The sequence below is a fragment of the Pipra filicauda genome, unplaced genomic scaffold (genome assembly GCF_003945595.2).
Source record: "Pipra filicauda isolate LSUMZ 115617 unplaced genomic scaffold, ASM394559v2 scaffold97_size2427393_pilon, whole genome shotgun sequence".
NCBI lineage: Eukaryota > Metazoa > Chordata > Aves > Passeriformes > Pipridae > Pipra > Pipra filicauda.
This window is the reverse complement of record NW_024105175.1, coordinates 1,814,980-1,959,158: the sequence shown is the minus strand read 5'-3', so window position 1 is coordinate 1,959,158 and position 144,179 is coordinate 1,814,980. Positions and strand designations below refer to the sequence as shown.

Here is a 144,179-nt window from a genome sequence, read left to right as displayed (position 1 = left end):
TCTTGGCAACTCGTAGTGCTTGGGACCTCAGCCTCAGCCCCGTGTTGGGGTTAGGGTTAGCATTCAGAGAACCAATGGTACCAGTGGTAATTTTACAGTTTCATTTGCATCACAATTATATTAATTGTCCTAGCCTAAAGGCTTTATAATTTATTCAAAAGGCTTACAGTTGCAGCATCCATAAGAAACACCAAGTTATATACACTTTCTCAAAATTTCAACACTTTACAACCACCATATGCTATAAAAAACATTAATTATCCAACTCACCTACCAAGATCATTCTTTATGATACTAACACAGGGTTTAATTTGCAGGTTATTTTTGCAGGGTTTTTTAAAGGTATTTTAGAGGAATTTAAATTTTTAATATAAAAACTATATTTACAGGTTTATTTATATGTATATATTTACAGTTTTACAGGTATTTTTATAGGGTTTATTTTACAGGTTTTATGCTATTAAACACTGTTTGCTGTGGATATTTTACATAATACTAATCAAAGAAATCTTTCTGTGATGGAAAGATTGCCCCTCCAGTTCTGATTTTGTTTCAACATGCCTCAGGTTCATGGAACCTAACATCTGTGTGAGGTAATTTTCTGAGGTGATGACTACTCTCTTGTGAGTACTTTTCTTCCCTTTTCTGTTTCTGGATAGTAGTAGGAGCTGAAAAAGCTGAGTGAAATCAAATGAGTTCTACGAGGCAAAAGTATGTGAACCTCAGATAGCCATGAAAAAAGGAAAATAAAGAAAAAATCAAAACATTAGACCTTAAGCCTGGGTTTTAGGTAGGTTATAAAATTATTTCAGAACTTAAGATACATAAAAATGTAAAAAAATATTCGTGCGCATATATCATCAGAGTCATCTAGATAGGACACAATTTTTAAGCATGTGAATGAGTGATCTGTTCTTTGTTGGGTCTGAATACGTTTTATTGCCTTGTTCTAAAGCTCAAACATCTATTTTTATATCTTATTCTATTCTCACCAAGATATTTCAGAGAATTTCTAATAACATTGTAAACTATGAGAGCTGGAGAACAATGTTAAAAATCTACTTGTACCCAAGAACCACTATTAAAATGGCAGAAACCTGAAATATTCTGTTAACAGGTTTTCTAAATGACTCATAGATTGTCCCAGAAGACTAGACACACAGTTAATCAGACAGAAATGTAGGCTATAGAATACCTAATCTTTATAAAAAATGATACTAAACGAAGAGATTTTCAGTTGTCGGGGATATAATGCTGTTGAACATTAAATTATATCCTCCCTTCCTAGAACAGATTCTGCTGCATTTCATATTTTTCGATTTCTTTGGCTACTGAAGTCCCAGCGGGGAGATTGGAGAAAAATACAGAATGTATCTCAGCTTTACAGTCTCTGAAATACTAATAAAATGACAATTCTCAGTTGGCCAAATGCCACTTTTCACTTCCAGTGCTGCATAAGTTATTCAAAGAATAGTACTAGTATCAGTGAGAACAGAAAGCTGACCGATACTTTATAGTTTCCATAAAATTCTCGATTGATTATTATAAATTGTTGTTTCTATAAAAACTGTGAGAGACCAGATTTGTATCTCCCTGGGTTGTTTAATTGGGTTGAATCAACCAACTTGGAGGGGTCAGGCCTCCAATATTGAGAGCCACATGCCCTGCAGCCTGGTGGCTGCCCGGATGCACATGGCAGCATCAGGAGCCACGTGGCAAGAGCCTGTCCATCAATAAGGACGCCTTTCAGTAGTAACTTTGCAATTTTCTTATTCTCTCCTCTCTTTCTTTACACTTTCTTTCTTCTTTCAATATCTTTTCTTCCTTTTCTCTTTCCTTAATCTCTTGTGGGTAACTTAAGTGAACACAACCCATTGGTTTTAAGTTGTGGTTATTGCGTGCTGTGTACTTTTGTGGAGTCTGCTCCTGGGTTGTACGTTACTCCTGTAAACCTTTTGCCAAAATGCTTCTTTTCCCCCTAATTGAAAATAAGTCTCTCGGGAAACGCATGAAGCGTGTTCTGTTTATGTGAATTCAAGGTATTAAAGAACTAAAGGCTCTGCAAAAGTTCAGCGAGTGAACTCTTGGAGTTTAAATATAAGTAAAACTCCTGGGCAGTGTGCGGCTTGAACACGGGACTTAACAAAAACCTGGAAGGTTCTGGCTAAATCACAAGGGATATGTTGATCTTCCATGATTTTATAGCTGAAGAAATTTGCAATAAAGGAAGGGAAAAAGTGAGGGATTTGATCAAGTTTGCATCTTACTTAGGTTGATTATCTTTTAGTGGTCAGAATTGAATTCATATAAAAATTAAATGGAAGACCATCTTCCATTTTCTTCCTGTGAGTGTAATTGAGTAAATGTGATATACCAATTCTAGTGCAATAATTTAGTATTTTTTGATTATTATCATTGACAAATTACTTTAAATTTTTATGTAGGAAAATGTATTATGAAATAGTGTATTAAGAATATGTGACCATACTTTTATCAATTATGTTTTTTCTGGTTTTCATTTTTACATAAAATTATACTAAATCAGCAAATTAATATCTAAGCAAGTAAAATTCATGCTGTAAAATAAAATTTAAAAATCTGAACGAATGTGAAATTTCCAATTCATTCTTAAAACCTCTGGTGAAGTTTTTGCAGTGTTGTGGTTTAATCCCAGACAACAACTAAGTACTATGCACCACTCCCTTGTAGTGTGATGGGGAGAAGAATCAGAAAAAGGTAAAACCACAGTCAGCCAGTAAAATTTCTTTTTTTTTTAAAGTGGAAGACACTTATGTAAGTAATATTCAAGTGTATTGCGTTATACTTTTTTCACCCCTACACTGATTCATTCATTTTTTACTGTTCACATTAGAAGAGAAAGTTAAAATAAAGCAGCAAGACCAGTAAAAAGTGGTTTATTTCAAACAGTTGCAGATGAACCTTTCTGAATGATTAGTTGACCCAAGAAAAAAAGAAGAACAAACTCCAAAATAAAACGAGTTTGGTTTTTTATTTGTTAAGGAGGTGAGAATAAAGTATTAATCAAAATATTGTAAAATATTTTATTACATGATGAAATGGTATTTTTTGTGTCCTGCTGGCTTGTTCTATGGAAAAAACTTGTCAATTATCAAACTACAAAAAAAGCAATTTCATTTCATGCAGAAAAGCTCTTCTTTTATATTTATGTATTTTAAAACTGATAGAAGATAGCATTTAAATTATAGTCAGTTGCAAATCAGTGTATTCAGATGTAAACCTGTTTTCATTTAAGGAAAAAGTACATCTCTTAAATGTTAAGAAAGACACTTAATGTCTTTGGGTACGTATATTTTATGCTGACATTTTACAGAGTAATAATCAATACCTGCTTCTTTTCTCTTTCAGAAGGCAAGAAACTGGAAATACATTAAAACAGCACTTTTGACAGTCTCTTTTTGACTAATATAATTATCTAGGCAGTGCATAGAAGTTATAAACTTATAGTGTATTCCAATTTATTGAAGTGAATTGTTAAGGAGAGATAATGCTTTAGTATTATAAAAGTAGTGAGAGAAAGCATAAACAATTCAAGATACAGTTCAGTTTCTGGAGAGCTCTTGAAGTGCAGCCTTGAAAGACATGTATATTTAAAATTATGCAGAAAGGAAACTTGCACATCTAAGAGATTTGGGATGAGCACAGCACAAGTTTATATGTTCTTATAACCAAGGATCATAGACTTCAACTCCATTTTTGGCCAGAGCACCAGAGGAAAATCCAGCTTCAAGCAAAAGTGAAGTATGATCACATTAAGTAAACCTGAGACCATGTAACAGAATTCAGATAAACTCTAAGACTAGGGTTCTGTATAAGTGCATTGTTCACACTTGCTTATAGCTACACCCAAGGATGTCAGTGAAAAAGTAGGAAATAATTATTTTCCTATTTAAATACGTGCATATATGTTTATATATGCAAAGGCTTAGAACTAGGCTAAGAGACAAATGTTTTTCTTCTTTCCTCAATGTCTGGTTAGACATGCCTATTCAGAGATGTAATGTTCTTAATCTTCACCTTGGCATCAAAGAAATATATAGAAGCATTTTTTCACTAACATTTTATTCTTTCTTTGTTTTAATCCTGGCTGCATTCTTTAACCAAGGAGTTCAAAATGACTTAGCAGATTACTTCATGCTGCATGACTTTTACTTTGTTTGTTTTAAGCTTGAAATATCCATAGTTTTTATGATTCCTGGCACATTTCCTTGTATCTCAACATGAAGTTCATTATCCTATGTAAGACAAATTAACATAAAGACAACCAGTTTTAGCTGAGCATCAGCCTGAAAAAACTGAGGTACTGAACCATCACTTTCACACACGGGTCTGTGTCATGGCATCAGTCTGATAAGCTTTAAATGAGGATCAGCAGAAGTGATATTGTTCTTGCCATTTCAGCAGCCAGGTTCAGTGACTTTTAAAAGATTGGGTCCTCACAAACAGCCCTTCAGGGTAGCATCTTGGGAGATTGCTGGACAGAGCTTCATGTTTTATTTTGTCATGTGTTACATCTTATTTCTCTCAAATCTAACAGGTATATGAATGAAAAATCATTAATGAGGATATTAATAATCAATGCTTTTATTTAATTGAACTTAATTCCTTACCAACACCAAATGCATGCATTAGAGAAGAAGTTAGTCTGCTCACTTAATGACTTGAATATGAAAAGAAGTATTTGCTGGAAAAAAAATAGAGTTCTAGATATCTGAAAAAGTTTGTATACGAAACCATAAAAATTGTAGGGTTATAATAGTTATGCAAAGGCATACACTCTTTCTCTCCATGGAAATCCCTCCTATCTCCATCTGAGAGGGAAGGAACAGCTGGCAAAATCAAAGCCAGCATTATCCCTTTAAAATCAAGACCAATACATTGTGCACAATCAACTTTCCTGGAAAGAAAAATGCTTATTTGCTCAAAAGCTAATGAAGTGCACATGCCTCAAAAAACCAACAAGGAAGTCAAAAAGTACCCTAAGCTCTGTCTGTGTCATAACACAGGACTCTCCCTTGACAGTTAACTGGGAATACTAGATAGACTGAACTATTAAGATCACAAATTATTGATGCTTATTCAGAATCCTGACAAAAGGCTGCTCTTGATATAAACAGAAAGTTTAAGGTGTTCAGCTAATAAACTCACAGTGCCTATTGCATTAGCTTAGCAAACTGAGAGCGAGAAGATGCTCCCCAAGTAGCTAAAGGTTATAATTGAACTTTGGCAAGGCATTTACATCAAGTAAATAATCTCCCACTGGTCTACCCACAGTGTTATCTGACGGTACCTTGTGTATTGACAGCTGTCCAGCAATCTGGAATTACTGAAATTTTGGCAAAAGAAGTGTTCAATCTTCTATGGTATATGAGCAAATTAGAGGTGCTAAGCCAATGACCCCTCCACAGTTTGATTTCTGTTGGGTGCTGACATAATAAAATACCTGATAATACTTGATTTTCACAATATTCTTTGGTAACTGGGATAATCTTTTCCATTTTCCTTTTCTTTTCTAAGTACAAACTGCTAGAATAATTCACAGAAAAAAACCTAAATGCTAAAGAAAGATAATTTATTATTTATTTCGGTAATTTCCATGATGGCACATCTTGTCTGATTTTTACATGTTGTCTGTATTGTCTGATTAAGGGTTTTGGTTTGGCTGCTTTTGTTTTCTTTGGGTTTGGGCTTTCCTTTTGTTTTGTGCTTCACTGAATTGTTGTGGGTGGATCAAAGATGTCATTCTGTAAAAGGGTAGGCAAAAGGCTCTTTGTCATAATAAATCAAATAACATTATATTGATATAAACTTTAACTCAGAAAAAGAAAAAAGGAAGATTTATAAAGACACTGTTAGCTTGCAGATAAATGAAAGATAAGATTGTCTTCTAATTTAACCATTCATAAAGTGTACTTATTAAAGACTTTTAATTTTGTATGTGATGTAATAAGCACTGTATTGCCATAAACACTGTGTTACCACAACAATACCATCTGATAAACTTAAATATGTAAATCTTGACTGTTTCATGTTGTCAAGCATGTCTGTAAACATTTTGTGCACTTTAACTTTTACAGGCTGTATTTAACAGATTACTGAAATCAAAACAAGTTTGTACTGAGGAAACTGAGAACCTTATGTGTGGTTTTGCAAATTTTTTTAGTTAAGCAGTACAAGTCAATGCAATGTAAGAAAACATAATGCATTGTTGAAAACAGCTGAACAGCTGAATTAAAAATATTCCGTACTTTTAGTCTATTGAATATGAATTGAATATGGAACTATAGCACTGCTATAAAATGTTAAACTTTTAAGTTAATTGGGCCAAATAATAGACCTTGAAAAAGATGAGAAAATTCTGTTCTTCGTGCAGTTTATGACATACAGCTTTATCCATCTGGAAGATTTGATTAGGGGCCACAGTTACATGTGTCCACAAGATTCTTTTGCTGTTTTTAGCCTATTACTGTATGATGTTGTCATCCAAAACAGTAACACTGTTGTTTACATTTCTTTTACCATTTGTGTGTATAATTGCATTGATTGACAAAACTTTACTGAAACCATTGTTTTACTGGTGGTGAGCTTTTTGGGGAATTACTTTTTATTTTCCCTCTACCCATATGTGAAGCTATCCTATAGATAATGGAGATCTATGAAAGCATCAGTGACTTATACATTTCATATACTGTGGTCCCACATCAGACTCCAGTATCCACAGAATTTCCTGGTTTGTAACTCATATTCTATCTAAAAGTTAAGGCAATTTTGAACTGAAAATAGACTTTATAATTCATTCAATTAAAAATTCTTACAATGTAAAGATGAAAAAATAATTATTCTTGCAATATCCAAATGATGGGCAAAGATTCCTGTTTAGAAGATTTTTACATCATCGGTTAAACTATCTCTAAAATGGATAGTATAGCAGTGGTGCTATAACATAAGGGAGAACTCAAACTGAAAGTGTCAAAAACATACTATCAATTGAATGGAAAGAGAATGGAAAGATAAGGAATAAGCAGAAGAAGCTAAAGGCTTACCAAAATGCAATTTTTCAAAATGTTAGTACATTCTAGTTTGTTCAGAAACTATGCTCAAAATAAACACCTAAATAAAGTGTGCTGGTAACTTATGCACTTTCAGAATATAATGGACAATTACTTAGAAGACACTTTTGCAAATACAGATCTTTTTTTCCTTCAGGGAAAAAAAAAATTGCTTCTATACTAAATGAACAATTTATGTAAATGTAAATGTATGTTTTTATGTATTATGCATATAATACACAATAAATACATTAATAACATATTTAAATATATATTAAAATAATACTATTTATTAGATTTTATTAAGTTATGCAGAATTTCTATGCATACCTCTGTGTTAAGAATTAATGTGACTTAAATTGGTAAGTGTATTAGCCACTAGGTTGTGACTACACTGCCTTCTGGCTTCCCCAGAATGGAGTAAAAATATTTTCCATCTCTACTCTGCTTATTGCAAACACTGCTATATTTTAGCATGATAGAAGATTTAGTCTCTTACATACTTTTGATAGTCTAGTCTATAAGCATTTGCTATATGAAAGTAAATAGATAAATGGGAAATTATCCAGTAGTAGAGTAAAAAAATTAATTGAATACATTATCTACCAGTTCAGTAATTAGATATTTCTTAGGGAAGCACAAAAATGTCTCTTCTCCTATAGAGTCTTCTGATCTTTGGGGTATTTTTTGGAATTAAAAACATGTGATGTTCCAATGATGTGTGAAGACAGATATATTTTGCTTTTCAACTGAATATTACGATGAAAGTCAAACCTAACATTGCCTGTAGTTTAATAATCCACTGCAAGTTATTACTTCAGGTATCCTCTCCTTCACACAGGCACCGTTTTTCCTAAGATTATTGTCAGTAATTGAATTTGATAAGGGTAAATAAAACATTTTTGGACAGGATGATTGTCATGAACAAACATTAAATGTGTTATGGTGAAATTCTGTCTAGGACAAAGTTCTCTCTTCATGAAGTAATTTTAAAGCAATACTTCTTCCATCTGGTAAATGGAATTCATAGTCTTTGGATTCAAACTGTTTTAATGAAAGAGCAATTGTCTGGGCAAATTCAGTCATAAAAAGTTCCATTTTCACTGAAAGGAGGCTACTTGAGATTTTACACTTGAACAGAATCTTCATATCTGAAATTAGCTCAGTTATTTGCATGCATTCAGGCCACAGATGGAAAGGAGATTCAAAAGTAAAAACACCATCTGCGTTTGTCTTTAATAAAAAATTATATGGAAGTCTGAGATTCTCATTTTCAATAACTACATTGTAAAATGGTTCACAAGATCTTCACTGTCCCCTTTTGGTTTGACCCTGCAAAATTATTGCTGTAGAACCTACCTGTGCCTAAAACCTGTGCCTAAAAATCAGAAGTAATTAGGGATATAACAAATTTTTCTTCCATACACCATTTGGAATATGCTAGCATATAATTTCTGTAATATAGCTACAATATATATTTTTATCAGTCTTGATACTCCTAAATATGAATAACATAAAATTTTCTGAAATTGCAATAATTGGAGTAATTAGTTGTGATGATCAGTTACATGGGTCCCTAACCTTGCCTGGGACAAAATATAGGAGGCAACAGTAATATTTGTGTTTTGTAACAAGATCGTTGGGAACTGAAGTGGTCTGTTTGAACTGGATCATAAAGAGCATTAAGAACTATGGTTGTTGTCAGAGCAGTATGACATGGTGTGCTGATAACTTTTCTCATTAAAAGACTGTTTGTATTATCTGGATCATGTAATTTCATATGGAGTCGATGTGTTTTTTTTACTTGTGCTTATTCACTTATTCACATTAAGTGGAACAGCTGAAACAGAGAAAGTTCAAAATCAATAACATAAAGGGTTGTCGTTGCAGTTACGTACTTAAAAATGGTAGATAGTTTCGGCTTTCATTTTTTTATTCCTTTTCATGTTTTTACTGTCATGTAATAAGAAAGAACCTTGTTCCACTAGTAATAAGTAAATGTGTAGGGTAACGGAGGCTGTAGGAATTAATGCTGATGTAACTCCTAGTGTTTCTCTATAATCCATTCATACTCCTGCCATCTACTGGGGAAACAGGGCTCCATCACATGTAGCAGTTACTTGGGAAGACAAAAGCATGATGCCATATGGTATGAGACATTGCTTTGGTCAGTTGGGGTCAGCTGTCCCATCTGTGCCCCTTCCCAATTTCTTGCGCACCCCCAACCTACTCACTGGTGGGATGGAGTGAGGAGCAGAAAAGGCCTTAACACTGTGTAGACACTGCTCAGCAACAACTGAAATATCCTTTTTTTAGCACTGGTTTTGTTACAGATATGAAACATAGAACCATACAAGGTACTATGAAGAAGACTAACTTTATCCCAGACAAAACCAGTATAGTTTTACTGTCCTAGTATAGTTTTACATTTTTATATTTCTCCTTCTCACTCCAAATTACTCTGCAGTAGAGAGCAAACTCTTCCATTGCTGAAAGGGTTAGGAAACATTATATTATGAATATCTAAAGAGTATATATTTTCCTTTCTTTTCCTTTATTTCCCTTTATTTCCCCCTTGGCCTTTGACTTTCTTACATTTCTGTTCAAAGGTCCTGCTTTCTGGTTTTGTGGGCATTTTTTGGTTGGTTGGTTGATTGGGTTGGTTTGGGTGGGTTTTTGTGGGGTTTTTTTTGGCAACTTTAATAGATTCTGACTGTTTCATCTGGAGGTTTTTTACTCTGTATGCTTGCCAAAGATGAAAAAACCCCTATATATGTTGCTTCTTTTAGAGGAACTTTAGGAGCGCTGCATTTCTGACAATAGAGCCATAATTTAATTCACCATTTTATGGAGATGTCTGTGCCCTCAGGTAATGAAAATAGCATTCCTAGAAGCGAAGAAAGAGTAAAAGAGTACAAACATTGGCAAGTAAAAGAGTACAAACATTCTTTCTGCCCATTTGGTAATGTGCTTCTTCTATCTTGTTTTCTTTCCTTATATGTGCTCTGTTTTTTTTTTCTATATGAAAAGAGGGTATCCATTACCTTTGTACCAGTTTTTTTTTAGAATAATAAACTTACTTTTGCTAATCTTTTGTGAATTTCACTTTTAAAATATTAGTTGTCATTGTATTTTCTAGTATTAATAAAGGAGTAATATACTTTGTTTATACACATAGTTTGCCCTTCTCAATATCAAGGAAGTTTCTCATTAATTTCAAAATTTCCGTGTACATTCATTGCATTTATTATGATAAATCACAAAAATGAAAGAGAGAGACATCAAAAGATGAAAGAGAAACACACTGTGTGTCAATATTGTTACACACAGAGAAAAATTTATCAGACTGTTGCCTTGATCTACAGTAATCCATTTGCAGCCTTTTACTTAATTATATATTTGAAGTACTGATTAGTTTGCACATATACACTCGTATTAGGAAATATTTGAGTATTAGGAAATATTTGAGAACTAATTTTAATTTCTAATCAAATCCATATGGATTACAAAAAAGAAAATCAATCAAGTTTTGAGTTATAGTCATTATTTTCACTGAGAAAATTTTGTGACAAAAATCACATTTCGACCCTTAAGCATTATCTAACAGTGACTGTTCTCAGTCCTGCATACTACAAATGGAACCTGAAATTAAAATGTGATGGACTTGTCCTCAAAATAAGTTTACATTTGCAATTTTATTTGGGAAACTAAAAAAAAAAAGAGTACTAGTAAAAAGAAAATACTAACAAAAAATCTTAAGGAAACCAAGAATTAAGAACATCATGTTACTTTAAATATAAAAGATAAAATCTTGATAGAAATACTAAACAACTAGAAGGATACTTAGGTGCAATACATTCCTAAAGAAGGTGCATAATTGCTAGAAATATAATTCTAATTTTTACTGTTTTCCAAATTTTGTTTCTTGAAACAAATTCCTGGAGCAGTTGGATTACTTGATATATGAGGCATGTGGCAATAGGTATTCATAATTTTCTAAGGGTTAAAAGATTCTACCTTTTACTAAGGGATTTACACACCCACTGGGAAGTTTGCTGGAGATTATGAATTTTAAAGGAATGAAAAATGCATGTATTATATAGATATTATAAAGCAAACAGTATGGTATATTTCATATTCCAATGCGCTATTTAGCATCTTGTTCCACTTGCATTTTCCCATTCTAGTACTAATATCTTAATGTCCCTGCATTCTGTTGTGGTTTTTTTTTCTCATTCTATCACTATTATTACCTTGAAACTATGTATGCAATTTTAATATGCATTTATTAGCAGTATATTTGCAGTGTTGCATTTCTCTTCCTCAAGGTTCAATTCTAGGGCCAGTTCTGTTCAATAATGTTATCAGTGATCTGGATCCAGGGGTCAAATGCACCATTAGCAAGTTTGCTGCTGATACTGAACTGGAAAAGTATTGTTGACTTTCTTGAAGGTTGAGACATTGCAGAGGAATCTAGATAGGTTCAAGAATTGGGCTATGATTATTGGGATGAAATTTTAAAAGTCCAAATGCAGGACTCTGCACCTAGGACAGAGTAATACCAGGATAAGTACAAATTAGGAGAGGAGTGGCTGGAAAGCAGCCCTGCGAGAGGGGCTTGGGCGTGCTGGTTGACAGCAGGCTCAGTAGGAGCCAGCAGTGTCCTGGTAGCCAAGAGAGGAAACAGTTTCCCTGGCTCCAACAAACACAGTGTCACCAGCCAGTCAAAAGAGATGATTTCCCCACCACATTCAGCATTGGTGAGTACTGTGTGCAGTTCTGGGCCCCACAACTTAAGAAGGATAAGAAGGTCCTCAAATGTGTCCAGAGGAGGCCAACAAAGTTGGTGACTTTTCTTTTAAATGCTTTGTGATTTAAATAAAAATATTAAAAACTTATCCGTGAGATAGATTTTTTTCTTTAACAATCTACACATTAAAAGTAGGGTTCTTGGATGATGGAACGTTACCTATAAAATATTATGCTGGTTTTGGCTGGGATGGAGTTAATTTCTTCACAGTAGCTAGTACAGGGCTGTTTTGGATTTGTGCTGAACACAGTGATGATAAAGTAGAGATGTTTTTGTTATTGCTGAGTAGTACTTTCACAGAGCCAAGGCCTTTTCTGCTTTTTATACTGCCATACTGGCGAGGAAATTGGAGGTGCATGGGAGGTTGTGAGGAGACACAGCTGGGACAGGTGACCCAAACTGACCAAAAGGCTGTTCCAAAACATGTGACAACATGCTCAGTATATAAAGTGGAGGGAAGAAAGAGGAAGGGGGGACTCTTGGAGTGATGACGTTTGTCTTCCCAAGTAACTGTTACATGCGATGGGGCCCTGCTCTCCTGGACATGGCTGAACACCCGCCTGCCCATGGGAAGCAGTGAATTAATTCTTTGTTTTGCTTTATTTGTGTGCGCAGCTTTTGCTTTCCTTTTTAAACTTCCTTTATCTCCACTCCTGAGGTTTTTTGCTTTTAGCCTTCTAATTCTCTCCCCAGTCCTGCTAGTGGGGGAGTGATTGAGCAGCTGCGTGGGGCTTGGCTGCTATCTGGGGTTAAAACAAGACAAATATTTAAAACATTTTTCATAAAAATAATTTTATAATTCAAGGAAGTCAAAAGTATGTGCAAAGCATGCCATCTACATGTTGCTTTTTTAAAAAAATATGTTCTCAAAATATTGTGATTTTTATGTACATATAATATCATATTTGTAGAGAGTATTTCACCAGAAAAACTACTTAAATACTTTTAATACTCTATAAGATAATTTTGCTTACAAATCAAGCATAATTTGACAGAACCAAGCATGTAATGCAATATTATGGCTGTGTAGTTCAGACAAGGACAGTAGCGGACAAAACTGACACAAGAGGGTGTTTCAAAAGGGAAAAGAAATTAATCCAGATGAAGTTTCACCAGATTTTTTTAGCTAATATAGAAATTAAATGTTTTAAGCATAACAAAATTTGTATTGCTAGATTTGCATCACCTATATTTATATGTGGTGAAAAGCAAAAGGTCAAACACCTCCTCCCCAAAAATAAGCAAAAAAAGGGACATGTGAGGAAAAGCAATTTAAGAAATCTGTGAGGAAATACAAATATTCCTCTTCAGTTAGAGAAACCAATTGTTATAGTATTCACCCTAATCCCAGGGGTATCACTGATGTGACACACGTCCAACGGGCTGCTATGCATACTGTGCAGCAGCTAAAATGATTTAAAACACTAACGAATTCAGGTATTAACCTAATCATGCAGCATGATTGACAGGTAGTGTATCTAAAAACCTGAATATCACAGTGTTGAATCAGATCAAAGGAAGCAACTGTTTCAGTAAGATATGCAGTTAAGGTGTCAATATGAGCAACTGAATTCACACTGTATATAAAGACATGACTATTGAAGGAAGCATTAGAAATGTTCATCTGGTGATATAGCTCAGCCGATAAAGCACACCAAATTTAATTTAACAAATTATACAGCTACACCTTGAATATTCACACTGACAAGACTTGTTACACTTATAACATTATGTGGAAAAATACTGAAAGAAAAAGCTTGACAAGAAAGATCAAAATCAGAGAAAATAAGTGCAGCAAAGAGCAATATGAAGGAAAAGGGACATATCTTTCTAGGTAGATGTCTTTATTATTGTGCTGAAGATAGGTGCAACCCCCCCTTTTTTTAGTACGTATATACTTTCTGAATCTGGAAGGGGGGTTTTTTTGTTGTTTTGGTTTGATTTTTTTTATTTTTTTTGCTGTGTCAAAAGCAAGCTGTTTATAAGAGGGAAAAGAACAGTGAGTCAGAGGAAACCTTAGTCAACCACATTCCAGATGCAGCATTAGGCTATGGAGTAAAATTAAGCAAGCAGGGGAACATCCTAAAAGGCCAAAGAAGAGAGAGTATGGGCAACTCTGGATCCCTCTGGATTTACTGCCACAGGCAACCATCATTCTCTCCAAAAAACCCAAACACAGTAAGACCAAACCAAACCAAAAATAAAACAATGTAAGGGAAACAAACGAACAAATATCACAAAAACAAAGTTCTTTTGAAGACTAAGAATTGTCTGTCATGTTCCCCATATGGAAACTAGAAATTATTTCTGCAGGACCAAATTTCGGCAGAACTGAAATATGTCTCCTGTGCTCCATTCTGCACAGCACACAGGACAGGCTTCAAAGATCTTTTCCAGCATTCATCAAAGACAGATGATTATTGCCAGTGAACCTATAACAAGAAGAATGAAAACTGTGTTCAGGAAGTACCAATCTGACACCTACAACATTTACTGTCCTTTTGTACCAGAGAGACAAACTGTAACTATAATTTTTGTGAGGTTTGTAAAGTCAGCTGATACTGATTGGTCCAAATACATTAATGCCATTTGAAAATATGGTCTTAATAGGATTCAAGGGAGAAGCCAGCAACAGGAAAAGACAGCAACAAAGCAGAAAGAAATCTATGCTTTCATCTCAAAGAACCTTATATTTACCTTCAGTATATCTAAATAAAACAAGTATAAAGACTTGTAATAAAAATAAACTAAAAATACTTTTTTTCGTATCATAAATAATGTACATTTGCAGATGAAAGAAAAAAAATCTGTTTGCATGGAGAATGTTGCTCCATGAGTGAGTGAATCTATGTGAGCAGAAACTTCAGAAAATAAATTGTTCTTCATATATGCACATATCATTCTGAATTACCAGTGCACTGTTAATCAGCATCAAGATTATTGTAAACAGTAAAATGTGTCTACAGACAAAGGGAAGCAACCATTTCAGAAGAGGTCCTAATGATCAGATCCATCTAAACATGATCATGTTCAGCTCATTTTGAAGATGTGAAAACATGCTGGATACAGAGGAGGAATTACTACCTTCAGCCTTCTGACTAAGATCTTGACAATACAGCCCAGCTTTACAAACAGAACCTATCTGCCAATTATGCTTTTGTAAATTTCCTTAAAAATGGTCAAAAAATCTTCAGAGATATGCCACACAATAATTATGCCTACTAATGATATATTGAGGATGTCATTTTAACTTACATTTCACTACTATATATTCCAAAAGTGTGCTAAAGAATGATGTAATTTCCTAGTATTATATTAATCTTTAGTTACTGACTTCAGAACATATGTTCTACAGCAAGTAACCTGTCTCCAAACAAAGACCTCTAGAGAGACAAACAGCTGAATGTGTTGAGGGGATTTTATGCTTAATGGTTTACAGGATCAAAATGCAAAGCAAAGCATTAAAGATCTCCAAAATGTATTAACTTTTAATTGAAAATTCACATTTGTTCTGTAATCCATAACATCTGTAACCAATAAAACAAATTAACTGACATATTATCTCATTTGGACAACCAGCTCCTTTGTTAATTTCAAAAAGAGACCTAGGAAGAATGTATTTTCAATGAAAACTTCCCCTACAGCATTGCCTCGGTAGCTTAACTTGGCAAAAAATGCATGAGATCAGCAAAAGCAAAAAGTACATAGTAGCAGTTGGGAATGTAGAAAATGCTGCTTAACCAGCATCATTGCTGTAGCTGCCTGTAGACTAGTTTAATTAGACTACAATTCATATGCAAGAAAGTAGTTTTGTAATTACTGTCAAATGACCAAATCAATGTATAAAACCTAAAAAGGATTGTGCATTCCTAGTAATGAACTGTACTGAAGCTGACTGGGGTTTGTTAGCTGAGACACTTATTCGTCAAAAATTCACTGCAAAATGTATAACAAAATAAATATATGTTTGCTCGGATATTAGACAATTTCAAAGAATACATCTCATTTTGCTGGATTTAACTATGATTTTTTTAGTAGATGCATATACTGATTTTTGTACCAAATCATGCAGACATACTCGTATGGATGGAAAAGTACAGTTTCTCATTTCCATTTTAAAAATCATATGCTTTTTTAGCAGAAAAGTATCAGCAGTTTAAAATTAAGGATTGGGCAAAAACCTGCCAGAATTTTTTGTTATCTGCTTTAGCAGTAACACTAGAAATTTTTAAGCTACTCAAATTTACTCCAGTTTTTATCTGATTGAACATAACCTTAAAAAAAAAAAAAGGAGGTTTGTTTAAAGGATGTATATCTGGGCAACAGGGAGGATTTCTTTTCCTTTTTCTTTAAATTAACATATTACTAAAATAAAATTGTTTAATCAAATTAACAAAGATAGACCAGTGGATATAATTATTTCTCTAAATGTAGCTTACTACCACAGTGTCTGCATTTGAAATATTTACCTAATACTTCTGAGCACCCTATATTTAAGTTATCAGGAAAAAATATCAAATTTGTGAATGATTCCAAAATAATGACTAAGTCATTTTCATGTTTCAAAAGTAGCATCTGACATAAAGAGTATTTATGAAGAGTTATAATTTAAGATGAGAAATACACTAGTCATCAGCTAAATACCATGGAATATATATATATAATATTAAATTCTATGAGCAATCTCCCACTGGCAGTGTTTTAAAGAAAAAAATGAATCCTAGTTCCTCTTTCAAAGCATGACATGAAGTGCTTAACCTGAAGAAAATGAAAATGAAGCCCCAAGGAGGCCACCTAGGTTTCCTTAAAGCAACTATATTTCTTGACCTCTAGGGTTTTCTTCACTCAGCATGCTTTTTCTTCTGTCCCTGTTCTCAGACATCTGACTTGCAAATACTTAGATACATGATTAGTATCTAACTTAAAATGTATGCTATTTATGACTATATTTATATGGAGAATTTGCCAGAGGTTTCAACTCTATGATACGGTAGAACAGGAATTTGGAAGAACATTTAATTCACTTCTAGTTCAAAGGAAAGATTCTATTTCATTCTGTGAGATAAAAGAGGAAAATTAGCAATTCCAAATAGTGTATAAATATAAACAGATATAGTAGTACTAAATCTAACACACAGATGCACATATGCACAGTACTAGTGTTAGACTTAGAAAACTAAACATTCCCAACACAAAGCTAAAGACACTATAAGCTTTAATATACAGGGTTTAATTGACTCATCTTTTAATTGATGACGTGTGTTTCGCTTCTGCTACTGATGTGAGCCTTGGTCAGGATTATTCTCTATGTTCAACAACTCTGACAGATTGTATTTTTTTTGCATTCAGTTGGTTGATGAGGTTTGGTTGGTTGGTTGGTTTTCCTCTTCTACGCAACCAACAAAGAAAATTAATATGCATAAAGATACATATCATATATCAAAATCTGAAGTTCAATAAATGGAGAGGGAAAGAAAAAATATAGAAAGAAAAATCGATTATATATGCTTGAAATCTTCAGAGAGAAGTCAAAATTTTTCCTAATTAATTAAAATTAAACTTTCAAAAATTTTAACCATACAATGAAATTCCGAGGTGAATGTTCCACCTTTTAATCTATTAGAAATGCTTTCATGTTTCTTATACTATTAAAAATTAAATGATTTCCTAGTTTTAATCTACCTTTAATTACCATAAATTTCTATACTGCTTCTCAAACTAGTTATATAGCAAAGGAATGTGTTTCTTCAGTGAAATGAAATTGATCACCATCCTATGAACATAATATATGACTTAGAGTGTTTTTAAGGATGTAAACCATAGCTATTATTCTTAGCTATGGAGAAAACACAAGGTTTTTTACTCCTATGAGTACTGGGAGCTGTATGGTAAAAGCCTAGCTTATTTGGCCAAAAAGAGTTAGTATTCTACTTTGTTACTCTTCAGTCTGAGGACAGTGGTGAAACAAAATGTTTTGGCAAGCAAATTTTCTACTTTTTAGACAGATTTCTCAACAATGATCTTTTCAGAGCTTTGCATTAACAGTTTCTTCATTGTTACAGATAAGTAATTAACAGAGACCTTCAGGTGTCTCTCCCACATAAAGTAAATTTAAAAAATGTAAAGTTATTCCAGTTAATATGATGCATTTTCTTCTGATTTGTACCAATAAATTAGTCTTTGTTATTTTAAATAGTGTTATGGCAACCTTCCCAGAGCAGATGTCTGTCAGCAGGAGTAAAATCTACATTGGAAATTCTGAAGGAAAAAAAAGTTCAGAACAGCTAGCCAAAGCCAATTAACAGTTAGCAGTCTACAATTATTCTGGGAAAAAAAAAAAAAAAGGATAAAATGTATACCTTTCTATCTCTCATAATCCTTCAGAAAAATCTATTATAGTGTATGAGATGCTGTTTTCTATGATGCTAACAATGTTAGTGTTTGTTTGAAAAGAACATGGCTGTATTAAAAATCTTGAAGAAATAAAGCATATGCAATAAATATTAAAATACTTTGACAGATGTTCAGTTATTTATAAACCTTTTCCTAGAGTGTTTTTATCTACAATGAAAGCCTATTTGCATCAGCAATGTTTTCTTACATATTTTGTAATCTCATTTCTTCAATTAGGAATGATGCAAAGATGTTGAAATATATCCTTTAATTGCTAGTTATTAAAGTGGAATGAGAAAAAAAATTCTAACTTCAAATATTTGCTAAAGAAACTATGCTTCTCAGGTTAAGTATACTCATGAACCTTGAAAAACTGGACAAAAAAAAGAAATCCAGGTCAAAACACACTAATGGATAATTTCCCCAAGTTCCTAATTCCAATATAACTACCATATTAATTTACAAAATAAAAATAAAAATATATTTGAAATTATATAAAACAGTATGTTAGCATTCTGAGAGAAAATTAGTTACATTAATACATATTGCAAGTCTATAAACAAAGGTTCCCTTTGCATGTATTTTGCAGCATGTATTTCTGTCATGGTTTAACCCCAGTTGGCAACTAAGTACAATATAGATACTTGCTTACTCCCCCATCCATTCCATGGGATGGAGACGAGAATAGGAAAAAAGTTGACCCCTTACGATGATATAAGAACAGTTTAATAATTGAAAGTAAAATATAATAATAATAAAAATAATAACAATAATAGTAGTAATTGTAATAAAAAGGAAAAAGGGAGAGGGGAATAAAATCCAGGAAAGGCAAGTGATGCACAATACAATTTCTCACCACCTGCTGACTGATGCCCAGCCCAGCCTGTCCCTGAGCAGTGATGGTCATATCTCAGCCAGCTTCCCCCAGTTTATAGAAAGAACAGGATATTCTATGGTATGGAATACCCCTTTAGCCAATTCAAGTCAGTTGTTCTAGCTGTGCTTCCTCACAGCTTCTTGAGCATCTGCTCAAAAACAGATCATGGGAAACTGTAAAGTCCATGTTTTAGGGTAAACACTATTTAGCAACAACTAAAACATCAGTATGTTATCAACATTATTCTCATCCTCAACCAAACCACAGGACTGTATCAGCTATTAGGATGAAAATTAACTCTATCCCAGCTGAAGCCAGGATGGTGTTCACATCTTATTCTATACCATTTACATTATGTTGAGGTCCCATGCTTTCTAATACACCATCACATTTCCCATCTTTTGATATATACACACAGGTATCATTTCCTTATTTTATGGGAAATACCTCTATATACCTATATAGTGTATATTGAGTTAATTTTGTCCATGAGTTTGGGCTCCATCTGTCATAACAGTCTTTCAGGACAGGAAAGGTGGTGTGAGGTATTGGATTGCTGCATGTTGAAGCCAGTTCTAATTCCATCACTGCCCCACTTGTCTGGTTACATCAAAGTTCATTCTTCATTAATTTGCAATCTTTTCACAAAAGGGAGTCCGTTTCAGACCCCCAGATACAGAGTGGCAGAGACAGGTGTCACAAGGTGGCCAGTGCAGTAATGGGCATATAGGAGTTATACAGAGTTAGATAGCAATAAACATAACTGAACATTCAATTCATTGGCTATTCTCACCCAACATCAAATCCCCTTGAGGCACACACCAGACTTCCCCCATCCTCCTACATTGTCTTTGCCTGAGGTAGTAATAAACAAGACTATTCTCCCGAGCATTCTTTTAACATGCACTACGTGAGTGTTATCCTATTCTACAGTATGTAAAAGCTTTTATTGGACAGGGATAGCCTGATTGGCAGACTCTCTCTTGTTGACTAACCACATGACTTTTGCTAAATGTGTATCCCAATGTCTGAAGATCCCACTACCCATTGCTCTCAGTGTAGTCTTTAGCAGTACCTTGTATCATTCCATTTTTCTGAAGGTTGGTACATGATAAAGAATGTGGTATACCCACTGAGTGCCAAGTTCTTTGTCCCAAATGTCTATGAGATTGCTTTAGAAATTAGTTTCCTTTTCTGATTCAGTTCTTTCTGGGGTACCGCGTCAGTGTAAGACTTGCTTTTCAAGGCCCAGGATAGTATTACAGGTGGTGGCAAGGAGCACAGCTTATGTTTGCAGGCTTCCAGTGGTTGCTTTCACCGTTGTAAGTGCATGGTTCTTGCATGTTTGTGGGAGTGCAATACAGTTAATCTGACAGACCTCCCCATATCTGTATTTCAGCCATCATCCTCAATGTCTGAGAGACCTTAACCACTTGACTTGCTTAGTTGCAGCACATTTCACATTCATGCATAGCCTTTGTGATTTTGTCCATGGTCAACTCCATCCTTTAATCACAAGCACATCTGTATGTTGTATGTCTTCCTTGATGGCCTGAGGTGTCTTGGACTTTCTGAGCTAGAAATAATTCACCATTATGTTACCAATCCAGATCCACCTGAGACACTTCAATCTTAGCATCCTGATCCACCTGTTTGTTGTTCTGGTGGTCTTCAGTAGCCCAATTCAGGTACATGAGCATCTATGCGACATAACTTCACAGCCAGGTTCTCCACCCAGGCAGCAATGTCTTGTCATAATGTGGTAGCCCAGATGGATTTTTATCTGCACTGTCAGTCGATCTGATTCCATTGCTACAACTACCCCCCACAGGGCATTTGCCACCATCCCTCAGTCAGTATAGAGATGAAGTATTGGTCACTTTTCTTGTTCAGCAATGTCTAAAGCCTGCTGGAGAGCTTTACTTTGAAATTGCTAAGCACATAAAAACCTTCCATCTATCATTGTTTTGGAACAGACTAAAATTCAAAATATGTTCTCTGAGCTTTTATAGGTTTCTTACACTCTGTCTCTAAGTGATTATCATCACAGTCTGTACTTTGTGACAGCACAGTTATTTCTGCTCTAGTCCAGATGATGGGCCTTTACCAGGTATTACACCACCTAGTCTGTGAAATTTCTGTTTCTAAAAGATTGATACAAATTCCATTCCATCATTGTTTGACATTGGGAGGACAAGTACTCAAAAACAAAACTCATAATTTTTATGCTTTCCAAATGCAGGGAAAAAATCATGAAGAGGTTTTATTCTTTTCAAAATATAGACAAGATGACGCATTTTAGGGCTACATTTTGACCTATTTTAAATTGTAGTATTTTATGTATTAGCCTCCATAAAATGGAACCCAGAAATATGGTATGCTTAGTTTAAAAGTTCAACTGGGATTACATATCTTTCTGTTTAAATAAATAAATAAAGTAGCAGCTTTCTGATAAGGGTATGTACAGGACACTTGACAAGTAGCTCAGTCTCCTTCAGTTCTCTCCTCATTATTCCTGTAGATTTCAATCTCATAGAAACAAGGTTATGTTCAGCACTCTACTTCTGATAAGGGTCTGTGGACTGGGTGGATGACAGGATGAGATATTTTTCTTGGACAACTGAATCAGTTCAATAATTTTTATCTTTCATAACCTTTTTATTACCTCCTCTTCCATTTCATCTTTTCCCCTATTTTTCTCACAGGTACTAATCATAGTTCCACCCTTAAAATCTCCAAGCCAACCTCCTGATCTTTCTTTCTCCAAAAAGCATGAGAGCCTCATGTCCTCTTGTAAATTCCCTTTTCCCTGCAAAGGGGATCAAATCAGGAGAGACACCAATTACAAACAATATTTACTAGGACACCTTTTAATTAAGCTGTTGTTATTAAGAGCAGATAATTGTCTGTACAATGCATTCAAATACTCCTTCCCAAAAGTACAGGGAAGGAGCGCATCAGGCATGCATAGATGCATACTCAGAATTTATTTGTCCCTTGTTTGGAGCAACAGGTGGATGGCCAGTCACAGTTGTTTACACAGAACCAGAGGGTCACCATCTGGCTGCTAAGATGTTTTTTCTGAAAGCCCTTCAAGAAGGTCCTTCTTTCATCAGGTGTATATGTAATCCTGAAGTATTTGTCTGCATACAGCAGCCATCACCTTCTTGAGTGTGCTCTGAATTACATAGCCCCATTATTGATGCTGATGTTTACTGTTGGCCTTGGGTAGAGGCAGCAAACTATTGATGTTCTGAATTCACCCACGCTTGTGGACTCAAGAGGACTGTTACTCTCCAGAGCTCAACAGGTATTAGAGACATTTGCATGCAACCTCTCAGCATCTATTTTTCTGCTCTTCAGTCTACTATTTTCTCATAGTTATTTTTTCATCCATATCTATTAGCATCTGTAGAACCAGTTCTTAACTAAAACTCATACAGAAGAGAATTTTAAGATGTCTGCCCTCAGGCCACCAATACTAATATTTTGGAGAAGTTTCCAGGTGTTAAGCCCAAGTGTTTCTTTTACGGTCCACATTGCCATATGGGAATTACCTCTTTATCACCCCCCCACACACTTTCCAGCACTACATAAGCTCCATACATAAGCTCATATTGATTCATAGCACTGTGTAAGTTTACATCTCCATCAGGCTTTATTTACCATGCTTTTAAATATCTCTTGCCTTTGGCAACTGTTTTTCACAAACCTATGGACTTCAATGAATTTTTTTTTAGAAAAAACACCCCACCTTTTCCTGCTTTTGTGCAAAAACTGTGGAGAGATGAAGGCACTGTCAGAGAAGGCAGAAGAGAGAAAAACCTTACTTTGCCACCAAACATTTTTACTTCATTATTATTTGTCTAGAGCTCCTCTAAAACCCACATTCACGTTACTTATGAAAATTAATGAACATGTGACAATATTGCAGACATCAGTGTTGAACTCAGACTTACTATATGGGACAGATATTTCCAACTAAGAGTGATCAGCTGCCAGTAGTTTTGCCTGCTGTACCAGCATTTAAAATACCAGTCTATCACTGGGGAAGACCTGTTTTGGAGATTGTTTTATAAATACAGGTTTCCTAGGGATCATGTGAGCATGAAATACCTGGATATATCTTCAAACTATAAAGTTATATATACTTATTTCTTGTCATATATTCGAAGTTGAAAGTTTCCTTTGTATATGCATTTTCATCCATGGTCTATTTGCCTCATGCCCCCCATTATCATGTACAGAAAAGGATCCCCAACTATTTCTCATTAATCACTGTACACTGAAGTATTTTCACTCACTTAATTTGCTAACAGCATCAATGAACAAAAAAAAACCTGTCTATAAACTGGTCAGTGTCATTTTACATCTAGGACAGCATTATAATGGAGACAATGCACCAGATCAGAAACTGAAGGTTTGTTCTGAAGGTAAGTCTCCCTGCCAACTTAGAAAGTCCCCTGAGTGGTGTTAAGAATTATTCCTCAGGGAAGCATTCAGTTTATTATAGGGATTTTTTATTAGTTTTTAATGTTAATTCTGTCTCTAATTAAAAACAATAATAAGTAAAAGGAAAAAAGGTTGTCTTCTTGACTTTCAGAATTTTGTCAGGATTACATGAACACTTCACCTTCCACTTGAACACTGGATGCATAATTTACATTTGATAGAAATTTTATAAGCCAATGAGGACAAAGGCATACACCATTATTCTCTTATAGGTTTGCACCAGGTAGATATTTGTTTTGATTTTTTCAATATTCAAAACATATTCTAAATATAATAAGAAAACACAACTAAGAAATGCACTGTTTCAGACACACAATAAAATATTATGTTTCTAGTATTTCTCACAGTCACCCCTATTTTTGTATGCAGTTACAGAACTACTTTGAACACTTTTATTTTATGATAAAGGAGTTTTGATTGATGTTTCCAGGGTTTCTATATAAAATGAAGGAAACATCTATTGCTTGCTCTGTTCCATTTGCTAGGAAAACTGAATTTTCATTTAAAATTGTAATTTGAGGAGGGCATTTATTGTTTTAGTAATCTGAAATTTAGCTGAGTACAGTTCATTGTGCTCTGCAGTTAAGTGAGACATACTGAAAATGGCAGCATAGAAACTCTGCATGCTGCAAATCTTTCATTTGTGTTATTGCTTGGCTATTGAGGAGGCAAAACATGATTTTTACATACATAGATTTTAGCTGTCTCCAAGACTGATCCTTCTCCTAGATAAATTCAGTTTTACTTCAGTCATCAGCATTATTTATCTCTGAAATAGGCAACTTTCTTAATTCAGCACTCAGCAGTACTGTGAAAATATTGATCTGCAATCAACTGCTGACACAGTTATCTTTGCTTAAGCCGCATGTTTACTGAACTGCAAACACAGCAGTATTATAGGCATACATAAGAATTATTTCTCCCACAAAGAAAAAATATCATAGAAAGTACTTCTAAATGGTCTTGTTTGTGTTTTATTCTAACTAATTTTTGTCAAAGGCTCCTGTAAAGTAAATTGTTTATATTTTCCTTTTTCTCCCATCATTTTTGTTTGGGGGTTTTATTTGATGGTTGGCTGGCTGGTTGGTTTTTGAGTTTTGTTTTCCTTTTAGTTGTGAATATAATACTATGAGAAATTTTCCTCCACTAATCTCATTTAAATTTTCCTTCAAGCAAAATAAACTGGTCGATAAAATTGAAAGTACTCTGAACTGCTATTTCCATTGTCTTGGAGGCATACTTAACAAGCATTCTTTTGGTTGTGAATCCCAATTTGCAGGACTTTTTAAAAACTTCTGGTCACTAAGGTTTGAGAAACCAGCCAAGTACCTTGTCATCAATACAATTTGCCTGACTTTGACAGATTACGTTATTAAAGATGTTATTTATATTTAATACATACAGCTCCATAGACATTTAGTGGAAGGTATTACTGTTTATTCTGGAGATTAATTAAATTTGATCACAAGTGGAGGTGCATAGAGTGGGGAAAGTTTTCTGTAGCTTAGAAGGGATTAAAACCAAAACAGGTCTGTAGAAATGGTGCTGAAGTGGACAGTCTTTATAGACTACACTCTTTACAATCACATTAAATGAACATATAAATATAAAGTACACATTTTCGCTTTTAGAATTAGTGGCAGTGAATGTCAAAGGCACTTCAAAATTTGTCATCAAAGCAGATAACTCTACTTTGTAATTTATCTGGAAATAAAACAAAATGAATAGCCAAATAGGCAGCAAAAGGGCTGACTTTCAAAGATGAAACTAATAATTGAATACCTTAATCACCAAAGTTTTCAAATTAAAATTTCAATTAGCTGGGAAGGGCTTAATATATATGTGTGTTTGTGTATTTACAGAAAATGATTAGCTACTGTAATAAATGTAACTGACTTTAAAATAATGAATATTGTAAAAAACTCATTAAAAATGTTTATATCTACTCTCTAGGATATTAATACATATTGAACATTATAAATAAGTGATTATTCAATAATTCAGTATAAAGTTTCTAATTGTTCTCATCATCTTAATTTGTTATATTATTATTAGTATAATAAAAGTAAGAATAGTCAGTAACACCAGTCCCAGTAAGTAGAAATATAAGTATCATATCAAATAAATAAACATGTATGACCCTCTTAAGCAGTATCCTCCCCCCCCAAACCCCTAAAAATCCTTACTGTGTAAAGTGCAACTTAAATAGAATTTCAGAAGCTAAATCCAAGGACGCAATTCCAGAAAATGACTGCTAAGGAACTGTGGTGGGGGAAACAGTTTTCCCCTGAAGTTATAAAATGGTAAAACCCTAGGGGGTGGTGACCCTTGTGGTTTTACCCAATGAGCGCTTCTGCAAAATATAAACATACCACAAGCAGACCGGAAAAGAAGTAGTTGTAGTTGTTGTTGGAAGAGTGGTCATGTTGTAAGGGCACGAGGAGAAAGGGCAGGAGCCCCCCTGGGGGGTTCTGACCCCCCCCCAGCCCCTGACTGGAGGGCTGCAGGGACTTGGAACAGTATAAGACTGGGCTAAGTGTCTGTAGCTGAGCCGGGGGATGTTTCTTCACTGTGAACCGCAGAAAAAGATACTGAAAAGCGGCGGCAGAACAGCAGTGGATGGAGAAAGTGGCAGAGAGCCAGAAGAGATAAGACCGAGCAGCAACAGGCATGCAGCAACACAGAGAGAACTCCTGGAAGGAGAGAGAGAAAGAGAAAGAGAGCCAGCAGCAGAGAGAGCAAGACTAAGCTCTACAGACAGAGGCAGAGTTCTGGGGTAAGAACTGAATCGAAAACCCCAAACTCCTTTGTGACCCCTCCTAGGAGGAGGATGATAGACTCTTACTTGAGAAAGAGTCTTGAAGTGCTACAGCACTGCAGAAAGGAGCTGAAAAGCTCCGAGAAGGAATGCAGAGGGGGTGACCTTGGTAGAGATAGCTAAGATTGTATATAATGTATTGTAGTATTTATTTTGTACAGTCATTGTAATATATATTCCCTTTCACCCATTTTGAGTCTCATGTAGCGTCTGGAAAAACCATCTCACACCGGGTTGAGATGTGGGAAGGGGCTTGGACTAGGGAATTGGATTTTTTTGGCTTCTCAAACCATGACAGGAATGTATGTGTCGATTGTAGATAATTTTATTAAACGTTATACTCTAGATTTTTTAGCTTTTAGGGACCAGTTATACCGAAAAGCTGACAGACCTAAGCTTCCAAGCCTTTTCACAAACCTCAGGCTGTTTGGACATTTTCAAATCAGGCAGACACTGTACTGACAAGCCCAAGCTGATCTGATTTTTCGAAGACATCTGACATGCACATATCATCCATACAAGAAAAACACACCAACCCCAAGGCCATTCTCATGCAAAATGTCAGCCAGAGAGAGAGGTGGTTCACATTGGATAACAATCTAATGCCTGAAGTGGAATGGAAACTGAGGATCAATTCTAACCTTGGACAGAAAAGTTTGAATTTGACATCTTCTGAGGGAAGGCTCTAATCCCCAGGCTGGAATACAAAAGCTACAGAGTGAAGGAGGAAGCATAGAAAAAAAAAGAGAAAATATAACTGCACATTTTTTTTTAAGTTTTAAACTTTTACCAGCCAACATAACTAGTTATCACCATGTATTTTCTTAATGAACAATGAAAATCCATTCATATTAATACATTTCTCTCTGGGAAATCCTTTAAAATTCAATATATATCCAAGTTCATGTTTCCTTTTCTATACAAAATAGAACAGTCTCATCAGGGCTGATTTAAAAAACAAAACCAAAACCAAAAAAACACCAAAACAAAACAGAAAAAGAACCCACATTCCTACAAAGGAAAGCACTCACCTTGCTTTGATACCAAGGCTCTTTGTTTTACATAGGTAAATTCCTGACAGACCCATATTCTGTGCTCTCATAAAATCGCAATGCAAGTACATTTATTTGTTTTAAAGTAAAAGACACAAAATGGCCAGTCTTGCAATGTGGGTGTTGTGATTAACACTTATCCAGGGTGTATGATGCTACCACTATTCTTGATTTTGTCCATGGAACAGTAGACAAAATACTTCTGAAGATACATGTAGATATTGCATATCAGTATTATGACTAAGTATGCATAAAAGTGAACAGAGAATATTTAAATGTACTTAAAAAAAATGTACTTAAAAAACCCCACTTGTCTGAAGACTAAACCCCTGCATTTTCATCATAATGTCAATCAAATCAGAGAGTAAATCTCAAGATCCTATAAGGCAGTACTTATAAATACAACCAATATACTGAAAGCTCAAGTATACCATCATTATGCAACTTTCAAGATGAAATAACATAGATCAAATGGAACTAAGGGATACCCACACAAAAAATTAAATCCAAGATGTTTGGCCAACAACGTCTTTATTCCTCTTGGAAATGAATCTTTGTTAAAAATAATTGACCTAAATGCCCATTAGTTAGTAGTCATGAGTAAGAGATATAGAACATCTTTGTTCAACTGTTGATAAGATTCTTCCCTCCTTATAACAGGTATGCTCTTGCACTTCACTCTAGATGATATGATCTAGAAGTATAGCTAGCACAATATCTATAGAATATTAGTATTTCTTTTCAAGAAAATAAGAGCTTAATTTAAATCTTAACATAAATCATTGTCTGCTTTAAAAATGTTTGATTTACCCTTACTTGTAAACCAAAGATCATTCATCTCAAAGATTATATAACTCTTCAAAAAATGTAACTCGTAAACTTTTTAAGGCTATCACTTCAAACATGCATACTGATGTGATCTTTGTCCTTAAACTGAAGGCATTTTCTGTGCAATAACTCATTTTCACAGGTTAATTCATTATTTATGTAGTTATTAGCTTGTTTAGGTTCCTGACTTGAAAGATGTTATGATCCAGTTATTAAAATTGTTAGAAATGCCTCTGCCCCAATTAAGGAGTAAACAAAATCATATGTCAAAGTCAATAGTATGGATTTTATTTAATGGTAAGTGAGAAAGAGAGGGAGAGAGAAGTAGAAAAAATGAGGGAGGGGGGGGAGAAAAAGAGTGACAGAGAGAGATTAAGTAGAAAATGTATCATCTCTCCATAGACCTGTCGGCGTCCCGTGGGTCTTCTGGTCTTCTTGGCGGTTAGGGTCCCCCTCCCATACATTCAAGAGATGTCCAAGTACCTCCCCTGGGGTGGGCAGGGAAGCTTTGCACTCTTGCAACAGGCTCTGGTTTTGTTGCCTCACTTGGATCATATGCAGTCTTGTGGTGGTGGAAGGCTTCAGGAGTGAGTCAGGAAGCGCTTTGGTGGTCTTTGACATCCCGTGTGTATGTGGTTTTCCCAGAGCCTGGGAGGTTTAGTCTGTTTGGTGTGGAGAGATTTCGCCATCACATCCAAAACCCTTCTCCCCACCCTGCTCAGCCACCGGCTGAGCTGAGTTAGGGTGAATTCTTAAGACAGATACATTCTTCTTCCACTAGTCTTGTTTACTTCTCCTCAAACTCAAGATAATTAGACAGTATTCTTATCTCAAGTTCCCCTTCACAGTCCAGATTCCAGTCAGGAAGCATATTGGGCAGGGTATGGGGCATACTTTGGTGGTCACAGACAGGCAGTTGCTTCCTTGCAGTTTGACAAAAAGGTTTTCTATGATTTTAACAATGTTTAAGACATTAACAACATTTCAGTCCATCACAAAAGAGAATAATGTGTGTCTTAGAAAGAAAAAATAATCTATATGTACTTTCTGAACATCTCCAGCAAGATCTAGCACTACTGGTCTCTATAACAGCCTAACTTTTTCGTCTTTCCTTCTGTTTAAAAGATTTATGAAAAACCAAATTAGGAACAGAAATAGTATCTTATGATTTATGTGACTGCAACTGATTGATACAAATCATAAGTCTTACATAAAAAAAAATTAAATGCTCACCTTGAACTTTTTTTTTTACTTTTGGATGATTTTTTAAAAAATTAAAAGATAGTAAAATATATTTACATGATTAAATTGCTCTCAACAACCTCTATTCTTCTTTTGGCCTTCTCACAAGTCCTAATCTAGTAAAACACTTACTCATAGGCTTCATTTACACTCCTGACCAATGCTACTATATATGATATTCATAAATTTACCTATACTTAAGCAATTCTGTCACTACTAAAGCAGACAAAATAGACTAAATACATTGTATGTTCTGAATTGTTAGTTTGGGTGTCATTTGTTACTTTTTGACGATTAACCTATATTAGGCAGTAATCAAAATCACTTCTTTTAGCACATCTGATCGTTAATCTATCAACAGTCTGCTAATGCAGCCAAAAAAATTCCAACCAGGCTAAAATTATTTTCACTCTAGCTAGCATTATCCTGTCAATATTGTGGCATAAAACACACACTGCTGTATCCTCCTTTTACAATCTCTTTAGAATTCCAAATGTACAGGGGCGATCATAATCTTTTCAGATATGTGAAGTCAAATAGCAGCAGAATTTGTCAAAGCATAGTAACTGTGACACACAATTCTAACCAAAAAACCCTGTCGTTAAGGAAGTCCTCTTTATGCATTTATGTAAAGAACTGATGAAGCCCAATGCCCAATAAAGATTCAAACGGCAGCCATGTTCATCAATCATTAATGAAAACCACAACACACAAAGATCTGTACATAACTTCTCAAGGGAGCTTTTTACCAGATTTTAACTGCTTGGATGTACAACAGAGAGATTAGGTTGTCTGCCTTCCCAGCAAACAGCATTCTTTTCCAGGCAGTAGGATGTCTTGTGAGAAAATAGTCAGTTTTATACTGATACGCTAATCTTAGCAAGGACTGATTACCTTCATTTCTATATCTTCCTGACAATATATAGTCTCTTTTGTAACATGACACAGAGAAGATTCACCTCCAATGCATGGATAATAAAATGATGTAGATTCATTTTTCATTTCCAGAGGGGGTTATTTTTTGTTAATTCAAGTTTTCAATTTCCTACAGAAATGATAGCATATCGTGTTAAAAGGACACTAAATTAATTAACTGGAGATATTCTGATATAACTTGACTCTCAGCTTATTCTGTGTGCTGGATAGAATCATTAAAACCTATGCTGGAGGGCAATATCTCCTAGATTAGTGGCAGAGGTGACATAAAAGGTGCCAAAAGAATGCCTTAAAGAGCAGCAAACACAGCAAGACATTCAAGGTGTGCCTTCTTTAGTATAAAGGAAAAGGTTTCCTTTCCCACATGGAAAGTGGTTGACCCATCCTGGACCTGTAGCAAAGACACTATGCAAAGCTGACAAGCTATCCTGGTCACCCTAGTGCCTTCATACCATTCATTGAATCAGATATTTTCTAAAAAAAAAAATAAATGAATGTGGTTTTATTTTGTGGTTGGGGTCTGCAATTTAGAGTTGCCTCTTTGAACTTATTTGAACTTAATTTCAACAAAGGTTATCCGAGTAAATAATTTTTAAGGTTTGTCATGATTTACAGCATGCTACTTTCATCTCAGTGCCACAATCAAGCCAAGAAATAATACGCATAGAAACATGATCATGTAGATTAGAAATGCAAATTTTAAATAGACTAAAAAGCCAGGTCTATATAATGAGATATTTGCTGTAAAGACAAGGACAAATAAACTTTATTTGTGGAACAATTGAAATCATTAATCATTCTTCAAGTTAAAATAGTGCTAGGTTTTCAGACAGTGATCTTTACAAATGAAGACAGTTTTAGATGGATGGGAACAACTGACAAGTATGAACAACAGCTTAAAAGGAAAACAGAACAAATGGCAGAAAAGTCAAATTTAACCTGAAAGATAAAATATCTTCAATTAGAAGCAGAAAAGAGTACTGAAGTTGAAAGCATTTAGTGAATAATGAGATGACAAGCAGTATACACACACTTGAACACTGTTATCCAGATGAAAAGTGTCATTATCAAGATAAGAAGATACTGCAACTGATCAGAATACTGACAAATGTAGGCAGGATAATGTCTTTACAATATGTGTAATTCTCAACAGTTTGATGCTGGCTGTATTCTAGCTCAGTTCTAGAAATATCTAACATGCTGTATATTATTTTTAATAAGCTACAAACCTTTGATTTATAGCTCAAGTTCAAGAGAATCCAGATGTTTTTCAAGACCTTAATCTTCAAAACAGTTTTTACAGTGAAAGATCATGATATTGTTGCATGCTTCCATCTACCAAATTTGTCCCATATAAACCTTCCTTTAGCTCTATTTGCATTGTCTTCATTCTTTATCACAAAACTTCAACAGTGATTGAGAAGAAATCAGCTATGATGTCTAGTCATTGTCATACATTCTACTAGGATAATAGAAAAAGTAAATACTAAGCGTTCTGGTCATAGAAGCCAGAGTCCTAAATCTATCGTTTCTCTGGATTTGTGAGGGTTATAAACAAGCCTTGATCAGTTTACTGCTTGATTTCAAGCTTATCAGGAGAAAAAACTGACAGATGACTAAGGGTAAAACTGAATTGATACCAGCAATTAGGTACTTTTAGCTAACTTGCTGGGTCCTGACTACTGGCCTCTGTTACAAATACAGCCAGGACCTAAAGGGCTACAGTGAACTGTTTCGTAGTACAGAGACCAGCTGACCTAAAATGGCCTGTATCCATACTATTCAAATCTCCCACCTTTCCAAAACAGTGGTCTCCATCAAAAACCTCATTGAAAATGGCCATTGTCTGTAGCACTAAATCTGATGAGAAACTTGTTTAAACATGTCTTAAAATGGCTTTTGGTGGTCTCTTTGCAAACGTGTGTTTCTTCTTCCCAACACCCCCCCCAGCAACTGTTATCTCCCATGCAGGAATGTCCTGGGAAGATGTCCTAAGGTGTTTCATTGGACCTTGTTAACCCCTTCCTGTGATTGGGTGTTCCTGTAAGCCCCTTGAGACTTCTAATTGGTTAACCAGTGATTCTCCCTAACCCTATAAATGTAACAACCCCCAACAATAAAGTCTCTCTTGCCTCCTCTCCACGCCCGGTGTGCTGTCTCTGTACCAGCCATGGGACCATGTGGGTGGGGGGAGGGGAGGGCACCTCTCCCCTCCAGGCTCGGGGCCTGAAAAACCCTGTCGCTGGAGTTCCCTTTCCCCATCCCTCAAGACGTCGGAAATGGTTCTTCAGATGAGAAGGAACTAGAGCTGGGCTCCCCCACGTCGTGGGTGGGGAAAGGGATCCAGAATTGTCTTATGCTAGCTCCTAAATTGTATGTAAAGATTGTGTGGGAGCTGCTATTTGACATGGGCCAAAATATGTATCAATCATTCTAATGGTATAAAAATACAGATCTTTGAGATTAAGCACCTTAGGAATGAAATTTTGCACAATTTCCTGTCCTGCTGCAAGCGAAAAAGTTTCCGGTCCTTGCTACAGATTACAGAGAAGTGTTAGTTCATACTCATATGCATACTCTTGAAAACTTAGCTATAACACTGCTTTTTAATGCCTTTAAAATGGTGGTGTAGAACACATATCTTAAAAATTCCTTAATTTCTGAAAACAGAATACTAAAGTACTTGTCAAGGCACTTGTTTGAGGACTTGTCACTCTGAAAATTACACTTGAAGCCAATCTATTTTAGAATAAAAATAGGGAAAAATTTTTCTGCAGAGACCAAGTAAAAGAACAATGAAAAACAATTTAGAAAAAGATGTACAGAAATTAAAGAGAATCAGGCATCCGTCCATCTACACACATGTATATGAAAACTTATGCACTTAGAATATCAGGTTCTTTATATTATTTCATTCAGTTCTGAAACTGTCAAAGGTCTCATGTAAGCACAGTACAGAGGATACAGGGTTTTCAACACCACTTTTACAGTGCAGAAGGCTAATTTAGATGCATTCTTCTACATGTACCATATGCAAAAGCTTTCCTTTGTTTCTGTTCATATCAAGTTTTCCATCTGCCTCCAAAAATGTTCTGATGGGGAGATACATTACTTGAAGTATCTATTACTGCTCTGGAATTAGTAATTGTGAGGGATAAGCTTTGGTTAACAAACAAACAGGCACCCATCTGCTTGCTGCTTTCCTCTTCCCCTCTTCACACCACCTTGCTCACTGGGATAGGGAAAGAAAATAAGAATGAATGCCCATTGGAAACAAAACAAAAATATTCAAATATTTAAACAATGTCTTTCCTCCTCCTGTTTCTCTGACAAATTCACTCCTTCACTTCAGACCCATTTACACCTGCCTTTAGTGGCACAAGGAGGATGGGGAGTGTGGGTTATGGTCAGTACACAGTGATTTCCCTCTGCTGTTCTTTACTTCTCCCTCTTTTACCCTGCCCCAACATGGGCACTCTGCAGGTCACAGTTTCTTCAGGAACAGCCACCTGCTGTGGCCTGAGGTTTTCCATGGGCTACAGTGTGGATATCTGCCCCAGCATGGTTCTCCATGGGCTACAGGGGATATCTTTTCTGTTATGGAGTACTTCCTTTCCTTCTAACCTTGGTGTTCCTTGTCCTGTTTCTCTCTCTTTTGTGTTAGATTTTTTTCTTTCTATTTTTAGTTCCTCCTCTGCCTGTCCATGTAACCAGAAAAGGCAAACTATTCCTCAGAGAATTTTCTTTAGTCATGTGAAAACTGTAATGAATACTTGAACTGAACTGGGGGCAGACATATTGACTTGGTGTTCCTGTTGTTGTCAAAGAGGCAAGGCATGGGATTTTAAGTGGTCTTTATCACTATTATTATATTCTATGAATTAAAACTCTCGTATGAGACCAGAAATCAGTTCAACTTGTATTTACTGACGATAAGTTTGCACTGGATATCTATCCCAAGAATCCAGGAAGTGTAGCCGAAAAAAATGGTATCTGCTCTGTGGTGGTGATGTATCATGTACTATAAAAACTGCTGCTGTTAGGCCTCTATCTATGCAAAAAAAAAAAAGAGGAATGATAAGATGTATTTTGAATATGAACTATGCTTCTCTTTGGGGCGGGAAACATTACTTCGGGAATAATAATTCTAAAATTTAACGGATTGTTAAAAATGTCATATCTAATACTCTTTAGTTTGTGCTCATGCATTAAACTTTATTTAAAGATTTCTAATTGAGTAAACTGAATAGTATTATATTGACCTAGCTATATAGAAGGGCTACATAGAAGGCTAGCTATAGAAAAGCTAGATATATAGAAGATTAAAGAACAATCTCTTTGCATATAGTATTTTCTACATTTTTATTCAGTTAAAGTATCATGCAATACGTTCAAGAACAAATAGAAATGTACTAACCTTTGTAAAGAAAACTCAAAAATTACTTCAATTTCAGCTTTCCACATCTGAATTTAAAAAAAGAGGGAAATACCAGGAAAATTACAATTATTGAAAAAACACAACAAAGAAAAAAGAAATTATGTGGATATAAAATGATCTTCACAAAAGAAAAAGAAATCAGTACTATTATTAAAGAATTAAAGATTCATTCAAATTTCAAGGGACTTTGGGAAATAACCCACTCCAAAGTCCTAGTCAGAGCATGCACACTGAATTCAGGCTATCTTTGTCAGGGTATTTTTTCATTCAAGCCTTGGGAAAAATTACCTGGATTTAATTATCCTCATGGTGATTTTTCTCCCCTCCCTTACATCCAGCCCAGGCTTTCCTTGTACTTTTTAAAAAGAATTTTCTTCAAACTGTATTCCAAGTTCCTCTTCAGTTTGAGTACACTGGATGCATATAATGACTATGTAAAATCCAGGAATCTCATGATATCATAAAGGCCAAACAGTGAAACACTATTACTCCATTTTTTTTTTCTTGGACAAAACTTTACTTATGTAAATTTTTTCAAAAAATTAGAACATACTGGCATGGGTCAAGCATATCAGGCAATAAAAATTCATACCCTGCATTGCCTCCCACACATTCCCTTAAAATATTTTCATTCTGAGCAAAGACATCGCATCAGGAGCTAATCATTTTAAGTGTGAAGTAACACATTCAGTAAGACTGAATAAGATTTTTAAGTCATCGAGTTTTGATCTGCATAACTTAGGTTCTAAGAATTAATTCTTGTTTCAAATACATCAAAGTATTCATTCTCTGACTAAAACTGTTGAAGATGAGGAGTTCCATACAAGGTCTTGTAAAATCTTCAGTGTTTTAAGCTGCCTGAAAATCCTGCACAGCATTTTCTGTTGAATGATACAAATATTTTTTTTACACCATTTTCAGCATTTTAACTGTCCTACTTTGCAGTTTTACTACTCAGGCAAATTTCTTATTGTCTGAAATTAAATCATCTCATACATCTATTGCCATTTGACTAAAAAGATTGAACTAATGGTCTTTCTCACAAGTCTGTAATATTTTTGAACTTTTGAAGTGGGCAAGTGGGACGACAATTTTTATTGTGCTGAAATACCAAAGACCATGGAAAAATGAGTAGCGATGATCCTGTGTATCCTCTGTGCAAAGGAGATATATATATCTACATTAAAATTCCAAACGCATTTACTACAGGGAGGACATCATTAACCTCAAGAGCATGAGGTCATGGGCTTTCTTGTGTCCACACTCCTAGCCAATGCTAGCACATGCAGTACTTGATCTTGTGTCCTCCTTTAGGATTATATATTACATATATTTTATATATTTCCCGTGTTACTAAAACAAAAATACTATTTTTCAGTATGTAATTCATTAGGTAAAAACAAATGAAAACATGTGAAGATTGTTTTTTAAAGCACCAAAGTGTCATTTTTTATTATAATGCTGAGTATATATTCCAGATCCTGAAGTGTAACAGCATACTGGTTGTTTTGAGGTTTCAAAGGTTTTGTGGGAATAATCAATTAAAACATAACTCGGTTTCATTCACTCCACACTTAATGAAGTACTGGACTATGCATGTAAGATCATGGGGAAAACTATTTGGACCAGTCCATGCAGAATGAGTCAGGAAGCTAATAATGAGAGATAAGAAAAGTCAGACTTCTAATGACTGAGCTCTCTCCAAATAAATGTTTTTCTACCAGTATGGACAACCCTGTAAATTTTAATCTGAAAAGTCATAGGAAAGCAAAATAAATCATACAAAACAAAAAGGGGAAAAGAAAGATACTTCTTGGAGTATCTCTGCTGTCTTTGGTATCTTAAGGAAGACATTGTGTTTGAAGAGTTAATAATCTTGAGCAAGACCTGACAGTCATTTTGGGCCCAGTGCTAGGGCCTGAGCTAGCCCTAGGCTAACATGAGTGACCACTATATAGCCCCAGGTATATATCAATAAAGGGAAGTTTGCAAACTTTCTGGAAGGCCCTGAATATATGTAATTTCTGGCTACATTTCTTAAATACATGTAGTTAGATCTGCTCTGGTGGGCATTAGGAAGGAGATGGCTCCCCTACTCAACAACAACAAAAAACCAAACTAAACAAACCAAAATGATAATTTTGTTTGATGTAGTAGCTATAAAGGGTTAGAGTACTGCAGACGGCAAGGAAGGTGACCCATGAATCGGATCTGCACAGCATGAAGTGGATGTCCACTAAGGGAGATAAGTTTTCTTTCAGAAAACTGAAGTAAGGTGTCTTCTGTTTTATTTCAAACAGCATTATTGAGCACCTTTAACAGTTCATACAATCCAGTTTGTGAGAAGAATGAAACTTAAGGATCAAAATAAGACATACAAGTCTGACCAGAGTGTTTGGAAAAGGGAATAAAATGGAGAACTTATTTCTTTAAAAAGAAGGTAAACTAGGTAAGAATGTTGGCTTAAACGACATAACCTGCCACCTCTATTTGAGTAAATTTCAGAACCTGCGGACAGAATATCCAAGTCCTTAAATAAGGTCAGTTGATGTCAAATATACTTCTTTAGAATCAAAGGATAATGATCATGAATAAAGTAGGTCTTTAAATACATTTTGGCAGAAAAACTTGACATTGATAACAGAAAGATACAGAACTTGACTCACTGCTTCCTTAGAGCTCTGTTGTTGTTTACACCTATCTAAATGATAACAGATATCACAAGTATTTAAAGATATATTCTGAAGTTCAAGGTGGTGGACAAATGTACTAAATGAGTCCTGAATTGTAAAGAAATTGAAAATTCAGTTGTCACAAACCTGAGGCTCCAGTTCTTAGCAGATTGGAACACTTACTGGAAAGTTTTAAAGAGAGAAATAGACTAATGACATAATTAGTATGATGTTATCAATGAATCAATATGTGAGAAATAGTAATTCTGCATACAATAGGTTATATTCTCTGATAGTTTTTTACATTGCTGTAAACTTTTGAGTCCACAGAACTTTGGCAACCTCAGTTTCTACAGAGAAAATGTGTTACTTTAAGATGCATGTGTAAACTTCGCAAGATTATAGTGTCTACTTTTAACATAAAAGACATTGCACCTTCTGACCTGAAGACTATTTTAGACTTTCTTTAGAAATTCAAGTACTTTTTCTAAAACCAATTATGTATGTTCTTCAATTTTGAGCTTAGAACATCCATCAAGAGGGCATAAGAGCCAAAATTACTGACATGAAATTTGAACACTTTTCTTGGAGGATACTTAACCGTTTTCATAGCAGTTTTTCAGCTTTTCATTTACTGTCATGATATTGACTTTTCTAGGCAATAGTGCATATTATTCCAGAAAATAATTTTATTCTTAATTATGTAAGAGATATTGTATATTGCTGTTTCTTACTATCCTCTAATATCTTTTACAATGAGATTTTCATCTGCAAAGGGACAAAAAAAAAGGAAACGTAAGAAATTAATCTAAAAAAATCCATTTATAGCTTTAAAAACTACAATATTCAATACATTGTAATCTTTGTGTCTAGAGTATACTGCTATCCAAAATGAATATGCTAATAAATGAGGAATCCAGTGAAACCTATTGTGGAGCCATTCAGACTGTGAACAAAATGCTTTCACATCATATGCTTGGAGATGCATTTGTTAAGGCACTATTCATCATAAAACAAGACATACATGATTTCATCATAATTAAATATAAGCATTCATATTCATGGAGTCTTCAACAAGAAGGACAGGAATGTGCCTATTTTGGTTTCTTCTCTGTCCATAATTAATAATTTGTTCTTCATTATTTTCAGATGCTGAACTAAGACATAGAAGAAGTCCAGACTCAGGTTGGTTTTTACTTTTCGTGTTGTATTCAACAAGCTCTTAATCTAATTGTATGCTAACTCATTCATCTGTAGAATGTGTTCAGTAGTGACCTACACTCATAAAAGAGTTAAGAAATTCAGTGAAATTTTTATGTAATCACAGTTTTCAGGGACTGAAAGATGTAATTTCCATCATTGTGGAGTACCAATAGGAATTCTATAAAACTGAAACGTCCTCTGCTAATTAAGCATTATTGTTCCCTGACTGTCTTTCAGAAAGCATGAGGATGGAAGGATATGCCTACAGCATCCCCTTGAAAATTATTGTTAATGTAAAAATACAAAAAAATCATGCTTTCAAAAAAAAAGTATAAAGGAAGAGTCACTTGGACTGATACATACAATTAAAGTGGTGTTTAAACCAAAAAGGATATTTTACTAACTGCAGGACCACAGCTATACAGAAGGCAGTTCATTTAGTTACTAAGATGTTATCTTACTAAAAATCTGAGAAGAAAGGTCCCAGAGGTCTTTGAGATACTTACAAATGTAGCAACAAGGGTAGTGTAAGACATGAGAGTGAGAGCCTTACACAAATTTGGAAAAAAATTTACACTCCTTCTTTCACTGAAATAAATATAGAGAATGGTCTGGTAATTAAAATAATGAAGTTATTTGATTATTTTCTTGTTTGCTTTGGTTTGATTTCCATCTTTGTAGGAAAAGAAAAAAGAAAAAATATTTAAGAACAAATTTCCTGGATGATATTCTGAAAATATACAATATTTCATTGTTTTTTTTTCTAGTTCCTTAAAAGAAAGATTAACTATGTGGTATCTTGTTTTCTCCATGAAGATTAACATGAATACTATAGGCAAAGTTCTCTGCATTTTTCATTTATCATTCATACATGTAAAACTTAAATTTTATTCCTTCTATAAAGGATTTCATATCCTGCAGAAAGTATTTCAGTGTATCATAATAACACCCTGAAGATATGACAGTATTTTCCTTGTCAATAAGGAAAAACTCTGCTTTACTATATTTGTTGTTGCCCTAAATATAGTAGGGTTCTTTTTCCTCTAATAGAATAAAGTGTCCCTTTCATCTTCTTTAAAAGTAAGACACTTGGAAATCTTCCTTTTGGAAAATACTTCCCTGCAGAATAGCAGTCTGTAGCAGTCATCATTGCTAGGGAATGCTGACTCTGTATGTAGACTGGTTTTCAAATTACAAGTACTTGATAAGCTTTCAAAAATATGGCTATTAAAACATAATAGCTATTTTAACATAAAGCTTAGTAATGAAAAAATTGAAAACTGGTAATTTTTTTTTCTACATCATAATGCTAATTTATTAGTATTGTTAGTGTTATTGAGGCAAAGTGTTTGTTTTGTTGTTTTTTTTTTTTTAATTGGATTTTTTTCTCTCCAAAGATTAACTATATTTTTGAAGTATATTGACTTAAAATATGCTTGGAAGAGAGAATTTTAAGCGACCATTAAGGAAGAGTCAAGTCCTTGAACTTACCATAGCCCCTCCTGCATACATCTTGAGACCCATGAACAAAAAGGTATCGATAAAACTGAAAGGGATGATAAGAACCAAATATTCAATATAAGAGGAATTTATATATATATATACATATACACATGTATATATATATAATGTCAGCAAGTTTTCCACTCAAGACTGTTTGGGTTTTTTTTTTATTACAGTAGAGCAGTTATGATATATTCTGTGAACCTATGAGATTGTTTAGTTAAGATCTCAGATCAGACTCTCTTAATACCTCCATGTCCCAGTGTGCCAAGGTAAAGTTTAAGCTCTAGTAAATGTTAAAAGATACTAAACAAATATAAAATTTTAAAAAGCAATTAAATCAGGCTTTTTCAGAAATTGTTGCACTGGTAGAGAGCTTTCTCACTTCCCCAAGATCTTTTGGTGCATTATGTCTATATGTCTAGAGGTGTATTTTTGTCCTTGCTTTGATATATATATAAAAAAAATATATATACACACACTTTTGATTAGACTAATCTTGTATTTGCACAACAATATACACTATATTCATTTTTTGCAACCTACAGACTATGACGTAGACAGCAGCATTTTTCAGACCTCAACAGACTTCCTGTAGCTGCGATAGAATTCTGGTTTTAGCTGTTTTCAAAGGCTTTACTAAAAACTTGCTTTTCCTATTGTTTTGGAATGAAAACATAAATTTGAAAGTATACCAGAAGTGAGAAATTATTCTGAAAATTATATGAAGCTAGTTCTAAATAAATCTTCCCTTCCACAAGACACTGGAATTTCAACATATGTTTTGTATTCTAGGAATAGGAAAAATCAACAATGACATTTTCTGGAATGATTATTAGTATTACTGACTGAAAACAGATTTAAAACTATAACATGGACAGTTGTTCAATGACATAATACTCAATTTTTTAAGAACATGAAGTATTTTTGAGGATTATGTAAAAACAATGAGGAAAACACAAGCAAAATAAGCACAGCATGTAAAACAATATGTCCTTTCTACAAAATTCTGCAGTCATCCCACAACGTTGTATGGATTAAACTGTAAATTATAATTTTCTACAAAGTAGAGAGTGAGAATCATATACTAACATTAACTCTTTCAAAATACTAACCACAGATAATTTTTCTGGGAGTCTAAAAGGAGCTAGATAAGGAGCTTTGGAGTAATGCTTGTAGATGGGACCTAACGGCATCCTTAAACGTTTCCTGAGTTGCCTTTCCCTTTTTCCAAAGCTGATACACCCTCTTTTTTTACCCTGAGTTCCTGTGCATGCTTCCTGCTCAGCCAGGCCAGTCTTCTTCCCCAACATCTTGAGACAGCCTGCTCCTGCACCTTCAAGATTTCTTCTTAAAGTACGTCCAGCCTTCTTGGGTCCCTTGGTTTTGGTTGTTTAGAAATCAAACTGTTGTTGGAGGAAAAGGATGAACCAACAGCAGTTCCCCTCTGTCTTCTGCATTCATTCTCTGCCTTTATTAAGAATATGAACAAATCGAGACCTACCCTCAAGATGTTATCAGAACTGTTTTAACTTGACCCTGTAGAGGTTATGGGTGGAAGAACACTGTACTTTAGGAGGTAGTGATTTCCAAAAAGGTTAACCTGAGCAGGCCCAGGCCTGTGTTGTACTGTGCTGCATGTACAGCCTGGCTTTAAAGTCTGTGCTGTGCAGTATAAATCCCATTTCTGCATGATAACCTAAATCAGTTAACAGGCAGCTCCCACTTGTTACTGACGATTATATGACCTGCGTGGCCTTACCTTTATCTAAGTATACAGAAAGAAGTTTTCATGAGGACATAATTTCTATTTTAATTGTAGAGGGGAAAAAAGAGTTGTTTCCTCATAAAAAAATCTAATCATAGTTTGAATGTTAAAAAAGGAGAAGCTCTGCTATGGACAGGGTCGGCAAGGTGTACTGCACAAGGAATCCTGTTTGATTCTGCACTGCTTGAGGCAGAGTGCAGACTACTGCAGAGTGTTAGCTCTAATAAATAGCATTTTAAATGGTAACTTAAAAAGTCTAAGTGGCTTTCTATGGGAATCATAACGAATAATGCCCTTTTCCTAACACATTGTTTAACATAGCTAGTATTAATGAAGCATAACTATCCCTGCAGTGCAGGTCTGACATTTTCCTATGAACTTGGATATCCACAGATGTAAAACTAAGTTCACATAACAGCACAGGTATTAGGTCTTTGCCCGCAGGAAACACCAGATAATTAAAGTTTGCTTACACATCTTCCTTAGAGACTTTCCTTTTGTTCCTGCCTGTATGTTGCTCACTTTATTCCTTTTATCTTTTCCTCTGAAGAATCTAATTATTCTTGATTTAATCCTACCTGTGTAGGCATAAACCTCATGCTTTTTTCATAAATCTTGTTGAACAGAGAGAATACTTCTTTATAATGGTTCTTAGGCTGGCTTATATCAATGATCCTGTTGCTGAAGAGGCAGATTGGTGCCATACAATCCTCTCACTTTGAAACCATTGTGCTTGTGAGTATCTTGTATCCTCTGAAAAGCAATGGGGGGGAGGTTTATGTGCCATGATGATTATCAGATGGTTAGGCTGGGGCAGCCCTGGAACTAAGGGCAAGAGGGCGAACAACCTGAAAGCCTACAGTCAGGACAAAGGCGTCAGAACTGGAGAAGTGAGATGACAGAAATAAAGAAGTGCACGGCTCCAAATTTTGTGTTTGGCTAATGTAGGAATGTCATCGTTTGGTCCCTGGCTAATGTACATGTGTGGTGGAATAATAGAGTAAATGTGATGGATATGCACATAGAAAGTCTTAAAGACACACTTGGTGCTATAAGGGCAGCAGGATAGGTACTACCAGCTAGAACACTCTGTGCCACATGTCATGAATGTATAAAGAAGAATACAATCCTTCAAGTGTTTTCCTGGACAAAATGGTATAAAACGCAGTGCCTCTAGGATTTAAGCTGTAAACAAAAGGGAAAAAAAAGATGACAACCAGTATAAGGTAAAATTGATAAAGTTCTGAAGCTGACAATAGAAGCATCTCTAAATTTTCTTTATGCAGCAAATACTACTCTATTATAAACTACCTCTTTTCTGCCTATGAAGAGCCTTTAGCAAAATCTCTTTTGGACACAGTCATCAAAGTCCTGTAAGAACAATGGAAAATTAGTTACTTAAATAGATGGAGCCAGATCCTGTAACTGTGCTTTTCTTGGAGTTTTGAATGATCTAATGTAAAAAGGGAAAGTGTGATTTGAGAGATTAGTTTCAAACCCGAGCTCTTGCAATTTTTTATTCCACAGAATTTGTATTCCCAGACCTGAATATAACTTAACTTTTTGTTTCTCTAGTATTCATTTTATTTCCTTCATATATGTAATTACCAAGTTTTCTGCTTTACCAAAATCACATAGAATATAGCTGGTTCTAGAAAAAAATTATTTTTGTTTTATGGATAACAAATGAGAAGAAATGCAGGATTGTGATTTGACTGGTAAATCCTGAATTACTATATTGTTTTTGTTAATTTGTACGTATCATATGGCATGCTAAGCTCATTTCATTTTCACCCTGAGGCTGTCTTCTCCACTAGAGTTCAAACATAAGGCAAGTCTTTTCAAATGAGACAAATTTGTATTCTACAAGGTTCGTTTTTTTCAAAGAATTATTTTAAAGAAGAACAGACATCTTTAATTTCCATAATTTTTCTTGCTCTCCACTTACTTGTGAAATTTATGGCTGCTGAGTTTTCAAGAGGATATCCATGACTTTTTGTACTAAACAAAAACAAAATATGACTAAAAGAAACAAAAGAATCCTTGTAGAATTTTTATTTATTTATTTTTCTGTTTTGCTTCCTTCTTACCATTATAACCCATTGACTTAGGAATTCTCTCTTCACTATGTGAGATAAAATGTTATACACATAGGTCACAAAAGCCCGAGAGAAGCAATGACAAAAGACTAAGGAATGCATTTGGAGTCTGGAGAACAGTGGTTTCGTTATGTCTGTATTCCTCACCACTAGACCAGCACATGGTTTTCCCTCACTGTATATTTCCACAGCAAATCAGGCAATCTGTTTGCACATTTTTCCTCAGGGTTTCTTTCTTCTCAAGTAAACATAAAAATAACCACAATGCTGAGAAGAGGTTATAGATGTTCATAAGATGAATTTCAAAATTGCTGAGAGTGTAGTCTAGTATAGAATTTTAAAAATTTTCCCCTGGACTGTACTACTTGCTCCCAAAATAATGATTTCCTTTCATGCGTATTTACACAATTATTTTCAATTTGGGTTAGAAAACTGTGAAAATAATGTAGTTAGCAAAACCATAAGTATTTAATTTTTATTAGTTTTAGTTGTTTGTTTAGTTTCTTTTTAATTCCTTTTTCTGCATGACAAGTGCTAGCTTTGTTCTCAAAAGACAGCTTTAGGAATAAGACTGAAGGGCCAGCAACATACTTTCCCTTTTCCCCTTCCATTTGCTTTCTTATCAGTTGAGCCCTGTAGCCCATACATTACATTTTCCCTGAGCTCCAAGAGATACTTGTAGCCATTATTTTTACATTTACCCAGACAGGCAATCTTTGCTGATATACTGGGTGCAGGTGCCCAGGCATTAACAATGGGGCTGCAGGGGCCTCTGTGAGGAGGGGCCAGGGTTACCCTGTGCCTCACGTGGATGGTTCCAGCTGGCTCCAACCAACACAAAATTGGGCAAGGTTGAGCACAGCAGCCAAGATGGTGGTGCCTCAGGTAAAATGTGTTTAAGAAATAGAAAAAAAAAAAGTCAGATAGACAGTAGAGGAGGGGACAAAAAAAAAAAACACAAGTGAAAACAGCAGAGAAAGCATCAAGGTCAGAAAAGGAGAAGGTGCTCCACAGTGGAGTAAATATCCGCACTGAGGCCTGTGGAGGACTCCACACCTGAGCAGATGGTTATTCCTGAATGGACTGCAGCTGCAGAGATCCTGTGTTGGAATAGAGGATGAGAATGACAGAAATAGCTAAAAAAGATGCTATGTATTAACCATACCCTCCCTCAAACACACAGACACTGCATCACAAGTTGCCTTTCTAAAGGGACTGAGCGTAACTTGAGTAGCTAAGAAAGCAGTGAGGAGGACAGGAGTAGAGAGTGATGGAGCAAAGATGGTCACAAGCCCTGGTTGTCATGGAAGGCTTTGATTGCCACAGTATTTCCTAGAGAGAAATATAAGCAATCCTAGAGATTTCTAGACAATGACAAAAACAGTGGTTTGACACTGCTGGTTAAGAAGTTGACTAAATGAATGAGAAAAAAAATGTTGGCAATATTAAGGTTAATGACAGACTTGACTGCAGAAATCAAAAAATGGTGGTGTTTTAGGTACTCAGAGGAGTAAGTTACATGAAAAAAAGAATTGCAAATTTGAACTTGAAGAATACAGGTTTCATTTTCATTAATGAATGAATAAATGAATGAATGGATGAGTCTGGTTGCATTTCTCATGGGAAGCTTCCTGAAGAGCAAAGATGTCAAGGAGAGACCTTGGACAACCTTCTTCAGGCACAAGAACAGTCCATATTACTGTGCAGAAGTTCAAACTGGTGCAACATGACTCCAGGTTGGTTGAATAGTGAACACTTTACTCAGTTAAAAAAAAAAAAAAAAGTATACAGGAGGTATAAATGAGGACAGGATATCCAGAAGGAATACCAAAACATCGTCTGAGTATGAGGGATGGAACTAGGAAAAACAAAGCTCAAGTAGAATTGAAAATAACCACGGAAGCAAGAAGAGTTTCTTTCTGCTATATCAGCAACAAAAAGAGAACTAGAAAAACTGTGGCTTGCTATGAATTAATCATGTTCAGTTGGAAGAACAGTTTGAAACTCCTTTGTGATTTTCAGATCTGCACTTAAACATTTGAAAAAATAAACACAAAGATAACATTTTATAAATTCAAATATCCATAATTTCTTAAGAGTCTAGGGATGATTAATAGTTTATGATATGACTTACAGATTTGGAAATAGTATTCAGAAGCTGATTTATGTTTTAAATTTGTTGATATACTGCCTTGTCTATAAGTCTATTAATTTTATTTCTGCTACCTGTTAATATTGCTCTAATACCTAAATCCCAAAGCTGTTAATCAGATTGAAATTTTAAATAAAAAACCTCTTGATGCATTTGAGAGTTTGATTTTGAACACAAATCTTGAGATAAATTTTGTAATTCTATTTCTTAGAACCTCATAAAATTAGGTCTTTTACTCTCAAATTTTGTTTCTTTAGTCTTCAAAGTTTAAAATATTTTCCAAAAATAATTACTATCATTACAAAAATAGTTTTAGAGCCAACAGTCATTATAATAGTGGATATAAATGGGATCAGTCTTTCTTGAATTATTTCTCAAATAATACATACTCTTTCAAAAATAGGGCCAGTCTTAAGTTTTCCTAAAGTCCTGAACAACTGCCTTCAGCATGATCTGCCAGTATAATGTTCACTGTCAGTATCTAACCACAACTTTACAAATATCCAAAACCCATGTGAGAAATTTCTTCATTTTTTGCTGTTGCCAAGAATTTTTCTCTTGCCTAGAGAAATTTCCACAAGAAAAAAATGACAGTATTTACAGCATTTCTTTTTTTTTGTTTTAATCCTTGTCCCTTTTTAAAAAAAATTTTGTCTCAATTCACTAGCTCTTGCAGAAACCTAATGCAGAGTCAGTTTCCCCAGTGGTTGTGTATGTCCCCCTCCAAACAGTTTTTCCATCCCAGGTATGCTGCATGATTCAGTTCCTTAATAGGTTGTTCCTCCTACCCAGTTCATGTCATTGGAAGCAGCACCCAAAGTAAACATCAAGATCCAGACATCCGTCGTCTGTGTCATCTCCAAAACTTTCTTTTCAGTTGGAACTGTCCACACCGTACAACAAAGACTGTTATAGTCTCCTCATGATGCAGTAAGAAACTACCCTGATAAAATTAGGGCTTTTCAACTTCATCTTAATTCTTGTACTTCCTTGGCATATAGATTATTTGTCTGTTTTTATCTGGGAAAGTTGACTTCGACCTGTTTCGTCAAACAGGTCTTAAGTCCTGCTCCAGCAATCTCTGAAGCTCATGCCTCACAACTAAGACTGGGTTGATTTTGTTTTAATGCTGGCAGTTCTCACCATTCTAATTCTCATCCTTCCTAGCAAATATCCATAGCTTATACTTCTTTTACTATAATTGTAATATCGAAGAATAGTAAAACACGGACAGGTAAGGGTGGGTGATGCTGTGAAACAGAGGTATGATGCAATATTCAACAGTATAACAAAATCAGTCATTTTGTTTTACCTGAAATTTTTACAAGCTTGATAGAACTGAAAAATTACCTGAAGACATGATCTAACTGTGGAAAAGGAGTTAAAGTGATCTGAGCTATAAATGCTGAAGTATTACATCATAGTGCTGCTTCAGTGAATATGACTGAAGCATTCTGAAGGTCTTAAAAATAAACTATCTAATTTAACCTAATTTTCCAATTATTACCATAGAAACTACATATCCATAGACCATATTAAAGCAAAAAAAATTTACAAAATATATAATTTATAATGGTATAATCAAATATATATGCAAATAGAATATGGACTATACAACTGCAGAATGCTCATTTATAACCCAGTCCATGGTTACAGCCTGGCACACAATTAAGTAAAATAAACCATAGACTGATAAGTGTAAGGAAATGAAGACCTGTACCATATATGTGATTAAATAAATTAATATTCTGATCAGATTAATAACTCTTTCCTTGGTTCACAATGGAAATTATGAAATTCAGATAACTTCTGCTGCCACTCATACTCTGGTAATATGGGATAACAGATAGTTTTGTCATATATGATGTCTTATTTTGACTGTATTTCAGAAAGGGAAATTCTATTTTTATGCACCTTAGATATGGATCTGCACTGACAAGATGTATACAGTAACATATTTAAGATCTATTAAAACAGAACTTTAAATTTAAGGTATATACCTACACATATATTCATTAATAATATTACAGTATAGGGCACTTGAAAGTTAAGCATGTTTCTATCTTTTTTGTTTTGGTAGTGTGCCTAAAGTAGGTATAATTTGTATTAGGTTTATTTGTGTTTGCAGAATATTTTCCTAAATGAGACCGAAAGAGCATTTCATCTAGGTCTGCAGTGAAGAACGAGTGGTGAGGTTGCTATACTGACTGTACCCAAATTTCAAGACTAAAACTGTCTGCATTAAGTGGTTTTTTTAAGTGAAAAAGCATGTAATAATAATTTACAGAATTGCATACAAGCACCAATAAAAATGCTAGGTATTAGAGAAGTTCTCGGTGCTGCCCTAGGGCAACCTGGAGTGACTGGGTCTAGAATACTGAAGAATAGAAATATGCAGACATTTAACAAATCTTCTTTGGCACAACATAGAATTGATGTATTTATAAACTGAACATGACAAGCTCGCATAGACTTGATATGGAAAAAGATGTGGTAGGTTACGATCTGCAGAGGAGCTTCTAGTTTCTCATAACACTTCAAAGGAAAGCCCATTAAAAACTGCTACAGACTTTTAGAAATGCTTATGGGTACATGTCAAACACAAGACACAACGTAAGCTTCAGAATGTTTAAGACTGTTTTAAGCAACAAGTAGGTACCACAATTCGTTCATTTTTTCAAAATTCATAGAATCAGAGAAAAAGAGTACTTTGATCGTAAAGGGGTAGCAAATGCAGGAAAGTGACCTCATAGACTATATCTTCCTTTTGGCGTTTTCTTTTGCTTTATAGCACTGGGACACTTTTAAAGACTGAGCTGAATTCTCTGTGCTGCAAAAAATAATTCTCCACTCTGCTAAGCTGGAAGTTTCAGGCACTACTTCACATCATTGTAAAAGTGAACTCAATATCTTACCTTTATGAAGTTAAACATAATCTTATTATCATAGCAGACTTCCATATAAACACTTTCTTTTCATGTTTGCTACTACTTGAGCATCCTCATCACTGTTTCAAGAAATCACAGTAATAAGGATGATGATGATGATGATGATGATAAAGTAGAAACTGTGCTTTGAAAAACTTAGCAGTCATCTATGTTGTAACTAGTCTTGATAATCCCCTTTTATTTATTTATCCTACCCATATTTCACATAAATATTTATATTTTAAAATATAAAGGCGATATTACAAATAATTTCTGAGATTTTAATTTACATATTTTCTCATATGTGTTTTTCCTGCTGTCTTGTGTTTGCATAATATAATGTTTCAGAAGACAACCATATGAAAATTTAAACTATGAAATGCATAGCATAACTTAAATCATATTTACCTCTTTTTAATATTTTTTGTCAAATAGTGTATGTTTTGAATTTCCAGTTAATCTAGCAAAATTCCAATGCCCAGCCATCCTCTGGGTGAAAAGTCTTTTCCTGATATCCAACCTATGCCTCCCTTGACACAACTTCAGGTCATTCCCTCGGGTCCTGTCACTGGTCACCACAGAGAAGAGACCAGTGCCTGCCCCTCTTCTTCCCCTCACAAGGAAGTTATAGACTGCAATGAGGTCTCCCCTCAGCGTCCTCCAGGCTGAACAGACCAAGTGACCTCAGCAGCAACTCATAGGGCTTCCCCACAAGCCCTTCACCATCTTCATCGCCCTCCCTTAGACACTCTCTAAGAACTTAATATCTTTCTTATATTGCAGTGCCCAAAACTGCACACAATATTCAAGATGGAGCCACACCAGTGCAGAGCAGAGAGGGACAATCCCCTCCCTCAACTGGTTGGTGATGCTTTGCCTGATGCCCCCCCCGGACACAGTTGGCCCTCCTGGCTGCCAGGGCACTGCTGATTCATATTCAGCTCACCATCGACCAGGATCCCCAGATCCCTTTCCAAAGTGCTGTTCTTCAGCATCTCATTCCCCAGTCTGTATGAGCATCCAGGGCTGCCCCATTCCAGGTGCAGAATCCGGAAGTTTCCCTTGTTGAACTTCATATGGTTGGTGATTGCCCAGGTCTCTAATTTGCTGAGATCTCACTGCAGGGTGTCCCCGCCTTCTAGAGAGTCAATGCTTCTTCTAAATGAAACTGCTTTGATTTGATCTAATACATACATCATTTCCACTCCCCGTTCTAGTAATAAAAATGGAAGTTTTAAGCATTCTTATCTTTATTTGGAAATGCTTAATACTTAGATGTTAATACTGTGCCTTATTTGATTAATAGGAAGAAAGGCAATAAGATGTATCATATTTGCAATTTTAAGTAACTATTTTATGCCAATGAATTTTTGCTTTAAGCAATAATTTTCATTTTTAATTTTTTTTTAGTTTAGACCTGAGACATAGAGTTTATGTCTGGTGTTTGCACCTTACATGTAAAAGCAAATCAGAGAGTTATGTTTTGTTTTCTATTGAATTAGGTTTCAGATTAGGCAGATAAGGAAAAAAAAAAAAAAGAAAAAAGGTGCCAGTATTCACCTCTTAACACTTACACAAATATTATATGGCTCAAGCTACAATACACAAATCCTAAACTGATAAAATCTCTAGACTGACCCCAAAAGACATAAGCTCTTCTAACACTGACACCCAAGTACTTAACCTTCTTTCCCTACTTCAACCTCTTCTTCGAATAATGGTTCTTCCAGGAACATGATTGCAAAAACTCTCTGCACTTTCTGCTGCACACAAATTAGGATGTGAAAATCAGTGTGTCTGTCCTCAAGGAGCTGCATTCTGGCCTTATGACCTCACACAGCTTCCAAGTAGCTACTCAGTCTACTGGCCTAACTCGTTATCTTAACATGCTCCACATTCACATTCTATTTTTTCAGGTGTACTCCAGTCCTGAACTTACCTTTAACTGACTTTCAGCTTGTAATTTTCTATCTATTACTTAACTGCTTAACCCTTGTTTTTCCACACAGTCCAGGTGTAATTTTGCTTCAGAAATCTATTCCCCTATAAATAGATATTGCACAAAGAGAAACCTAACCTTATTTTTTGTGTGTGCTTTGAAGCATCATTTTGTCCTAAGCTGTCAGTCTTCCTGAACAGAACTATCATTGAAGCATTTTATCTTGTAAAGGCAAAAAATATGGTATTCAAAACCAGAAGCCTATAGAATATATTGATGAATGAAATCAATCTTGGAATATTCTGGGGTTTCTTTCTTTAGCCTTTTGTGTGAATTTATCCAGTGTAGAAGGAAAAGGGAAACCTGAAGAAAAAAACTTTGAAATACAGTGATGAATAAATCTGCACTGGAAGTTTCCTATGAATGAATGAGAAATGCAGAAGTAAAACTGTCCAGCCACAGATTCAATAGGTAATATAACCATTTCAAACAAAAAAAAATAGTATGCAAATTTTTTTCAGAAAGTTCATTAAAACAAATCATGTCAACTAGCACAGAAACTTTATTTGAATCAAGTAACATTCAATTGCTGCAGGCAGCTTCTAGTCAGAGGAATCGGCATCAGGGGATATAAGCTTCAGGTCTCTGAAAGAAGACGCAGTGAAATAAAACAGTAGCAAAAATCAGAGCACCTGGTTTCTGGTTTGTGGTGGGAAGTGAAGGTGTGCCATTAGGAGTGACACAAATCAGTGTTAGCACAGGTAGTAACAGTCAGAGCAGTACATGTTGGCATCAAAGTCTGGTAAAGGTTGTCAGAATCCATTCAGAGCCTTGGAACCTTTTTAACCCTCTCCCACACCCACCTCCAAGAGTTTTGAAGCTTGAAATGCATTAATCTCTGTAATATTAGTATCAGAAGTGAAGGAAAAAGGATTCAGAAGAATACTGATCCATCTGCCAACCATTGATCACTCATTATTTCAATAAAATGAAGAAACAAAAAGTGAAAAACATGAGAATTGGCATATGAAATGGTCTAAAGCTCATAAAGCATCTCTCCACAGAGGTTACATTAAATATTTTCTTGTTTATATTTACTGCATGCCTTAGAGTGTTCTGCTAACTCTATACTTTCAAAGACTCCAGACCAAAATGCACAAATTATTTTGAACAGAGAATAGGTAACTTTGTATAAAAGGTAGTATAAGCCTTTCATCTTCCTCACAGCATGCATTAAAAAATGGCATCAAAACACAACTACTCCCAAAATAAATTGAGAGCAAATACATACACACAACTGCAGTCTCATTAAAAGTTCCTAAAGTATCTGTGTCTACAGAAAGGAACTACCTTTATCCTGAGGGTAAAATATTTTCCAAATTTTTCTGACTTTGCCTCTGTCTTTCAATTTCAATTGTAAATCTACTTACCTGGAATATGAAAGGAAAACATATTATCTTAATCTGAGTAAGGAAAAAAAAAAGGATAAAGAAGATGGGGTAAAATAGATGAAAAAGTAATTTTATAATTAATTTTTCAAATAATTAGTGCGCAATTTCTACTTCAATAATTAAAGTGATTAAATAATAAATCAGTAATATTTATTTAAAAAACATTATACTACTCAACAGGTCTCTGGATCTACAAGGAAGAGCAACCAAGTATAACCTCATGGTGGAAAAAGAAAGGCTCCTATACCTGTTGCACCACACTTAAGGTGCTCTAAACTTGCAGTGTTAAGGGTCCTCCACCTGCAGCTCCACAGCCTGCCATTCATTGATTTGTTACCTTTAATCTCTCATCTCCACATCCTAAGGCTGCCATACAGTACCATTACCCTGGTGTCCCAAGTACTCTTACTGTCATGGCCCAGCACTGGCAGAGTGTGAATCGTTATCATGCTGGATTTCTTACAGAAAATAATTGCCACTGATCACGCTGTTGTTTCCCTGTCTCCTCAGACTTTTGCTTGCAGTTTTAGTCTATAACTCTATAACTAACATCCCTTCAATGTACTCCTTATACCTTTTAGCCTATTGTATCACAGGTACATTCAAAGATTTAGGAGTGGAAGAGCTGCAGAGGTGACACAAGTTGAATCTGTTTTGGCCATGATGGTACCTGGTAAGAGTCTCCCTGTCTTTATCTTGACCCACAAGTTTTTCATGAGGAGAAGGAGAGAGTGAGCAAATGGATGGCATTTGGCTGCTGTTAAAGTTAACCCACTGCACCTATAAAATCATATTACAAGAAAGTCTAGAGATAACAATAAATTAATAGTCTTTTTAGTATTTGTTATTTCCCAGTAATATACCTACACAGACTTTAATGACTAGTTAGGGGGCAGTACCCAACCCTAATCACAAATGCCACAACCAATACCAACAGAATCATAGCCAGAAACTAGCAGTGGTGAGCCTGAGGGGATCTCAATGAAAAGTGTAGTTCTACTAGTGAGAAAGCATCATTACAATGTGGTGATGGACAAGACGCCAAGAGGAGGAGTCTTTTCTGGGGTGCTTATTGCTATTCATGGCAGGCCACTGGGGAGGATGTTTCCATTTTCTTTCTCTTCTTTTTTTTTTTTTTTTTTTTTTTTTTTTTTTCCATGTTTGATTGTTTTTTTTCTTTTCACTTAGACTTGTGTGGCTGAAATTGATGCATCCATTAGCTGTAGGGCCCATAAAGGAGTCTCTGCACCTGTAAGCCTCTCCCAGTTTTGTCCTCCACAGCATAAGTAACTGAGGGTTTTTTTCATTTTTTTTCTTTCTCTTTTTTGATTTTTTTGGCTAAAGAGGAATAGGGGAATGGAAAAAGAAAACTGATTAAGTGCTCCTCCACAAATTATTTGCAGTTAAAAGTGTGTTGGCCCTGATTGCAGGAAGGAGTGATAGGATGAGTAAAGAAATCAGGGTTTTTTTGAAGAATAGTTTACAAAATAAGCATAAGGATTTTTTTTCCTCACAATTCTGTTCTGAGTTGAAAATAAACCTTACATTTTATGTTAAAAAAAAAGAAGAAAAAAAAGAAGTAGTTCACACTTAGCTTCAGTTTTAGTTTCTAGAAGAGTATTAACAGATAAAAAAACTCCAAGCAAACTCCCTCAAAATCCACTCAGTCCATATTTTATTCCTTCACAGAATATTTGAGTCACTGTTTTAACCAACAACTATATTAAAAATACATACTGCTTGTAAGAACACCTGTGGGAAATAAAACTACAGCTAAAAGGAGAAAATATTTAATAATGGAAATAATTATCTCTTGAAAAAACAAACAAGCCAATACGATGAATAGATAAAAAATCCACAAAGTAGTACTATGAAGTAGTAATCTGATATCACAAAGTAATAAGGATACTTTTTGATAACTATAAAAATCAGTTTGAAAAATACAATATAGAGATATTAACTAATCAAGAATGTGGTCTGCAGGCATGTTTTTTACCAATGAAGTAAAGATCAGAGGTTTTTTGAGATCTGAATCATAAAAAAACGCCATCTGGGGAATTATAAGACTAATCCAAGAACATGGCACTGTTCATAAATATTTAGTTGTAAGAAACAAAATTTTCAGCCTTCCCTGATAGCCAGTTTTCTATCTGGAGTTAAAAAACCCCAGTAACTTGTAAAATGAAGATTCTTTTCACAGTAAGGTAAATTAGGCAAGGTACAAATCCAGGAATCCATAACTAAAAATTCTATGTGCCAGATTTCATGTCTTGCTGCAATGATCCCTTTTACATGTTACTGATCAAGGTGGATTTATAGGCACTTGTTATCCTCTCCCATTGTTAGAACTAGACAATGAGAAATACCAAGTCTTTGTCATGAAACGATAAAAATGCCATGCCACTCCAAGACCTGCCATGCCCACATATATGGATCATGTTTGCCTCCAGCCTCCAGTCCAGATCATGTGAAAGGTGGCTTGATGCAGAAAATAAGAAGTGTTCCATGATTCCATGTTACCTCCCTTTTTTTCATAATTATATCATCAAATAAAGTATTTAGCTACTAATAAATTAAATACATTCTACTATTATCATAATTTAGCTGGGTATAATTGTGTGGTACAACCACCGTTTCACACAGATAATAGTTAGTAGTTACATGCAAGTAGTTATTCAGAGAAATTCTAGATTAAGGAGAAAGAAAACATAAAGTTAATGACATACTCATTTCTTTGCAAAGAATAAGAGACCCTATCGTAAGTATTGCACTTCTCTCAGCAAAGAACTTGGGGCACCACTAACACACTCTAAATCCCCTCTCAAATTGAATCCAAAGACATGCAGACATGAAAAACATAGGAGAGGATAACATCAAAGAAATGGATAGATAGTAGAAAACTTGTATCAGTTTAACCTGTGTGTTATTTTAAAAATTGCTATAGCTAAACCAATAATATGCCTGCTTAGGCAGTTAAATGTAATTCCAACTAAGATTTTAATTAGATCAGCAATAAATTCCTGATTTGGTAAATAAACTGCAGTTCTTATGGCCCACAGCAAGATTTTGAGTGCAACAGCTGACAGATATAACAAAGGATTTATGGAATTTCCTCTTCTTTGAGTACCTGGTGGTGCACCACAGGTGGAATATGGTTATGTGTCTTACATTTTACTAAATATCTATGCTTAAGTAATTTGAACAATTTTTGGTTGATAAATCCTTATGTTGTCATCCATTACTCATTAGACTCATAGTTACCAGGAGCTGTGAATTTCATTTGAATTTTCAATTTCATTCCTTCAGTGCAAAATTAATTTATAATTGTCATTAACCATTGTACTATTCTGGTTCTTATTTATTTTTATTCTCATAACTGAGTCTATGTCATAGCAGTATTCTTAACAGCAAACTTTTGTTTGCCATTTCCCACTTCAAAGATGTTATGTGACTTTGAAGGTTCTTTGAAACTACTGTTTGCACAGACAAATTAGCATGTGATTTTTGTTACCTAACTTCAGACATCTAAAATGTAATTAATACTAAGTTCCCAGAAGGAGAACTTAGGTTATAAGTGATTGACTGCCACATGTTAAATATTTATATTAGGATAAGATCAAGTGTTCTAGAAGTCGCTGTTTCTGCCTATAAAGGCAGCATAAGTGACTAGTTGATATCGACTTTTACTCAGAGTCCACACTTACCTGTTATCCTTAAGTTTGAATGTAATCTTAATATGTTTTAACTCATTTTGTACAAGAAACAGCATGATTGCTGTGTCTTTCATTTGTTGGGGGTGTTGCTCCCGTTTTTTTTTTTTTTTTGTTAGCAGCAATGATGCAGAGTAAAATCGATAGTGTCACCAGGACAGTAGGTAGCTGAAGGACATGGAAAACTGATGTGTAAAGAGGATAATGGCACACAACTTCTAGGTATTATTTCTGGGTTTAGGATGGATTGGCTATAACGTTAAGCAAATACATTAGCACCAGACTAAGGTCGTCTAAGGGAAGGTATCCCTGCCCCTGACAGAGGAGTTGGAACTAGGTAATCTTTAAGGTCCCTTCAAACCAAATGATTTCTGTGATTCTGTGATTTTATGTGTAAAGACAATCTCTTTCCTGCTCAAATAGACAAATAAAGTCTCAGTTCACAAGCATTTGTGCTCATACACCAAAATACCTTTGATCAGATACATAGAAGAACTTTATTCTGTTTCAAGTCCAGTTGTCACAATTAATATGAGTTTAGCACAGCATAACATATATGTCATATATTTGCATGCATATTGAATGAAGCTACACATAAACAATAAAAATGGTTTTTTGGGGGGAGATATATAAAGTTTTCTAGAAATGAAAAGTCAAATTAAGTTAGTTTCCTATCAGATACTTTAACTGGAAGAAGATCCCACATAGTATTAACAGTCATTTTGACACCAGCCACCATGTCTATCTGTAACATTAAAATATAAAAGAGACCAAAAGATCTTTTAACAATGAAGTTTATTGTCCATGTTTGGAACTACCTATCCTGAGATTATGTTTCCTCAGTTCCACTTCCATTCTAACTCCCAGGTCAATTCACTCAGAACATGCTTTCCACAGATGACAAACATGCACTTGTATTTTACTGTTTTCGAGGATGTTAACAAACAATCACCCATCAAAATAGGTATTGAACATTTTTGAAGACACCATAAATCAAAATGAAGAAATGGTGAAAAAATTCTGAGATATTTACTCAGATCTAATTGACAACAATTTTTTTCCCGTGTTCTTACATTTCCTTCCTAGCTATCATATCAGATTTGGTGTAGATCAGCAGTTGCTATTTCAGCAATTTCCACTTATTTATTTAGTCATCAATGTCAAATCAGATTCTTTCAATGTCAAAAAAAAATCTATATATTTTACTTCACAGAGTTTAAGAACAAACTGATTTTGAATATTAAGGTATTAAAAAAATCCAAACAAACCTCATTGGTTTTCCATTTCTATAATCACATAGGTAATTTTTTGAAAACACCTCTCTCCATCTTTACTGTAAACCTCAAATCATTCTGCAGTATCGTTGTTTACATTTGGCATAGAGTAATTTGAAAGGCTCCTCAACTTTTTAAATGCCATATGGCAACAGGAAAGACCAGCTGAAGGAACCAGTTTCAAAAGTAAATCAGTCTTCTCTGTATCTCTTCCTTTGTCTGTTTAAGTGTTGGCAGCACAGTTGCATTCTTGGCAAATTTTCGTATCTCTAATTGTTCTCTCATTCCAAGAATGAAAAAACTGTAAAACTAGTTATAAGTTTGTTTTGTCCTCATTCAGCATGAGCAATAACGCTTAAAGATCTGTAAGATTTGCCTACCTTCATTTCTTGTGTCTCATATTTTATAAATGGTAAAAGGAAAAGGAAATACTTTTAAGCAAAGAAAGCCAGAAATAAGTTCATGTAACTGGTTGTGGTTCTACATGGCTGATCCAAGGAAAACAGAGAAAGTGAAAACAATTCAGTCTAATTTTTTGTCCACTATCAAATGGAGTACATATGCTGAAGCCACATGCACAATAATATCAACATAGATCAAAAGCCAAAAACAATAACTGGTAACTGTTTTCAGGATAAACTCCAGACTGGAATAGATTCTAAGAAGAATCTGAAACAGAAAATGAAGGTTAGAACAGCAATATCCTGTAATTCTGGATTTTATACTCTGGGTGCTCACTTAACATTTAATAAAACATCAGCATTCGTGCATGCTGTGCAGTTCAATTTTATATCTGTCAAGTCCCTTCATGTATTCATGAACTATTTATGATTAGTGAGCTGAGTTTGAAAATGAAAATTTTGGTAGCAATATTTTCTGGAGGGTAGAGGGAACTCTGGCAAAGCATGTTTTGGAAATGAGTTCAGTATTAGAAGACCAAGACCTCTTAACACCTGTTTGATGGGGAAAAAAAAATCCAAGGATACTGAGGAAATCTCACTTGGTCTTCAGCAAAAGCCCTATGGAAAAGTACTATTTAGCTTTAAGATTTCCAGAGAAAATTGCATGAAAGTCTTGACAAAAATCAGAATTAGTCACATTTTTGTTTTCTAAACTAAAATACTGTCAGTGCAAAAATTGCTTAGTGTCAGTGATCAAAACTGTTCAATACTCAGCAAGTTTTTATTTTAATATAACTGATCAATCTCTATCAACAGAAAGCCTTGAACAATAAGCTATGAAAATAAGTAAATTGCATAACATTAAGTAACAGATTTAAAGGTTGGTAATATTTGCTTATGTGCAACTTATGTTTGAAAATAAATGATTGATTTGTGAAACACTTTCACTGCAATTATATTAAGCTGAGCTCTGCATGCATCTGAAAGCTAAGAACAGACAATGAAAACCATGATCTGTGGGGAGTGTCCAGAGATCAAAGACAACTGTAAGACTCATTTCCCTGAAGAAATCAAGCCAAGTTGGACTAACAGTAAAGCTTCTTGCTGTATTGCATAGCCCTAGAGGGTTATATAATTTTACTCCACAACTGTTAACAATAATTCACTGAAAAATATTTTCAGTAAAGCTGTTTATGCAATCTACTCCACAGGTTCTCAAAGTCCTTGACCTACAAGCCAGTAACTGAAAACAGTAAGAGTTATAATCCTGCTCTAGAATTCCCTTTGATGAAAAATATAAGACTTAAAATATTGTAGGATATGTATAGCATTAATTTTAGAAGGACAAGTCTTAATTTGAATGGAAGCTTTATATTAACCCCAAAGTATATAAATTTGCTTCTGTTAAGAATAGATGAAAACACCCAGAAAAAAATAAATTCTTCCAAAAAAATAATTTTCTCATGCTCACATCTAATAAAGTTTTACAGCCATGATACATTTATTTAAACAATGAAAACAGAGACCATGAAAAAGGCCAGTTGCCCCTGCCTTCAGTGCTGTGCTTTAGTGAAAGGCATAGGTCTGTATTCATCAACCACTACATGCCTATTTCATTACTAAAAAGACTTTAATGCTGTTGTAAGGAGATGCAGCAAATATGTACATGTGCTTAACCGTATTTTTTTTCCTAACTTGTCTCTTTTATTTAACCATGACTGAAATATTCTGGAGGCAATAAGTCTGATTTATCAGGATTCTCTTTGAGAAGGAGAAGTTCTGTGAAATGTCCATTTAAAGCACTGTGTGGTTCTATCAAAGACCTTTTCCAGCACTGCTCGTTCCTAAGGGTGTACATATAGACAAATATTTTCTCTACATTTGCAATACTCTCTGTCTTGTAATAGCACCATACTCACACACACACTGCAATCTTTATGCAAGGAGGGGGAGGGAGAAAAAAAAAGAAAAATTACTCAGGTTTTCTCTTTAAAAAACAGTCTTAAAAATGTGTGAATAAAATGTGACTGAATAAATGAAGTCTGACAGATTCAACTGACTACTGACCATGGGTAATTGATACATTTTCAATGTGCTAACACCAAATAAAAGAACCACATACTAAAAGAAGTTGTCTGTGTTGATAAATATTCCAATATAAGATATTAAGTATAATAAAAAAAAATCCTGTGTCTTTATTAACAAAGGAAATTTGGGGAAGAAAATGATGGTTTTTGGAAACTTAAAAGTCAAATATTGGAAATGCAGCTGATAGACTTTAATGAAGGAATGAAAAATTTCTCCATTGATGCCTATAACAGTTGAAAAAATCAGATTTGTTATGCAGAGGGTTTGTAATGCTGGGGCTTACATGTCCTAAATTTTACCTTGAGATTCAGACGTGAACAGAAATCTCAAAATAAAATTAATTCAAGACCAATGAGCTTGAATGCATAAATTTTTGAATAGGTAAAACTGTTTAAAATTTAGAAGTCACAAAGCATTTCTATGTTGTGTAATAGTTATGTAAAAGTAGATAAAGACTGGCCTTAGAGTTGTGTTGGATCTTAATGTACCCCCAGGACAAGAAGGACATTGATATACAGTAGGAAAGTTCAGTGGAAGGATGCTGGTATGCTTGGGACTATAGCACTTGCTATGTTAGGAAAGCCTGAGGGAACAAGACTCGATTAGACTGGAGAAGAGTCAAATTTGAGGGGACCTAACAGCAGCTCCCCAGTGCCTATGGGGAGCTTATCAAGAAGGTGGAGGTAGGTCCTTCACAGCAGTATGTAGTTGGAGGATGAGAGATAATGGGCCCAAATAGTCACACGCCAGACTTGGATTGAATTTAATGAAAAGGTTTTTCCTCCCTGAGGAGTATCTAGTGGCAGAAGAAGTTGTCCGGAGAGGTTGTGCTGTCTTTGTCCTCGGAGGTTTACATGACCTGACTGGACAAAGTGCTGAACAATCTGGTCTGACCACACCTCTGCCCCTGTTTGGAGCAGAATTAGAAAAGTTCTGAGTTTCCTTACCACCTAAATTATTCTACAGTCCTATGACTTCAAAGCACTACAGTTTCTTGGCAAATTTCTGTGAAAGTCACAGAAAGATTTGAAACCTCTTTTGGCAATGTCTAACTCAGGTGGAGAATAATGTGATCTTTAGTGGATAAACCAGTAGTCTGGATAGTATCAGATTGTACATGTCACCTTTTCAGGTTACAACATTAGGATAAACTGAATTGAACAAAAGGAATCATGCCTATTTATCTCTTTTGTCCTGATTCTGTCGCCCCTTCCCCTGGATGGGAAATTAACTGCTGTTGGAGACAACTTATCACTAAATGTTTTGTTGTTTTGTTCTGTTTTTTTTTTTTAATACAGTTTTGCGTGTGAGAGTCAATGTGTGTTTCCACGTGTATTTACATAATTACATAACTATAAATCACCAAATGTTATTGCCACCAAATTGCAGGACTTGACATTAACTATGTTATCCAGTTTAATAAGTAACTAAATTTGATAGGTCTCCATAATATATTGTCTGAAGTGAAAAAAACAGTGATTTCATTACCTCACCCTTGCTCATTGGTTTTCTTACTATAAAATTCCATTTTATTTACATGAAGTAGACTTGACTTAAACAATCAAACTGAAAACTAATATTTTGAATAATTCTATTGCAGTGTCTGTTAGTTGGAACTATATTTACATGGTATCATAATAATTTCCTATGCAATGTATAATAGACATATGCCAGTATAGTCTAGCTCAACCAAAGTGCTACAAAGGTATTAATCTCCTAGGACTTCTTTCAAGAGAAGTTTTCCATTTTGTCATTTTATTTTTTTTTTCTTCTGTTGTACAAAATAAAATGGTATGGCACCTATACCACTACTATTCTAAAGAAAAGGAAATAAGGAAAGAGTTCAAAAATTAAAAAAATCAAACTGATCTCATTCTTTCCTTCTTGTGAGCCACACTGATAGGTTTAAGCAACTCCATTCTGAATTCAAATTCCACTTTGACTTGATAAAATCATCAAATATTAGAGATAGCATACAAAGAATATTTAAGAGGCCTGTGTTATGCTTGCATTAAGACTTCAAAATAAGCAATATCATCAGGGTCTGTGTAGAAGTCCTGGAGTTGTTAGGTTAAACAGAAGAAATTTTTCTGTTAATTTATTTTCTTGTTTGTTTGAGAGAGAGAGATTACAAGTTAGGACTTAATAGCTCAGTCTATAAATCTCTGGAATAAAGTTTTCCAACATATTGGATAAGAAAACTATAAGATTTCTTCTGATGCTGATGTAAAGAGGGGGAAAAAGGTATATGTAATTAATTTTAGAAATATGGTTAATTTATTTATATCTAAAACCAATTATTATTACAAATTTTTCACAGCTCTTGAGGTCAAATGAAAATAGGAAGTATCCCATGGATATGAAAGGAATATTACATCATTTGAGATTTTCTTCTTCATTTGCGATCATTTCCTCTTGGCAGGTTTTCTACCCTATGACACTGAAAAGTAACACTACCTACAAATTAATGTAATTTTCACTCTTGTGCTGTAGGTCACTTTAGTAAAACTTGCAACAGAGCTCCTTATATTTCTGTGTTGTAGGGGTTTTTTTTTGTTAGGTTGGGGGTTTTTTGGTTTGTTTTGGGGGGTGGGTTGGTGGTTTTTTTGGGTTTTTTACTTTCTTTGGTCAGGAAATGAGCACACAGTAGCTGTCATTGTTTTTCTTACTTTTCCCCTAGTATTTTCAGATTTTTTTTAATCTGTAATTCAGTTTTGAGTGAACCGCTAATATGCTGGACCATATCACACGGTCCAGCATTTAACTTTTTTTCTGTGTGTGAGCTAATATCTTACTTATATTGTGTTACCTATGAAGAAGCTTTCTAAAATCTTTTATACATTATTTTATTGTTATTATTATGTCCCTCAAACGTCTGTACCAGAACCAATACTGCTTAATATCTTCATCAGCAACATGGACAGTGGGATTGAGTGTACACTTAGGAACTTTGAAGATGACACCAAGCTGAGTGGTGCAGTTGATTTGCTGGAAGGGAAAAGGTGCCATCCAGAGGGACCTCAACAGGCTTGAGAAGCGGGCGCAAGCAAACCTCATGAAGTTCAACATGTTCAAATGCAAGATCGTGCACCTGGTTGACAGCAATCCCTGACATCAGGGCAGATTGGAAGATGAACTGATTGAGAGCAACAGTGTGCAGAAGGACTTGGGGATACTGGTGGATTAGAAATTGGACATGGGCCAATAATGTGCACTTGCAGCCCAGAAAACCTACTGTGTCCTGGGATGCATAACAAGAAGCCCGGACAGCAGGTTGAGGGAGGGGATTCTGCCCTTTTACTCCACTGTCATAAGACCTCACTTAAAGTACTACATCCAGCTCTGGAGCCCTCAGCACAAGAAAGACATGAAGTTGTGAAAGTGGGCACAGAGGAGGGCCACAAAAAGGAGCAGAGGGCTGAAGGATCCGTGCAGAAAGGCTGAGAGACTTGGGATTGTTCAGTCTGGAGAAGAGAAGGCTCTTAGAAGACCTTCTTGCCTTTCAATACTTAATGGGGGCTTATAAGATAGATGCAAGAATTTTTTCCAAGGTCTGTAGTGACAGCACAGTTTTATACTAAAAGAGGGTAGGTTTAGTTTAGATACCAGAAAGCAATTCTTCACTATGACGGTGGTGGGACCCTTGACAAGATTACCTTGAGAAGTTATGCATACCCCATCACTGGAACTGTTCAAGGTCAGGTTGGATGGATCTTTGAGCATCTGGTTATCTAGTTGAAGACGTCCCTACTCATTACATGGGCAGTGGACTACGTAGTGTCTAAATAGTATGGGCATTTACTTAGAATAACTCATTGTTTCACATGAATAGTTCAAATTATAAAAAAATTAGGAAACATAGTTTGTTATGATTGTTATAACTCAAACCCACAATAAATAACTGATCTATGATATACAAGTCCAAGTCATCTTGTTTACTTCTACATCTCTCAGAAAGTCCTGTCACATCTGTCAACAATATTCACTCAGTAGAGCAAGAATGTATAAATACACATATATGTTCCTGAAAGCTTCAACTCTCCATTTGCTGATTGTAAGAATTATCTTAGAAAAGAAGTCTGATTTCCTTTGAATGATAAGGATTTCCATTTTGGAACAGACTCTAAAGAGTTAGGAAGGTGAAAATGAATTATGATTACATAGTAAGATATATGAAAGAGACAACTGCTTCAGTGTTTTCTGACAGAAAAACTCTTTGAGTAATCACCTTTTTCATCCCTGTAGATCAGACTGTAGCCCATAGAGAAGTCTGAAAAAATAATATTATCTACAGCCACAGATCATTGCACAGGAAGTAATCAAAATAAAACCACTGTATCTTGTCACTCCAAGGGTAAAAGGGTAGATGAGAACCAAATAAAAAATCTTGTTCTGAAAAACACCAGTAGAACTGAGTACATCAGAAAAGGAGAGCATGGATCTGGTATATGAATCATTCTTCCCAAAACTTGAAATGCAGAGCAACTGAAGAAACTAAAAAGCAGTAAATAAAGTACCAGATTTTCAGTTTGCTTCTGTGATACTACTGCGTTATGCAGTGGATGTGCAGTAGACTTGTATTCACCTGCCTAGATTTCTGCAAAGAAACAGAGGAGGTATGTTTATAGGTAGAGCTATAACCCACCTGAGATGTACTTTTCAAACCTTATTCATATTGAAGAGTTACATTCATTAAGGTTGGCCAAATATGACCCAGAAAATGTTAACAGAGTGCTTTATACAAACCAATTAATTTATAGACACTGCTGGATGTTGATGGTTTTTTTCCTTTCTTTTATGTATCTGCAAAGCCCATGTTTACAAAATAAATGTATTATCAAGGATTTTTTGATAGTTTTTACTAAGTCCATGCTCTTATTTCTGGAGATCATATTCTGTGATAACACAATTCCCTAAGCTAACGCTTTCCAAGGAAATTTAGAAAACCAAGAAACAAGGCAGTGCTCACCAACAGGTCAGAAGATATGTTTAGGGAGATAGGAAGGCAACACAGATAACTTATAGCATTTATGACCGCAAGCAAATCAATGATAATTCTAAAATAACTAACTTCTACACTATTTTTTCAAAATTCTCTTAAGAAAAGATGAAAAGAATTGGAATAATTAGCAATTAATGAACACCAGGTTAATATTGCTGTTGATAAAAGTAGATAAAAAATATTTGGAAAATTTTTAAGTTTTTAAAATATATAAGTCAGCAGGTCAGTATGTTATGAAACCCATTATGTTAAGGGAGTTAGGTAATGACCTTGTTGAACCACCATAAAGCTATATCAGGTTTTATGAACCTCCAAGAAAATATCAAAGGATTTTAGTAAAAGAGCAATAGCAGTGAGATCTTTAATTAGAATGTAGTTCAGTATCCTAGAGGAAATAGAGGTTTCTCTGCCTGTACAATCTAAATCTCAGTTAAAAAGAAACTGAAATTTAGAGTCAAAAGTAAAGTATGCTGAAGTTAATGAGGTGGTGGGATAAAGCTTGTTTTGATTTCAATAATCTTGCTATCAAGCCTACCTCGCAAAAATACTGTTATATTTTAGAAAAGATAGAAAGGGAGAGAGATTGCTGAGCCCAGAGTGGTTCTTATTCAGTTTTACTCTGACTCTCAAAACACAAAGGAAAACTCTGCAGAAACCCATCAACTCTCTAGTTATCCTCTGACAGGTGAAGAACAAACAGAGAAAAAGTCCAGTCATATGTCCCTCTCCATGTCAGGGGTGCGGTATGTGGAATTAAATTATCTTGAAAGTCCCTTCCAAGGCAAACCATCCTATGATTCTGTGTTTACTAAGCTGAATAGTCAGACTCTCAGTCAGTGGCAAGAACAGGATAAGCATTTTAAAGCTCATTAATAAGGAAGATTAATGTTAGAGCTGGAGTTATCAATTTCTTTTATATTAAACTACTTTTAGAACTCTATTGATTGTCTTTCTGTTAGGAAATTTAACAGAAATAACTTCAAAACAGTTAGATTTCCACAGGTCTCAGGTTCATTATGACTTCCAAGATTTATATTTGCCATTCCAGAAAAGCAAATGTGGTAAAAGCTAGAAGAAATATGAATTAATGAGTTATGTTCTTATCAACCATCCTAAGAGACACACAAAATTCCTCAAACTGATACTGAGGTGTTTCTGAGTCTTGTACTTTGTCTCTGACAATAAAGGTTCTTCTATTGAAGTTCATTTTAATACTTTTTGCAGAAAAAGGAACATCTTCTATTAACAAAATGCACTCAAACAAAAATTTTGTTTAGGACTGATTGCCTGTTTCTTATTTATATGGAGATATTAGGCTGGCAGGGGGGGAAGAAACTTTTAAGTTGGAATAGCAAAAATTGCTAGGTAATAGCACTTAAAATAACAGAAAAATAAGAAAAAAGTGAAGCAACAGTAGATAAAAACAACAGAAATATAGAACTAGAATACAAATATTTAAGGAAATCTTAGGATTACAAAATCATAGTTTGTGAATCAGCGCATGAAACATGTCAGTACAGAAAAAGAAAAGCGAATATTGCAGAAAAAATGAAAAAAATATTAAGCAAAACCCTATAAAATATGTTATGCACTATAAATTATTGTTTCTACTAAAAAGAGTGATGATTTTCTCTGGAGTTTTTACTTACATTTATTAAGAAATTCTAAATTATTGAATAAGTTCATTTTAAAAGGGACATCTGAATTTTTTTTCTTATGTTTTTGTTACAGGAAAACAGAGTGAGAAATCCACTACTGCATTTTTACAAGCATTTGAATGTATCCTCAGAGTATTATTTCCACTCTACAAGAGTACATAAAGAAATTTCCCTCAGTTTCTCAAATGTCAAGCTCATTTCACCCTCTAGACCTCTCCGTAGACAAACCAACTGAAAACCAGTTGAAATTCAGTTCTTCATCTGAAAAATGGGGACAATGTTTTCCCACTCAAATTGTTCTGTTTTAGTTTTTTTCTTGTTTTGTTTTTTTCCCTAATCTTCAGCTTTGTGGGAAAAGGATTATGCCTTATCATTACAGATATGTGAACTAAGGAGTTTTGGCTTTTCTAATAAGTGTCTACAGTAGAAAAAATATTTTACTTTGGAAAGAAAAAAAAGACTTTCACTCAAACATCTTTTATCTTCTAAAGTAATAAAAAAATAATAAATTGAATCAAAGTGAAAACTGTCAAACCATTTTCTTGGATATATATAAACAAGACAGCAATTTTCCATGGCTGTTTTAAATGAAACATTTTCTGAGTAAATCCATTCAGACTCTATAATATATAGTTTTTAATCATTAATGACTTCTGTTGTTTAAGTATCTTTGATGGAAGTTATCCAGAAACCGTAAGTCCCTATGGCTATTACTTGAACATACATCAGAATACTCTTAAAGAAAATAGAAGAACATTTAAAATAACTTACATTTTTAGTGCCTAGTTTTTAAAACTTATAAATGTACACACATCTTCATAGATCCATGAATATTCAGTCTTAACCCTCAATGAGGTTTCAAAATACAGTTTAAAAGCAGTGGAAAATACTGAAATCATAATCAGACAGTATGAGAAAAATTGGCTCTAGAAGGCGAAAGGGTCATTTTCCCACACTGAGAAATTTTCAAAGGTAGGATTTTAATTACAACATACCCTCTCTGAGTGCTCAGGCTCACAATACAGAAGGTATCCACAGGGCAGAAAAGAAATCCACAGACCTCTAAAAATACTAGTAAAAAAATTTCTTAGAAATTAATGCCAATGCTTTTAAAATGCTTTAGGGGCTTTCGTTGCACTTTTCTGGAAACATAAGCTGGGACAGAAACAGGAGAAGTTGAGTGTTGCGGTCTGCTTCGATGTTTCCTCATCTTATAGCAAAAGCCACAAGACACAAATCCAAGAGTAGCAGCTAGACATAAAAAAACAGGTGAGTTTTCAGGCAACAGGAGCAATAACAATGTCGAGAATTAAAAGGTTCAGCTATGACAACAATTTTCTCTGGTTTTAAATAAGTACATGCAAGAGGTTTAGTTTTGTTTTTCCTAGCTTAAAGTTTGACCCAGAAGTCACAGTGTACTACTTTCTTGTGTGCTACAGAGAAATGAAAACATAGAGGCATGTATAAAAGTACGTATTTGTGTCAATAGATAATAAGAGAAAATCTGCATGTGGTGTTTGCATTGGTTCAGGTGGGTTTTTTTTGTTCAACAAACAGCAAAATCAGGATTTCTTTAAAAGAAATAGACTAGGAGTAAACGGTATTAGGGTATGCTCAGAATCTCCCAGAAGACCAATTTTCAAATTATTTAATTTCAAAATAATAGAATTATTGCTTATTAAATGCCAATTACCAATTGCCAATTACCTTGAAATTAATATATATATGCTATATACCCCCTATCCACAAATACAACAAACAAACATAAAAACCCCACCAACAACAATCAAACAGATCCTTTATGTGATAATAAACCATATTTAATGATTGATTGATTGCCATTAACTTTTAACAGGAAGAGCTTGACTTGGGAGTTGGAACTACACCTAGCATAGCTTTTATTGACTATTCAGTGATTAATGACTAGTCAAAAAAAGATCCACCTGCAATAAAATAATCTGAATTGATCTATTGTTATAATGCTAGAAAATATTGAATATTACAGAAGTTATATGTCTTGAGAGCTCCCAAGTACCTGTAATTCCTGCAGAAATTATTGTGTTTGGAGTGTTTGGCTGATTTAAAGATTGAAGCTTGATAAAGCAAGAACATATCAAAAAATCAAAACATAAAATACAGCTCTAGAAGAATCTATGGAATAAGACACTCTGCAGTTTGACAGCTTGTAATGCAAATGAGTGATAAAAGTTCATTTCAATACAAGCTATGAAAATACAGAAAGAAAAAGGATAATCCATGTTATTATCAGACATGTTTTAAGAACTAAGTTCTAAACTACTCAAAAACTGTTGTTTCTGTTGTTCCCAAAGAAACATAAATTCAACATGTTCAAAACAAAAATACATTTTCACTGAAAAAACTTTAATAAGAAAACCACTGTGTGAAATCTTAATTACAATACAAAAGTTATCTTTTTTTCTGATTATCCTCTTTGAGTAAAATTATTGCATATTTTAAAGGTCAAGTAGGTAAAGACTGATTCTGACTTATATAAAAATTGATTTTAAAGGACTGCTTATAAGAACTCTATCAGATTACTAATGTCAGGCAATAACTTTTTCCTTGAAAAAGAATTACTTGCAGATACCTTCCCTTAAAATTTTGTAAAAGTGACACACTACTATTTTCAGAATGACCATAATAACTAAACACTTTTAAAATCTTGATTATTTGATGTAAATTAACTACACTTTGCTAATTAATTAAATAAAAATGTGTTTAGAATATTAAAAAAACCCTGCTATTTTAATTTATTTTGTCTGGTAAAATCCAATGGTTTGTGCTCCCTCTACTGGCAGTGAAAATTCTGCATAACAAGAACTGCCTGCTAAAAATAACTGAGGTTCACAAAATAATTAAACACAGAAGAATTTGCAATACTTTGACTTTTGCATGGGTGCACCAAAGTACACTCACAACACAGAATAATCTTCTCTAGTTAGAGAAGAGAAATATTAGCCTGGGGAGAAATATGATCTCTTTCCAGATATTTTAAGATGAGAATTAAATGCATTTTCTTAAATTCAAGGAATTGTGAACTCCTTTCAGGTCACTTTGTGACCTGAAAACCCCTTCTCCTGGTATTCACATACCCTGTACACATTTTAAACAATATATTTTTGTTCCTACCCTTTAAAGGTACAAATACATATGAGTGACATTTAGATAATTTTTAACAAAGCATAATAAGTAAAAATGTTTATTAAAGATTAAAGAATAGCTCTGACTGCAGCTTTTGCTCTACTAGCAAGCATTAAAAAATGATTGATGAATTCTCTCATGCTTTTTGGAAAGAGAGAAAGAGGAAAAAGAAGAAAAGTAGTACAATCAATCACAATGGTCTCTGGTGCTACTGGCTCAGAACTTGATGATTTAAGACCTGTAGCTCTTGCTAAGATAACAGTGAACAAAAGTTCTCCAAGAAACTAAACCAAATTAACTAGCAGTTCCCATGCTGCTGAAACACAAAAAAAGCCTATTACAAACAACTCAAATGAGTGATATTAGTTATAGCTGTAGATCAGTGGCTATTCTCATGTTATATCCAAGTAGAGCTGTCAGAAATAGATTGTTTATAAACAAGTTACCTTACTATAAAATTATATTTGCAATTATATTACAGGTTCTGGAAGTTCTAGGCTTTTGCTCTATACAAGATGAGATGAGACAGTAACAATGATCTCTCTAGATTTAAAAATAAATATGAACCTTCTCCTGACTCTTACATGAAAGTGTCATGGACAATGAACTCATGGAGATTTCTTCTGTCATGACTGTATCCTCAGTCATACATCCTCAGTCAAAACCTAATTTGTATCTTAGGTTTTGAATTCCAAAAATTCCAGTCAACAAAGCATAACTGTTTAAAGAGTCCTTGTTCCAAGGCTCAGCCTTGACTTTTCCTTAATACTATCACTTCTTATTTTTCTTCCATAACAATTTTAACATGCTACTGAAGCCTAAAAGGAGCTCACAGGACACCATGAAAGGAAGATGTACAGCCCTATAGTTTTATCTGTGTGTAGAGAAGATACCAGTGTTGCCTCTGTCTTACAGATATCTCTGCATGCTATGACTGTAAATCTTCCAAGTACATTCTAATTTACTCCTGTTTCCTTCACAGGCAAAAATTTGGATCAACTGTGGCTTCCACTTGGTAAAAATCTAGCTTGTTAAATAAGCAAGTGACTGTTGTCTTTTTTTTTCTAATTTGTTATTTTTTTTATCGCTCATGCCTTATGATATCTTGGGTGACTTTCAGAGATCACATGTTTGGAAAAAATCATAGAACCATAGAATCATAGAACATACTGAGTTGGAAGGGACACATCAGGATTATCAAGTCCAACTTGTGGCCCTGCACAGGACATCCGAGAATCACACGATGTGACTAAAAGCATTGTCCAAACACTTCTTGAACTCAGGCTTGGTGCTGTGACCACTTCCTTGAGGAGCCTGTTCCAGTGCTCAGTCACTCCCTGGGTGAAAAACCTTTCCTGATATCCAGCCTAAACCTCCCCTGATTCAGCTTTATACCATTTCCTTGATTCCTGTCACTGGTCATGAGACTGAAGAGATTAGTACCTGCCCTTCAGCCTACCCTCCTGAGGATGTTGAAGACCACAGTGAGGTGTCTCCTTCAGGCTGTGACCTAGAGAAGTGACCTCAGATGCTCCTCTTGAGGAGTGGCTATATATCACATTATAGCTGCATCCATGAATCATAGAGAAACATATATACTTTAACACATATCTACAAACGTATTTCACTTTGTAGTCTATTTAGAGACTTTTAAATACAACAGAACTCTAAATCAAAAAAAAATCAGTCTCTACATCTAAGAAGCATCTCAATCAATAGTTAAAAAATTGTTTGGCAGTTGAAACTGAAGTAGACAATTGTTCTCTATTTCTTCAGTATTCTCCCTTAATAAGGAACTATCTTTTCTTTACACGCACAGTTGAGTTACACAAGGATGCAAGAAAACACCACCTCTACCTCTCTGAAAGGCTTGCTTTAGGGTAACAATTTACTATGAACTCTATATATGTGAGAAATGGCAATTACCCTCTAGCCACCTGTCTCTCTAGGTGAATAAACACTCTTCAGTAATCTATACCCTGCAATAAAACATAGCTCTTAAGAGCTTTTCCTGGAACAGCACCATCAACATCTGAAAACTGCAACAGATACTAATAACAGTAGCAAGCATGAATAGAGACAACTTTGATTGCTGTATTTGCAAATTTTCCATACTCTTATTCTCTGTTTTCAGGATTAGCAAGAAAATTGATAATCCTAATACAAAGCATGTGAGCTATTCGCACAGTTCTTGATGGTATTCCACAGGTGTTTAATGTTCTTGTTAGGAAGGGGTGGGGGAAGCTATTTGCTACAAGCACAGCGATTTGAGGAAAGTTATTTGTTTACTTCTCTTCCTTCATTAAAATTATTATTTAAATTATATTTATAGTTATTTTATATTAGCCAAAAAGGTTTTGTAGAAACATTTTGTTTCATTTAATTTTGTTCTTCTCTCCTAAACATGAAATCTCAACTTGCACTTTATTATATTTACAGTCAGCCCAGGTCATTACAACTCTATGCATAGATTTCCTTTTATTTTATATGGAGATGAAATATAGACTACAGCTATTAAGATGCAATAATGAAGTTTAACAATTTTGTTATACTTGGGTAAAATTCTATTTATAATCTAATAGCATGAAAGACTCAAGGCAGGAATTAAACTGATTTTCACCTCAAGCAGATAAACTAGTCACCTGCCGGGCTAATTTTTTTGCTTAATCATTAATTAACATTAGCCTGATGATTTATTTTACTGACATTTTAATAAACTCAACTGAGTAATAATGTATGATCTGCTTAATATATACTACAGATGTAATATGATTTTATGCTTACACAATTAAACTACTTCATGACTTATTTGCAAAGTTTTAGTGTTAAAAGAGTACAGGAGATGTGGTTATCTTTAGATCATTAGGTTCATTAGTTCATCTCTGATATTAGTTCCCATATTGTAGGTACGAAAGTCCTTTCTCAGCTGCCACAGGCAGACTCCCTTTAGCTTCCATCACTACAATTTTCTATGTATTACAGTTGAATAGAATATCAGTTTAAAAATCAAAACAAAAAAGTCATGTTTGGAAGATTCTTAGAACAGCAAAACTATCGTGAAAAGTTCCTGAACAGATGTGTTGGTGAATTAATTATTACAGCTATACAGTATTGCCACCGTTTGTGTTTCTGTAGTATAAAAAACAGTAAGCGTAATAAGCGCAATAAGTTTCTGTAAGTCCAACAAAGGATCATGAATATGATTAAGGTTCTGAAGCATCTCTCATATGAAAAAAGTCTGAGAAAGATGGGACTGTTCAGCCTAAAGAAGTCTTAGGCGTAATCTTATCAATAATATAAGTATCTGAAGGGAAGGTACAAAGTAAATTGAGCCAGGCTCTTTTCAGTGATGCCCATTAACAGGGCAAAACAGAAACACAGGAGGTTACATCTGAACATAGAGAAAAGCTTCTTTTACTATACAAGTGACTCAGCACTGGCACGGATTGCCCAGGGAGGCTGGGGAGTCATAAGCCTTGGAGATTTAAAAATTCATCAGTACATGGTTCCAGGAAACCTACTCTAGGAAAACCTATTGAGGGTATTGGACTTGTCCCTTCCAATCTCAACTATTCTGTGATTCTTTGACCAAACATACTGTCTAGCCTCTATCTCAGTTTATAATTGCTAACATTATTTTATCTGAAATTAAAATTTATCCAGAAATAAACTTTGTATACATAGAACTATTTATTCTTACTATTTTATACAAAAGCAAATCTGTGGAAATTGTTTTCTGCAGGTTTACCTTTTGCAGGGGTAGAAGCTGGGCACTAATTGGATAATGAACAATTCTTTAGATAAGAACTGAGGTGACCTACTAGACAGTAAGCTAGATTTGAGTTAGCAATGTACCTGAGGAGCAAAGAAAGATAAAACATATTTACTTGTGTCAGCAGGAACCTACCCACTAAATTAAGACAGAATTAATCTACTGATTGCTTCTTCCTCCTCACTTAATATTCGTTAGTCAGCATCTGGAATACATCCAGCTTGGGGATCCCAAGCAAAAGGAAGGTGTTGATAGTCTTGAAGCAAGTCACATGGCCAGGAGCATGGAGTACATCCCACACAAGAAGAGGTTGAGGAAACTGCACTTGCTCACCATGGACAGTTTCAGGCAGATGTGGTAGAACTCATAGCAGTCTCCAATATATTAGAGGAAATTGTTAAAAGTACAGAGGCAGGCTGTTAAGAAAGTTAATGGGGAGGAGAAACAATGGTATAAGGTGAAACAAGAGAGGATCTGACCTGATACTAGTGAAAATAAATTCACGATTAAAACAGTTAAGCAGTGGGATAGGTTACCTTGAGGGGTTATCATTTACCATTCTGGGGAATTTTCAAGTCCCAAAAGCACGGAGCTTTGGGTAATATGGACTTAATTAATAGTTGGTGCTGCTTTGAGCAAAATGTTGTAGTAGAAACATCTTAAGTCCCTTTCAAACTGAAGTATTCTATGCAGTCAGTGGTTTTTTTGAATAAAGACAACTTCAATTAGAATACATTAGGTATGATGAATGACGTGAGATAATGTACTGAAAGAAGAAATAGAGTTATTTTTAATTTACCACAGAGTGATAATTTAAAATCCAAAGGTGGATGAGTGGTGCAATATGTTCTTCAATCAGAATGTTGTTATAAATCCTTTATTGTTCTAGTGGTTAATTAAGATTTAATATCCACTGTTAAAATACAATGCTTCAACCACTTTCAAGTTTGTATTAGAATAACTGCAGCAACATTATTACCCCCTCTGAATCTGCAGATTTTTTTTTCTTTTTTTTCTTTCTTTTTTTTCTTGAAATGTTTCTAACCATAGTTGCTGAACTTTCAAGATCTTTCAAATGTAACTTTTTGGCTGTCACTTCATAATATGTAATTTTAGTTTGTTGCAACAGCAGTTTTCAGCTTTGGAAAGATATGATTCTAAAGGTATGAGTTTTCAAAATACAGATTACAGAAATATAAAGTCACCAAGAGTTTGTTTTGGTTCTGAGGGCAAAATAGGTCTCCTGGTTATTTATCAAAGCAAAGCTTTTTCAAATTGATATTACTATGTCTTTCTCTCTGCTACTATCCCATATACAAGTAACAGAACTTGGGCTAGCCACAGTTATCCACTGCAGCACTTCAGCACTTCAGCTTGTCGAATACCATACAACTGATTTCTTTCCTGGTCCTTCTGGACAGAGCCTTTCTACCCTTGAGCAGATCGGCCCTCCCACCCACCTTGTTGTCATCTGCAAACTGACTAAATATGTATGCACTTAATCCCCTTGTTCAAATCATTGATAAAGATGTTAAACAGGATTAGCCACAATGGTGAGCCCTGGGGAACACTTGTGACTGGCTACCAGCTGGATGTAACTCCATGCATCATCACTATTTCAGTTTGGTCATCCAGACAGTTTTTCACCCATTGAAGGGTGCATCCATCCAAGCAATGAGCATCCAGTTTCTCCAGGAGAATGCTGTGGGAAATGGTGTCAAAGACTTTACTAAAGTCCAGGTAGACAACATCCACAGCCTTTCCCTCATTCAAAAAGCAGGTAACCTTGTCATTGAAGGAGATCCAGTTGGTCAAGCAAAACCTGCCTTTCATAAACCCAGAGTGTTTGGGTTCAGTCCCCTGTTTGTCCTGCAAGTGCTGCATGATTGGCACTCAAGATAATAGGCTTCATGACCTTTCTAGCACCAAGGTCAGGTTGACAGATCTGTAGTTCCCTAGATCCTTCTTATGGCCCTTCTCGTTGATGGGCATCACATTTACCAGCTTCTAGTCAACTGGACCTCCCCATTTAGCCATGATTGCTAGTAAATTATTGAAATCATTCACTTAGGAAGCATGGACTGGCTGAATGGACAGTGATTATGAACCGGCTGAATGGCAGACCCCAGAGGTTCACAACCAATGTCACAGGGTCTAGTTGAAGGCCTGTCCCCAGCGAGATCCCCCAGAGTCCCACTGTTTAACTTATTCATTAATAACTTGGATGAAGGAGTAGATTCCTCCTCAGTTAAGTTTGCTGATGACACAAAGCTGGAAGGAATGGCCAATATTCCAGAGTCCCGTGCAGCCCTTCAGAAGGACCTCAACGGGTTGGAGAGATGGGAAGAGAAGAACAACCTGAAGGTCAACAAAGACAAATGCAGGGTTTCACACCTGGGGAAGAATAACCCCATGCACCAGTAAAGGTTGGGGGCTGATCTACTGGAAAGCAGCTCTATGGAGAAGGACCCAAGTGTCCTGGTGGACAACAAGCTGTCCATGAGCCAGCAGTTGTGCCCCTGTGGCCAAGAAGATCAATGGCATTCTGTTGTACCTTGGGAAAAGCATTGCCAGAAGGTTTTGGGAAGTGATCCTGCTCCTCTACTCAGTCCTAGTAAGAGTATATCTGGAGTACTGTGTCCAGTTCTGAGCTCCTCAGTAGGGAAGAGCTCCTGGAGCAGGTCCAACAGAGGGCAACAAAGGTGATTAAGGGACTGGAGCATCTCTCTTATGAGAAAAAGCTGAGGGAGCTGGGTTTGTTCAACCTTGAGAAGAGATGACAGAGCATCTACATCTGTAATTATCTGAAGGGAGGGTGTCAAGAGGATGGAGACTCTTCCTAGTGGTGCCAAGCAATAGGACAAGAGGCAATGGGCAGAAACTGATGCTCAGGAAGTTCCACCTAAACATGAGGAAGAACTTCTTTACTGTGCGAGTGACTACACAGTGGAACAGGTTGCCCAGAGGTTGTGGAGTCTTTCTCGCTAGAGCTACTCCAGAACTGTCTGGACACAATCCTGTGCCATGTGCTCTAGGATGACCCTGCTTGAGCAGGAAGGTTGGACCAGATGACCCACTGTGCTATCTTCCAGCCTGAACCATTCCGTGATTCTGTGAAATTGGCTCCATGAGCACTTCTACTAACTCCCTCAGCACTCTTGGGTGGATCCCATCCAGCCCCCTAGACTCGTATGTGTCTAAGTGGTGTGGCAGGTCATCGACCATTTCCTCTTGAATTACAAGGCCTTCATTCTGCACCGTCTCTGTCTTCCAGCTCAGGGGCTGGTAACTCACAGAATAATTGGTCTTACTATCAAAGACAGAGGTAAAGAAGGTATTTAGTACTTTAGCCTTTTCCTCATCCTTTGTCAATATTTCCCCCCTCATAATGGATGGAGATTCTCCTTAGCCCTTCTTTTGTTGCTTATGTATTTATAAAACATTTTTAATTGTCTTTTACAGAAGCAGCAAGATAATGGTAATTTATGATCATTATAGAACAGTGATAACTAAAAGCAATTCAATAAATTTAATATTCATTGCTTTTAAGATAGATAAGTTAGTTTACACCATCATCTGCAGTCAATAGTGCAACCTAGATCTGTTAGTTAACTAAAGAACAAATAGGATAAGTAAGCAGATTTGAAATACTGAAATACTGAGTTGCAAGAAAGCAAATTGGAAAATCTATCCAAAATTAGGGAAAGAATGGGGATATGAACACATGAAAAAAAACAACCAACCAACCAACCAAAAAAAACAAACAAATCCTTTCCCCTCAAATAAACCACCTTACACTAAAAAACCCCAAACCTGAGGAGTATTTTATGAAGTGGAGAGTTTTCTCCTCCTCCTCAGCCAGTTTGCCAAATCAAACATACCATAGCAAAATCATGATATAACATAGGCTTTTGTGGTTGGTATAGTAATTAATTCCCTTACAACTTTCAGTTCAGAAATGGCTTCAGATTCTAAAAAACTGGAGTGTAAGGAGTATGGGAAATCTAAGATACATCAAGAGGAATGTACCTGACTGACAGGCTGCCAGGTCAAGTTGGAGGGGCGGGGGGGAAGAATTACAAGTGATGCAGATTTGCTTTTATTTATTTAAACTCAATCTAATTTCTCTAGTTCACGATAACTTTATCTAGATGTAATGTTGTGGTATAGAGATACAGACCATTTACATTTCAACCACTAACAGTGGTCTTAAAAATATGACTTTCTGTTGCTCAGACTACTTGTGTGTGACAAGGTTATTTTGTTAAATGAAAAACAGCACAGGAGTTGTTTTATGGGATAAGAAATTACTGATTGACAGTGATGCTTTAAGGTCCATCTGATTTTTTGATTTTTCTAATTTTTATAAGTTTTATAAGTGGTTATTTAGCAGAAGTAGATTTAGAAGCAGCAGCATTTCATTCCTTTACCCTTAACACAGAAGCTACATAGATTACCAGCCCTCTAACCCCATTCTATACTCCCCATATTAATTCTAACCCTGGATTCCATTAGAATATGTTTAATCTCACTCTAAGATAGGCCTGTTCTGTTTGGAGAATGCTTGTATCTTAGCCTAAACCGCAGAACACGGTCAGAAACTGGGTGACTGTGTACCCTTTGTGCTCTGAAGGAGATGAAGATTGATGAAGAGGTGGTCTCAAAAGACCCCAGCCCCAACTCCCAAGAGGCGGATCAAGGATGGTCCAGGGCAAAAGCCAGTGGGTGGACAAAACCTGGGATTGGAGAAGCAGTATTAAAAATTGTAAACATCTGTAACAGAGAGATGCTTGTGTCTTGTAACCTTGTGCCTCAGAGGCACAAATTAAAACCCTTTCCTTATCTCACCTTCAAAACTAAATTGTCTAGAGATTTTTTCCCCCTGATTTTTTTTTCAGGCAACAGTCTCAACATCTTATCTAGGTTAGTAAAGGAGGACTAAAAAATCCTCTCTTAGACAGCATATCTTCTACCAGTTTTCACATTTTTGCACCTGCAACTACTCACTTTATTCCATGGATATCTTTCAGCAAATCACACACAAACACACACACACACAAAGAAGGACCACAACCAAAAACAAACTGCAAACCAAACAAAACCAAGTTTCTCCCGAGGAACATTAGTAAGAGACAGAAAAAATCATATTTTTTTATCTCATAGTACACTATAGTTCTATAATGGGATAAGTATAATTTAATTTTATTTCCTGAAAAGTTGCTAACATGGTTAAGGGAGTGTAATACTAGGTAGGACAGACTTTTATGAATGTTTGCAAATATCAGGTTGCTCTTTAGCTGTTTTTTTGGTTGTCGTTTGCTTTCTTTATACAAACAAAAGCTGCAGAAGTACTCTCAGTACTGAATCAATTAAAGGGGCTGCAGCTCTTATCTGTGAAGAGTGACTGAGGGATCAGGGTGTATTTGGCTGGAGAAGAGAATTTGAGTTTACAGAAAGAATTGCATGCTGTACCTGTGTTAGTAAATAAATCTTCTTCAAGATACAAGCTTGAGCACTGGCTCACAACTGCCCCTTCTGTTCACTTATTGGCATGAACCTTATGGTTTTAGCCTGCGTCAGATAGGTTCTCCTAAATGAACCTCAAAACCTGTTCAGGAACTAGCAGAGGACAGATCCTGGTACACAACATGTATTTACCCACTCTAGTTAAAGGGAGAAAGAGTTTTGCTGTAAAGACATGAGCCATCCAGTGTTAGCAGTCCTCAGGTAAAAAAAGCCCTGTTTGTGGTTAAAGTTTATTTGTATGAATGTACCTATAGAACTATTTTCCTCCTCGTGAGCTTTTTCTTCTAATGTTTAATATCTCGCTTTATTAATGAGTTCTAAATAAATCAGTTTTATAACAGCAATGTGTCTTTAATATATTTGTTCCCTATGTTTATGAGTATTTTATTTCTCATCATAACCATGTAACAGCAACATAAGATGTTCAGGGACTCGTGTACTAGAAAATTATGGAATAGGCTGTCAAAACAAAAAAGTTTCCCTCTGCAGATCACTTTTCTTCTATCCATCAGTTAGTTTTTGTTCCAGTTAATTTAGCTGTAGAAGACTTCAGTATTTTTATAAAATTCTTAAATATTTTGAATATTGTCTGACTCTTTGCTTGCCAGGGGGACTCTGTGTGCTGACTATACTTTGTGTATCTCTGTGTGGCCTCACTGCCCTATCTGTTAAATAATTCTGTGGTCTGCTTTGATCCAGTGAAAGAGTTGCAGTCCCTTCCAAAACCTAGTTTATATTGCAAAGAGAACACTAGCCTTTACATGAACAACTTCTTTAACTGAAGTAGCAAAATATAGAGAAAGCTCAGGAAAATAACAGGGAATCAGAATATGAGAGAGTCATTTTAGGAAATTAACCATTTCCAAAATAATAGCAGTAGAGTTGCTCTTTAATTAAGAGTTCTACAGACACTTGGTTATTGATATGACTTCTACTGGCACAAAATTTGATACGTTGTTGTGGTGGGTTGACCAGATGCCAGACCTTCACTTACTTGCTCTCTTATTCCCCCTTCTTGACAGGAAACGGGTGAGAAAATAAGAGGTAAAAACTCATGGGTCTAGGTAAAGACAAAGAGATAAAGATAAAGGAGATCACTAACCAATTACTATCACAATCAAAACAGACTGGAATCGGGGAAAATGAATAAACTGAAATACTGCCTCTCCATCCTTCCTTTTTCTCAGGCTCAACTTTACTCCTTCATTCCTAAGTCCTCTATCTTCCCCCATCCCAAGCAGCAGAAAGAAATGGGGGGGGGGGGGGGGGGGGTCAAGCCATAACAGTCCATCCCTGCAGCTCCTTCCTCCACATGTGCTGCAGTGCTTGTCAGGGCAATCTGCTCCATCATGGACTCTGCAGGAAAGAGTCCCTTCAGGAAATATCTACTTACTCCATCATGGGGAAGTATACAGGCTGCAATGTGGTTGTCTGCTCTAGTGTAGTCTTCTCCACAGGTTGCAGGGGAATCACACATAGGCAAGCGGTGGTGGAGGTGCATAACAGGAGCAGAGGCATTTAGTATCTGTGCCAGATATACTACACTTTGTTTGTATTTTCTTGTGTTACCTTAAGAACTTACCTTACATCCTGCAGGACTTACCTGCTGAGCTCAGATAAGTTCTGGGAATCTTTGCACTTCGTAATCAAAACTTTCACCTAGTTCTTTCTTTTTCTGGTTGTTGAGTTTTGTTTGAGTTTTTTTTTGGTTTATTCTTCCCTATTTATCTATTTCTTTAGGTTTTATAATTTTAAAAATTCAGGTATTATTTTCTTAGATCATTCTATAGAACTGAGTGTTTATTCTGTTTGGTAGGAAGGAATATACAATTATGTGTTCTGCTCTACATAAATTTGTGTTCATAAAAATAGTGCCTAAGTCTGAAAATGTCTATCATGCTTGCCATTGACAAAAGCATTTTGTATAGATCACTACCAATGTCTGTGTGGGCAGCAAAAGCACTTGAAGAAAGAGAATTTGAGAAAAAACTATGCACAATCAATTCCTTTAGAAACAGTTTATTTGATCACGTAGCTATGGCACGATGACTTGTTTCTAAAGAAATTTAAAGAGAAGTCTGCAAAATCTACTGGTGAAATTCACCCTAGATGTGTCTGCTGAATTGCACCTTTTAATGTGAGAAAGGATTATGTCCAGAGTAGTACAATTTGCTGTCATTCCCTGGCTTACAGTCTAGATCTGTTCTAGTATATATAAATATATGTAGTTTACTCTCTAGAATTCTGGACAAGAGGAAACAAAAAAACTAAGTGAAACTATGTCTGAACATCATATACTTAATTTCTCCTTCTCTTGAACTTGAGGTCAGCTAGAACTGTCAAGAAGAAAATATATGAACAGCTGAATTATTCAGCAAAACAATGCAGTACTAGATGAGCAAAATAATATAAATAGAACAGACATTGAAATGCTTTCTATTATATGATTTCTAGCCTTTTATGCCTCTGAATAATTTGAAATGCAAGCAAACAGGCAACTGAGGCAGTTTTTTTTTATTTTTATCTTATTGTTCCCTTCGTTTTGTGTAACTTACCCCATTTTATGAATGTATCATGTGAAAGGCAGAACAATGATTACAAAATATATAATATTAATGCAATTATTGATATAATATTAAAGAAATAAACTTATTTAGCTCCTGGTCATGGAAAATAATCTTTTTTTTTTTGAAAGACTTGTGCACTGGTGCTATCTGAACTCTTTTTATGACCCCAGTACTGAAAAGTGCATTCACTGTTGCCCATTTCTGCAAGGCATTTTTATCTGTTCTTAAAATTCATGTCCATGCTGTCACTGAATTAATGCATTTTTGCGAATAAACTGGTCTGGAGATGTAGTTGACTACACTGAAAAGAATCTCATTTTATAGATGTAAGCTGAAACACATCATAATACTTTTTGGCAACTTGCTTGGTGAACAGAAAAAATGGGTCACTAATAAGGAATATTCCTACAGACATCCTTCAAACAGGGATACCACCCACTAGATCAGGTTGCCCAGGGCCCCATGCAACCTGACCTTGAACAATTCCAGGGATAGGGCATCCACAACTTCTCTGGGCAGGGCCTCACTACCCTTTGAATAAAGACCTTCTTCCTAACATCTAATCTAAATATAAGTTTAAAACCCTTCCCTTTTGTCCCATCACTATGTGCCCATGTAAAAAGTTACTCTCCCTCTTTTTTATAAGTCCCCTTTAAGTACTGGAAGGCTGCAATGGAGTTTTTTCTCCAGACTGAACAATCCTAGCTCTCTAATTCTGTCTCTGCAGGAGATGTGCTCCAGCCTACATATCATCTTTGTGGCCCTCCTCTGGAACTGCTCTAATAGGTCCACATTTTTATTGTGCTTAGGACTCCACACCTGTAAACAGTACTCCAGGTGTGGTCTCACAAAGGCAGAATAGAGGGGGAGAATCACTTTCCTCAACCTTCTGGCCTCCCCTCTTTTGATGCAGCCCAGGATCCACTTGGCCTTCTGAGCTATGAGAGCACGCTGTTGGCTCATGTCCAGCTTTTCATCCATGAGAACACCCAAGTCCTTCCCCACAGGATTACTCTCAATGTACTCATGTCTGGGATCGCCCTGACACAGGTGCAGCACCCTGCACTTGGACTTGTTGAACTTCCTGAAGTTCTCATGGGCCCACTTGTTGAGCTTGTCCAGGTCCCCCTGGATGGCATCCTGTGCTTCTGTTGTGCCAACTGCACCACTCAGCTTGGTATCATCTGCAAACTTGACGAAGGTGCGCTCAATCTCCCTATGTCATTGATAGAGATACTAAAGGACATAGATCCCAAGACAAAGTCCTGAGAGACACCACTCATCACTGACCTCCACCTGGCCATAGAACCATTGACCACAACACTGACTGTATGCATCTAACCAACTCCTTATCCACTGAGAAGTCCACCCTTCAAATCCATGTCTCTCTGATTTAAAGATAAGGTTGTCATGAGGGACCACGTCAAATACCTTACAGAAATCTAGGTAGATGATATCATTTGGACTTCCCTTGCCAACAATTTCAGTCACCCCGTCATAGAAGGCCACCAGACTGGTTAGGTAAGATTTTCCCGTGGTGAAGCCATGCTGGCTGTCTCAGATTGCTTTGTCTTTAATGTACCTTAACATTGCTTCCATGAGGATCTGTTCCATGATTTTCCCAGGCACAGAGGTGAAACTCACTGGTTTGTAATTCCCTAGATCTTCCTCTCTCCCCTTTTTAAAAATGGGAGTGATGTTTCTCTTTTTCCATTCACTGTGGACTTCTCATGGCCATGACTTTTCAGATAGAATGGCTTCTCAACATCAGCCAGTTCCCGCAGGACCCTGGAATGTCATCAGGCCCCATAGACTTGTGGATATTCAATTTCATCAAGTGGTCTCAAGTTTGTTCTTTGCTTACGATGGGAAGGACTCTGCTCCCCCAACCTCCACCTGGAAGTTCAAGAACTTGACAGACATGGAAAGTCTGACTGCTGGTGAAGACTGAGGTGAAGAACTCATTGAGCACCTCAGCCTTCTCTTTATCTGTTGTCACAAGTTATCCCTTCTTATTGATTAAAGAGTGTACACTTTCCTTGGCCTTTCTTTTTTGACCTATGTACTCATAGAATCCTGTCTTGCTATTTTTCACATCCCTTGTCAAGTCCCGTTCCATCTGTGCCTTAGTTTTCAGTATCCCTGTACCCCTTCTAGGTCTCCTGTCCCTGCTTCCACTGGCTGTGCATTTCCTTTTGTACAGGTTTTGGCTGGGGTAGAGTTAATTTTATTCCCAGTGGCTGGTATGGGGCTACGTTTTACCTTTGTGTTGATCATGGTAATGATCAATAATAGAGATTTTTTTTTTAATTGCTGAGCAGTGCTTACACAGAGCCAAAGCCTTTTCTGCTCTTCCTACTGCCATGATGGCAAGGAAGTTGGGTGTGCATGGAAAGTTGGGAGGAGACACAGCATGAGGGGGACCCAAACAGACCAAGGGGATATTCCTTACCATATGACATCATACTCAGTGTATAAAGTTGGAGGGAAGATGGGAGAAGTGGGGAATGTTTGGAGTGATGGCATTTTTCTTCCTAAATAACTGTTTAGCCTCATGGGGCCCTGGTCTCCTGGAGATGGCTGAATACCTGCCTGCCCATGGGAAGCAGAGAATTCATTTCTTGTTTTTCTTTGCTTTTGTGCATAGTTTTGGCTTTAGCTATTAAACTGTTTCTATCTCAACCCACAAGTTTTTCGCCTTTTACCCTTCCAATTCTCTCCCTGATCCTGCTGGTGGGGGAGTGAGTGAGCAGCTGTGTGGGGCTTGGTTGCTGTCTGCTTAGGGAGTTTTCAAGTTAGAATGGAAAGTAGTATCAAGAGAGCTGAGATGTTCAATTTCTGAATATTCAAGACATATATGGAGGGTGAAGGGTCTCAAACCAGAGTTCTCTCTGTCTTCAGACCAAACTTCATTCAACCTTTCTTACTGATCACTCCCTTCCACCTCTCTTCCTGCTCCAGCAGGTGGTGGGAGTTGAATGAAGAGGAGATTCTGTCAGCAAGTCATTTCTGCAGTTAAGGTAAAGTCTTTTAATATTTATGAAATATTTTCCTAATAATTATAGATCCTTGCCATTGATTTAATGATTGTAAAAAAAAACCTTGAGTTTGAAACTGAATTGAGCTTTAGAACTGGGGCATCAAGAGAATGAAAATCGTATTGTAAATGAGCAACTATCTGAAGTGAAAAAAGTAGAAGAAAATCCAGTGTTCTTGATGCAGTCTTTATGTTATGGAGCTAAGAAAGCAATTGAATCCGTGGCCTGGTCACAGAAGTGAACATCTGCAAGGGTAAATTATAAATTCTCAAAACCTTTGTTAATGAGGAAAACTACAGCATGTACATGTTAATGTGATGTGTACGTGCACATTGTCATAAACCTTATGAAACTGTAGGTCAGAATGCTATTAGTATAATTTAGGAGAATCAACACAATTATTTTGGATTAGATAATGGAAATTGGCATGATAAAAAAGGTCTTGGGAATATGAAACTGTATTATTAAATTAAAACTTCAGCTAAAATGATAAGGTCTGATGATTACATTTTCATTAGTTGTACATTCTGCAGTGTCACATAATAGCTTTGTTGATTGTGCATAATTTACAAGGCTTTAAAATGCAACACAATAATATTGTTGTGTTGGAAAAAAATGGATGGAGCTAAACATAAGTTAAAAGACACATGCAACTACGAGCATGAGTCTCTTATTTTGTTTAATCTGGAGCATTTACTGGAATACAGTTCTACGTTTTTATAAGACATCGAGTTTTGCAATGAAATGGTATTTTACTTGATCGCAAATTAAAAAAAAAATTAGATCTCAGGTGAACTAAACCAGAGAGATGCTACAGAAAGTTGATTAGGTTTATTGTTTGTTTGTTTTTTAATTAAAATGTTGTCAGTTTTGTTTTGGTTTGGGTTATTTTTTGGAAGATGAATGAAAAAAGCAATGTAGAATAACCAGTAAAGGTTTGTGTCACACATGAAACACTTCCATTAGTTTTGTTTTTTTAAAATGATTACTGCACAGACTTTATTGTTAAATATTGGTTTATTATTAAGTGTATATTGTAAACTATACTATATAAGTGGTGAATTACTATGACCAAAGTGCTGACTCTGTTAAATATTTTTACTATTTATTGAATTTTATTTATAAATTCCCATTTAAATATTAATTTTAACTTAAATATTGATAAATAATTTCTCTTTCTAAGGACCTGATTCATCCCAGAGTACATTATTCTGTCACTATAGTCAACCTGAAGCCGTATGTCTGTTCTAATTTATATTTTTCTTTGAATCTTTTGCTTTACCTACTTCTGGTTTTGTGATCACCTATACTTACTGAAGAAAATAGGAAAAAATTACATCAGGAATAGCAGCTGTGGTTTAGACACTGTTATTATGTCTTTATTTGTTATTTGGTCCAGCTCAGTGACAGGCTGTGACTGTGTCCTCCAGAGTTGGTGGTTGCTTTCAAACCATAAAAAACTTGACCAGAATACAAAGGAAGACAATGCCTGGGCAGAATGTGGGGCTGTGGCTTCATGTGACCACGCTGCTGGAAACCATAGGGTCTTGCATTGGGCCCATCAGGACAGAAGGGGTAGGCAGGGCCCATCCCACTGCCTCATCCAGAAGCAGGGCCACCAGGGGCACCAGGACACCCAACCCAGGCATTGGGCATCTCCCTGAGGATGGGCATGTGCTGAGGTCAGGAACAGGCCCAGTGAGGGAAGGCAGGGTCAAACATAGTCCCAGGGTTGCTGGGCTGGGCCAAGGGGACAGCACCCAGTGAGTCCAGACACATGGATCAGATGAGAGCTGCAGTGTGCTATGATCAGCACATGACAAAGGAAGCAGGGAAAGAGCTTGGAGCCATGGGAATGGCATGGGAATGGCATGGCTAAAGTCCTAATATATCCAAAGTGAAATCAAGCCTTAAGGGCAGCCCATCAGACTAAATACAAAGAGTAAAATATGTAATTTTTCTTTAATGATAATAAAGTAAATACTAAGCTTTGTATCGATACAGAAAACCAGAGTGGTTGATCTTACATACCAGATTCTGAAGAAAAGTGCTTGAGCAGCTTGGTTGTGAGAGTTAGTTTTCTACACATAATTTACAGGCAACCCACTAGATGTATTCTCCCCATGGTTAAATTTTGTAATCCTTATACAGTGGTTAATTGATTTTCCCGTTGAAGTTTGGGATTTTTTGGTTTTTTTCTTCAGCTTGTTAATACATGCTTTCTGTGGATCATCTATCAAAGTAAATTTTGTCAGTTAACCTGAACCCCTATGGTTTAAAATAGCATTAGGATGCACTGTCTTAAAACTGGAGGATGCGTTTCTGCTCATGGTTGAAAAGACTATTAACACATTCGTTGTCATGCATATTGTTACTTCTCAGACCTCAGAGAAATCTGAGTCATAGTAATAGATCCATGTGTGAATGTGTGTACGTAAACTCAATGATCGTATAGGTCTTTTCCAATCTAAATGATTCCATTACTTTTATGTATGTATGTACATAAAATACATACATACACGAATGTATTGTCCTTTTCGAATCACTTTTTACTATCTCGTCTTTTATTATGGAACACTTATTACTATGTCTTTTTAATTTGTTTCTTTTAAAGTTATAAGGACCATTCAGATTCAACTGCAGGATAAGAAAACAACTTGTGATGTCAGTGTTCAGATGAAAGCAATAAAACCTCAACTTAATATTCAGATTTCCTATACTGGTATTTACATCTATTAAAACATACATTTATTTGAATAAAAAGACCACTTATCATGTTTTTACTCACCAAAACCATCCAAATAAAAGTAATAGATAGAAGAAAATGTAGTTTAATAAGTTTACCCAAAATTCAGTAGTATGTAACAAATAAGGGAAAAAAAACAGATCTGATCTTCTGTTTTAAAGTTTAATTATGTGAATGTATGTTCTCCATACTGCTGAACTTGCCACCTGTGCATGTTGGAGTCTCAAACACAGTGAAGTCATCCTGACTATCCCACGTTCCCTTCATCCAGGAAGTGATACATTAACCCTGGAAGTTCTAGGAAATTTTAGAATTTGTATTCTTTAAATGTAGTATGATGGTAATCAGTCCATCTTAACACTTCATGATACACCCATCATATTTTGATTTTGATGTCAATAACATATTTACTAGTCTATAAACTAGTGTTAACCCAAATAACTTGTGCTTTTAGTCTTGAAAAATAAAAAAAAATAAGGTCCAGTTTTTCTAAATATTACTGTTTGCATGTGATCATCTCAGAAGTTAATTGATGCTTGTATTTAAGCTGTTGAAGAAAGCCCAGGTGTCTGATTATTGAACATGTCTTAATGGGCCTGGTCAAAAGCTTTGCAAAGTTGAGTATCGAAACAGAAGACTTCATAAACACAAATCACTTTGTAGAAGCTTGACTGAAAACAACTTGAATGAAGTGCTTAAGCTGGTGGAGTTTTCTAAAAACTCACAATATCTAAATATCTCTGAACTGTGGAACCCTAAAACATGTATTATGAAGTTTAAATCCACCAAAAAAACCTCCAAACCAAAACAAAAAAACCAAACCAAACCAAAAAACCCATATGCAAACCAAAAACAAACAAACAAACCCCTCATTTTCATAATTGGAAAAGAGATCCAAATTATTTGACACAAAAATAAATAAATTTTAACTAACATAAATATGTTAGTTCTGTCATTCACTGATACAAAGGAGTACAATGTATTTTCCCACTGTTTTCTGTTTTGTCTAGGTTAATCTTCCTTCAGTGTTATGTTATTCTCTGTTTTTACAGAAAAACTTGCTTTTTTATGTTTTTACACAATTTAATGTTGCTTATTAAATTAACTAGGACTTTAAGTAAATTTGATAAAGAACTATCATTTCTAGGAAAAAATATTTAAAAAAAATATCTTGACATAGTTGCCAAGCATGAAAAACTCCTAGACTCCTTAAACTGGATATAACCTAGGACTACTGTGTCCTAATGCTTCCTCTGAGCAGGTCTATTGAGAACCCATCAACAGCAAGCCCAGTGCAGTTACACTTGTTTTATTATCATTAAATAGCATATTATCATAGTGTAAGGAACTCAACTCTGTCCTGATGATAATGGTGATATGTGCTAGCCTCCACATCAGGTTTGCTGTCTTTCCTGAGTTTGCTAGTAGTTTCACTTCAAACCAGAATTATTACATCAACTTGAAAAAGTCCTGGGATCTATCCCTGATTCACAGATGGCAATAGATGCTGACGACATTTGGACTGGAGTCAATATATGGTTTCCAGAAGGGCTGTGCCAGAACCCAAAAGACCATTCTCATTCATCTTCTAAGATTTGTTTTGTTTGTTTTTTCTCCTCTGCAAATATACATATGTAAGAAGAAAAATATACAACATTTTATTAGACCTTGCTAAAAAAGTTGAGGAGTTTCTCAAAACTTTCAATTTCTTTTCTTTTACCTTTCTTCATTAATTTGAAATACTTTTAATGGTTTGAATATTCAGCATTCTGAATATACAGATTTTCAAGCATTTTGATACAATCTAAAGAGATAGTGAAACATGTACCTCCATACCTGCATTTCAGATTTTCTTCAGTAAACACTTATTCACAGGAGTTTAATATGGGAATATTGAAACAGTGATTTTCCTCAGCCCCTGTGTACCTCCATGTTGATTCAATACTTTTAGCTAGTGCTCATAATAGAAAAATTCTACCAGAATACTGCATTTACATAAGCAAAAGAAATGACTGTAGTGAAGTAACTTATCATGAAGGTTCAACCTTTTTTTACATCTACAGCACCCTATGGATGTTGAATAATCTTCCAGAAATTTCCATCTTAAAACAATGTTTCTCAGTTTTAAAGAGAAGAGACTTAAAAGCATGTTATCACACTCCAAAATGAAAGCAGGAACATTCTCCTATGGCATGGTAAATCTTTCTGATTTCTGAGAATAAAATCAGAAGCTGAGGACAGTCTCACAATCACGTCTCATAAGAATCAGAGGAAATATACATTAACCTTTCAGTTTAGCTGTTGAAGGAATAAACTAAAATCACTAAACAGAACTACCCATTTCCTTCATACCTTCATAAATTCAGTGTTTGTGATCTACATCTATAGGAAAAGAGTTAACAACTTCCTCTATTCCTTTTGCATCCAGCTTTCGTCATTTGGGGAGGAACACAGAGTGCATACCGGTGCTAGAAATCGTTCAGAGAGGGAATATTATATTTTTGGTTTGACTGTAGTTCTCCCGTTTTTCCATTGTCTTATCTAAAAGCAAAGTTTAGGTAAACAGAACTATTTTCATGTTTGGTTTATCTTACTGCTGAATTTTGAGGCTTTGTTAAGCATACTGAAATTCTCATTAACAGATGGGAATGGATTTATTTCATTGCCACAGCTCACACTAAGCCAAGGAAGACAGAGCCAGTTCTGTTAATCATATGACTTGCTTCATTAACGTTCTTTTTTATTTACATTAAATGTGGAATGTTTTTGCAATACGGTTTTCAAAAAGGGAATTATCATAAAATAAGAACAGTTAAAGTTTACTATATCTAATTTGCTATTCTTGTATTCTGAAGGGCTGAGATTTTAGTCTGCAATTAAAAAAAAATACTGTGCAAAGAAAAAGAAGTATGTACATTCCCAGTGTGTCAATCTTTCCCCTTCTGCAAAACATTAAAAGACATTTGTTACCCATTTGTTTTAATAGGTTTAAAACATGATTATGCAATGGACCTAAAGGTTTAAACAAATCAGTGGATTGAAAGCAATTTTATCTGCTGCATCTATTCTTGCCAGAGAGACTCCTGAGCCATTCCCATAACAATAGCAAGTGCCAAAAGCACTTAAAGGAAGACATCAGCTTTGTGAGCTCCTATTAGATTTTCTAAATTTAAGGCAGTAGACACCCCTTTTTTTCTAACTTCTTGCAATAAAATGAAGCTTTTTGGAGTGACCCAAATGAATGTATTTAGAACCAATGAACACATATGGTATTAGCCTAAATTAAATTTATAGTGTGGTTGAAGGAATTGCATTGCCCCATGATGCACAAAACACTAAAGTATAAAAATAGTCTCTTTTGCCATAAAAGTCTGAAACTATTGGGGTTTCAAGCTCAAATTTGATATAAAAGCTCAATCTTTAACTTTTTTTTTGCTTTGATATCAGTAGGAATTGAAATATTTACATGCAAAAAAGTCTGCCTGCCAGCTTAACTGAGGTTAAAAAAATATTTTTTAAGTTTTACAGTTGTTTTGTTTTGTTTCCAAACGTGCTTTAAGGGACAGGGAATACCAAAATTTCCTTTTTGATCAAATATACTTTGCTGAAATGAAAAGTTCTTATACTGCTCTTTGTCAGACCCATCTTGAAAATCCCCTCTCTTTGCAGCACTGTATGATATTACAAACTGAGGAGAACTCAGTAATAATTGCACAAAAAATAGACAATATGACAGTCAGGACTGAGAATATGTTGGTGCAACACAGAGTGGATAGAAGTGTGAGCAGACAGACAGACTCAAGGAGGAAGACTCCAGGTTATTACTTACTTGTGTAACATCCTAGTTATAGTAGCAAGTACTTTTTTTTCATTTCATCACCTAATTGCATTAGGAGAAGAGGCAATTTCCAGATTTTCATACAATCTGGAAACAGAATTGTTAAAGCAAATTTTCTAATACATTTTCTGTCTCCTTGAAATGTTCATAGGGTATAAAGCTCCAGTTCCAGCTAGCATGTTTGCCCATAGCCATTCATTAATCTTCCTATGTTGAAACTTTGTCCTCTGCTGTCCTGATTTGTTGATGATGTTGCCCTAAAGGGAAAGCTAAGACAGTGTTTTGACAGAAAAGAAAAATCCCTTTCTAAAAGTATGTCTAAATTTCCAAATTTCAGAACAAACTTGGAGTTTTTGCAATTTGTAATTTCTTTGAATTTATTCTTTGTAATTTCTTTGAATTTATTCTCCATTTCTCAGTTTTTCTGCCAACTAAATTTGACATCCAATTGTTTTCTGAATTCTTACTAATTAAACCTCTCTCCAGGATTTTTTTTTTATTTAGAAAAAGATAAGACACATTAATCATAGTGAATGCAATTTAATTGAATATTTAAGAACAAACCCATAATTTATAATAATTGAAAACCATTTAATTGAAGATCTACTGTGCTAATTATGCAGCATATTATTATCTTCAAAGATAACTAAATGAACTGTTTATGAACTGCTTGTAAAATATTTGCTGTACAAGAAATGGGAAAAGTGAATACTGCTCACTTAATTTGATTTGTTAAAAGTGCCCTATTACAAATACAAAGAAATGCAAAATATATAAAAACAAATTAGTAAGTGAAGTTATGTAATTTAAACTAAAGCATGGCATACACAAAGTCTTTCAAACAATAAATGCAATGCAGATGAATAAAAGAAAAGCAAAAACTAGTACAGGGAGTTTGACATGCAGTAGATTCTTTAAAGAGTCTGATCTCCATACATAGAGAATAAAATAAAACCAAATATCTAATAAATTGCATTACAGTACTCTGTAGTACTGCAAATTGCTACTATGGCCTGAAGCAGGAAATGTGAAATGTATTGGGTTTTGTTTGGGTTTTCTTAAATCAAATTATTGCACAGTAATCTGTTTTTGTTTGTTAATTTTCATGATTAGTTGGAAGATAAGAACAGTGGCTTAAAAGATATCTTAGCTGCAAGTTAGTAGTTAGTTGTAGTTTTGTAGTCTCTTACCAAAAGTTAACATTTATATAAATTATGTTTGTACTGAACTGATTTTTTTAACTCTTGTTAATTTTGAACTTTACTGGACAACTGTTGTTACACCTTTAGTCAAGATAATGATCTCTCAATTGCTATCTAAAATCTGGACATCTTACAGATTATTTGTTTTAATAAAAAATGTAAAGTTTTCTCTATTTGTGAGTTTATTTCTATATTGGTTACTTATTTTTTACTTACTCAGTTTCATTTGAGTTTGTAATATTTAGACTTAGAATGTTTCATTTAAGAGGGATTACAGCCTTTCTCTCTGGCTTGTTTTCTCCTCATGATAGCACTCATAAAGTTATATTTTAAAAAGGAAGAAAAAAAAACAAAATAAAAGAAAGAACCTGCAAACTCTCAACAGGACTTGTGGGAGAAATCAGGCCTCATTCCATGATAAGACATAGCAGAGTTTCACTGATTTCTGTAGGTCTAGGATTTACCCCCACCGCATCCATCCTGAAACTCGACGATGTCAGTTTTCAACATGGAGCGACAACATATTTATAACTTCGGCCTTACAGGTACCATGGGCTAATTGCAAAATAGAAATAGCAGTAGCAAACTTACTTTCAATATTTTGTGAAGAGCAAGTAGAATGTATACTTTCAGTTAATATTGACAAATTTCATAAGATCATAGGGATCTTATCAAAGAAGTAAATAGCAGTTTGTGGGTTTTGTTCACAGCTGTGTGTTGAAAGCATAGAAAGCAGCTCTGTCCCTATGAAGCTTAGATCCAAACCTACAAATTTTACAGAACAAATTAAAGCTCATTAATAAGTTTAAAGTGATTAACTCACATGTTCTGATGATTTGAAGTGTTAAAAATATTTTAATTAAAATTATTTTTACTCAAGAGATATACTCCTACTGTTTACTTTTTTTTTAACTTAGGTTTTTCAATGCTTTTATTTTAAAGTATTCTGCTTAAAAGAATCATGCATTTGGCCCCTATACAAGAACTGATGTTATCATAGGTTCCTGTTTGCTAGGAGTAGTAATGTTCTCAGTGATTTCATTGGCCGTTGGTTCATGAAATAAAGGTCAACTAGTCTCCCAGATACACTGCAGCTGGTGGAGAGTCACCTTGCCTCATGCTTTCGTAGTTTGGGTTTTGGTACACTCCACTCTTTTTAAAGATACACCAGAGAACAATTTTGTTATTTCAATACCAGCACATCTTTGCAAGAGTAGATAAATATCAGATGCTATTATATTGCTGACATCACATTTTTTCTAATATTGCTTCCCATCTTCATTTCCTTCAGTAATTTTACTAAGCAATTTTTTAAAATGCACTCCAAGCAAACAAGTTATGCTTAGCTTGCTAAAAGAATGAAAATATAATTAACATACTCCTGCTACGTTGAAAAGGTATGGCTTCGTCATTATTTTTTTGCAAAGGGAGGAAATGAAAGAAGGAAATTATTTATTTTTTGCCCCAATGTATCAAAATTATATGTATTTTTGAGTACTAATTTGTCCTATAAATCCGTGCTTATAGGAAATACTCAGAAAGGACCTCCTGAAGGATACTAGATTCCTATAAATTCTGAGGAAGTTGCTAAATTGTGAGAAAATGCATAGATAATGCAAGACAAAAAAAATCTAGTGAAGGTAGGATTGTTGAAGTAAAAATTCAAGGTTTAAAAAAAAAAAGACTGAAGTGAAAATACATAGAATTCTAATGAAGGAGGGAATTATTTCAGAGCAGCATCATCAGAGTTTATCTCCATTTCAACATTTCAAGAAGATACTGTATTTCTACTACCTGAGCAATGACTGCCAAACTGGCAAAGATTCATTGGATTAATTATTGGGATTGGGGAATATACTAATGCTTAGCATAGAATATCGTTGTTCTCAGTTATCCCTGTGTGTATCAGCCCATAAGAAATTCCTTTGTACTTTGAAGTTGTGTTTATCCTGTCTGCAGAATGTCTTTGTGGATGGTAGAAGTTGCCCAAACACACACAGAAGGAGGGTTGTACTGGGAAAAGTGGAGAAGGCTGATGTAGCATCAAGAAAGAAATAGGAAAAATGGTTTCTGCATAGAGGCTTGCAGAGTTCATTGCCTCTGGTAAGAAGAGTGAGGTGGAAGCACTGATTTTTATATTACTTCTGTGTTCCCAGCAGGACTCTGTATTTCAACACACTGAAACCCCGCTTTCAGCACTGGCAATCAGAACAAGCTCTATGACTGAATTCCTAGAAAAAGGGGGGGCAGTAAGTGTTTAATTGAATTCAATAAACTTTTTTCATACAAAACTAAGTATTTTTGCCTATAATTAGTGCTATCTAAACATAGTGATACATTTATAGCATCAGGGTAAGTGTGTGCAGGATCATAATCTCGTCATCATGGCTGAGCTTCGTAAATGAAGATTTGGGAAGGGCTCTACCCACATTTGTTACAAGTGTGCTCGTGGCTAAAAGGGCCAATACAAGATAGATAAGTCTGGTTGCAAAAGGCACAGCAGAAAGGCTCCTTAGATGGTATCTTCAAGACACGATTCTTTCTGCGTTGTCTTTTCTCCTCGAGAGTGATCCTGCGTGTGTTCTCAAAAGAAGCAGCAGCGTTACAGATGGTGTGTCTCCAGGTCTCCCGATTGGAGGCCAGAGTAGACCAGTTATGGTAATCAATATGGTCAAGGCTGAGATGTTGTTTCAGGGAGTCCTTGGATCTCCTCTTCGGGGTTCCTCTCTTGTGGCAGCCAGTGGCAAGTTCACCATAGGGAGGCGGTGGTCCTCCATCCTGGAGACGTGTCCTGCCCAACGCAGTTGCGCTCTCAGCAACATGACCTCATACTCGAAACCGCTGCCTGTTCTAGAACAGATGTATTGGTCACATAATCTGACCAGTGGATGTTTAGGATTGTACGGAGACAGAGTTGATGGAAGCGTTCTAGGAGATGCAGGTGGTGGCGGTAGATGACCCATGATTCAGATCCATATAAGAGAGTAGACAGCACTATGGTTCTGTAAACACTGATCTTGGTACTTTTCTTCTGGTGTTTATTTCACCAAACTCTTTTATGGAGTTTTCTGAAAGCACTATATGCCTTTGCTAACCTGTTGTCTATCTCTCCATCAATCTTACCATCCGAGGAGATGATGCTACCTAGGTAATTAAACTGCTGGACTGATTTGAGCTCTGATTGGCCAATGGTGATATGGGGATGATGGAAGACTTTCTGAGGTGCAGGTTGATAGAAGACTTCTGTCTTCTTCAAGCTGACTTCCAGCCCAAAAAGCTCAGCAAAGCAGGACGTTAAACACTGCAGAGCTACTTCTGTGTGGGCGACAAGGGCGTCATTGTCAGCATAAAGCAGCTCCTGCACATGATGATTTAAGATCTTAGTGTGGGCCTTCAGTCGCCTCAGGTTGAATAGGCTTCCAAGGATCACAATCTATGCTAGCAACAGATAACCAAATTCTGTGAAAATTTTATTTTTTACTGTTTTTATAAGGATTAAAATTTTTTGTTGTTGTTGCTGTTGTAAGAAATTGATATGTATTCCACACTAAGGATTCATCATTGGCTTAATGAAGGAGTTTCATTTCTAGATCCAGAATGAAATGTGGAAAGATGAAGCAATGCCTTTTAATATTGCCTAGGGTTTATCTCTCTCAAGTTGAGCAAGGAAAAGATTACTATCCGAAAAGAGAACAGTTCATGTAAAAGAATAGCTGTAAGACAAAGTGTCAGGGAAATAGAAAAGGAATACCTCTTTGAGGAATCTGTACACTATCTAGTTTATGGAAAACAGAAATAACCAACAACCAATAGAAAGTGGAAATTGAAGTAACATTTTTTTCTCTTTTTTCATTAGCATAATGGAACCTTGCTTCTATTTGAGAGCAAAATAAATTTTTTCATGTTTCCATTAAAAGTCTGGAGCTCATAGGTTCCAAGAGTCTTAAAAAGTGTTTATTGTGTATCACATGATATAAGAAGGCTCACGTTATCTTTGAAAATTTATATTTTCTGTATTAATGGTTTTAATTATTATTTTCTATATTAATGGTTCTAATTATTATTTTCCTTTAAGTTTTTGTGATATGCATACTAACAGAAATGTTTCCCTCAATGAAGTTGCATGAAGTATAGTCAACTTTCATTCAATTAGGTTTTTGCTTCACATATTATTTCCGTAATATCAGTACTTTAGTATGATGATATGATTGTTGTTGATTTGGATTTGTATTCTTATTTCCAGTGGAGAGAAAGACAAAAAATAAAACCCTTATGTTACTATGAATGACACTCCAAACCAAATAGAGTGGGAAGAATAAAAACCATTTTACTTAATTAACTAATGGTCACACTAAGAGACTAAAATTTGGTGGAATTAAGGCTCTTTTTTAAAAAAGAGAAAAAAATTAAATCTATCTTTTATAATACAAAGTAGACAAAGGAAAGAATCTGACTGAGCTGAAGGACTTCCTCTCCTCTCACCCCCTGAGCTGGACCACACAACAGAAACAGATACTCTGAGAACTGTTCTGGTGTTACTCAATCCTCTGTTCTGAAAGAAAAACAAAAAACCTCTTTTTCCCTGAACCAATCATTAGCACACAAAGATAATACTTCATCTTCTTTTGAAGTTTCCATCTTACAGTAGAAAAGGTTGATTAGTAAATAAATTGCATAGTAAGGTGGTTTTGGTTTTTTTTTAAATATCAAGATATCTATATACTTAGGTATCCTGTAGAGATATGAGCTTATAACTGAAGAAAAAAGCTGAAGGTACTTAGAACAACTTATCTTGATTTTGTATATTTTAATTGAATTTCCACTGTGGAAAGTGCTTTAGAATTTCATGTCAAAAATGTCAGTAAATTTTGTTGTCTGGACATTAGTAAATCTGAAAAGTCCTTTAAATATTATCATGGTGAGAAGGAAATTATAGAGACAATTAAAATCGCAGTAGTGTAACAGTTCTTTCACCTACTTATGCTGGATGCTTGAAGCTCTTATTTCATGGGATATATCATTCTGATTAACATTTAAGCAATATACAATACATATAGAAATAAGGTTAGAGTGTATTCTGTAAACAAACTGAAGAAGTATCAAAGCTACCTTTGTGGAAAATCTGTGACAAAACTTCAGTAACCAGTAATATCACTATATATCCATCCAGTACCTATGTGGTAACAGATACCCCACTCACTCATTCAAGTGTATGTAATTCTTTCCCTGACAGGTCATATTCTCGATTTCATAAATCTAGACTCTTGCATTTTAGTTTTCTAATGGATGCACTTTTGTATGTTACAAACCATAAACCTTAGCTTCTTTACAAAGGACCTTCACAGATCATTAACCATTATTTGTCTGCAAGGTTCTCAGATTGTTTTTATTTTAATATTTATATATAATTCTTAAAGAATCATGTTGAAATTCATTCCAAGCACTGCAATAGAAAAATACCCCAAACATTATTCTTGTGCATTATACTGAACTGCCACTCAATATTCTAAAGAAGACCTGAAGTATATTCAGTAAGAATATGGCTCCTTCAAAATAACAAATCTAGTAGAAATAACAATAATTTTAAAAAACATAATTGACTGGGTGATTAGCTCACCAGCTACAGTTTTATCCACTAATTGTCAGTTCTCTTACTATTACAGACTCCATCACAGGTCTGATCATTTATCTTCTGCTAGCAGAAATCATTGCTGTATGAAAAACTGTGACTAGGAGGAAGGGTCTCTTTCTTCCAACCACAAAGTTCCACTAAGCAAACAGTTAGTATGTGAAGATGGTTGCCTTTTTCAGTACACTGTATAACACTACATTAAAGACCATACTCAAATATTATTAAGATGCGAAAATAGTATATGCAGCTTACAAATATTAACTATAGTTGTCAATATGCTGAACTGGATAGAGAAGTATCGCCCAGAGCACATTTGATATGACCCCACAATGTATATAGCCAAAATGCCTAATCAAAATGAGTTTAATTCTCCCATGTAGTGGCAGTCATAGGTAACTTCATAGTCATAGTTAAATTCTTACCTTTGCTTTAATTAAAAAGATTCCCTTTTATACTTGATATCACAAACTACTGCCTGTATTCCTTCTTTAGGGGGAGTTTGCTAATAGATTAGATGGCATATTGTAAATGCTATTTGGTGACAATTCCATTTTTCTTTTTTGGTAAAGTTGTACAGGTGTTTTCTAGAGGCAGAAGACAGAAGCAAATGGCTACAGGAAACTTCTACAGTAAACTGATACCCTTTAATTCTGATTGTCACTTTTCATGTAATGTTGATGGAATAAAGATGAATGCATCTGAAAATAATCATCACAGCCAAGCACAAACATATGGGTCTAGTTTTCCCAGTATTTATGGAAAACAAACCAAATTTGAATTAACATAAAGTTCTCTCTTTCTCTATTTGCTTAGTATTGGGAAAAATATCATCTGAGACTTTCAGTCTTTTAGTATGCTTTAGTGGAATGATAAATAAATCCCTAAATTGCTGGAGGTAGTATATAAATTTCATTTGTCTCTACAAAGCTGATAAGTACCACTTTAAGAATTAAGGGGTTAAAATTCAATTTTATCTATAGAAAGATATCACAGAACAAAATTTTTTTTTAAACTGAATATTGTGATAGTGATTTAATGTTCAGGTTATTGTAACTATTCAAAAGTCACTAATAATGCAAATTCCTTGAATTTGTTAAATGTGTATGCATAATTACAATGTTAATTAGAAATCTTATCATGCTACTCTGTTATTCAGAGGCATGGTCTTGAGAAATGAATCTCAAATGCATTGGTTACATGATACTTTCCTGTTAGTCAAATGAAATTTTCCTCAGAGACATATGGGACGCATGGTTATATTCTGTAACTCTTCCCTCCACCCCTCCAAAAGCACAGCGTACTGAAGCACTTGCAATTGTGCATTGCTTATTTCTAGACATTGTTTGGTGAAACAAACACCTGAAGAAAAGTACCAAGATCAGTGTTTACAGAGCCATAGTGCTTTTTACTCTCTTATATGGAACTGAATCATGGGTCATCTACCGCCACCACCTGCGTCTCCTAGAATGCTTCCATCAACGCTGTCTCCGTTCAATCCTAAACATCCACTGGTCAGATTATGTAACCAATACATCTGTTCTAGAACAGGCAGCAGTCACAAGTATTGAGGCCATGTTAATGAGAACACAGCTGTGTTGGGCAGGGCACGTCTCCAGGATGAAGGACCACCGCCTCCCTAAGATCCTGCTTTATGGTGAACTTACCACCGGCTGCCGCAACAGAGGAGCCCCGAAGAAAAGATCCAAGGACTCCCTGAAACAACATCTCAGCCTTGGCCATATTGATCACCGTAACTGGTCTACTCTGGCCTCCAATCGGGAGGCCTGGAGACACACTATCTATAACACTGCTGATGCTTTTGAGAAAGCACACAGGATCACCCTTGAGGAGAAAAGGCAACGCAGAAAGAATCGTGCCTTGCAGAATATACCACCTAAGGAGTCTTTCTGCTGTGCCTTTTGCAACCGGACATGCCTGTCTCGTATTGGCCTTTTCAGCCACCAACAATCGTGGGTAGAGCCCTTCCCAAATCTTCGTTTGCGAAGCCTAGCCATGAATTTCTAGACACTACTGAAAATAATTGTTTTCTGGTTAAAAATAAGAAACAGTTTGAAATTTATTGAGGTAAAAGTTATTGCTTTTGATATTGTACTACTTTTGGCAATTCTTTAAAAATTTTTGTAAAAGAGCTGTTTTTACAGTTTCCATTGAATTATCCAAATGTCATATTTTTCTCACTTTGGACTGTGAACTATAGTTGAGGTAAGATTTTACAGTCTTTTAATTTTTTCTACTGTCAGATGAAGACAATTTTGATGACAATAATTTCTAAAGATGTAAACAACATATTTAATTGCAATGGTAGCAAAAGAGACTACAAAAACATGGAAACATAAAAAATAGCACTGTATGTATCAGAAAACAAAGAATGCAGATATTTGAATTGGTAAGTGTAGAAAAAAATTGTCCAAGTACTTCGTATAGAAACTGATTGTCAGATAAAGGACTTTCATGACTTGTAATTCAAAGGTATTTCAAGACTGAACATGTAAGATTGAACCTGATGTCATGAACACAGGACAGGTAGAAGTTCTTTTCAATGATTATTTTATCATATATTAAATGTGTAGTCTTGTAAACATATAAATCGTTCATATTTTTCTCAATTTCACCTTTCATCTCCTTTAAAAGTCCTCTGAAAAGAACCCATTGAAGAATAATAAATACATAACTTATCCATCTTATAATTAATATAAAAAAATTAGCTTACAAATAGAACCTGATATGCAGGAAGACATTTTAATTGAATTTTTTTTTTACTAACATAAAGAAAAATATATTAGTGACTTCATTGTCATAAACCCCTTATAAAACTAAATAAATAAAAAAAAATTGTTTGCCACTCTAAAGTTTTGTGCTTTATTTTATCTTAATTCTGTGATTTAAAATTAGAACATTAAAAGATATATGTGTCAGGACACTGAAGAAGTCAGAGGTAGTGTGTCATATTCTTGCTCTATATTTAAAAGAGGCCAAGAGATCAGACATTCCAATCTAAACATGCTGCAGAGATATGCCAGCTGAGGTACTGAAGCCTGAACACATATTGACATACCGTCAGACTTAAGCTACTAAGTCCTGCCCAGTGTTGCCTCAAGAACTTGAAAATATTTCTGCTTCTATATGTAAGTATGAGTGATTCTTTGCACTGTAGTCCACTAAGCAGTGGGGACATTTCCTAAGTTTCTTAAATGTCTTAACATTTACAAGGTCAGGACCAAACATGCATTAAAACTTTCATTTCATTAATTATGAGTACACTGTACACTAGATCTGGTCCTACATTGATTTCACTGATTCACACATGATATTTTACTGTGAAAATCAGCCGTATTTTAGTAAGAATAGCTTGTAAAATGCTATTTTTAAAGTAAAATTTAATATTTTATTTGGTACCAGAGTAGTTCTTGTCCAAATAGTAACATAAAAAGTCACTTTTGCTATTGGTAGTGTTTCCTTTGTGGTTGCAATTACTACTACTACTACTACTACTACTATTACTACTACTAAATAGTAGAAAAGGACTTGTCTTATCAATCTTGTTAAACATTTCTAAAAAAATGGTGATTTCTGACTTCAGTATTTTCACAGGGATCAATCTGAATTAAAGTGCATTGCTTAAAGAACAATGAATACAATCTAAACCGACAAATGTATTTATAGCCAGAACTTTCCCTGAAGATATATTGATGATGACTGTACAATTCTTTGAAAGGATGAATATTCTTTCCACTTTATAGGACTGTTCAGCTAAGACTTCTCATAAAATTGTTATCAATTATCTTGGAGCAATGTGAGTTGCTAATATTAATGCTGAAAAAAATAGCATTTTGGTAACTTTTAAAACGCTAGTAAAAATGAGGCACAGCAAAACTTTCAGTTTTCTAATAATGATATAACTGCATAATGAATGGAAGGAAATGCTGGGGAAAAAATTTTAAAATTTTATTTATTTTCTTGTTTGCAATTTGCGTGTAGCTCAGTATTTCACCAAATATTTGAAAAGTCTCATTAAATGAAGGAAAATAATACTTGATTTGCAGATTTTTCCATAACCGATCTGCAAAAGTTTTCAGCATGGCAAAAGTGGAATTTTCTTGGAGATAATGTACAGATTAGGTGGATTTAGAATTGCTCTCTGAAACCTGCTGATTTCTTGATATTAAATTTAGGAAGAGCCACTGTAACATATAACTTCCACCAAATCTTCCCACAGAGTTTCAGTTTTCCTTCATCATTCATATAATTCTCAATGGAAATTATGGAGAAATATTTAATCTCGATTTGAATACATTCTTCAGTATATTTTTGGTAAGGTGTTCCACTGGATAATTCTTGTTGGCGAAATACTGCACATTTCAATAGGCTAGGTGTGGTGAACTGAAATTTGGGTGCAAACTGGTTCATAAGGCAAACAGGAGGAAGTCTTATTCTAAGTTCCTAATTTAGGTGCCTAGTGTATTTTATAGTTGAGCCTAATGAAGGTATCTTAGTCTTAAATCACAGATATAGTCTTATTCAGGTATGTTAATGTTAGGTAATTTCAGACTAAAAATTTAAGCATGACTTACAGGGTATGTTAACACTCTTGTAGGATCTCTGCAGTAGCAAAAATTAAATCTACAATTAATAAGGTAAGAAACTTTGTACAGGAGAAAATCTCCACATTTAATGAATCAGGAATAGTTCTACCCTTTATTTATAGTAGTTATTTATATTTTCTTACATAAAACTTTATTTTATAGATTGATGTTTTTTCTTGTTAACAATTTTTTTGCAATTTAAATGAATTTAAATGAAGGAATTACTTTTCCTTGTAAATAATACATTTGTTATTGTTACTGGGTTTTTTTTTCTTTCCTGTGTGATAACATTTGTGCAGCAGTTATGTTATGTGGAGAAAACAATAAATTTATAGTCCATTTTTTTACTGATTTTTAGTAGTAGACTTTGCCTTATATACTTAATTAGGTATCATTCATCCATTACTTTGTTTCTTTATATTTACAGTGATAATAGTCTGAGGAGGCTCTAAAGTTCAACATTTGTTTTCCTAAACATTTACTTGAAAAACAAGCTTGCAAGGTGACCTCTACGACTTTTACCAATAATTTTGTCCTGTCTTAAACATCAAACTATTAAAGTTTGTATAATACGAATACACTTCAACATATCTTTCAGAATTATTTCAAGGCACCCTGCAAGGTAGTTCAGTGTTTGTTCACAGCTAGCCATTAGCATAACACCCAGTAATGTTTATGAAAAGCACACACCTCTTGGCAGCAAGTCAAAGGTGGCCACTGTTGCTGAAGTGGTAAGGTATGGAACCAATTTGATTGTTAGGCATAGGTAGTTCCTGGAAACTCCAAACCATTTTGCAAAAGCAGTTTGAAAATGGTATTTCAGGAGACAACAGCAAATACTGTTATATTTAGATGCAAGATATTAAAATGTTGCTAAAGAAGGTCCTGGTATATCAGCATCAAAGGCTCAAAGAGGCTCTGGAGATTCTAACATTTAAAGCTTATTTTAACTGGTAATTTTTGCGGGTTTGGATTAAAAACTTAGGACAAAATTCATCTGACCTAAAGTTAACTACCTAACATTTGATCTAAACTAATCATTTGGGATCTCCGAAGTATAAAGGGACAATTATTTCCAGAGAGGATTCACCATATTTATCTTCAGCATATTTTGCAATTCAGAATCAAACATGTCCTAGAAATGCCTGTGGCATTTCACTGGCTATTAGAAAGCCTACATAATAAGTTTGTATTACATACCCAACTTCGAGATACTTAATTCCATGCATAGCAGCTGACTCCACTTTCCATTATGTAAAATAAATGCTAAATTTGGTTAAAAACAGTTTTTATTTGCTTTTGCTTCTGAAATATGTTTTGTTTGCTTTTTCTTTTTAATTTAGATAAGCACAAATGGGCATCTTAAGTCCATTATTACCCCTCAGGTGAGTAAGTAACTCTTGTAAAATTTTAAAGGGATTTGCTATATAAAAATATTCATTAAAAAAAAAAAGAAGAAAAAGAAAAGCATTAAAATCATTAACCTCTATTCTTCTTAGACTTGTAAGCTGCCTGTTAATTAATGAATTTGGTAAAGAGTCCCTTTTTATAGTTGTGGGTGCTATTGCAATACAGAAAAATTAAAAGAGCTAGGCAGAATCCTCTGTCTTTGACTCAAAGGAGATTTACACAAGTGTAACATAACACTTGAGGCAGTTTCCACTCAGGCCATGAGTTCAAAAGGCTTATGCATGCTTGAAAGGTTTGGACTATCTACTAGAGCCACCTGCACGTAGCCGTCTTATTTTTGAGAGGAATCCTTTTCATGCTGTCACCACAACCAACCTCAGTTCAGGAGGATTTTCAAAACATAATCGCAGCTTGAACAGTGGCTGACCTCAGCAATGGTCAGTGTCTTTTAGCAGTGAATGTACTTATAAAAGTAGACAACTGGTAGAATTACTACCGTCTTTCCAATTCTACCTCCTGCACGCCTAAAGAGAGAGAATATGAAAGACTCATTTTTAGTAGCACTTAATACAAGCATAGTTAAGTTTGGAGGTATTTTCTGAAGGTTTTGATGATTGTGGGAGTCCTCTCTGAAAACCTTCTTACTACAAAAGTTGCTTAAGAATGCCTCAATGTTTTTTTTGAGTTCTCAGCTATTTTTTCTCCTTGCACAATGCTGTTAATACACATAGACATTACAAGTAACTTCAAAACTTTTAAAAAACAAATGTCACAGCCTTGTAACTGCACAATAAGCAACTCATCTATGATTTTGCCTGAAAAGAAACAAAGATCACATGCTGTTGCTTATAGCCTGCAGCCAGTACTCAGAATATAAAAGCTCTTGAAAAGTACCATAACTGTATAAATATATGTAGGATTAAAGGAAAGTGCTAATATATTTTTAGTAAAGAGTCTAACAACTTAGAATCAATAGAATGCTGACAGCTCTTTTAAGACCTTTTTTTCTGAGAGTGCCAGAGCTCTAGACCCTCATAAGAAATCAGGCAAGGGAAACCAGAGAAGAGCATGACTGTGTGTGCTGTGTTTGGGATTTGCACTGAAAACAGGGTTGATAATACAGGGATCTTGCTGAGCAGCGCTTACACAGAGTGAAGGCCATTTCTATCCTTCTCCTCACCCCAGGAGTGAGTAGGCTGAGGGTGTACAAGAATTTGAGAAGGGATCCAGCCAGGACAAATGACCCAATTGACTGAAGAGATATTCTATACCATATTGCATCATGCTCAGCATATAAAGCTGGGGGAAACAAAAAATGGCAAAATTCAGAGTAATGCTCTTTGTCTACCCAAGTAACTGGTAACCGTGGTGGTGCCCTGCTTTCCTGGAGGTGGCTGAACACCTACCTGCCAATGGGAAGCTGTGAATGAATTCATTGTTTTGATTTCTTTGTCTCTGCTATTTTTGTTTTACCTATTAAGCTGCCTTTATCTCAGCCCATGATTTTTTTCACTTTTACTCTTCCAACTTTTTCTCCCATTCCACCTGAGGAGAGAGAGTGAGTGGCTGTGTGGTGTTTGGTTGCCTGGTGAAGTTAACTCAAAGGTCTGACAGGATATCCTTTTCTCAACACAGGCTAACTCATGACAGGTTATGCTACCTAATGAAGCTTATATTTTGAGCAAAAGCAAGGAACATGTGTTTTCAGTTAGGGTTACACTGGGTTTAAAATTTTTGTAGGCAGAGTCTACCCTTTGTTTTAGATATGGTGAAACTGACACCTCTTCATAAAATAAACAGATTGCCCAACCTCCTGGTCAAAATAAAGTGTAGGAAAGAAGTGCACAGGCAATGGAATCAGGACATATTACACAGGCAATATATCCTGAGAAGAATATATAAACGCTATGTAGGCATAGAGTGAGGAAAGCTGAGGCACAGCTGGAGATGAATTTGGCAAGGGGTGTGAAGAATATTAAGAAGGGCTTCTACAGACACATTGGTCAGAAAAGGAAAGTAAAAAAATATTTATCCCCTCAATAATTAAGACAGGAGAACTAGTGACCACCAACATGGAGAAAGCAGTGGTCCACAACAATTACTTTACATGAATTTTCAGCGGTAATCTCTCTTACCACATCTCTCAAGGCCCTGAAATTCAAGGCAGGGACTGGGGCAAGACCTTAAGACCCCATGAGAAACCTCAACATACACAAGTCCATAGGACACAGTGAGATGCATTCCTGGGTCCTGAAGGAATTGGTTGTGTCATATCTCTCACCATTGTATCTGAAAAGTTGCAGCAGTCAGTGGAATTCCCTAGAGACTGGAAAAAGGGAATATTGTACACAATTTTTAAAATGGTAATAGGGACCACCCTGGGAAATAATGACCATTCAGTCTCACCTCTGTGCCTGATAAGATCAAAGAACACATCCTTTGGAAGAGCAAACTATCACCAGTCAGTCGAGGGAGGTGATTGTCCCTCTCTGCTCTGCACTGGTGCAGCCTCACCTTGAATATTGTGTGTAGTTTTGGGCACTTCAATATAAGAAAGAGATTAAGCTGTAAGAGAGTGTCCAAAGGAGGGTGATGAAGATGGTGAAGGACCTTGAGGGGAAGCCGTATGAGTTGCTGTTGAGGTCATTTGGTCTGTTCAGCCTGGAGAAGACTGAGGGGAGACCTCATTGTAATCTAAAACTTCCTCATGAGGGGCAGAGGAGAGGCAGACACTGATCTCCTCTCTGTGGTGACCAGTGACAGAGTAACCCCAGGTGGCAACTAAGTACCACACAACTGCTCACTTGCTGTCCCCAGGTGGGATGCAGGAGAGAACTGGAAGAGTTAAACTGAGAAAACTCATGGATTGAGATAAAGACAATTCAAGAGGAAAAGCAAAGCAGTAGAGACAAGTAAAGTAAAACAAGGAATTCATTCACTACTTCCCATTGGCAGGCAGATGTTCAGACATCTCCAGGGAAGCAGAGTTCCATCATAGGTGATAGTGACCTGGAAAGATATATGACACCTCTCTGAATATCCTACTTCTTAGCGTTATGTGCTAAGCATGATGCCAGATTGTATGGAATATCCTCTTGGCCAACTGAAGTCAGCTGTCCTGACTGTGTCATTGCCCAGGTATATATGCACCACCAGCCTCCTTGCTGAGAGGTTACAGTGAGAAACAGAAAAGTCTTTGATTCTGTATAAGCACTGCTCAGCAAAAACTACAACATAGGTGTGTTATTTTCACTGTTTTCATCACAAATCCAAAACATTTCACCATACAATCTACTATGAAGAAAATTAATTCTATCCAGTCCAAATCCAGTACAACGGTGTATGGGATTGGAAACAAGGTTGTGATTTCTTTGCCAGTTACCATCAAAAAATATAGTTGTAATGGAATTCAACATCAAACTTTGAAATGGAATCTAGCTAAATTTTAATACACTTGCATTTAGATGACAATATTGGTGATTAGATGTCCAAGTTCTTGTTACAGTCAGTGGAAATCTGGGATCAATTATAATAAAAGACTATTATACGTTGCTTTCTTTCTTAAGTCGTTGAGTTGTTGTAGTGGGTTGATCCTGGCTGGACTCCAGGTACCCACTAAAGCCGCTCTCTCCCTCTCCTCTGCAACTGGATAGAGCAGAGAAAAAAAACCACCGAAGGATTCATGAGTTGAGATAAGAGCTGGGAGAGGTCACTTACTGATCACCATCACAGGCAAAACAGACTCAAACTGGGGATATTAACTAAATTTATTACTAAGAGGATCAGAGTAAAAGAGTGAGAAGAAAATAATCTTAAAAACACCTTCCCCCCTATAGGGAGGCAGAGAAAAGGGGTTATGGTCAGTTTTTGTTTCTGCCGCTGCTCAGAGAGAAGTCTTTACCCTGCTCCTGTGGGATCCCTCCCATGGGAGACAGTCCTCCACGGACCTCTTTGGCATAAGTCCATCCCACAGGCAACAGTTCTCCTCAAAACTGCTGTCCCATGGGTCACTTCTCCACAGGGTTCAGTCCTTCACAAATGAGCAGTACCAGCATGGGTCCCCCACAGGGGTCACAAGTCCTACCAAGGAAAACCTGCTCCAGTGTGGGCTCCGGTCTCCGTGGGCGGCAGGTCCCTGGCAGGAACCTGCTCCAGCATGGGTCTCCCACAGAGTCACAGTCTCCTTTGGGTATCCACTCACTCTGTCGTGGGCTCCACCACAGGATACAGGTGGGTCTCTGTGCCCCTATCATCCTCCATGGGCTGCAGGGGCAAAGCTGCTCCACCATGGTCTTCACCACTGACTGTAGGGGCCTCAGCTCTGGCGTCCGGAACACCTCCTGCCCCTTCTTCTGCACTGACCTTGGTGTCTGCATTGTTGTTCACATGTTCTCACTTCGCTCTTCCCTGGCTGGAAATTTCATCTGTGCAATAACTTTCCATTCTTAAATATGTTTCCACAGATGTGTTAGTAGCATTCCTAATTGGCTCGGCCTTGGCCAACTGCAGGAAGTAAGTCCTGGAACCAGCTGGCACTGGCTCCACCAGACAGGGGAAGCTTCTAGCAGCTTTTAACAGAAGCTACCCCAATAGCCAAAAGTCAGCCACAGAAATTCAGTACAGTTGCTAACAATCCCAGTTCATCTATTTAGACTATGAATAACATACAACTTATTATAGAATTCAAAATTTTTTCATATGATATCAAGGAAATAACTTTGTAAGCAAAGCTGACCTACAGTTTATGAACCTAGCGACCCTATCTCTACAATTACTTCCTTAATGCATGTCATTTTTACTAGATATATAGGATTTTTTTATCTCCACATACACCATTAAAAATCCATCATGCTTTTTAGGTAATATGAAAAATGATCATGCTATTTATACCAAAATTATGTCACACCTTAATATAAATGGCAAAACCTTGAATTAATATAATCACTATGTTAAAAAAAAAAAGAAAGAAAAGAAAAAACCAGACACCGCCACCACTCCCCCACATCCAGACCCCAGGATTTAATCCATAGTGCATTATCACTGACCCATTTAGTGTAGGGAGGACACAATAAATCAATGTTTGTTAACATATGCTTAAGTAGAAAAGCAATTTCATGGGTCAGGAAACATTGTCATGAAATGTTCGTGAAGCAGTGGTGCATTGACTATTGAGAAGGACACAGCCAAAATGACAAAAATTCTTCGACTTTTGTGTGCATTCTAATTTCCTTTTTGTTATTACTTTGGTCAAATACTCATTTCTGTATCAATTGCAGTTGTTATCAATATAATCATAAAAACTTAGATCAGTGTTTCAAACATTTCCTTGGATGGTAAGATTGATGGAGAGATAGACAACAGGCTAGCAAAGGCATATAGTTCCTTCGGAAAGCTTCATAAAAGAGTTTGGCGAAATAAACACCTGAAGAAAAGTACCAAGATCAGTGTTTACAGAGCCATAGTGCTGTCTACTCTCTTATATGGATCTGAATCATGGGTCATCTACTGCCACCACCTGCATCTCATCTCCTAGAACACTTCCGTCAATGCTGCCTCTGTACAGTCCTAAACACCCACTGGTCAGATTATGTATCCAATACATCTGTTCTAGAACAAGCAGCTGTCACAAGTATTGAGGCCATGTTGCTGAGAACACAGCTGTGTTGGGCAGGGCATATCTCCAGGATGAAGGACCACCGCCTCCCTAAGATTGTGCTCTCTGGTGAACTTACCACTGGTTGCCGCAACAGAGGAGCCCCAAAGAGAAGATCCAAGGACTCCCTGAAACAACATCTCAGCCTTGGCCATATTGATCACCGTAACTGGTCTATCTGGCCTCCAGTCGGGAGGCCTGGAGACACACCATCTATAACGCAGCTGTCTCCTTCGAGAACACACGCAGGATCACCCTCCAGGAGAAAAGACAACGCAGAAAGAATCGTGCCTTGCAGAATATACCATCTAAGGAGTCTTTCTGCTGTGCCTTTTGCAATCGGACATGTCTGTCTCGCATTGGCCTTATTAGCCACCAGCGTGCTTGTAAAAAATGTGGATAGAGCCTTTCCCAAATCTTCGTTCGCGAAGCCTAGCCATGATGATGATACTGATGATTGGGGTGGTGAAGAAAGAGAAGAAATCAGTAGCATAAAATACAATTCAGTGCACAAAACTTTCTTATAAAAAGCTAAATTCCAGTCCTGGATTTGAACCTTCACTGATCCTAAGGGTTAGTTTATTTTCAAAGTCAGGGGAGATGAGGATAGAAAAGGTCACTATTATGCCAGATTTGAGATCAATTCTCAACTGGTAAAAGAGATGGCAGAGAATGAAACACTGTATATACACACTAGTACAATTAAATGTGTCCACAAGATGTAAACATTCCTAAGGGACAAAATCAATTATAAAATCTGAACCCTTTCCTGTGAACCAAGAATTACACAAGAAATGTATCTGCGTCTTTAAAATAATCTCTTCCCTACTATCTTAACTTTATGCAAGTCCAAAGCCTCTTTGAAATTTTTCGAGCACTGTTCCTAATAAGGCTCTGCTGACTACTTAATGCATAATAGAACTTTCTTCAGCTAAAAATATTAAATGTTTTATCCACCCACCTTGACCTCCACATTAGCATGTAAGGAATATGACATTGAATGTAGATGCTGAATTTTTATTAGACATTCTAGTATCTTCAGTCCTGTTAATTTAGAGTGAAACGAGTGTCAAAAAGTTGCCTTTTCTGTAGTGTATAGAAAGAATAATTTATGCATTATTAAAATACAGTATATCCTGGCAGAATTTTAAAAAAAGAAAAAAAAATAAAAAGGAGAAAAAAAAGAAAAAAATCTTATGCATGTATGCTCTTTAATGATCTACCAATAAAAAACCCAAAGAGTTTCATTGCCCTTCTAGTAAAAAATCTAGCTGGATTTTCCTTCCTGTGTAGAGGTTATTTAGTTTCAGAGATTTTTAAAACATTTAATGGATATCTAAAATGATAATGCATAAGGTTTGAGGTCTTCAGTCCACATTCATACAAAATGGTTAATAAATTGAGTTAAATTTGTCAAAGTAATAAGACACAAGCTTGGCCATAATATAGGAACAGAAGTGTGCTGGGGAAATATATTAACTTAATTGTGGAATATTTGCTAAACTCAGCAAATATGTCAGCTGAACTCCAGAATTCATAAAAGAAGAAAGTATTCTATGCTCTTATTAGGTTTATATTTATTTTTAGAATATGTTATGTAACAAAAATAGAGGTAATAATGATTTCTGATTGAATTTTTCAATTTATAAAGTTATTTAGTGGAAATAATAAATGTTTGATGAATAGATAGCTTTTCAAGAGACCTTTTTAAGAATATCATGTTCTACAAATTTTACTTTTTGATTTGTGAAGACTGGTACATCTTTTTTGTTCATTTGTCCACTGTTTCTTTGTCATGTTCTATTAAAAGAATTCATCAGGCCATAGAGAGGAAGGCTGCCTTCTGCTGTTTGGTCAAAATCATGTAGAAACCTCTAGAGTGAGAAATAGCTAACTCTGGGAACAACTAAATAACCCAGCTGGAAAACAGACATTAGTTTTCTGGAGGCACAGAAGTGTTTTAAATGAGGTACACATGGAGGCCTATTAAAGACTGTTGGTTTTTAGGATCTCCTCTAGAGATCATAAAAATTGCCAGTTTAAGAGAAGGAGGAGAGGTGTCATTTTGCAAGGGTCCTTTGGAATTTTCAGCATGCCCTTCATACTACAGTCTATCTTGACTATATCTAACTTGTCACGTTAAAAAATCCTTCAGAAGTCCTTAGGATGTTTCTGTCTCTGTGAGGGAGGGGGGATTTGTTTTGTTTCATTTTATAAATCATGAAATTAGAAGCCTTTTTACCTTATGTGATTACTTAAGACAGAGAAGTAGGCAATCCAGAGGAAAGGTCTACATGAATTGCAGCCCCACTACAAAACTTGTGTATCTGTGATTAACAGCTGTGTGATAGTATAGTGGTTTTAGTAGATAACATCATTACTGGAGCATATGTGGTGTGTTCCATTCATAAAAAAAATGTCTTGAAGAAGCATGCAGAAAAAAAGTTGAGTTGAACTGTTATGGAAATTTTAAACTGTGTAAACTGTAAAACAATTGTATTTCTGTCGGCCCAAAAATTTTACACAAGCAAGATTTTGTTCTGTTGCCATTTATAATTTTTGCAAAGCATTTATGGAAACTGGAAGCCAAAACAGAGCCTACAAAAAAGAACCTTGGGTGTTTCGATAATTACAACAAATTCATGGCCAGCTGGAAGTCAGAGCAATGTGTACTTAACTGCTTTGAATAGTCTATGTCTTGCATGTAGTAATCTGTGTGCATTTGCTCTGATTGCTCAAGGGGAAATAATTACTGTTTATGAAAGACTGTCCATTATTCCCCAATTAGAGAGAAAATACATTCTATAATGGGTAAAATCTGGCTGCTATTCTGTAGACTTTGAGAGAAACCCTTCTGTACTGATATGGCGCTCCATAAATAATCCCAGTTGTTATTCAGGCAAGGTGTTACATAAGCAAGGGGTCAAAATTCAAGGAATGTTTAAATACACCTCAGATTACAATGAATTTACTACAACATTTTAATTGAACACGAGATAGCATATGAACTGTAAGGAATTCTTGTTCAGTTGGGATTTTCTTTCTTCCTCCATAATTTAGGGTTAGAAAGGACAGGGACACAAAAAACACAGTGAAGGAAAAAATTCAGTCTATTTCTCAGTTTCTGACTCAGAAACAAAGTAGAAGAGGTTTCAACTTTTCCTTTCCCGTCAACTTCTTGTATGAGAGGGAATATGTGGAACACAGTGTCCATGTTGCACATCCCTGTAGGACTGACGTTTGCATGGGTCCAGCTGGTTGATTAAAGCAGCCATAGTGCTATTTCCAGTTCAGTAAGCCAAAGAGTCAGTTTCTTCTACTTGTACTTTAATTCGTTAATTATAAAGTTTATAGTAAACCTTAATTTAGATGGTAGTGTACACAGATTTGGAGCAAGGGAATTCAGTAATATACGAAATCTCTTACTCCAAAAAAGATCTAACAGAAAATATTTCCTAGTGATAATAAAAAAAATGATAAACAACAATCAAGATTGCTATACTATCATCCAGAGGCAACGCTGCAAGAGCCTAATATCTATTCTGAGACGCAATTAAAGATGAAAGATGCCCCCTAGTTTCTCTTATGAATGTGTCCTAAAAGGAATAGTATTTCTGGGTCTGACACTGGTATTGATTTTCATTTTCCTAACATTTATCCTTCATTATTTTACAGATAATAATATTTTAGTTCAAGGTTTAACTCTCTGTGGTTTTGTCTGTGCTGTTCAAACTGGAGTTGTGCTTGTGGTCTATATAGACAAGCATATTCATTCCTTGACAAAAGAGGAGGAACACTATTACAAATATCAATTGTCAATTGCACATTTTCAACCATTTTTCTGTTCTCATTAGAAACATTATCTGAGTTTACTCAGTGTCGCAAGGGCTTCCTGTTTGAATAAAGCAATGACCTAACTCAGAGAGCCAAAATTGCTTCTCATCTCCCCACACTAACTTCATACTGGCTTCAGATTTGAAGTGAGACACAAATGGGCCAAAATCTTGTAAGGAACTTAAAGATCACTGTTGCCTCAAACACTGTTATGACCACCTGTTGCGTTTTGGAGCTGACTCCCTGCCAAGTTCCCAGCACCACACAAAAGCTTCCACCCCGAAAACCAAGGGAAGAGGGGAAAAAAGAACCAAAACCAAGAGAACAGAAATAAGAGCTAAAGTAATATATAAATATATTTACACTTATATTACCTTTATATACAATTACAAAGACTATATACACATAAGAAAGAAATCTCCAACACCCGAAAACAGGAAAAAACCCCCAGATATACGTAATTAATAAAGAACTAACAAACGAAATCTCAATACTTTCCTTGTGAGAACAGAAATGTCCCAGTCCACTCCACAATCACCTCATCTCCCTCCAAACTTGGAAAGAAGGTAGCGGCCTTTCAACAAACCACAGGCCTCACAGCCCCACGGCTGGAGGAGCCACAGGGATCTGCTTTTCTCCAAGAACACCGAAAGAGAAGAAAAAAGACCCTCCTCTCTCCTTCTTATTTATAAAACCAGGATAGAATACTGGGAATGGCCACTTCCCTAGTTCCAACCTGGTTACCAGGAAGGCCTAAAAAAACCAAACCACTACACCACCAAAGGACTTTGCCCGCTGTGGCAAACTGCATAAAGAAGCAACTGCTTGTCTGTGACCACAGAAGCCCCCTCTCCCGCTCCCTCCCTGAATATGCCTGCATGGATTCCTGAAACTTGCAATGTGAGTTAAGCCACCGGACAAGCCACTTGAGATAAGAGAAATGTGGCGCTATTGTCCAGGTGTTACCTCAGAGCCTAAGAGAAGGTAAACAAGGCTGAGGAAGAAGAATGTATTCACAAGGAAAGCCAACTCAGCAGCTGTACTGAAAATCAGCTCCGACTGGATCTGGCAGAGGGAAACCACAACCCACCAACTCAAGACAAGAAACCCTCTGACTCTAACAAAGAGAAAGACTGAGCATGGGACTAATTGGCACTAGAAGTGAAAGAATCATTTAACCAACAGAATAAGAGAATTGTGTAGCCAATGAGCGTTGATTTCTTTGTTTGCTAAAATGTATAAACGGTGAGAAGTTTTGAGTGACCTCGAGACCCCTAAAACTGAGAAACCAGGGTAAAGAGGACTACTGAGACACTATTCGGATCCATGAGTGGTGATATCTTTCTACTTAATCTGTCTGTATCTCACTCTCTTTCTGTCCCCCCAGCTCCATCCTGCTTCCCTATTTTCTATCTCTCTCTATCTCATGTTTACTGTTAAATAAAATCCCTACTATTGACTTTGGTGTATGGTCTCATTTGCACTTTAATTCAGGTAGAGGCATCTCTCAATAATTGCATCTTAACAAATCTGCACCTTGATTTCTATTGAAAAGGAGGCTGTGTATAAAAGTATGTAAGTTGGATAAGTCTCAGAGTACTGCAACCAGTCCACTGAAAACCTCAGTGAGCTCTGACAAGTACACTGAGTTACATTTTGAAGGTCTTGCAGTAACTAAAACACCCAACCCAAACTAAAAGCCCAAAAACCCAGCATGTTTTAAAGAAAAATATTGAGATCAACTTAAACTAGTGCTGCTCTCCTGTCAATTGAATAGTTATGGAGATAAGCAGATGTCTTCAAGCGCATACGATCAAATAAATTTCCATTAGGTTTTCTCTTAAAGAGAAACAGATGCAAATGTTTAAGGGTGGGGAGGGGTGGGGGGAGAGGAGGCATTTTAAACACCCAGAAAAAAGAAAAAAAACAAAACAAAACACAAAACCCCACCCCCAAATAATAAAATTTTTCACATAAAAATTTTGCAATTCAGATATGGAGCTGAGGAAGGAAAACATCAGTAATTTTTTTCTGGTTATAATTGTATTCTGCTTATCTGAAAAGAGTAAAACATGCATTATCTTTGCCTTTGTTTGGGCTGTTTTATTATTCAGAAATAGTTATTTGGAGTATCTTTCTGTCTTGTTCTGTGATGACTCTAGGGTTTACCAGGTTGCATTTCTCTACCAGACATCAAATTTCTAAGGATTTTTAAAGTATTTGTACAAATCATCTGCATATGATCCCCAAAGAGAGGCAGCCAGGTCATATAGCTATGTACACAGTATAATCTTCATAGAAGAGATAAGTATTCCTGGGGTATTATGCCACTGTATCACAGTTTTTAACTCCAGTGTTCCTGCATGTGCACTGTGGTCTTTACTGCTGTGTGTGTTTCAGTTTGGCCTGGCTCTCTTGCCGAGTCCAAGCTGTCTCCTCCCCCCTCCCGCTCTCTCAAGCAAGGGAAAAAAAAACAAACCACAGAAAAACTGAAAGAAGTCCAAACGAAAAGGAATTATATCAAAAATATATATTTACATATATTTACAATTATATATACAATTTGAATATATTGTACACACAGTAGGGAGCTCTTGAGGGGAAAAAAGGGGAAACAGGAGGGGGAAATAGGGATAAAAAAACCTAAAACCAAACATCCTTCAAATATTCCCATTAATAAGAGAGCTAGCAAATAAATACAAAAAATTAATTAAATGCTTCCATGAACGATACAGCAGAACCCTGTGAAGCACCAACCAACTCTTCCACTTCTCCCAAAGGGAACTGGAGACAATGGCAGGTTGGAGCAGGCAGGTCCTGGCTTATACAGGCGAAAACCATCTGCAGAGAGACCTGTTGCCTTCAGCCACCAGAAGTGAGAAGAGAGCGAGCTCTCTTATCTGTGCCTTATTTATATGTAGTGTTATGCTAAAGGATGATGTGGAATAATTCCTTAGATTTCTGATCCCTTTGCTAAGGAAGGCCTAAAAAATCCAAAAGTCAACCCATTACAACTGTGCTATCAGTGCAAGAAAGATCCTACTTTTCAAATAAATATTTAAATTTAGGAACGTTAACAATCCAATTCATGCTAATAGACCTATTCATGCATGTATACATGCAAAAAATGCCAGAATTAAAAATAAATTCCTCAGAATAAATATTCTACATATCTGTCTGTGAGTTAGTAGACCCTCATAAAAATGAAATGAGCTTAAGTTTCCTTTTGGTTTTAAACAAGATGTTTTAACTGCTAAAAAAAAAAAATAGATAAAGCTGTATGGCAATTTTCAAAAAAAAGAAATCAAGTTAAAAGGACAAGGAGAGAAGAGAGAGTCACTAGTCGTGTCCCCCAGGGATCAGTGTTGGGCCCAGTCCTGTTTAATATTGTTACTGGTGATCTGGATGAGGGGATTGAGTGTGCCATTAGCAAATTTGCAGATAACACCAAGTTGGGGGGGAGTGTTGATCTGCTGGAAGACAGGAGGGCTCTGCAGAGGTACCTGGATAGGCTGGAGAGATGGTCTGATTCCAATGGGATGAGATTCAACAAGGCCAAGTACCGGGTCCTGCACTTTGGCCACAACAACCCCATGCAGCACTACAGGCTGGGCACAGAGTGGCTGGAGAGCAGCCAGGCAGAAAGGGACCTGGGGGTTTGGATTGACAGGAAACTGAACATGAGCCAGCAGTGTGCCCAGGTGGCCAAGAAGGCCAATGGCATCCTAGCCTCTACCAGGAACAGTATCAGCAGGATATATCCTGGCCTGTATCAGCAGGACCAGGGAAGTGATTCTTCCCCTGTGCTCAGTGCTGGTGAGGCCACACCTGGAGTACTGTGTCCAGTTCTGGGCCCCTCAGTTCAAGAACAATATTCAGGTGCTGAAGCAGGTCCAGAGAAGAGCAATGAGGTTGGAGAAGGGACTTGAGCAGCCTTTTCTATGAGGAAAGGCTGAGGGAACTGGGATCATTTAGCCTGGAGAAGAGGAGGCTCAGGGGAGACCTCCTCAGTCTCTACAACTCCCTGAAAGGAAGTTGTAGCCAGGTGGGGGTGGGTCTCTTCTCCCAGGCAACCAGCAGTAGGACAAGAGGACACAGTCTCAAGCTTTACCAGGGGACGTTTAGGTTTAGGAGGCTGGATATTGGGAAGAAATATTTTACAGAGAGGGTAATCAGACATTGGAATGGGCTGCCCAGGGAGGTGGTGGATTCACTGCCCTTGGAGGTTTTTAAGATGAGACTGGATGTGGCACTCAGTGCCATGGTCTAGTAACCACGGCAGTCTTGGATCAAGGGTTGGACTTGATGATCTCAGAGGTCTTTTCCAGCTCAGTTGATTCTATGATTCTGTGATTCTATGATTTACATCTGAGTGTTAGATACATATCTGAGCTCTTTAGGGTCATGAAATCTATGCTATGTGGCTGAAAGCACAGCGCATTACTTTAGTACTGTCTCTCAGTCTATTAAAAATCCAACTATGAAAAAAGGTCAAATGAGAGCTGACAAAATGACTTAGATGTTTTGTTTGATGTTGCAGTTGTTTCTTTAGTTCAATTATTATTTTTTTATCACCTTGCCTAGCCTGCTGGGATGGTTAAAAGCAGAGCTTAAGCAGCACTGGACAAGCACTTTTGTTAAGAACCCAGACTCCCCATCATTTCCCTCTTCCTCCAATACCTGTGTTGCTCATATTTTATCCAATCTCAGTGCCGTTGCTTATTGACTGAGTTTCTCCAGGCTGTGAAGTATGGATGTTGGAGCCTTCCTAATTTGTAGGACCGTAGAAGATATGTCCACAAATACGTCTTCTATGTCCTCTCAAGACTTTAACCAACTTCTTCTACCAAAACCACAAACCAACTACCTAGTAAAAAGACAGATGTGATTCAAGTGTTACTGTGACAGTTCTCCTTGGAAGGTATATTTTGTGCTCCAGGCACAGGAGCTGAGGTTCTCCTGCAGCCCGTAGTGCAGACTGTGGTGAAGCAGCTGTGCTCCTGTAGCCCATGGAGGACCATGTGGATGCAGAGATCCAGCTGCAGCCTGTGGAGGAGACCCACACCGTAACAGGTGGATGCCCAAGAGAGGGCTGTGAACCCGTGGGAAGCCCATGCTGGAGCAGGCTTCAGGCAAGGACCTGCAGACCTTCAGAGAGGAGCCCACACTGGAGCAGGTTTCCTGGTAGGACCTGTGACCCTGTGGGGGACTCATGTTTGAGCTGACTGTGCCTGAAGGACTGTACCCTGTGGAATAGTGACCCACGTTGCAGTAGGTTGTAGAGAACTGTTGCCCAAGGGGTGGACTTACGTTGGAGAAGATCATGGAGAACTGTCTCTGACTGGAGGGACCCCACACTGGAGGGGTCTCCCTGAGCAGTGGCAGAAACAACCTGTGATGAACTGACCGTAACCCCCACTGCCCATCTCCTTGTGCCACTGGAGGGGAGGAGGTAGAGCTTGGAAATGAGGGAGGGGTGGGGGGAAGATGTTTTTAAAATTTATTTTACTTATCATTATCCTGTTCTGATTTTTTAAGTAATAAATTCAATTAATATCCCTAATTTAAGTCTGTTTTACCCATGACAGTATTTTCTCTCCCCTGTCCAGTTGTGCAGAGGAATGATAGAGCAGCTTTGGTGGGTGCCTGGCATCCAGTCAGGGTCAACTCACAATAAAGTGTTACTTGCTGAAGCCATTTATGTCAGGATCATCAAACATTTTAATTGTTTGCAGCTTAAACATTGTGTCTACTGATCAGCCAGGGCAATCTTTAGCAGAAATATGTATTGGGTTGAATCATCCTCTGGACATGTCTTTTATTTCTTAGTTAACTAGTGAATTGCGGATCTCAGTGATTTATCAGGTCCTTAGTTTCCCCTCCCTTACTTCTCTTCCCCATGCTCTGTGGCAACATGGCCACGGCAGGAGCAAGGATCTCTATCCAGGGGTGAGGCTGGCCTCGACAGGTTGGAGTCAGTCCTCTCTACCCCTACTGTCTTGTGACTGTTACTGTTGTGGGTTAATGTACATGTAGATAAAAAAAAAGAAACTGGTGAAATCTGAATATTGAATATAAGGAAGCAGAAGGAATCAGAACACTAGTGAACAAAAGTATTAAAAAAATCCTTCTTCCTATAGATTAAGACTATGGAAAAAGAGTAAGGAAGCAAGAGCATTACATAGAGAAAGAAGAAGTAATTCTTCATTCTAAGAGTGTTGCAATTAAATTAAGTGGCAAATATGCAGTCATTTCCTTCTGAAAATACAAGGTGGCAAGATATCTAGCAGTTTCTGGAACTTTAGAGAGACAACTTCTTCTATCAGTGCTACCTGAGCACTAATCTGTTCTGGTTCTCTCCTGCTGTCTCTCCCACTTCCTGAGGGGAAGGGAAGGGAAGGAAAGGGAAGGAATAGACTTCAGTAATAAAAAAAGATTGGCTCTAGTGATACGATGTACCAGGTTTTTTTTATGGAAACTGGTTGTCTCTTAAGGTTATCACAGACCTATTCACTGAAAACCCCAAATCTGTACTGCAGGGCATATAACCGCATCATTATATGGCATATAAACCATCATCTTCTGCTAGAGATCGATTGTAGAATCATTTTTTTGGCAGGCACTTTGATATGTTATCTTACAAAAAAGATGGAGTAGGATAAAAGTCTTCAGTCTTTATTCAGCCATAGGAGACTGTGATTTCCATCTCATATGGAAAAAATAACTTTATGCCTCACAGGCTTGTTGCAACATAAACCATAATGCCACACAGCGAAGAGAGTTTTTAATTTTACCACTATAAAGATGCCACTTTCAGTTGTGCTTTGTTTAGGTTATCATCCTTTTAGCATAATTCTGTCTTAGTTTCAACATCAAAAGCAAAAGCTGCATTAATAACCAGAGGATAAAATCAGTTATGCAGTTCTTCATGTGCAATGTCATTATGCAAATATAGGCAAACCTAATTTATATAAAGTAAAACACCTACATGGTGTAGACAGGGCAGTCTACAAGTTGAAAGATTTCAATCTTACTTACAGAGCTCCACTACAGTTGTTGCATGGAATTAATGAGTACTGATTTGTCTGAAACATTTTGAAGTATCTTCTCTACGAAATCAAAAGATCCTTTTTTTTTTTTTAAAGTTAATTACAGAAGATCATTTCAGTGCAAGACTGCTAGGAAAAAAAATACAGAAAATGTCACATTTTTAAATATGAATATTTCAGGTTAAAAATTAAGAGATCAGGCTCATTTGTGTTTGCCGTATACTTCCTCAATTTATCTATTTGCCCCATTAAATCTTCAAGACAATAACAATTCCCTTGTCCTCCTTAGTATCCTTCATATAAAATTCTGGTCTTCTTTTTAAAACTGCTTTCCGGATTAGTTATATTTATCTTTTTTTCTATCTATGGGAAAAACCTCACGAGCCTTCAGTAATTTCCTGGATTTCCTTTTCTGCTCTTCATACCTGCACACAGACACAATCACACACATAATTTTTTAGTTGTAAAACATGAAAATAGGTCACAAAATCAGAAAACTTTATATCCAGTTTGCAGTACCATAAGAAGTAAAACCTTCCTCTATTAAGAAAAAAGTCTCACAGTAGTTTTCTGCTGTTTTTTTTTTAAAGTCTAATCCAGAGTGAATGTCATAATGTATAATTTGAAAACTGTTCTCATTTGTGAGAATCTCTTAGGATTGTGGAGAGGGAAATCCAAGGAACAGTCTTTCTAGTTTCTTGGAAGATATATATTGAATTACAGTTCAAAATATTCCTATTAGATACTTTATAAATGTCATAGTTTCCAAAAAGGAGATACAACTCAGTAGTTGCAAGGATTCTTAAGATAGGGCCCCATGCAACGTATGTCCCCCCTAATGAACCTACTAATGAACAGCGAGTATATCTGGATATTTTATGTCAAGTTTTTCATAAAGTGCATTATTTTGCACTTTGCAGCTTTATTACTTTTAATATCTGTTTAAACTTTTTCATTCAGCTCCTTAGGGAAAAATAAATACTTTGGCTTGCTTCATCCTTATTTCACTAAGTATGTTGTTTCATAAATATTCCACAGTCATCTCTGAAAACCTCTGAACACTTAAAAAATGGTAAAAAATTCTTAAATCTTCTCCAGATGTTTGATATTTCACCTAAAACAGTAATTAAAATTATTTTCCTTCTATGTGTTTTGAAGCTTAAGAGCAGTAACCATGATTAAATTGGCTGGTAATACTTGATACATTTGTAATATTTATCTTGGAAGAATTATATGTTTGTTGTCTGACAAATATGAGATACTGTGAAAAAACATGTTTATTTATTTATATATGTTTTGGTGGGAGAAGATTGTCTTAAATGAGCTTATTAGTACATTGATATGGACCATTTATGAAATACATTCTTGATGTGTTTTTGAGTTGAAGATAACAAATTATCAAATCTGTTATTTCACCGGCATGTAGTGGTTATGAACCTTGGAATGACAGCATGGTACACCTTTGGTGTGACAATCTAGGTGATCAGCTAAAAAAGAGTAATATCTTTGCACTGAGGGAGATATCAAATACAAATACATTCACACAGTCTTGCTGTTACAACGAGGACTTTTAAAGTATTGGTTAAAATGTCCAGTGCTTTTAAAATTCCTCTTTAATTTCTGGTGGATAATATTAGCCAACTCTAAATAACAGAAAAATAAATATATGGAAAGACACATGCAATAGACAGAATTATTAAATTTCTGCAAAGATTTTGATGTTAGTCTTCATATGCAGTTACAAAAGTTCTTTTATTTTTCATATAGTTGTGAAGCACTTCTTTAAACAAAGCAAAACACCCACCAAAATTAAACTAACAAAAATTCCATAGATTTAAAAAAAAAAAAATCTCCATCTATGCTAAACTGAGGAAGATTTTCTTATGCAAAAATAGGATGTAGAATAGCTACTGCATTCTCTTTCATGGTTAAAAAGCAGAAAACAAGACTGTCTTTTTAAGACTTCACAAAATGTTAATATAAACCTCAGTTGCTGTATTTACATGCCGCCTGTTTGCTGGGTTAATTGCTCTGACTTCTCTTGTGATCAAGTGGAAGCCCAGCCATGTGACATAAATATGAATATTTGCATTTTAATCGAGGAAACAAGTAATTTATACTGTAACGGAATCATTCTTATAATCTTTTTTACAATAAAAGCTTCCTACTAGGACATAAACCTAATTTTCCCACTCTTTTAAAATATTAACTGGTTTTACTTTGAAAATTATTTTAGGGATAATACACTCTTGCACAAAATATTAGCATAACATTAATACTTTTATTTAAAGGTACTATTAATTTTGTCTTGCTCTGGCTTTTTTTCCGAGTAATTGTTTATCTTTTTACTATCAAAGAGCCTCACCCATATTTCTAGATAGTTATCTTCTAGGATATATTTAAGCAGTAAAGAAAATAACAGTTCTTTTTCAGGGAATTTTGAAACTGACTTGTTTCATACTGTGATCCTCTTATTGCAGTAAGGATTCTCTAGTCTTCACATGCTGGATAACAGCAGTGTTACTTACCCATATGCAAACATTTGAGTCATAGCAAAAAGCTGACAGTATTTCTCCTTCGCATTCATTGTTTCATTCTCATTAATTTGCCAAGAAAGTCTGTTGCAAGTTTTTATACACCGGGACACTAAATTATACAGTCTGAGACATTTGTATGCCTTTTTGTTATAAGTATTAAAATGATTTCTGAAATTCAACTTATGTTGAATGAAGAACCGCTCATATAGTAAAACCATATATATTTCTAAGAACAAGAAGAAGTTAATCTAGTAAGCGGTTTTGCTTTTGTATATCTTTGTTTTCAACATTTAGAAAGTGAAATTAACTAGATCAGGGAATATACTGCATCCTATATATGTTGCTACACTTCTTTATCAGTCTGAATTTTCACTGTATCCCTTGTATTACATTAGACATAGGGGTAATGTAACCATTATATCTGAAAGGGTATTGCTTTGCTTCCTGGATACAATATCATTGTAACAAATCCTGCTCTTTTTCAACTCACAGTTTAGCTTTCTCTTTTGACTTAGGCAAATAAAGATTATGCAACGGAATGGCAGGTGTTGTACATAGCATACATAGTGACATATTGAATTATTTAGAATTTGTCCTTGCAGAAAAATAGTCTTACTAGGAAAATTTTTAACTACTGTTGCAACTATGCTGCAAATTCATTAATAGAGGTTACAAATCTATATCTTAGAAACAAAGCTATTCTGCTGCTCAAGTGTACTAACAATCTAAAATTATTTTGTGAATAGGAAGGAGTCATTTCCCTAAATATTTAAAAGTATCCACTTACTTTATTTTCTTACAACTATGAGAATACAGTCTATTAGTGTTTCATTGTGACAGCAAGTCTGATGCCTGGATACTAATCTGAGTGTAGTCTGAGACCCACACTAAATCAGAGAATATATTCTTGTATTACCTTGTTATATGGGCCACACGCATTTTACTCAGCACTTTATCTTTGTAAAGTCTTATTCTAAATTACTTTTATTTAGCTGTCCAAGAATTGACGAAATTAGAGTCTAGATGTTGGTAAGTCAGTACTAATCATGTCATCTTTGTTTTCTCAATCTTGCACAACCAAGGAGAGTGGAAGAGTGGGATTTAAAAAGGCAAGGTGGTGTCCTTCAGTTTTGGTACACCCAGCCTGGCCTCATCGATCCATTGTAGCCTGTTAACAGAGAGAGTATGAAGTGTGAGAGGTCATTTGCATCTGACTCCTGTGGCAGGTACCTACAATTACCTACATGAATGATGATGTAAAAAAGCACCAAAGTTTCATTACAAAATGAGAACTGCTGAAAAATAAATTTAGTTGCTGCTACTGTCTTCACCAGCGGTTCTCACACCCTGAGAGAAAATCACTGTTGAGGAAACAGTGTGTACTCTCATAACTACAGGTGTAAGTGACTCTACCTATGATTCCTTAGAAAGAAAATATGAAGAAACTCAATAAAATGTGCATGAAAATGAAATTAAATAGGTGTTGATGTCATCACACACATACAAATACTGTAAGACATTCTAAAGCAAATCAAAATGCAAACAGCTACAATGCAGCTGTCTGCAATACCATTAGGCAGCAAACTGTATAGCTGGAATTTAGATTTTGTACTGGAGAAGTGTCTAAGCAGACAACCGAAGTTTTAGGGGCAAATGTTGCTCTCAGCAGTGATGCTACATGGCACATTCAGTACTGTATAAGATTGTCAATAAATATTGGAGGATGGACAAAGTAAAAACTGAGAGATTTTATAGAAAATAAAATAAAGTGAAAAATCAAAGATTAATCATACTTGATTTTAATAATGACTTCCCCAGAGAAAGGAACTAAAACAGATCATTCATTATAAAAAGCCAAAGAACAGTGGAGATAGCATGATGTAATCATTAGCTGAACTGGAAAAGAAAAAAAAAGAAAAAAGCAAGAAAGGGTGATAATTATGAAGCAAAGAGAAACATGAATGAAAGTGTTTTAAAGGGTTCCAATTATGTTAGCAGGATAGATTTTTGCATTCAATTGTCTAAAAATGTATTAGCAACCATGTTCACTCCAAAATGTCACAATCAGTTCTTCAGACAGGAAAAAAACAACACACAAACAAAGAAACAAATACACTCAGAGGCTGTGTATAATTCATTGGTAATTTTCTTCTTGAATATAATTCTTTTGAATTTATTGATAAATATGGTCTGTAAGTTCGCAGAAACAAATGCCTCAAATTTTTCCAAGACTTTGTCTTGTATTTCACCTGAGAAATTTGTATTTTTTCTTGATTTTAATTCCTTTAAAGATAGCTAAATTTTGTCCTTATTTAACAGCCTGGTTTCCCATCTCTGAAGTCAAGATGATTTACTGTTTATTCATTGGAACTTTAACCTTTGAAGTTTTTGGTCCAATGTGTTTTACCTGAATACTTACTGTTCATTAAAAAAAAAAAAAAGACAAGTCAAGTATTCAAGAATACCGAAATTAAAAGCAAGAAACATCCCCCCACATTTATTAACATGATAATGTCTAAGTATCTTAAAAGGTGTGAAGCTTTTCTATCTTTCCTTTCCAAAGCCTTTTCCTTCTCCAGATACTTAATCCCCATTGTCTTCTCAAGATATTTAATCCCCAACTGCCCTTTTTAATATTGAATCAAAAAACAGCAAATTATCTTTTAATGCCATTCTATGGAAATAGTCTTTTATTCTTACATTGAACATGCGAGTCTACCTGAGTCCCAAGTTTATTTTGCAATATATTTATTATTAATATTTTTCAATATTTTAACAGATTACATTTTTAAAAGAGGAATTCATTGATCTAATATCACTGCCATTGATGTTAATGTCAGCTGAAAGTCAATATAAACAGCTCAACGAGATTAAATATTCCCTGGCACATTCCATCAGAGTCATAGTTTAAGTCTGCATTTTTCCCACTGATGCCTTAAGGTCCATCTGTTTTTTTGATTTTTCTAATTTTTATAAGCTTTATAGGTAGTTATACAGTAGAAATAGATTTTAGAAGTAGCTGTATCCCTCACCCTTTAGCACAGTAGTTTACACATTCCTCAACCCCTATTAGCCCATTTCCATATCCCCTGAATTCCAGCAAAAATGTTTAGTCTCTTGTCAGAGTAGGCCCATTTTGTTTAGAGAACACTTGTATCTTGGCCTGAATCACAAAAGTACAGTCAAGAACTGGGTGAATATATGCCCCCTGTACCCTGAAGAAGATAAAGATGATGAAGAAGTGATCTCGAAAAACCCCCAGCCCCAGTTCCCAGGGGGTGTGATGGGGGTGGATCAGGGTAAAAACCACAGGATGGAAACCTCTAGGATTGGACAGACAATATTATAAATTGTAACATCTGTACAGAGGGGGGGATGCACACGTCTTGTAATCTCATGCCTCAGAGGCACAAATTAAAATCTTTTCTTTATCTCACCTCTAAAACTAATTTGCCTCAGAGGTTTTTTTCTCCCTGAATTTTCTTTAGGCTTCACCACTGACTAGTTTCTGTAAATCCAGATAGATGTTTAATGAGTAAAATACAAATTGTAAATAATTAACTGGTAATTGATCTTTTGCTTTCTAACAATAGGTAAAATATTGATCTTACTGTACTTCTACTTATTGACTGAAAATTATTAGGACAGTATTTTTTAAGATATGTATAACCTACTGCCATATATTAATGCCACCTGTTAAAATTATACAGCTTATTTTACTGATAGATACTATCAAGATCAGCCTAACCACCCTTATCACATTAAATCATAATATACATTCATATTTGCTGGGAACTTCAAATATAGGATACCATTTGTGAAGTCTCCTAAATTGAGTCAGAAATAAAGTAGACAAGCTCAGAGTTCATTGCATATTATCTTTGGAGGCATGCAAATTATTTCTGCACCATTAGACATATTTCTAATTTCAATTGCTCTTCATTATATAGGGAAAAAAAAGGAACTAGAGTGTATGTCCAAATGGTTTTCCATTTCACTTGGACTCAGCATCATTTTACCTTTTGTTATCCATGATGTACTGGTATCTCAAGCATGAAATTATGAAGCTAAATGTACAGGAAACTTTCTTTATGCTGGATATATTTCCCCCCAGCATCAATTACCCTTTCTGTACTTCTTTTCTGTTTGGTTACTTGGTATGAAATTCTGACACTTTTTATACAGTACAAACTGTACACTGACTTCTCCAAAGTACTGTGGCTTCTCACAAGACTGAATCCATACATACTTTGACTTAATCAATCTGGTTACCTCAGAAAGCTATTTTTTTTCCCACAGTTGTCACTTTGGAAAGGCAATTAGGTTTACCTACTTAGTGAGCACTTGCTACAGAAATCCTTTATAAATTTGTTAAAAAGCTATTCTTGTGCCAAAGTAACAAAATTTAACTAAATTATTTAAATGTTACAACTGTCCAATATCTTCCAAAAAATCTAGAGCCTATTCAATTACATTTCACTCCACATTTTCTCTAAATTCTTAACTTACTCTAGCTGTTACTATCTTAAATGTGCACAAACACATAAAAGGTCTAAGTAAATTGATGGGGATTTTTCTTTCATTGGGAGCCCTCTGTGTTTGAGTAACAATACTATAATTTTATTCAAGGTTTCACTTCTTACAGAACACAGAATCAACTGAATGGCCTCCTGAGGAAGATGTCTAGCCCTTTATCATAGGTTTTAGGAACACTTAAGATCAAGAGCAAGAAGTTAAAAGAAATGGGAATGAAAACTGATATATGCTTCAGTGGCATGGAACTGAACTTCTACAGGAAAGGGGTAGCTGTGAGATCTCTGAGAAGTTTTAGGGTATTTCACCCTACAACACTCCTTACAATTACTATGTCTATTGCTTTGACTCCAATTCCTGTGTCAGATTTTACGGTGGATTTATTAATCAGTTTCTGTACTTCAGGTTCATTCAAAAGATTTTCTGCCTCGTTTGTTTATTAATACCATAGCTTCAATAAAAGGGAAATACTTTCACACCACATAATGTTCTGACGCTACAGTCTTGAAAAAAAAAAAATCTCTGTGCATGAATAAACACTATGAGTAGCTATTGTTTATATTACAAATTCTTTCCTTGTACCATTTCTGTGTTTTCTCCAACAAATATAAAAATTTAGATGAAACCTAAATAGAAAATTTGCAGTCTGCTTTGTCAGTATTTATGTGGCATGTATTCACAATATTTGTCAGTATTTATGTGGCATGTATTCACAAGAAAAATCTGAATTTTTACTATAACAGTGGTTTAAAGAGCTGATGCCTAAATTCTATTCAACTTCAGTTTATATGAAAAAAACCAACTACTTGATTCAATAATGTGAGATTCATTCAAGTAAAACAAGCCTAATTGTTTTCATTATTAATGTATAGAGTAAAATTCTCATGGACCATGTCCTCTCACAATAAGATAATCTAATTAATTAATCAGTAAATAATGTATGAGAAGACAACATTCAAAGCATTCTGAGACTGTGGACTTTATTATTATTAGATATGCACCCATACTTTACTATAAAGTAAGTAAGTTTATCTGAAACAACTACACTCATATGATTTTGAAAGGCAAAAGCCTATTCATGAGTAAATTCTATAGTTCCAGTTAAATTCGAAGTAGAAGTATTTAGCAGATATTAATGTGAATAGCAGTTTTGTTCAAGACAATATTTTGCTTAGACACCAAAATTTTAAAGTAGGAAGCAAAGACTGAATATTTCTGAGAGCAAATTAGTGATATAAAAGGCTATTTAATTTAGTTATCCTGTTGCTTGCTAAGGTTTTTCTTGAGGTAAATTTCAAAGCTGTTAAACAAAATATTTTGAAAAAATAATAATTTACATTATTCCTGTAATTATATAGAAAGCTTTTGTATAGCCTTGGAGACAATTAGAATAGATTCTTCCTCTCTTCCATTTTTTTTCTCCATGTTTTCTTCTTAGTTTTTTCTATTCTTCAGAATTATCTAAGAAGATCCTTTGTCATATATAGTTCTTTGTGCATCCTTGTGATCTTGAATATCATCGTCTACATCTGAACCAGGGGACAGAGGAACTTGTTTCCCTTCTTCCATACTGAGAGATTCACCCTACCTGTTTTAGTGCAAATTATTAAGTTTTCAGAGAAGAGGACTCCCAGGTCTGTCCTTCAAGGAAAATCAGCTTCTCGACTAGTTAGAATGTCAAACTCCACTTTGTTCCTCTTCATAAGTGAATTAATTCTGAGTTATTTTGTCTATGCAGCACTCCAATTTCTTTAAGGGGAATGGAAAATTTATGCTTCCTAACTTAACCTACCTTTTAAGGATGAAATACTATTACACAAAGAAAGTATGTTGTCCATTAACTCTCAAGACAAAAACCACACAGAAATGGTGGTCTGGCTACATTTTTACTACGTACCCTGGCAGTGCTCTCCTGAGCCAAACCTGAACAAAGTTTTTCTCCTCTTCACAGCTGTTCAGTGTGAGTCAGCACACTCCCTAAACAAGGAATATTGTTAGATAAATTGTCAATGTTGTGGTTATGTGACAGGCTAAAATAGATCTCCCACACACAGGTCAGTTTCCAATAACTTGTCTTTGGGAAGTGGTCATTGTGAGCTAGTCTGATCAGAAGTACCTTTAGAAATTCTGAGTAAAAGATATCTCTTGTTGAGTATTGTTGTAGTGGGTTGACCCTGCATGGACTCCAGGTACCCACCAAAGCCGCTCTGTCACTCCCCTCTGCAACTAGACAGAGGAGAGAAAATATAACAAAGGGTTCATGGATTGAGATAAGGACCTGGGAGATCACTCACCGATTACAGTCACAGGCAAAAAAGACTTGAAGTGGGGATATTAATTAAATTTATTACTAACAGAATCAGAGCAGGATAATGGGAAGTAAAGCAAACCTTACAAACACCTTCCTGCCACCCTTCCCTCATTCGCAGGTTCTAGCTCCTCCATGGCACAGGGAGACAGGGAATGGGGATTACAGTTAGTTCATCACAGGTTGTTTCTGACACTGCTTTGAGAGAGGAATCCTCCCATGGGAGACAGTCCTTCATGAACTTCTCCAATATGAATCCATCCCACAGGCAACAGTTCTTCCCAAACTGCAACATGGGTCACTTTTCCATGGCATACAGTCCTTCAGGCACAGCTTGCCCCAGTGTGGGTCCCCCACAGGAAACCTGCTCCAGCATGGATTTCTCTCTCTGTGAGTCTACAGGTCAGCATGGGACTTCTACAGAATCACAGCCTCCTTTGGTCACCCATCTGCTCCAGTGTGGGCTCCTCCACAGGCTGCAGGTGGATCTCTGCATCCCAGTGGACCTCTACAGGCTGCAGGGGTTCAGCTGCTTCACTATGGTCTTCACCACAGGCTGCAGGGGAATCTTTTAGCTCCAGTACCTGGAGCACCTGCTCCCCCTCCTTCTCCACTGACCTTGGTGTCTGCAGAGTTGTTCACATGTTCTCACTCTGCTCTTCTCTGACAGCAGTTTTATCTGTGCAATAATATATTTAAGAAGGAAAAAAAGCCATCACAGAGGCATTACCAACCATCCTGATTGGCGTGGCCTTGACCAGCGGCAGGTCCTTCCTGGAACCAGCTGGCATTGTCTCTTCCAGACATCTGGAAAGTTTCTGGCAGCTTTTCACAGAAGCCACCCCAGTAGGCCCCCCTACTACCAGAGCCTGGTCACAGAAACTCAATACAATTTTCCAGTGTGCATTTTATTAGTAAAACTTGTCATATATGTCTTGAGCATATTCCTTCACTCTGGAATAACAATCAGATGAATAAATCATAATCAATACGTATCTAACAAGATGACGTATTAATGAAAAAGCTTAGAGAAGATAGAACATTTCTATGTTTCATCTACTTTTACAAATACATGACTTTTTCATACCTAAAGTCAAGTAAATTTATTAATTTATTTTGTTGAATAACTTAAATTGACTCTGGTAACAAAATGATTGTGTCATCTGAATATTTTCAGGTATAAGTATCATGGTATGGAATAATACAGTTTTATCCATATGTTGCACGGAAGTCTATGTTTTTATGCTCAACAGCTGGTCTGTCACTTCCCTTCTAGCATTATAGAAACATTATTATCTTTGTCAGTAACCTAGCACAGTTGACAAGGACAAAAAAGGAACATTTCTTCCTGTCACATAAAACATCATCATTTTATTAGCTGACAGCAGGTCCTCAAGTTCACATCAAATACTACTGACAAAACAGATGCATTTCTTTACTGGGAGGGTGGCCAGACACTGGAACAGGCTTTCTAGAGAGGTGGTCGATGTCCCAAGCCTGTCAGCGTTTAGGAAGCACTTCGACAAGGTTCTTAACAACACGCTTTGAGTTTTGATTGGCCTTGAAGATGTCAGGCAGTTGAACTAGATCACTGTTGTATGCCCCTTCCAACTAAAATATTCTGTTCTATTGATCTTAATTTAATAACTTAAAAGACTTTCCTCCCCTCAAGTGCAATGTTAGTTACATGTTACAGAGGATTTGCAACTTTTCGTAATAATGAACTTTCTCCAAAGAAATATGTTTTCCTCTAGTATTTAATTCACATTTGAAAATTATTAACCTACTTTACCCTACTTTTGTTGTCATTGGTATTGATGTGCTGTGGTCATTAATGTAATATGATGTTTTCTAATATTGTATTCTTTTGACTATTTTAAGAATGTCACAAAATTAATTGTTAATGACTGATAATGTGAAACAGCTAGTAGCACTAGGATCTTGTAAGAGCAGGTAAGAAGAGATTCAGGTCATAACATATTTTAAGCAAGAACTTTACATACCCTACTGGTCTATAAGGTCAATATTGTTATAAGTTAGTTTTGAATTATTAACTCAGACATGAAAGGCTCCCAGCATTATTAAACTCCTCCATCTTTCATCTATTATTCAGAGTGGTCTTTACATCTTCAAAAGGAAGATGCTGCAGATGTTCAGTTTTCAGAATCTTTAAAACTGCATGGTTTTGCAGCTTTTCTCAAAGTTAGAATGTTAATAAAACATTAAAATTCCTTCATATAATGTTTTCTGAACTCTATTCAGTTAAGAGCTCATCATTTTCATGTTCGTTATTCTGCCTACAATGACAAGAATAAATGATTGTCACAATATTGTTTCAAAGAGAAATTCCCCAAAAGAGGAAGAAAATCATAGGGTCTCATTTAAAGAACCTCTGGACTTCTACAGTGCAATGAAGGCTATACAACAGGGACCTCCGTGTATGTGGAACAAGTGCTGCATTTAAAATAAGCTTCAGAATAGAAAAATGAAGGAGAACATAGCTGAAAAAAAAAGTAATTTGAAGTTTATATGCTATATGCTACATACTACATCAAAAAGATATGAAGACAATACTATTGGAGGAGGTATTAAGAAAATATTCAGTTCAAAACAGTGTATTTTAACTGTTCCTCAGGAGCTCTCCTGGCTATAAGATAATCTTCAAGGAAGATTAAGGTATTATTTTCCTAAATTATTTTGGCCTTGCTGGGCTTTAGTATTAGGGAAAAAACTAGATTCAGAATATATATATATCCAACAAATTAAGTAGGTCCTCGAACACTGTATTAAGATGTATCTCTCTACCTTGTAAAGTGATATCCACATTATACTGGTAAGTGCATTATAAGTCCAGAGGAGTAAAAGACAATTTGCTATACTTATTTAGGGAAAGCAAGAAGCTGTGAAAACTTACTAGAGGTGTCAAGGACAATTCTATTTGGAAATCTCAGGCTTTCTCCAAGTTGAAGCACCTGGCTTATACATGAAGAGCTAGAACTGTTTTTCTCTCCAGAAGTCCCTATGGTTATTCATTGGGAAAACAGCATGAAAATTTTGAATTTAAAAGGTAATACTCTTTGTCAGAGAGTTTTTCTCATAATCTTTCCTATCCTGTCCCCTCAGAAAGATAATGCTTTAAACATTCCATAGCTAAAATAAAAAAGCAAATACCTGAGTAGAAATCCTGGAACCAGGAGTCCTTCCTTTTCTGCTGCATGTTGTAACTATTAAGTCAAATAGCCATACTTTCTTTCACTTGCTCTGTCTCCATTTCCTTGAAATGTTGCATTCTTTTTTTGCATTACATCTGACCTTTACCAGAATACTTGAAAAAATTTGAGATTTCATGGTCCATGAAGATAATCTTTTTATAAAAGTGTTTCAAACGGAAAAGAATCCAGAGTTGCTCTTTACACACAAAGACAAGATAACAACAACTCAAATGTCAGAGTCTAACACTCTCTCACCAGATTCTTTTAGACATTCCTCATGTGGGGAATTTAATGACTAATAACAAGTTTACTTGCTTGAGGTATTTGATGTTACATAGATTTTGATTTAGCAGAGCAATAAAGCACTGTATATAAATCATAATACAGGCGCAAATTGTGCATAGCAGAGTGTACTAATTGCAATACAATTTAGTTTACAATATAAAAGAGATTCTCGTTACCATTCTCTATAATATACTCACTATGAAAAAGCTGGGTATCCCCAAAATGTGGAAAAGAACATAAGTACTTAAATCAGCTCAAACCCATTGTTCTCCTTTAATATTTGTTGATTATTCATTTTCTATGCTGCACAGTTACCTAAGTTATTTATATAATAACCCCCACCATAATGGTCTGATTAACTCAAGAAGACATTTATAATCTTTTGGTTAGCTCAGGGACAAATAGTAACAGCTGGTTGATTCACTGAGCTGATATAACTGCTTGATTTGGTCAGCTAATATAACTAGTTGATCCACTCAGTGGTTGTAGTCACTTATCTCAATTAAAAGCCATCCCTGGTTCCCTTTGTGCTGACATAATTTCAGCCTCATTTTCAAAAGCTCTGGTCAACCCTTCCCCACAATTTTCCTTGAGATTCATGAGCATATTTTCCTTGTCTATGTTTCTTCCACTGTAGTGGTTTATTGATCAGTCTCACCAAGAAAGCACAGTTTATTGGGAACAGGTAATTTGGCTAAAACTCATGTGAAAAAGGAAATTATCCATTTAAAGGGATATCCATCTATTCTAATAGATAATTCTTCATATTTTTAAAACAAAAACCTTATCCCGATAAATACTTTTACTTTTCACTACCATCGCACTACTTTCTGGAGATTTATCTGAAATGTCCCAACATTTTTCTGGGAAGAAACAAGGGAAATGCCTGGCCTAAATAGCTCCAAAATGAGTTCTATGTTGTTTCCAGGTGAAGTTTCATAATTTTTTTCTTTTGTGGCTTTCTGTTTGGATATTTGTGTAGAAACACAGATACTACCTTTTGTTCTGCATAACACTGCATTTCCCACTTACTGTTTCCATTTTTACAAGCATGTCAAGATGTCACAGCTATAGGAAGTTTTTTTTTAGTTTATTCAATTTTCCAACATTGTTTTGGAGGGACTGTCTTTAAGAATGAATTGCCCCACCCTGGTGGTGCTGGGTGGGAAGTGGAAGAAAAAAACTGGTCAAGGAGGGAACGAAACCTTTTCTCTCCTTCAGATAATGTGGGCTGGTGCCTACAGTTTGCATGGTGCCATCCTTTGCTGGGGCTCCAGCTGCCACTGCTCCCGGACCTGCTACTCCCAAGCCCATATCCGACACAACCAAGACACAAGAGTTCTTATCAGCTTCATAAAAAAGAAGTGAACTAAATCACATTGCAGAACTTACATCAAGGAAAATGGTTTGCTTTCTAGCTTTTGATTCTATGATTCTTTCAAGTTGTTACATTCTAGAACTCCAGATAAAGAATTCATGTGACACTGCCAAAGCTATTTTTCAATAGACTTCACTGCATATTTGCAAATTATATTTCTGAAGTGCTTGTTTTTAAACTGTTTAACTAACTGTGATTAGTTAAGATCCAATATTTTCAATATCAAGGCAGAAATAAATTATTTTTGACATCATTAGTAGCTTAGGGTTTTCATTATTACTGTTAGTAAATGCAGGTTTCTCTGTCTTAAGTAAATGAAACAGTACTGGGAGTAAACATGTATCAACTCATTATGGTCAACCCACCAAACGAAAAGGAACATGGGAATAAAAATTTCAGATAATAAATCACTGAGAATCTGACATCTTGAAAAAATAAGTCTTTTCAGAAAATGCCATGGCATTGTACCCAGAGGCACCATTTGCTCTGTATTATAGAAAAGATCTATTCCCATTTGTTCTTTGACAGGAGATGTAAGGCAAGCAATCAGCCAAGCATGGCATGTATCCTATCGAAGGGTCTGAAGGAGAGGCATTTTAGGTGGCGGACGCAGTTTTGATGTTGTATCTTCTTATATCATAATGGTTTTTTGAAAAGATTTCTGCACAAAAGACTCCTGCACTAAAGACTCATCCCCATACTCCTATATGTACAGGGGTGTACACAGAGGCAAATTTATTTTTTTTCTAGAGTTTATTTGTACCAAAAAATTCACATCAAGCGAAAGCAAAATTAGACAAAGAAAACTACATCTTCTCTCCACAAGATTCTGACAAGATAGCTGACTAAGAAAGTTAATCTACTCAACAAAGAGGATGGTAAAATCTGAAAGTCTACTAAAAGAAACTCACAGTGCCTTCTTTTAAGAAACAATATAATGGTATGTCTTCTCATAAAAAAAAAACCACCATAGTTTAAGTAGGTGTCATGGTTTAGCCACAGCTTGGAGCAAAATACACAGCCACTTTCTCACTCTCCCCCAGTGAGACAGTGGGAGTCGAAAGGGTAAAAGCGAAACAACTCAGGAATTGAGATAAAAAATGTGCTGGCCCTTCAGGACCATCTGTAAGGATTTTTTGGCCAGAATTGCAGTTGGGAGTGGTCTAGCCTTTTGTCTGGTCCAGTCTGTTCTGACCCGCTGCATCTCTCAGGAGCTGCAGAGATGTGGAAGGAGACAGCCTGACTGGGTGTGTTGGTGCTGGCCAGCTCTGGCTGTTTGCTGGGGGCTGCCAAGAGAGGCAGGATGGTCAGCAGTGCAGTCTCTCACATGGAATGGCCAGAGTGGTGCCCCCAGCCCTTCCATAGGCAGAGAGACCCTGAGCACCCATCACCAGACTTTGCCTGGCCACTGGCTCCAGCCTGAAGGGCTCTGAATGGACCCAGGTCTCCTCTTACTGGTGCACAGTAGTCACGCTACTACATGGTGGTGGTGTCCCTCAAGGCAGAACACCAGTTGGTTGCCTTTGGCATCACAGGAAGAACAACGAAGGAGGTGCTTTGGCCTGGAGAAGGAAACAGGCTAGTGTATATGGCAGCTGAGGCTGACAGTGTCACCAAAGGAACTAACCAAGGGCAAATGGCCCTGAGCTGGAATGTGACAGAGGTCTTTGAGACAACTTGGCATTGAATGCCAAGAGTCCTTGCTACCAGGACTATCTCAGTTCTCTCTGAGATAAGGAGCATGGTCAGAGCCCCAGGAACACCTGCTATTGCTTGAAGGACCACTTGGTCATTTGTAGAAGGAATCACCTTCCTCTCTGTTTGTGCAGAACCCCTATGGAAAAAGACTGTTTCTTCTTCTGTCCTTTATACCCTGGAGGTATCCCTTTACCTCCTGGTAAGAAATCCAGAGATCTGTCAGACCATGACTGGAGCATCTGCAGCCGCACAGTCAGCAAGTAGATATCTACTTTAGTGACTTATCCTGCTGCTTCTGGCTGCTGCCTTCCTCGAGCTTATTGGCACTGCCCAGCATCACATCAGCTAGTCTCTGATATAGATCTGCAAAAGCACCATCTGCCTCCAGTGTCACTTCTCTGCAGTTGAGCCTCTCCTGATCCCAGGCCAGGCAGATCCAGGATGTGTCTGCCCTTAAGGCATTGACAGTTTATAATTAAAAGTTTCTTTCTACCTATAGAAATTGGATCACAATCTTTATCTAATGTCAGCTATGATTGACCAAAGTTTGCTTGGATGGGCTGCTTGAGCCCTGTGATCTATAGTTTCCCTTATAATCTAGGACTGATGCGTTAAAGTAGTTTTCCCCAGATAAGGGAAAAGGCTGACAAGAAACAGATCTTGTGTAGGTAGGGTAATGCTTTTTATTGCACCAATTTTCTTCCTCCTAATAAGGCTGATAGTATGAAACTCACCCACGGGGGAGGTACCATGACATTCCCAGGCAAGCCTGAATGTATGTAATCCATTGAAGTCTTTGTTGCATGAGCTCCCACTGGATCAAGACTGCGACCATCACTCCAACCAGGGACATTGAAATTGCAGCAATTAAGTTTTTTCACTGGATCCACAGGTGGTGATACAGTCCCTCTCCACTATCTACTCTTGTCCTTCTCTTCTTTCTTTTCTTTATGTATTTTATTCATTTTTTTTAATATTTTGATAAAAAAGAACCAAAATCCATATATACTTTTTTTCCACTGCAACCAAATTGTTTTAAAATAAACCTGCCTCACGTATACACTGATCATTCAGTGTAGTTTCACTCTAATCCACCCCAATGGATCCATGAACAAGAATCCCAGTTGCCCTGCCTCAGAAGCAGGTTGTAACAGTTAGGTGACATTGTTATTACACCAACCGAATTCTGATTAGCCAATGCAGCAGCCTTTATTAAATATGATCAGGAAGACAGTTAAAGGGTATTCAGAACACTATCTTCAAGTGAAATAAATGCTTTTTCCCATTTATTTTTGTCCTATCAACGGCAAATGTTGTTTCCCTTTTCTCTCAAATTTTTATCCAGCTTGTCATGGATAAAAAGTGATAATGTAAAGGGAACGATGGAGAATGAGAAAGTAGAAAGGTCTATCATAAAGCTCAGCTGATTCCTATCAACAGAGAGAGACAGTATGAAGGTTTGATCAGCCTAGAATTTAGAGATAAAACGATTGCACAGAAGGAACTGAATTGTGATCTTCATTTATAATTCCGTACCAGGAAAGTTGAAAGCTTACCATACTATACTGCTGAGGGGAAATACCAAGAGATTGGTAATCTTTTGAGGAAAAAACCTATGAATCGTAAAATGTAGCTTTCAATTTTTTGCCATCAGTTATCAGGATGCAACAGTACATTAGAAAATCAATGTCTGAGAATCTTCTAGAGCTCTGGAAATTGTAGTAAAAATATTTTAGATTGGTGTTTCCAGAGAGTGAGTATTAACACATGGGGGTAAAATAAGAGTGAGATAAATGTTATAAAAATGTCCTGTGTTGCTAACACTTACAGGAACAGATCAGCAAGACCCTAGCAAACCTGCAATTGCTCAAGACAACCGGTTCTGAAAGAGAGACACTGACTAACCACTGATGACTCAGAGAAGGGGGGCAGTATAGAGACATCAAACACTGTCAGCTCTTAAAGAGTAGAACAAGACACACCTAAAATCAGAATGCCCTCAGGAGGAACTCAAGAAGTGTGGGGAAGAGCTTGACACTTTAATCCTCCATACAAGTAATCCTGTGCAAACTACCTGGATATAGGCATCTTAGTGCATGAACACTCACAAGTTTTTTAAATGTGAGTTGGGACTTGTGGGTATGAGAGTGTGAGAGACTGAAATCAGTTGTGGTTTAAAATATGTTCATCTTTTTTCCTATGAGGTCATGAACTAAGCTACATTGCTACTACAATGTTGGAACATTATTTCCTTCAGGGTAGTCTGGAAATTTTTATGTTTTCCAGAGTCTGCAAAAGATATGTATACTGCCATAAACAATCCAACATGCGTTTGTGTAATTACAGCCTCTGAGACTAAATGCTCTGTTTGTCAAAATGTGGTCATCTTTAGTGCTGAAATGCAAAAGAGAATCAGCATTTTAGGACTGGGTTCATTTCAACCTGACATTCTTCACAGCTAAAAAAAAAAAAAGTTCAGATGAATTGAAACCACCAGGAGTCAATACCAGATGAATACCTCATGGTATTTCTCAGTATCAGACTACATACAACTAAATTTAGATGTATAAATGTAGGAAAGCAAATAAAGTGCCTAAAAATGTACATTTAGAGCAATTTTAGATGCCCTAGAATACTTCAGATATGTGCACCTTTCATCACAACATAGGATCTATGGGTATTTTTCTAGTTTAAGGTACAACTTCACAGATCTCCCGTTGAACTAAGTTCAGTGTCCTGTGGGACTTCACAGGGCATATGAGACTCCAGACAGAACAGGAACATACTCTCCAGCTGGAGATGACATTGACCATTGCAACATAGACTTCTATCACCCTCCAGCCATCAACTGATCACTCAGTTTGAGAAAACTTGTACCCTGTGCAAAAATTCCAATCAATTACGTTTATTAACAAGCACTCTGCCCTTCAGTACCTGTCTATCCAGTCCATGGTGTGTTCGTTCTGTCTGGTTGTCTGTTTTCCTGTCCTTGAACACAGCCTGTTTGTTATCTGGACTCAACATTCCTTAGTTTTAGTATGTCTTTGGCAGTACCAAGCATTCAAAAATCTTACAGTAAGCAGTGATTTGGCAGGATCCCTGGAAATGTCCTCATGTCCTCTACCCATGGCATGTATTTATTGGGTGATGGACCAGCAGACTGCTGTCATAAACCCACTCTATTTTATATTACAAACCTACTGGCAGATCTCAATGATTCATAAAATGTGTGAGGTGTTTTATTGCAGAGAGGACCACATAGCTGTGCATTTTAAATTAATGAAATGACATATTTGTATGTAAATATATTGAGTACACACAAGGCTAGCAATTTATTAAAATTAAACATGCTTAACACTGAGGTTTAAGCAACTGTTCTTTACAAAGTCTTAGCAAAGAGTTCAGGCTACACAAAGAGGTCACCGTGCTTGTCCAAACATACTGTATTCACTGTGTTCTTGCTATCACTGCTAGGAGTCTATACTCTAGCTGTTTCTACACTTTCTATCAGTGAGCTCTCCAGTTGGTGTTCCATCCTCCTTCTCCTATATAAAGGTTCAACCAGACAGTGTACCTGATTGAAAGTTTTATGTCTTTATCCTGACAAAAAATTAGTTTACTGGAGCGATATGGGAGATACCTGGAAATGAGCAACCATTCTGACAATGTCAAAGATTTTAAAAATCCTTTAAAAATCGTGAATTTAGATTAGTTTGTTTTAAATACACTAAAATCCAATGCTGACTTGAATCATTCCTGCCCCTGTAGGTGGGACAATTCAATGAAGGAATAAAGGCGGAATACTGGAGGTGAGAAAATGAAGATTGAAAGGAGAGCCTCGGATTTAGCATTCTTCCTGACTCTAAGTAGATATGGACTTTATGAACTGTTTAAGAATATGCATTTTGGATTTTGGGTTGTGTTTCATATTTTGTTGTATGATTTCCCATGTTCTGTACTTTAAGTTCTAGTAATTTCCTTTATCCCTCATGGTCATGAGTCCTGTTTTCCCATTGGTTATTATTTGATGCGGTGCAGCACTTTCCCTATATGGTTATGACATCCCCTTAGTTTGCATGCTCCTCCCTAACTCCTCCCCAGTTACACCCTCTTGCTAGAATGCTCTCACCTTACCCTATATAAGGTGGGAGCCATTTTGAGTGAGTTAGTCAATAAAGGCTTTTCTTCTCACCGTCAACCCTGAGGTATACAGACTCTCATTTGTCCCACCTCTGACAGCAGAAAGTTAACATTTTGATGTTAAGATATTAACAACCACCTACTCATACTTTCTCCTAATGAAAGAAAAGAGAGGGTCGGGAACTGAATCATTAAATCAAACATTAATTACAATTAGTGAAAATGTCGGAGCAATGTCAGAACTCAAGCACAGAAGAGATCTCTTCACATTTCTACAACTATAAAGGCTGTTTACCTGGCAGGATTTTGGTGCTGGGGGAGCTACAGGGATAGCTGTTGTGAACAACTGTTAGAAGCTTCTCCACTGTCCAGTAGAGCCAATGACAGCCAGCTCCAAGATGGACCCCCCACGGGACACGGATGAGCCCTTCAGATATGGTAGTAATGCCTCTGCGATCATATATTTAGGAAAGGGAAAAAAGTTATTGCACAGAAGTGAATGAAGCAAGAGAAGAGAGAGAATATGTGAGAGAATCAACTCTGCAGACATAGAGGTCAGAGAAGAAGGAGGGGGAGGAGGTGCTCCAGTCGCCAGAGCAGAGATTGCCCTGCAGCCCATGATGAAGACCATGGTGAGGCAGGCTGACCCTCTGCAGCCCATGGAGATCCGCAGTGGAGCAGATATCCACCTGTGGCCTGTGGAGGACCCCACTCCAGAGCAGGCAGATGCCCAAAGGAGTCTGATCCTGTGGGAAGCCTATGCTGGGCAAGCTCCTGGCAGAACATGTGGACCCATGGAGAGAGGAGCCCACACTGAAGCAGGTTTGCCAGCAGAACTTGAGATTGTGTGGGAGACCCATACTGGAGCAGTCCATTCCTGATGGACTTCACCCCACGGCAGAGACCTCACTGGAGCAGTTTGTGAGGAACTGCAACCTGTGTGAAGGAGTCATATTGAATATGAGAATTTCTTGAAGGACTGTCTCCTGAGGGAGGGACTGCATGTTGGAGCAGGGGAAGAGTATGAGGAGTACTCCCTCTGAGGAGGAAGGAGCAGCAGAAACGACATGTGATGAAGTGACCACAGTCCTCATTCTTCATCCCTCTGCGCCACTGTGGAGGTCATCAGGAATAAAGTTAAGACCAGGAAGAAAGGAGGAGTAGGGGGAGGTGGTTTTAATATTTGGGTTTACTTCCTATTATCCTATTCTGATTTGATTGATAATAAACAGAACTATTTTCCCTGAGTTAAGTCTATTTTGTCCGTGATGATAATCGGTGAGTGATCTCTCCCTATCCTTATCATGGCCCATGAGCTTTTTGTTATATTTTTTTCACCTGTCCCGCAAAGGAGAGGAGTAGCAGCTTTGGTGGGCTTCTGACATTCATCCAAGGTCAACCCACCACAAAGACCCATCAAATTTTGAAAAAAATTTTTTGTCCCTCATGTAAATGAAGTAGGGGGTAATACTATATAATAAATTAAGCTCTAGTCAATCCAAAATACAACAGTAAGAGAGAAGAACATACATAATATTATTCAACCTACCTTAAAATAGTTGTTCAATTTTATACTTAAGATTATTTTCCCTTTGGAGGAATCTTCATGTCTCCATTAATTATGGAAGGAGACTGGATAACTAAGAAGAGATGAGTAACTTTTAGATGGTAGCCATTGAAATTCATCCGTTTTAATAAGGATTCCCTCTACCTTTCTGTGAGAAAATCCTTTGAACTCATGTCAGAAATGTCCTGTGAACACAATTCATTCCATTCATGAGAGTAAGAACAGTTTTATGCCACATTTCAGTGACACTGTGTAGGAATTCACTGCAGTATGAAGTGTGACTAGAAGGGTCAGCATGCACCATTGTGACCTGTTTGTAGCCAAGAGAAAATTCTTGTCTGATATGATATTGTATATCCCATGTGCAAAAGGTAAAAGGAATCTTCCACAACAGTCCAAAATCCCGAGTGTCTGATGTTTTATGTTTTGATTAAAATGTTTTTGCTTCTGATATTTGCATTTTATTGCAGATTATTTTTTTATTAATATTATTTATATCCAATTACAGCATGGTGTTTTGTCCTTATAATTATGTTTTTCTCTGCTCCTAAACATCATGATCATAACTACTACTACTGCTGCTGCTACTACTACTAATTATTAATATTAATAGTATGAATGTTATGAATAATAATTTTCTTATCTTTTTAGCTAATTTCTTTGTGTTTTGCATTTTGAAGCTTCTGATTTAAGTGCCGATGAGGCTTAAGTTCATAAATACGCTAACTGAAGAATGTTGAGTGTATTAAAGACTGTTTTGTGCTTTCAGCCTTTTGAACTCACATATTTTGCCTTTGGAAATATAACAACATATTCTTTTTGCAAAGGAAAGCAGTTGTTTCATTTTTCTTATTGTGATTGTTTAGCAAATCTATAAAATAGCTACAGATAACTTCCAAATCTTGTGGACCATCCCATCACAGATAATCAGCTCAAATTTGAACAAACCAAGGGTGAAGATTGCTATTCTTTTAAGGTCTGATTCCAAGATTTTTCAAGGTCCCTGAAAATCTGAGTTATTTAGCAACTGTATGTAAATACACATACACACATAAACACTCTCTCACACGTATATTTATATGCATATGTGCATGTATGTGCATATACTTACATACACATATTTACACGTGTGTATCCCTGTATTTTTCCAAACTGCTACTTATTAACATTTTCACATACATCTAATTACGATAAAGTTAATGGCAGTACTGCAATTTGTTCACTTAAATCTGTTTCTCTTTAGACTGTAACATGACTGTTATCATCAGCAGTTTCAATGTCTTTTTTGAGAAGCCAGAACTTTGGCTGTATAGATTGCCTTGAAAAATTCCCAAGATGTTGAATCATACAGGATTCAAATTATATGTCTAGAAGTGATAAAAAGTGCAGCAGTCCAGAGAAAATAAAGAAGTATGATTCCAGAGTATGAACATTTTTAAACTGAAACTGAGATCACTGAACATTTTATAATTCTGAAGCAGCTGTCCAAATGGAGTATTATTAAACCTCAAAAAGAATTTCAATAATAAATCTGAATGTAGTGAGTGTACTGTAATGAAAGTTATATATAAAGGAGCACTTTGTAATATAAAGTTTACAGTTTAGCATTTAGTAATTTGTAAATATTACTTCTCAATGTAAAAACTA

At 35.9% G+C, this 144,179-nt stretch overlaps 1 long non-coding RNA gene across 2 annotated transcripts; it reads left to right on the top strand.

The window, feature by feature from the left end:
• The first annotated feature begins 26,168 nt into the window (after window positions 1-26,168).
• LOC120322502 lies at window positions 26,169-140,634 on the top strand. 2 transcript variants are annotated; one of them, XR_005562263.1, is made up of 4 exons: window positions 26,169-26,456; window positions 38,816-38,851; window positions 84,830-84,888; window positions 140,594-140,634. It is a non-coding gene; the product is annotated as an uncharacterized LOC120322502 (long non-coding RNA). The 2 variants fall into 2 exon arrangements; XR_005562264.1 differs by lacking the exon at window positions 26,169-26,456 and adding an exon at window positions 37,424-37,443.
• The last annotated feature ends 3,545 nt before the right edge of the window (window positions 140,635-144,179 follow it).